Here is a 121896-nt window from a genome sequence, read left to right on the forward strand (position 1 = left end):
TTCAATTCTAAATCATTTCAATTCAAAATCAAAATAATTTAATTTAATTCAAAAATGTCAAAAGCTTAATCCGTTTAGTTAGTCGATCTTCGCACATAACGACACATTGCCTCCGTGGCGAAGCGTTTAAGGCGAATGAACCCCAATATACCAACCGCACTGATAGCTGGTTCGAATCCCAATAAAAACTTTTATTTTTTTATTTTTTTTTATACCTTTTATGATTGTAAGTATATTTATTATATAATTTTATTTTCAGAAAATACGTATTTAGTTAAAAAAATTTCCGACAATTAATGTTCAAAAATCATTTGTGGCATTTTTAATGTGTTTGTGTGTGTTTTATTCTTTTATTATTTTAATTTTTGGCACTGTTTTAATAAAAATGTTTGAGAAGTAGTAAGTATAAATTAGTTTAATATTTAAATAAAATATAAATAAAAAGTATATTAATTTCGTTTAAATCATATAATAGAAGTATAACTTCTTACGTGCGTACAAAGTACACACATTCTTTTTTTGTTTGTAGTCTAAATTTGCTATTAGTGGGGACATTTTAAATGTCTATGTATACGCTGTGAGCTCGTACGTAGAGGGGATATTTAAAAATTCGCGAGCGCCAGTAGTGACAAGTCTGTAAACATTTACTGGAAATTTGACATAAATGTCAAAGTGATTAATTTAAAATTAAAATTAAAAAAATTAATTATAAAAAATATTAGTTGGTCAAAGCTGTGGTATATATTTTTACCTTAAATATACTTACGTTTTAAATACTGAATTTAAGTTTTTTTAATGTTCCGTAATAGTCCAGAAAAAACCCCCTATTCTCATTTTAAAAAATCATCGATTACGTCATCACGTCCAGATGGATGACGTCACTAGTATACCATAAATGCCACAATATCACAACTTAAAAATAAAAATCGACCAGTTTCGGGATTTTTTCTTAAAGTCGCCAGTTTACGAAATAACGAATTTATTCCTTTCATTTGCACCATACTGTCGGTGGAAAATAGTGTCGCGCACACTTGATTAGCAATTAAAAAACAAAGGAGTTTTGAATATTGTATTGCAAAAAACTCTTCGGGATTTCATCAATCGATGTTTAAAGAATATCTACCTACCTTGGCAACATTCAAATTTTCAGTTTTTCACATAGTTCTTGAGGGTTAAAAATGGCCGATTTCGCAATTTTTCAATTTTTAATCGCTTATATGTCAAAAACTATCACTTTTAGAGAAAAGTCACTAAAGATCTTTTCTGTTTGGAATGATTCAAAAAACCTAAAAAAACTTTTTTCCATGTAAAAAAAATAATTTTAGGATAAAAACAAAAAAAAAAACGTTCAAAAAATTTTTGACCACCTTTTGGTCCTGGCAACATGCAAATTTGTTAAAAGGAGTCCTTTTTGAGTAAGATTGTGCAAAAAATCCGAATTAGAATATTTTTCCTAGCGGATGCGCAGTGGCTTTCTGGACTATAATATGTAATTATAAATTAATCTATTAATCTTAGCGACATCTACACGATAATTGTGAGAGTATCCGAAGTAAGAAATTAATATTTCATCAATAGAACGTCAACATTATTAGCAAAATCTTAAAAAAATCGATTACAATTTAATTACTTTTTGGCTTTGTAAATATTAAGCGATAACAATTAAATAATAAATTTAAAAATTACCGGTGAAAGTTGCATTAGTAATCCGCTAGGAGCGACCAGCGAAGCTCATAGCGTACAGACCAGGGCATTTAGCACTATGGTTTGTTTTTTAACCAAGAGGAGTGATTCAAATTTACCGAGCTGTATTGCTTGTTTGTAATTGGTCCAACCGCAGGGAAGTTTACTCCACTGTTATTAAATTTTGACACTAATGACATTTATCAAATTTTGACACTAGTGGCATTTCATAGGTTAATTAAGTTATATCGGCGATTTTTGTGTTTTCTGTGTTATTCCTTTAATTTTTAGATTGTTAGGCCCGATAATTTATGTCTCCGTTAACAGCCGGTTAGTTAACCGGGGTTTAATCGGGACCTCTTGCGTTGTAATAAATGCAATTATAATTATTATTATACTTATTTATAATTATAATAATACTTGTAATTGCATTTAATACAACGCAAGAGACCCTAAAGAGGTCCCGATTAAACCCCCGTTAACTAACCGGCTGTTAACGGAGACATAAATTACCGGGCCTTCTGCTTTTATATAAAAAGCAGTTGTTTTTGGAACTTTTTAGCAACGTATTAATTTAATATAATATTTATGGATTACCGTTGAGGGGCGACTAGATCAACCAAAAAAGAATATGTATTTGGTTATTATTCTAGTGACTTGGGTGTGAATCTGTCTTTTTAGTTTACTACTCCTGGTTAAAAAATAAACTATAAAAACACTGGAATAAATCGATTTTTAAATACAGCACTTAGAGACTATGCCACTTTTTGCATTGTTTGAAATGCATATTTGCATTTTAAAGTGCCTAAAATGCATTTAAAAGTGCATAAACTTGTCAAAATAAGGATATCAGCGCAAAAGTGGTGTAACCCACATTTTTGCAAAATACTGTTTTGGTGTAAAATACATTCGTTACATTATAATCTTCAATACAACAGTAGTGTAAGCCACCTTTTAATACCCATCAACGGATGGCGCTAAAAAAATATGTTTTTGCACGGGCCATATTAAGCAAAACTATAGAGCAAGAGTGGTGTAACCTCGTTAAAGTAATCATGTACTCCGATCAGTGTGGGGGGCAAAATAGAAATATTAAGTTGTCATTGATTTGTCAGTATGTGGTTTCTAATCCGGAGTTCACTATTGAAGAAATAGATCATAAATTTTTGGTCAGTGGACACTTATACCTACCCTGTAACCAAGATTTTGGCCTAATAGAAAAAAATAAAAAATTCTTTAAGGAAATATATGTACCATATAACTGGATTGAAGTAATTAAAACGGCTCGAAAAAAAAACATTTAAAGTTATATAACTGACTGCAAGTGATTTTTTCTTTTCCAAATCACTAGAAAAAAATATAACTAATCGAAGAATTTCAGTTGGTAAAACCAAAGTGGAGTGGTTGAAAATTCAGTGTTTAAAATTCCATAAACTTCATCCATTTTCAATCTTCGACAAATACTCAAATAATGAAGAAGTTCTCTTTGAAGAAGTCAGTGTGAAGAAAAGGCAGTCAGAAACTGTAGTACAACTAGATGCTTTGGAAAAACCAACTATTGCTGAAAAAATTAAAAAAGACCTTTTTGAATTGTTACAGTTCATCCCGCCAGTACATCATACTTTCTATAATAGCCTTAATAGTTCCAACAGAGTCCAGGATGAAGTGTTTCATTATGAGTCAGACGAAGAATTACCATAACTATGTACTATTTGCATTGTTTCCTAATAAAACTTGTACTCATGTGGTGTAACCTGTTTATTATTTCACATACAACCAAAATATGATACGTGCAGAAGTGGTGTAACCCACATTTTTTTTCTAATTATTAGCTTAATTAACACAAAACTATACAGTTAGTGTAGATTCTAAAGTATTTTTTATAAATCAAAAACAAAACAAATAAAATAATGTTTACAAAAAAAATTAAATTAAAAATCAGTTTACCCAAATTTTAATTCCTTATTATCTCCTAAGTAAGTAGTCTGGGGTTACACCACTTTTGCGCTGATAGCCTCATTTATGGCCAGATTTATTTACTCTGGGCTCTGGGGTTTTCGGGATCGCTAAACACGACTACGCCTCAGAACCGACCCGACCTCCGGAGCACCTGGTGCCCAGGGTCACTGCTAAAGCATGTCACCTGAAGGTTCGAAGATTATCGGCACTAAATTGATGCAAACAGATTACTTAAAGATTTTTGGAGTCACTGAACACCAGTACGCCATCAGAAGCCCCAGAGCACCTGGTGCCCAGATTACTTGGGCGGTTTTTGGGGTTGCTAAAAACGAATACGCTATTAGAACTGACACCCGGAGCACCTGGTGTCTCGGAGCACGTCATATTCTCTAAATAGTTTCGATAGATTTCGGCAGTAAATTGATGCAAACAGATCACACGAGGTTTCTGGAGTTTCGAAGGTTTTCGGCCTTAAATACATGCAAATAGATAACCGGATTTTGGGGTCGCTGAATACGAATACGCCATCAGAGCCGACCCCCAGACCACCTGGTGCACAAGGTCACTGCTAATACATTTTATCTTCTGGAGTTTAAGGGGTTTTGGGCACCAGGTGCACCGGGGGGTCTTTTCTGATGCGATGGCGTGTTCTTGTTCAGAGACTCCAAAAACCCCCCGAGTAATCTGTTTGCATCAATTTAGTGCCAAAACCCCACCAGTGGCGTACTGAGCATGGTTCCGCGGGTTACACGGAACCAGGGACCGGGCCCCGCAGGGGCCCGCCTTTGCTTCTTTTGTTTCTAATTTGATGGCGACATTTGGAACTACACAAGTACCTGAATTTTATGAATTAACTAATTCTAAGCAACTTCTTTTCTATACTGTTTTTTCACTAAGTCAATAGTTTTTGAGTTATTTGCGAGTGAAAATGTTTGTTTTTGTACAAAAAAACACATTTTCAGGCGCTTTTTCGCAAATAACTCAAAGAGTAAATATTTTAACAAAAAAATACTACATATTAGCAAAAATATAGCTTATAGAAAAGTAAACAAATGGTGTATATGTTACAGTTCAAGTTGATTATCCAGTTGGAGTTGACTCCAACTAGTTGGAGTCAACTCTAACGGCTGGTTTCAGTAAAAGTTGATTATAAATATAAAATGAAGATTTATATTCAACATTTACTAGTAAAAGTAGACTCCAACTAGGAAAAGTATACTCTTCTCAATGCCATTTAGTAAAAGTTGATTCTGATTCACACAAACAGCCGATTCTAGAAATTAAATGTTACTGAATATGTTCAAATTAGTCTAGGCTGTATCGTCGCCCCCGTTAGGTAAATTACTCCGATTCGAATTTTTTGCACAAACTTACTCAAAAAGAGGTCCTTATAACAAATCTACTGGGTGCCAGGCAGTACTTTGATCGATAAATTGTTTAAACAATTTTTTTAGACAAATTCACAAAAATAATTTTTTCACTTCGAACAATTTTTTTTTAGATCATTTGGGTTATTCTGAGCAAAAAAAGGTATTTTGTCGAGTTATACGCGATTTAAAATTTGAAAAATGCGAAAATAGCCATTTTCAAGGCTTAATAACTCACTTAAAATCCATTATTATGAAAGTCAGAAAGTGACCAAATCAAAGTTTATAGCCCCCTCTACAAGATCCAGCAGAAATTTTTGTCACTATTTTATTACTAAGCTTTATCTTTATTTATTAACAATGAGCGCTAAGTGCGTATTAGGCGGCCGTCAATGGTGAGTGCTAAAGAGATGCACCATTCCAGCCGTCCAATGGTGAATCTCACTCGCACTCACATTGACGGCCGCCTCAATACACGGTTAGTGCTCATTGTTGATAAATAAAAATAATATCTTATTAATGAAATAATGACAAAAATTTCTTCAGGATCTTATAGAGGTAGTTTTAATCTTTGATTTTTTTTAGTTTCTGACTTTCATAATATATAATATCGTATGGCATTTTTGCCTTTCGGACAGTTCCGGCGCCAATTACATCTTTAACCCTGTTTCAAGTAACTAGTGTCGATGTACACTAGCCCAGGGGGACCGGCGGCTTAACGTGCTCTCCGAGGCACGGTGAGACAGCTCGTGTCATTATTGGAAATGAAAATGGTTTGTCTTTGGCAGGGCTCGAACCCACGTGCACTGGCGTATGAGGCCAGCGATTATGCCGTTACTCCACGGCCGCTCGCTCGACTTTCACAATAATTATCTTTAACCGAGTTATTAAACCTTGAAAATGGTTATTTTGGCGTTTTTCAAATTTCAAGTCGCTAATAACTCGACAACAGTCAATTTTAGAGAAAAAAAAAGGCCCAACAGATTTTAAAAAAAATTTGTACGAAGTGAAAAAATTATGTATTTTTGCGAATTTGTTTAAAATCATTGTTTATCACCAAACTTCACTAAAATCATTCATTATTGTACTCATTTGCCCTCATTTTCGGCAGTAAAGTAACACTTTGTTGTATTGAAAGAAGAATGTTACTTTACCTACCGCGATAATTAATCAAATTAACCGAGATTGAATGTAAGTGGTCATGGCAGCAATCGATTATTTATTTGAGTGAAATTAAAATTTATTTACTTTAATTATTAACAATATTGTACAAAATTTATCTTATTATTAATAAAATTTATGTCAAAAAGTAAAATTCTGTAGTGTTTCGCAATTATAATCATACAAAATAAATCAAAACTTTACAGATTTAGTAATTAGGTAGGTATACAATATTGATAACTATCGATTAAACACCAAAACCGGCCCTCATGCAAAAGTCATCTGTCATTACTGTCATACGAATTTTTTATTTCGTCTAAAATTAAAAAAATTTCCTCAAAGTTGTAAGTAAGTGTTAATGTTTTTTATGATTGACGATACAATTTTGTACGCACCACCTCAATACTCTTTATCGAACGCGTCTGTTCCTCTGCTCGTAATATCAGACTCGTTCGATAAAGAGTCACTTTACTGACTGACTTTATTGAAATTGGTTAAACAATTTTTCGACCGCGGTACCGCGTGACACCCTGTGTATTTGTTATAAGGATTGTTATACGGATGTATTTCTTTGAGTAAGTTTGTGCAAAAAATCGAATCAGAATAATTTACCTAACGGGGGCGACGTTACAGACTATACTAATAAGTAGTTGAAACGGTCAAAACAAAGAAACGCACACTCATCAAAAATGCACTTGAGATTCTCGTATAATCAACATTTACTGAATCGATCCAGGAAGAGTCAACTCCAACTAGTAAAAGTTGATTTCAATTTTTAAATCAACTTTTACTGCTCGTTTCAGTTGGAGTTGACTCCAACTAGTTGGAGTCAACTCTAACTGAGAATCAACTTGAACAGTAACATATATAATATAAAGTCTGTAGACTCCGTAGAAGCAGAGTTGCAGCTAATACAAAGTGGTTTCTTAATCGTCAAATTCCAAATCGAATATTTCAACGTGAAATAACTAATTTATCAAGCCCTTTTCGGATAAGACAGATTTCAACTTTTTTAAAGTATTTATAAAGAGCTTTATTTTTCTTTTTTTAAAAATTTCTTACATGAAAAGTAAGTTACGATCAAAATAATGTTGGTCCCTTTTTTTGTTGGTATTAGAATCCGAAATGAAATTAATCGTTACCGCTTCACAAATTACTTTACTTATGTATTTTTTTATAAGATCTGTAAGATTCATTGGTTCAGAGCGCTTATTTTGAGAAAACTGTAGTTAAATAGACTTAAACGAGTCACTAATTCGAGTGTATGCATTTTGAACATATCTTAATCAATTTTTGTCTTCAGGAAAGCAAAATGTCCACAATAATTAAAATAGCAAAACTTATATACAGTGATGAGCGCACTAATAACCAGCAAAATAGCGCAAAAGATGGAAAACATATTTTAAGTTGTGAGATAAAAAGAGACGAACCTATATATAGATTGACATTATATTGATTCTTTTCCACCTTTAGACGTATCGGACGAGTTTGAGAAATGCCACTGTTACAGTGAGTTTCAGTTGACATACTCCTCTGATACGTGTAAAGGTGGGAAACAATCAATATAATGTAAATGTATAGGTTAATATAGCTAAATATCCCAGCTCCACTAGTTTCATTTCTTTTTATCTCACAATTTAGTATGTTTTCCATCTTTTGTGCTATTTTGTCGGTTATTAGTGGGCTCATCACTGTATATGTACTACTATTTACTACTTGTTATTTTTGGTATCACTAATAATTTTTAAATTGTTTAAAAAAAAATTTTAATTAAAAAAACAACAAAAATGAGCACTTTGAACTGATAAAACTTAGAGATCATATTAAACAATATATTATAAGTGAAGTAACTTGTGAAGCGATGACGATTAATTTCATTTTGATTTGGAATTTGAAAAATAAAAACCAACTTTTTATTACCTACGACTCTGCTCCTACTGGGTCTACAGACTGCGTATAGGTATTATTATGTATCACTTTATCAATCAAAGATAGAGTAAAAATTTAAATTTTTAATTATAACGCGGGCACCTAAATTTGATACACCCTGTATATTGATTTGTAACTATTTAGTAGAAGGTAGCTTTTACGCAGTAGGTTTCTCCTTAATGAGTTTTTCCTTGAAGACTTAAAGACATTTGTAAATACAGTGAAATGAAATGACAATTTATTTCGGATTATAATTTAAAAAGATTGTTTGTTACGGGAAGGTAAAATCCACAGGTATTTGTAATTATTAGTTTTTAGAAAAATAAAGGTAGAGAGATTTGGACTTTTAAGTCTGTTTTAAGCACAAGAGTATTTGTATAATTTCCGGAAAGTGATTAGGATGAGTAGAAGTATTGTTTGAAAGAATGCCTGGTTTTTAGAATGAAAAAGAGAAATGTTTCTGATTGGTTTGGCAATTTGGAATGGGGAAAGGGAAGTTTGAATATTGAGACAGTTTTGGAAAAGAAAAATCATTGTGTTGCGGGCATCCGAGAAGGGCAGTCGAAAGTTTTCGCGTAGAGTTCAGAAGCAAGTACTAGTGGTTTTGTTTGTTAGTGGAGAGTAGCTGAAAAGTGGAATGAGAGACAAATCAAATCGAGAAGAAATACCTCTTTGATTCTGTAAAGTCCGAGAGAGTAAGTTACAAGATTTATCGTTATTAAAATTATTTGTGACACCAAGTAAAAAAGATACTTGGTCTCAGGATATTATTATTGAGAGAAAGAGAGGAGAGAGTTTTGGAGTTTATTGAACGAGCACTGGTCAAAAGCGGCCTGGCTTGTGTTTTGGAGAAATAGTTGCTGGTATGCTGCTGGATTGATGCTGAGAACGGAGAGGGCTTTGATTGAGGGCTGTTTGGGTCAAGAGGAGACATCATTGTGTGTGAATCAAAAAGGTCAGTCAATAACTTATGTGATAGATGTTGTTTATAATCAGAAGTTAAAATATTTGCGTAAAAGCATATGAATTAAGGTTCCAACATTTCAATAATTTAATAGGAAGTATAAGTAATTTTGCAAATACCTAAATTTGTTTGTTTAGCTTATTTTATAAATGGTATCAGGAACAAAGCGATAAATATTTGTTTAAATTAGATTCATTATATGGTAAGAGTTTCATTTGGACAATTATGCCCACAGGATTTAATTGATAGATTTTCAGAGCATTGCTTTTGATAATAAAGGTATTTGTATGTGCTTATTTATGATTTTTCGTTTTATTTCCTTTTCCTATTTTATCCCGATAAGGATCAACTAAGAAATACTGAAGCCACGAGAAAGGATAAGTATAACCTAAGATAATTTTAGTAAATTTTTATGACAAAAAGGCACCCTGAGATTTTTTATTAATTGTTTATGTATGATTTGCGTCAATTCAATAATTAATTAAATAAATACTCAATTAAAATAAAAGTAATAGAAAGCAGATCATAACAGTATACATCACTTTTTTCACTTTTTTGTAAGCTATATTTTTATTAATATTTTTTCGATAAAATACTTTTCGAGTTATTTGCAAAAAACCGTCTAAAAACATAATTTTTTTTTTTGTTGAAAAATATATTCACTCGCAAATAACTCGAAAAATATTGACTTAGTGAAAACAATCTATGGAACTAAAGTTGCTTAAAATTAGTTAGTTTATCCAATTTCGGACTTATCTTGAACGTGTGTTTTTTACCTCCGAGAAGGGGTAAAACTCACCCCCAGGGCAAAAGCACACATCGGCACAATATCACTTTTTTCCTTTGACATGTTAGCTGTGTGTATGCCAAATTTCATGCCAATCCAAACGGTTCTTTAAAATTTGTAGCAAAAACTGTGAGTAAATGAACTATCAATTAGCTTGAGTTTTTATAAAAAATATATGATATATTATGATAATTTATATTTTAATGTTTATTAAAAACTTTTTATATAGGTACAATGTGTGTTTTTATTGAGCGGGCGGACGGGCCCGCATCCCAACTGGAACCAGGGCCCGCTGATCTATCAGTACGCCACTGAACCCCACTTAACTTCATATGACGTGCCTTAGCAATGACCTTGGGCACCAGGTGCTCCGGTGGTCGGTTTTGATGGCGTATTCGTCTTCAGCGACCGTAAAAACACCCGAGTAACAAAATCTGACATGTTTATGCACTTTTGGATGCATTTTAAAATGCAACTATGCATTTCCACCCATTTTTCTATATTAAATTTTTTTTGTAACATCATCCTGTACACAATGCAAAAAGTTGCAAGTCTCTAGGTGATGTATTAAAAATCGACTTGTGCTAAATGCCCTGGTCTGGTTTGTAACTATTCAAAATGGATGCAATTGTAGAGTATAACGTATAAACTGTGTAAATAACGTAAATAACCAGTGTAAATAGGCATATTATTTAAGATAGCTGTGTAGTTACTCTACTATAAATTATAAAATAACTTACCTTATTTATACTGTCTATTTCTGCCTTGCCGTTGTACACTTTAAATGTTTAACACCAACTCACATAGTTTTAAAACGTTTTTTCCGTAAAAATAGTCTACATTTTAATCACTGCCGGTAAATTCACATTTTTCGCTTGTCTTGTACCTACTAGCAAGCTGTGGTCTATGACAATCACAAAACATATTTTCGTAACACACGTCTTTTTAGGAGGTACGTTTATCTGTTTTATGTATATTTTTTACGGGCGATTCCATTTCAAACCACTCGATTTTGGATCAAAAAAACTTTTGGGTTTCCGATTTGTCTGAAAATTGGTGTATAGCTTCTAGACCAGGACATTTAGCACAAAATAAATAATTTTTTAAATACAGCACCTAGAGACTTGCAGTTTTTTGCATTATGTTCAGGATGACGTCAGGAAAAAGTCTACTATTCAAAAATGGGTGGAAACGCATAACTGCACTGTAAAGTGCATAAAATGCATCAAAAATTGCATAAATATAAAAATGAAGTCAAAATCAGTATACTAAGGAACAAAATTTATTATTTGGGGGGTTTTTGGAGTCACTGAATACTATTACGCCATCGGAACTGACCTCCGGATCACCTGGTGCCCAAGGTCACGGCAAAAGACGTCATCTTCTGGAGTTTCGATGGTTTTCGGCATTAAATCGATGCAAATGGATTACTCGCGGGTTTTTGGGGGGGTCCCTAAATACGAATATGCCATCACAATTGACCTCCGCACTACCTGGTGCCCATGGTCGTTACTAAAGCACGTCATCTTCTGGAGTTTCGAGTGATTTCGGCACTAAGTTCATGCAACTGGACTATTCGGGGGGTTTTTGAGGTGGTTAAACACGAATATGCCATCAGAACAGACCTCTGGATCACCTGGTGCCCAAGGTCACTGCAAGAGACCTCATCTTCTGGAGTTTCGAGGGCTTTCGGTATCAAATTGATGCAAACGGATTACTTATGGGTTTTTGAGGTCGTTAAACACGAATATGCCATCAGAATTAGCCTCCGGGGTACCTGGTGCCCAGGGTACTAAGGCACGTCATCTTCTGTGGCTTCGAGGCTTTTCGGCATTTAATTGATGTAAATGGGTTACTCACGGGTTTTTGTGGTCGCTAAACACGAATATGCCATTTGAATTGGCCTCCGGGGTACCTGGTGCCCAGGGTCGCTACTAAGTTACGTCATCTTCTGGGGTTTCGAGGGATTTCGGCATTTAATTGATGCAAATGGATTACTCACGAGATTTTGGTGTCCCTAGACACGAATGTGTCATCAGAATTGACCTCCGTAGTACCTGGTGCCCAGAGTCGCTACAAAGGTACGTCATCTTCTGGAGTTTCGAGGGATTTCGGCACTAAATTGATGTAACTGGACTACTCGGGGGGTTTTTGAGGTAGTTAAACACGAAGACGCCATCATGACAGACCTTAGGATCACCTGGTGCCCAAGGCCACTGTAAGGGACGTCATCTTCTAGAGTTTCGAGGGCTTTCGGTATCAAATTGATGCAAACGGATTACTTACGGGATTTTGAGGTCGCTAAACACGAATATGCCATCAAAAACGACTCCCTGTGTACCTGGAACCCAAGCTCACTGCAAAGGGCGTCTTCTTTTGGAGTTTGATAGATTTGGGCATTAAATTGATTTAAAAAATGGATTACTCGGGGGTTTTTCAAGTCGTTAAACACGAATATGCCATCAGAATAGACCACCGGAGCACCTGCTGCCCAAGGTCACTGCAAGGGACGTCATCTTCTGCAGTTTCGAGGGCTTTCGGTATTGAATTGATGCACATGGATTACTTGCTGTTTTTTTAGGTCGCTAATCACGAATATGTCATCAGAATTTAATTTCGGAGTACCTGGTGCCCCGGATCGCTACTAAGGCACGTCATCTTCTGGAGTTTCGAGGGTTTTCGGCATAAAATGGATGCAAATAGATTACTCATTGGTTTTTGTGGTCCTGGTTACCAGAGTCACTGCAAGGGACGTCATCTTTTGGAGTTTCGAGGGTTTTCGGCATTAAATTGATGCAAATGGATTACTGGAGGGTTTTTGGAATTGCTCAACGTGAATACGCCATCAGATCTGACCCACCGTGCACCTGGTGCCTAAGGTAGCTGATCTTCTGGAGTTTCGGGGGGTTTCGGCGTTAAAATTGATGCAAACGGATTACTTGTGGGTTTTGGGGGTTGTCGAATATGAATGCACTATCAGAACAGATACCAGTGTACCTGGCGCCTAGAGCAAGTCATCTTCTGGAGTTAAGGTACCTATCCCAATGAGAGTAAAAGAAAATATATACCTACTTAAATAGATTTGTACGAGTAATCTTAATATTATATAGATTTTAATGAAGCGATATTTTTTCCTCTTAAATATTGTTAAAAAATAATAAAACTGAATTAACATACCTTATTATGAATCCTTATTTCTTAAAATGTCAAAATAAATACTTAAAAATTGTAGGCATAGTTTCCTTCAATTACATGTATAAATGTGTACAGCAAAACTATTGTAAACACATTTGCAAATGTACTCCGTAAAACAATATCTTTTTATTATAATACGAATATATAAACAATATAAACGAAACTAACAATACGAACGTTGATTGAACGATAAACTGGATACACTGTTGACTCATTTAAGTGGTTACACTAAAAAAGGTTTTTTTTGCTTTTTGTAGACTTTTTATTAAAGTAACTATGCTGTGCAATTAAATTTTCTTACTTATGTATTTATAAAATTTTTTCCTTTATTTATATCCCGATCGATTTACTATATTCTATTATGACAATGTTATTATGCGTTGGCGTTATTATTTATCATCATAATCAGTAGTTTCTCCAGAATCCTTCATCTAAGTCATACTCGTGTTCAACATCCCCAAAAATCCAAAAGTAATTTGTTTGTATGAATTTGGTACCGAAAACCCACGCAACTCCAGAAGATTACGTGCCTTAGTAGTGATGCTGGGCACCAGGTATTAAAGAATTCAATTCTGATGGTATATTTGTGTTTGGCGACCCCAAAAACCCGTAACTAATCCATTTGCATCAATTTAATACCGAAAGCCCTCAAAACTCCAGAAGATGACGTCCCTTGCAGTGACATTGGGCACCAGGTAATCCGGTGGCCTATTCTGATGGCATATTCATGTTTAGCGATCTCAAAAACCCACCGAGTAATCAGTGTGCACCAATTTGATACCGAAAACCTTCGAAACCCCAGAAGATGACGTTCCTTGCCGTGACCTTGGGCACCAGGTGATCCAGTGGTCTGTTCTGATGGCATATTCGTGTTTAACCACCTCAAAAACCCCCGAATAGTCCAGTTGCATCAATTTAGTGCCGAAATCCCTTGAAACTCCAGAAGATGACGTGCCTTAGTAGCGACCCTTGGCACCAGGTACTCCGGAGGTCAATTCTGATGGCATATTAGTACTTAGTGACCCCTAAAACCCGCAAGTAACCCGTTTGCATCGATTTAATGCCAAAAACCATCGAAACTCCGGAAGATGACGTCTCTTGCAGTGACCTTGGGCACCAGGTGATCCGGAGGTCAGTTCTGATGGCGTAATCGTATTCAGTGACCCCAAAAACCCCCCAAATAATAAATATTGTTCCTTAATATACCGATTTTGACTTTATTTTTATATTTACGCAATTGTGCATGCATTTTATGCACTTTACAGTGCAACTATGCATTTCCACCCATTTTTGAATATAGTATTTTTACTACAAAAACGTTATTACGTAGGTCAAAATTTTTGACGTAAGAGAAATGTCAAAACATTAGAATGTGACTTTTCATTATTGCCGTGTTTATAATAAACATAGCAATAATGAAAAGTCACATTAGAAATGTTTTGACAGTTCTCTTACGTCAAAAATTTTGACCTACGTAATAACGTTTTTGTAGTAAAAATACTATAGTAGACTTTTTTCCTGGCGTCATCCTGAACATAATGCAAAAAACTGCAAGTCTCTAGGTGCTGTATTTAAAAAATTATTTATTCGGGTGTTTTTAGTGCTAAATACCCTGGTCTATTCTGCGGAACGAAAAATAAGGCATTTAAGGTCGAACAGTCTTCTTCTTTTTTTCTCTCAAAATATAATTTTAAACGATTTTCCAGTGATTTGGTGATTATTTAAACAAATTTGCATTTTTTTATCGTAAAGTATCATTGGAAAATAATGCTTTAATAGAAGGGAATCAAAAATGTCTGTATAATGCATTATAATAAGTTATTTTGATTCAAAACAAGTTTTTGATCAAATTTTAGTGTAGAAAACTTAAAATACCGTTTTTTACATTGTCCTACATTCCCAAAATACGTGTCCTTCAATTTGGCTAAAAATTTGCCCACAGATAGCGAAAAGTAGTTGCCCAAAGATAGTTAAAAGAATTTGTATAATTTTACAATACAAGAAAAGTTACATGGAATAATATCAGAGTCAAAAATATATAGTCCCGTCGGGCAGTGGAGTAACAAACTCCGTCGGGGCCCCCCCACAGAATTGGAAATGGGGCCCTTTTTAAAAAGTTACTAAATACGACTTGTGTAACAAAAACGTATATGTAATAGCCTAGTAAATTACCGTGAAATACGGAGATTCCGTGTAATTTTCAGTGTCACCACCGAAGTGATCAAGTCAATACTTTTTAAATTATTTGCGAGTGAAAATGTTTATTTTCAACAAGAAAACCAAGTTTTCAAGCGGTTTTTCGCAAATAACTCAAAAAGAATTTGATCTGAAAAATATTCTTAGCAAAAATGTAGCTTATAAAAAAATGATGGCTATCGACCCAGTAAAAACAAAGTTGTGACTTATGAAAAATTCTTCTTATTCTTTAAATTCCAAATCAAATATTTAAACGTGAAATAACCAAAAAATTAAGCACTTTTCGGGAAAAACTCATTGAAACTTAAAAAAAAGCTTTATCTTTATTTTTTTATAAAAGTTTCTAGCATCAAAACTAAGCGAGTTACACTCAAAATAAAGTTAACTTCTTATTTTGGTAAAAAATCGTGAAAGTCTCCTCCTCTTTAGCACCTCAAATTAAACTAATCATTACCGCTTTACAAATTACTTAAGTTTTTTTATATGATCTGTAAGTTTCACTGGTCCAAAGACCTTATCTTTGAACGAGTCACTAATCACGAGTGTATGCATATTTTGAACAGCCATATCTTAACCAATTTTTGTGTTATAATATGTATTGATGTGATCTTGATTATTGATATGAGATAATATTCTTATATGTCATTTAATTTAATCAATGCATTAATAATAATCTAATTAATTAACCAGATCACATATCAATATGTTTTCAATCTCAGGGCGAATTATAAAATTAATTACTTACTTTTGTGGCTTCTAAGTATTTCTCAATGGTTCCTAATCGGGATAGGAAAGAAAAGAGTAAAATAATACACACATATGGGTTACAATTATAATCAAATATTGTTTATTTTATTTAAATGGCAATCACTGCTTAATATTTGCTAGATCTTATTATTCTTAAACATAACATTTACAAATGGGAATCTTATTTCCTGTTGGTTTCCAATTGAAAGTTTTTATTAACATTTAACTATTAGGATTTATTAGCAACAATTCTATTTAAATTTGATGAAGCTTTTCTGATATTATTGATTATGTTCTTCAATTTATAATGTGGTATTTAATACGAAAAACCCATACATTCATGTCCAAACAAATGAGACTGACCTTTTTCTAGTGAACTGAGAATGTCTTCACACAAGACCCATTTCCTGCTATCCTTGGCTGCGATCAAAACCTCGTCCTGGCTTTCAGTAATGTTCTCCTTTGAAAACTAGCTCGTATAGCTCTCGTTCCTGCTTCTGTCGTGATGCTGTATTCTACCTTTTTCGAAACTGCAATCAGCTACCGGGACACTCTTGGCTCAAGGAGGTTCTTTTACTCTCAACCTGGCCTACCTCTCGTTCCACGATAGATACTCAACACTCACGGAACTACACCGGCTTTCTCACTCTCCGTACACTACCGTCTACTACTGGACTTCACTTCTCGACAGCTCAAAACATTCTGATCTATATTTGTCATTCATTCCCCTACTTTCTAAATATCCCTTCCAGATTCACAAATCAACCTTCCACCATCAACTCTCATTCGCAGTCTCCCTCAAAACCAATTTTTAATCTTTCTAAATATGCTTAATGGATTTCAAAAAATAAATAGTTAATTCCCATTCTAAAATTACTTTCTACTATTTACAAATTTTAATGACCTATTCTCTATTTCAACTGAGTCTTATTTAGCATAGGCTAATGATCGAACCTTCCGCGAACAACGATAATGACCTATTATCTTTTTCAACTGAGTCTTATTTAGCATCGGCTAATGATCGAACCTTCCGCGAACAACGATAATGGTACGCGCCATTCACTTTGTTTATTCTAAGCGCATTGTCCCGAGTTTCGTAAGCTTCGTCTAATCACTTCTTAAAATTAAACATAACAATTTGTTGTATACAGGTTGTTCTAAATTTATATGCCCGTGGTTGAGAAAATTGAAAATATTTTATATTAAATTGAATTCTGCTTATAATTATCAAAATTTAATTTTCAGATCAAATAGAAATATAACAAATCCCCGCCTTGTATTCGATAAAATTTATCTGCATTTTTAAATAAATTTTCTCGAGGCAAAAGCAACTCCCTGTATATTTCCTTACTTTAATCTACGTCTTATACTCCTTCTTCTTGTATTACTCTAATTAGTCCCACCTGTAGAGTAATTGTTTCCTTATTTTCAGTGTCCTCATCCTGTGTTAGAGTGTCGGCTATTATGTTGTCTTTCCCTTTTTCCCATATCAATCTTCTGTCTTTTTCCTCAAATTTTTCACATACTTTTACCGTGTATTCTGCATCCTCGTTTTCATATGCCTCCTCTTCAAATGCCACTGTTTCGATCATATCTTTTTCGCTTTCATTTGTTAGCTTTATTTCTTCTTCTCCTGAGCTCATCTCTTCTTTTGAGGAATCCCAGTTTTCTTTTGCTTTTGATACTCTCAATTTTTCTTCTTCTGGGCTCAACTCTTCTTTTGAGGAGCCACAGGTTTCATTTTCTTTTGTCTTTTTCTGACTTTTTCTCCCTTTTCTTCTTTGTCCTTGCTTCGTTGCCAAATTCATTTCCACTGTTTGTTCTTTACCTGATTCGTCCGTATTTTGTTTCTCCTGTTCCTTGTCCTGTTCTTCTTCTTTTTCTTCTGTTAGATTCATCGTATTATTTTTAAAATCTATCACTACATGTTTTTCTGCCAATTCGTCAACTCCTACTATCATGTCATGTGACATGTTTGGCATTATTACACATTGTAGTGCATACATCTTCTTACCCAGTCGTACCATTACTCGTATGCCTTCATTTATAGTTGCCAATGTCAGTTTGTTTGCGCCCACTAAATCTACCCTAGGTATTTTGTAAATTAAATTTGTTAAGTTAACTTCTTCTATTAGTTTTCTGTTGACCAATGTTATTTCAGATCCAGTGTCTATCATAATTTTAATTGGTTTCTCGTTGATAAATCCATCCACAAATTTTAAATTAACTCCATTTTTCTTTTCGTTGTTTCTTGCCAATTTAATAAACTCCTTGGGGTTACAAAAGATTCCTGTTTGATTTTTGGTTTTTAGTGAGCGCCGTCGTGAAAAGACGCCGGTTGCTCATCGTTGTTTATATTTTCGTCATAATGTCTCTCTCCGTCATATTCATCTGTCTGGGTATTATTTACTTCTCTTCTATTTTCTCTTGGTCTGTCGGATCTGTTTCGGTTTTCTCGATATCCCTGTTCATTTTGTCTACCATTATTTCTGTTTTCTTGATTTGCGAGTGTGGTGTTTCTATTCTGGTATTCTCGATTTCTGTCCTCATTCCATTGCCTATTTCTTTGTTCATAATTTCCTCTTCCGTTGTCTCTATTTTCGTTTTCCCTTCTGGGATTAAAATCTCGTCTTGTATAGTCCCTCCTATTTTGATTTCTATCTCTGTAATCCTGTGTTTCTCGGGGCCTGTAATCTTCTCGCGACCTTCTTGATTTTCTTTCTCTTAAACGTGATTCTCTTATTTGTATTAATTGGCATAAACTATCTATGTCTTTGTAGTTCTGCAATGTGATATGGTCTTCCAGCGTTTCTTCGAAATGTCTTGCAATCAGTTCGACTAATTGTTCCGATGAGTAATTATATTGTAAATGTTTTGCGTTATAGTAAATTTGTAATGCATATGTCCTTTCTGATATACCCATCCTATCATTGTATTTCCCATTTTGCAATTCCTTGTTAATTTCCAATTGTTGGACTTTTCCCCAGAAATAATTCAAAAATTTTTGTTCAAATTGTTGCCAACTGTCAAATTCTTCTTCTTTGCAATCGAACCATAGGCTTGCTTCATATTTTAGATGGTTTCTGATAGTTTCTTTTGCTGTTTCGAAATTTCCGATGTGCTGTATTTTCTTTTTCAGGCTATTTATGAACGGCACTGGGTGTAATCTTCTTACATCCCCGCCAAACCTTATCTTCACGTCATCTGTGCTATGTACAACCATTTCTCTTCTTTCTCCGACATTTTGTTGCGTCCGGTTTTCGGTGACTTGTTTTTCTATTTCTGTGATTATTTTTTCCACTTCTTCTCTGTCTACTTGAATAGCATTTTCCAACTTATTTTCCAAATTTTCCATTTCTTTTTTCTGGCAATTCGTTAACTCCTTCATTTTATTTTGAATTTTCATTTCTTGTTCTTTCATGTGGTCCTTCATTCTCATTTCTTGTTCTTGCATGTGATCTTTAATTTTCATTTCATACTTTCCTATGCGTTCCTCCATTTTCTTGTTGTTCTCTTCTATTGCTTGTTTCATTTTTTGTTGTGTTTCATCCATTTTTTGATCCAATTTTTGTTGTGTTTCATCCATTTTTTGTTGTGTTTCATCCATTTTTTGATCCACTTTATCCATTTTCTTTGATGCTTCATCCATTGCTAGTTTTGTTTCCTCCTGATTTTTATCCATTGTCCTTTTTGCTTCATCCATTGCTTGTTTTGTTTCTCTTTGATTGTCATCCATTGTTCGTTTTGCTTCATCCATTTTTTTTGACTGGAGTTGCATAAGTTGTAATATCTTTTCTAATTCTGACAATTCTTTTTTTCCTGTTTCCATGATTGTTGTGTTTAAAATATCTTCTTGGTCTGAATTATTCTCTTGATTTGAATGTTCTTTTTGTTTTTTGTTGTCTTTGCTTTGGCTTCTTGTCACAGACATTTGTTTTCAAGAAGTACTGTCCCCGCCAAATATGAAATTTTACTAGTATGTTACCAAGACGACTTTTTCTCACCCAAATATTATAAATTGTCAATAAATATATGAAATGTAAATATCGTAAAAATAAAATATTAAATCAGTTATGTAAAATTTGTACCTAAAGAGATCTAAAATTTTATGTTATCAAATGTAAGTATCTCACTTTTTACCACAGGCATATAAATTTTCAAATACCGGCTTTACTCTTTCTATCCTTCAAATTTGCCACTAGAAATACTTTTCAATGCTTTCCACGTTGGACGACAGTTGATATGATCTTGATTATTGATATGAGATAATATTCTTATATGTCATTTAATTTAATCAATGCATTAATAATAATCTAATTAATTAACCAGATCACATATCAATATGTTTTCAATCTCAGGGCGAATTATAAAATTAATTACTTACTTTTGTGGCTTCTAAGTATTTCTCAATGGTTCCTAATCGGGATAGGAAAGAAAAGAGTAAAATAATACACACATATGGGTTACAATTATAATCAAATATTGTTTATTTTATTTAAATGGCAATCACTGCTTAATATTTGCTAGATCTTATTATGCTTAAACATAACATTTACAAATGGGAATCTTATTTCCTTTTGGTTTCCAATTGAAAGTTTTTATTAACATTTAACTATTAGGATTTATTAGCAACAATTCTATTTAAGTTTGATGAAGCTTTTCTGATATTATTGATTATGTTCTTCAATTTATAATGTGGTATTTAATACGAAAAACCCATACATTCATGTCCAAACAAATGAGACTGACCTTTTTCTGGTGAACTGAGAATGTCTTCACACAAGACCCATTTCCTGCTATCCTTGGCTGCGATCAAAACCTCGTCCTGGCTTTCAGTAATGTTCTCCTTTGAAAACTAGCTCGTATAGGTCTCGTTCCTGCTTCTGTCGTGATGCTGTATTCTACCTTTTTCGAAACTGCAATCAGCTACCGGGACACTCTTGGCTCAAGGAGGTTCTTTTACTCTCAACCTGGCCTACCTCTCGTTCCACGATAGATACTCAACACTCACGGAACTACACCGGCTTTCTCACTCTCCGTACACTACCGTCTACTACTGGACTTCACTTCTCGACAGCTCAAAACATTCTGATCTATATTTGTCATTCATTCCCCTACTTTCTAAATATCCCTTCCAGATTCACAAATCAACCTTCCACCATCAACTCTCATTCGCAGTCTCCCTCAAAACCAATTTTTAATCTTTCTAAATATGCTTAATGGATTTCAAAAAAGAAATAGTTAATTCCCATTCTAAAATTACTTTCTACTATTTACAAATTTTAATGACCTATTCTCTATTTCAACTGAGTCTTATTTAGCATAGGCTAATGATCGAACCTTCCGCGAACAACGATAATGACCTATTATCTTTTTCAACTGAGTCTTATTTAGCATCGGCTAATGATCGAACCTTCCGCGACCAACGATAATGGTACGCGCCATTCACTTTGTTTATTCCAAGCGCATTGTCCCGAGTTTCGTAAGCTTCGTCTAATCACTTCTTAAAATTAAACATAACAATTTGTTGTATACAGGTTGTTCTAAATTTATATGCCCGTGGTTGAGAAAATTGAAAATATTTTATATTAAATTGAATTCTGCTTATAATTATCAAAATTTAATTTTCAGATCAAATAGAAATATAACAGTATATAATATTAAAATACATATTACAAATTATTAAAATATTACAATAACAAAATAAAAACATAATATTTATAAAAGCAAAACCTACATTTCTTTACTATTTGAGATTTTTTGTATCACTAATACTTTTTAAGTTATTTTGAAAAAGGAATTTTTCCAAAATAAAAAAACCCTTTCCTACTAAAAAACCAATTTTTTTCAAAAATAAAAACTTTGAACCGGTCAAACTTACAGATCATAATAAACAATACATATAAAGTAAATGATAAAGCGCTAACAGTTAATTATATTTGGGGGAAATTTACACGATTTTTTTTACCAAAAAAGTGGGCCAACTTTATTTTGAGCTTAACTCGATTAGTTTTGATCCTAGATACTTTTATAAAAAATAAAGCTTTTTTTAAACATTAAAAAAAATTTATTGAATTTTCCCCGAAAAGTGCTTTATTTTGGTTATTTTACGTTGAAATATTCGATTTGGAATTGGACGAATAAGAATAATTTTTCATGAGCTTTAACTTTGCTTTTACTGTGTCAATTGACTTCATCAATAAGCCATTTTTTTTGTTTTTTATAAGCTATATTTTTGCTAAAAATATTTTTTTGATAATGTTTTATTCGATAAAATTTTTGAGTTATTTGCGAATCACCGCCTAAAAACGTGTTTTTTTTTTGTTGAAAAATAAACAATTTCACTCGCAATAACTCGATAAATATCGAAAAATATTCAACAAAAGTTGTAATCCACAGTACACCGTCCTTTTTGGAAGATGATTAGAACAGTCTTAAAAATGGCTTCGTTTGAGCGAGTCTATCACTTTCTGAAAAATTTTAGAGTGCAGGTTGGACGCGTTTCCGCGTCCCGCTTCATTAACAAATTTACGTTGTCGGACTAACAAAACGTCGCTGTAAATTTGTCGGACAAGAGATCGACAATCGTTAATAATTTAATATGTATAAGTACTTTAACTGAAAATGGAGAGTTTTGTAATAACAAAACTACCGCACTAGAATGATATCTTGCGGGTGTCGGACTTTAAGGTTTTGTGATTACAAAACCCTTAAGTTTCAATTTAAAGTACTTATATTTAAATAATAAAAATTGTCGATATCTTGTCCGACAAATTTACAGCCGTGTTTCGTAGCCCGACAACGTAAATATGTTAATGTCGCAGGACGCGGAAACGCGTCCAACATGCACTCTGAAATTTTTCAGATATGTAAAAATGACACATTTTTATATATCTTATGATGAAAAATGACACATTTTTACATATCTTAGACGACAAGATGGAGCCCCTGACATATTGGGGCCTCCTCAAGCTTTAAGACTCAAGCATGTAATCCATCTTCTGTATAATAGAGAAGTTCCTGTATAATAGATGGACAACTTACAGAATCTCTAGACATAGGCAACGAAATAAGGCAGGTGACTCATTGAGCCAAATTTTTTTGAATTTAATCATGAATGAAATTGACAATAGCATCAACAAAGGAAGGCGATACAGAGTGGGAAACAAAGAAGTAAAAATACTCTGTTATGGAGACGACGCAATATTGACAGCCCACGCTACGGGGGCCTCTGTTGCGCCTCTGGAAACTACTGCCGATAATTGTATCGAAATACTAAATGTAAAGAGAAAACCCATTTCTAGATTTAGAAATATTGTTCTGAAATTCGGCAAATTACAATTCAAAAATCTTTTAATGGTCACGTACAAAGCAATAAGTAGGTATAGTTTATTGCCGTTACCATAAAAATTCGTGAGACCGGAAAAGATTAAGTTTATATGAGATGATTCTGTGACACTATTTCCACATGATGACAGAACTGTGCTAGCAGCCATTAAAGAAGATACAGTTGTGCCTGCGAGGAGTGAAACGATCATCGTAGCGCGGCTACAGGGAACTGTAGAAGAAGGAACGCCTGTTATGATGGAGCCATGGAACCACGACGAGGAGGTTGGCCGAGGAATCATAATTGGAAAGGAATTGGTTACTTCTGCTAAAGAAATTCCCGTGAGATTGATTAATGTTAATGACTACCCAGTGACCATCAAGAAGGAGACAAAAGTAGGAACTTGTGTACCCGTGACGTCCATAATCCGTCAGACGACAACATCAGATAATTCCAACGATAAGTTCGACCAAATGGTTGCAGTTGCAGGCCAATCTCTAAATCAAATGGAAAAAAGGAAATTAAGGGAATTTCTTAGGCAATATCGTGACATATTCGTACCGAAAGGAGGAAAGACAGGAAGAACGACAGTTGTCAAACATAAAATTGACACTGGTACCGCTAGGCCAATTCGTCAATCAGCTCGACGATTACCACAGGCGAAGAGAGAGGAAGCTGAAAGGATTGTTCAAGAAATGAAGAAAGACGGGGTGATAGAAACTTCTACGAGCCCATGGGTCTCTCCGGTGGTCCTGGTCAAGAAGAAAGATGGAACTACGAGGTTCTGTGTGGACTACCGTTTGTTGAACAATGTTACCAAGAAAGATAGTTATTCTCTGCCTCGGATCGACGACACGTTGGACACATTGGCTGGAAGTAAATTGTTTTCTACGTTGGACTTAAAGTCTGGATATTGGCAGGTAGAAATGGATCCAGTGGACAAAGAGAAGACTGCCTTTACGACAGGATCTGGATTATGGGAATTCAACGTTATGCCGTTTGGACTCTGTAATGCTCCTGCGACATTTGAGAGGCTTATGGAAAATGTGTTGAGAGGGTTATCTTGGAAAGCGTGCCTAGTGTATTTAGACGACATAATCGTTTTGGGGGAGACGTTTGAAGACCACCTGAAGAATTTAGAAGACGTTTTTAATCGACTTAAATCTGCCCAGTTAATGTTAAACCCCAAGAAATGCCAGCTATTTCAAAGTAAAGTCAATTATTTAGGTCATATAGTCAGCAAAGAAGGAGTGGTCGTGGATAAAGGAAAAATCGATTCCATTAAGGAATGACCTGAACCAACTGATAAACATCAAGTGAGGAGTTTTCTGGGACTATGTACTTACTACCGGAGATTCATTAAGAAGTTTGCAGATATTGCTAAGCCATTAACGCGACTTACAGAGGAAGCAAGGGATTATTGCTGGGATGGAGACTGCCAAACGGCCTTTGAAACTTTGAAGAGGCATTTAATTACAGCGCCAATATTAGGGTATCCACTGTCAGAAGGAGAGTTCATCTTAGATACGGATGCAAGTAATGTGGGAATTGGAGGAGTGCTGTCGCAGATTCAAGGAGGACAGGAACGAGTCCTTGGATATTTTAGTAAAGTGCTTTCAAAACCTGAACGAAATTATTGCGTCACGAGAAGAGAACTTCTAGCAGTAGTAAAATCAGTGGAACACTTCTATCAATACCTCTACGGAAGGAAGTTTCTAATCCGAACCGACCATGCCGCCCTTAAATGGTTAATGCAGTTTAAGAATCCAGAGGGTCAGATAGCCAGATGGATTGAACGATTTCAAGAATATGATTTCAAGATCGAGCATCGGGCCGGAGTTAGCCACAGGAACGCTGATTCTCTATCTAGAAGACCGTGTCCAGCAGAATGTTCCCATTGCAACAAAACAGAGTCAAAGGAAGCAGCAGTACTAAGAACAACAGTGGTCAACGACGAGTGGACGCCTACCAAGATCAATGAAGAACAAGAAAAAGATCCAGTTTTACAGAAGATTCGAAAATGGAAAGAAGAAAATCGTCGACCATCTTGGCAAGAAATATCAAGCCTAGGCTCAGTAGTTAAGACGTATTGGGCCCAGTGGGACTCATTTATCTTGGAAGACAGCTTGCTTAAACGAGTAATAGAAAATGATGATGGTTCAGTGAGGAGAACACAGATGGTGATTCCAAAGAGCAGAGTAGCCGAAGTACTCCGTCAGTTACACGACAGTCCATCAGGAGGGCATTTTGGTGTAAAGAAGACCCTTCCGAGAATTCGGGAACGATTTTATTGGATGAATAGTTCTGACGATGTGAAGGACTGGTGTAAGAAATGTACTACCTGTGCTACAAGTAACGGACCCTACCGGAAAAGAAAGGCTCCTATGAGACAGTACAATGTTGGAAGTCCGTTTGAAAGAATAGCTTTGGATATTGCCGGGCCATTTCCAGAAAGTGACAATGGATGCAAATACATGTTGGTGGTAATGGATTACTTCACGAAGTGGGTGGAGATCTACGCAATTCCAGACCAGAAGGCCGCCACTAGTCCAGATGTGCTAATCAAAGACTGTATCAGCCGATTCGGAGTACCTCTGAAGATCCATAGTGACCAAGGAAGAAACTTTGAGAGCGATCTATTTCAAGGAATCTGTGATAAACTAGGCATGAAGAAGACAAGAATCACGGCCTATCACCCGCAATCGGATGGAATGGTGGAGCGTATGAATAGGACAGTCGGCAAGTATTTGACAAAGATGGTGTCCAATCATCAACGAGACTGGGACCAGTACCTTCCATTCTTCGCAATGGCCTATAGATCTGCTGTTAATGAATCAACTGGCCAAACACCAGCAAAAGTCCTATTTGGACGTGAGATGCGTCTACCCTGTGATCTAGAGTTTGGATGTCGACCTGGAGAAGATGTTGCTGGTGAGGATTACGTGAATGAATTAAGAAGAAGAAGACCGAATGAAGAAACGATACGATACCCAAGCCGAGAAGGGATGTTTCAGGGAGAACGACAAAGTCTGGCTTTATAATCCAAAGAAGCGAACAGGTTGTTCTCCCAAGTTGCAGCAGTTCTGGGAAGGTCCGTATCTCATTGTCAAGAAAATTAATGACGTTATCTACCGAATAAGCAAGATTCCTAGGGGAAAGCCGATGATAGTCCACCATAACCGGTTGGCGCCGTACGAGGGAGACCACGACGTAGATGAAGAAGTGGAAGTAAACCAAGTTCGAGAGATGCCTGACCTCACGTTTGAGGAGTTCATGGGGGCCTATGGAGGTACCGGTAAAGCGAGACATGGTGTTACCAATGAAGAAAAGCGAGATCTACTCGCACTTCCCGATGACTATTCACTGGCCCATACCATCCCGGCCAGTATCAAAGACGCACGAGGGTTGGCATCCGCCTTCCGAAGGAAGTTTGGTCGAGTTGCAGAACTTCAATGCCAACTGCCAGCTCCTGGCAAAGCATTGAAACTCCAAGATGCATCACGTTACCTATTCTATCTGGTAACAAAAGACACTGTCCATGACCAACCTACCTACCAAGATGTATGGGATGCATTAATTCAATTGAGAGAGCACGTGTTGGAGTCCGACGTGCAAAAGTTAGCCATGCCAAAGTTAGAATGCCGCCAATTAGACTGGAGAGTTATCCGAAATATGGTAGAAGAAATTTTTAAAGACACCGAGGTCCGGGTGTTAGTCTGTTGCAATCCGCATAGTTACTGGTGCGGAGCGAAGACCGTCCCCTGCCACTTTTATACAACTGGGAGTTGTAAAAGAGGGTCCAGTTGCAGATACCAGCATCCAGTTCCAGTCCCGACAAGGTTCCAGGAGGAACCATCTTTTAAGGAGGGGGCAATGTGACACTATTTAGTCCGCTCACGAATTGGCCTATTTCTTCCCGAAGCTTCTCGGCGTTACGAGACAATACCATTCCTATCCACGGCTTTCGAGACGACCGCTGCCGAAGTATATACAGAACCGAGATTCGAGCACAGGCCAGTCATTCATTCATCGAAGCGCGTCGCGTAATTTAATGTATTCGAATCGAAGATATGAAATGTATTTATTAGTTATCGGAATTATTATGTTTAGTTAATTAAATCATAAATTTGAGTTTGTAAATAAATTAGATGTGTTAGTTGGTGTTATTTGTAATTATTAAAAATAAATAAGTGATGTAAATAAAATAATATAAGTAAGTCTTCCTTTATTTAAATTAAACTTAGTGCCTAAAGATATAAATAAATAAAATAGTAGAGTCAATCGCGTAAAAAAGACAATTACATCACAATTCACTTGCCGAACATGCCTAATTAGAAATTTATGTTCTCAAAATTTAAACACACAACGTAAAATAATATACCAATAACAGATTTTTACATAATATCATTACATAATATCAGACGACAAGATGGGGCCCCAGATCGATTGGGGCCCCCCCGCAAGCTTCATGCTGCGGGGGCCTCTGTTACGCCCCTGCCGTCGGGATAGTATTTTTGACCTTCCATGTCCAAAATTTTATTTTTCTAATCTTCAATAGTAGTGTAAATTTAAAAATCACGAATGAATTCCGCCGTTGCATTAGCTGCCATCTTCATTTTAAAGAAGAACCGTTTTTTCTGAATATCTCCGCCATTTTTAACTTTTCGACAAAAAGTGTGAGGACTGAAATTGCTGAAAATGCAATTTGCTATAATTTTTTGTATTACAAAATGTTTTGTGCGGTCGATATTTTCGGAATGAAGGCGGAAAATAGTGACAGTTAGTGCATACTTATTGAATTATCTCGTTTATTACTTTTACGTTTAACGACAAAAATGTACCTAATAGAGAGAATTGAAATATATACACGTTTGATCTATTTCATTTTTTTGCTAAAATCAATATTAGGTAGTACGTATCCGGTAAACACGCGAGGGTATAACCTGATTGGTTTTATAGCAGTTGTTTTTGTTCAATATCTCAGCCATTTTCAATTCTTCGACAAAAACTGATAGGAACTGAGATTATTTCAAATAAATCGTTATTACAATTATTATAATTTATTTTCAACAATTTTTTTCGTGCGGCCGATATTTTCCGTGTTAATTGGACCTACAGTAGACGCCTATATTTTTTACTCTTATCGACTCTTTTTGACTCCTATTGATATTTTAATTTTTTTTGTATTGTAAAACTAAACAAATTCAATTTGGCAAATTTTCAGCCAAATCGAAGGATATGTATTTTGGAAATGGAGGAAAATGTAAAAAACGGTATTTTAACGTTTTCTACACTAAAATTTGATCAAAAACTTGTTTTGAATCAAAATAACTTGTTATTGCGGCTTATCATGACGTTTTTGAGTCCCTTCTATTAAAACATTATTTTTTCCATTGATACTTTACGATAAAATAACGCAAATTTTTTAAATAAATACCAAAACACTGTAAAATTGCTTAAAATGAAATTTTGAGAAAAAAAAAGAAGAAGAAAAACACTGTTTGACCTTAAGTGTCATATAGGGGATCCAAAAGTTTTTGTCTGAGTGATTTGACATGTAATGTACCTTACACTCTTTGTGCTAACTTCTTCAAGTCAACTTTTTAATTATTGAACTGACATAAGTAACCTGTAACGTCACCAATTAATTCCGACACGCCGAAACGGCTGACGTCAACTTGGCTTGAACACCCTGTAGAATTGTAGTGATTTGACATCAAAGTTTCTATTTATGGTCAAACGATTTCTAATGTAGTCTACTATTGTTAAACATTAATAACATAGCGAAAAGTTTAATATTAATATACAGAGTTGGTCAAAACTCGGAATGAGTATTTTCTGAGATTTCTTAAATGGAACACCCTGTATTTTAGTATTCTAATGAAATGATATTTTATGGTACTTTTTTATTTCTTAAGCATTCCCTATACCTAAGTGCTTTAATTTTTGAGTTATTCGTGCTTATTTAATCCAAACATTAATTGCAACAAAAATTACGTGAAATTTTATTAGGTGGCTGTGCAAATACTCAATCAAAAATAATTTTTGAAAAAAAGTAGATATTAATCTAGTCTAATCCTTAATTTATTAATATTGGTTGAGATATCCAAATCTTTGCGTCACAATAAAGAAACAATTTGGCCTGACGCTGGTGGATGTCCCTACCGATTTAGTATCATAATAAATAGTTGATGTTACTAATCCCTCAATTATCTTTGCGACGGGTGGCAATAGTTTTGGAACAGCTTACTAGGGCCGGACTTTATATTATTTACAGAACTGACTCGTTACCTGCCAATGCAAATAAATTATTAAAATTAAAATTTCTAGACAATGCTTCGTATTAAAAATTTTGTTTGCTGACAGCAAACTTGATCAGTGAAGATGACAGCGATAGTGACATAGAGCTGTAATTTGTATTTATTTTTTCCCGTCTAAACTTAAAATTTTATTTTTTTATGTTATTTTCTGTTATTTTTTTATTATGTTATCTTTTTTAATTCTGATTTTTGCTACCACTCTTTTAATCTTTTACTGTTATTATCATTATTTTCCTTTTTTTTTTTTTTTTTTTTTTTTTTCTTTTTTTGGCATGGGCTGTCGCCACTCAGCCAGTCACAATAAGTATATTTTAAAAACTAAAAACATTTCAAAAATATAAAACAACACAAAAATAAGAAAGATAAAGAAACGTTACCGTAAAGGTCGTTGTTAATATTGTAATTATTGTATTGAGGAGTTAAGGTAGGAATAAGACAGGGTCACTTGCTTCTTCTCGTCTAGGGACCCTTCAAGACATTTCGTTTAGACATAACTAGACTAGGTCGCGGATAGGAGGTAAATACATATGGGATAAAACAAAGGTAAATAATCATGTGTGGATAATGCTTAAAGGTTGATTTTACTTTTACAAATAAATTCCATTAAACAGTCATATATTTTTTTCTTATTTAGAGAAAGTAGGTAACATAAATTATGAGGTGGAAATATATTATATTTTAATAAATTTTCAATTAGTTTATTAGTTTGTTGAGTATACTTTGAGCACTCAAAAAATATATGATTTAAGTCTCCCTCTTTTTGACAGTCTAGACATAGATTTGAAGATAAAATGTTAATTTTCGCCAAATGAAAAGGATAACAGGCGTGCCCAAATTTTATTCTAATAATGGAAGTTATATATCTGCGGGGAACCGAATAATTTTTAAACCAGTACTCAGTAGGCACTTTAGGTTGAATCATCGCATATTGTGAGGAACTATGTTTGCTAGATTCGTTCCATGTTCGTCTCCATTGTTCGTTAACTTCATTTTTAACAATTGCACATATATCTGGATTAGAAGGTTTATGTCCGGTTAACGATCCATGTGTGATGGCTTTTTTTGCTAATAAATCAACATGTTCATTACAGGTGATACCTATGTGTGCTTTAACCCATAGGAAATGCACTTCTCTTCGTTTTTTATAGATTTCATAAAGTATTTTTTTAATTTGGAAGATATAGTTGTTTAAATTATGACTTGGAAATATTATTGTCTGAATAGCTGTCAGTACGGAAAGTGAGTCAGAAACAATTACTGTAGACTTATTTTCTGTATTCATAAAATATAATAAAGCTTGATAAATTGCAATTGCTTCAGCGCTGAATATTGAGAAAGCATTATTTATTTTATACATTTTTTCTGTATTGTTTGATGGGACATAAAAGGCACATCCAGTGCCAAACGTTGACTTCGACGCATCTGTGTAGATAATTATAGACTCCGAAAAAACGTCCAAGATACTTCTTAAGATGTTATGACTGATAGCTGCATTTTCATGATAACTTGGCTTAATTACTTTTAGCAAATGTAATAAAGAAGGAAAATCTTCAAAGTCTAAGATTTCGTCTGGATTAGAAGTAACATCAAAGTTTGACATACTGCGAAAAGCTTCACAAAGTGGAGGTGAATTCTTGTGTGTCCAATATTTATTCGTCAAATCAGCTTCATTCAATTTGCTTATTTTTATATGGAGGGAAGGATCTTTATGTTGTAATTTCATAATAAATTTTTTACTTAGATATTCTCTTCTATATTTCAGTGGCATCTCTAAAGCTTCGACATGTAACGCATTAATTGGAGTTGATTTCATAGCACCTAAACAAATCCTCAGAACTGTATTTTGTGTTACGTCGATTCTGCTTAGGACCCGATCAGATGCAGAGCCATAGAGTACACAACCATAATCTATGATTGATCGTATATAAGCTTTGTAGAAAAGTAATGATGTTTCAACATCTGCTCCCCACCACGTTTTTGAAATTGCTTTTAAAAAATTTATTCCTTGATTACATTTGTTTAGCATAAACTCAATATGTGATTTCCATGTTAGTTTTCGGTCAAGTATCATCCCCAAATATTTGATAGAAGTTTGAAAACTATACTCATGATTGCTTAATTGTAATTTATCAATATTTGGTAAGTTGTGTCGTGTGAAAATGCAAACACTAGATTTGTTTGTGGAAATTTCAAATCCATTTTGTTGGAACCAATTGTTTGACAAGTTGTGCATTTTACCTAATGTTTGTATACAATTATCAAATTTTTTTGAAAAAGAGTATACAAGGAAATCGTCAGCATATTGTATAATCTTCAAAGTGCAGTTTTCAATTTGGCTATTATGTAGATCAGCAGTGTACAAATTAAACAACAAAGGGCTCAATACTGATCCTTGGGGCAGCCCCAAGTTATTGTATCGTGGACCTATGAGACTACTGTTATGTGCTCTGAGATATATCTTTCTACATGAGTAAAAATTATATATTGTTCCTGCTAGTTGAGCTGGTATTTGGAAATTTTTGACTAATTTTTCAACTAAAATATCTAGACAGACTCTATCATATGCACCCTCTATGTCCATACATATTGCAGGTAAATAATTGTTGTCTGTAAATGTATCTTGTATATCTACCACTAATGTTGAAAGGGCGTCTAAAGTACTTCTTCCTTTTCTGTACCCAAATTGAAGGTTGGGAAGTAATTTCTTTTTTTCTAACCACCATTCCAATCTCTGTTTTATCATTCGTTCGACTGTTTTAAGAAGGCATGACATAAGAGATATAGGTCTAAATGATTGTGCCACGTTGCGATTTTTACCTGGTTTCAGTATTGGTATTATGATGACATCTTGAAATTGAGGAACTAAACTCCCATTTTTGACCATCTCATTGAATATTTCCAGCAGCAAGAGTTTAGCTATTTTTGGAAGGTGTTGTATCATGGGATATTTAATATTATCCAAACCTGGACTTGTGTTATTCCGATTTTTGAGAGCATATTCTAATTCTGTAATGTTGAACGGTTCTAGCAAAAAATGGTTTTGTTCATTTGAAGCATAGCTGTAGCTTTTTAGTAATTGGACTGATGGAGGAGCAACTTGATCAAAAATTTCATCGACTAATGTATCATTAAGACATGTTGGATTAGTAATTGGTTTTCTATTGATCTTTCTAGCTTGATTCCATAATGTTGAGGAAGGAGTGTTTTTGTTTAAGTTTGAGACAAAGTTTTTCCAACTTTCTTTAGCTATTTCCTTTAATTTTTTTTTACTTTTAGCCATGCTCTCTTGGCATTTTAAGTAATTTTCAAAGTTACGGTTTTGCTTATAATTTGAAAGTGCTTCTTTTCTTTCCTTGATAATGTTATCACAATTTGTATTCCACCACGGCGGAGAATTTCTGATTTTGTTTTTATAAGCTTTATATTGTGGAATTGATAGTTGAGCTGCATAATTTATACAATCAATTAAAAAATTATATTTGTCCGACGTATTTTCCATTTGGTAATAGTTATTGAAAAATTGCTCTGCTGAAATTTCGTACATGGACCAATTAGCCTTTCTTGTATTCCATTTACTTTTAGGAATAATTTCTTCAGGTAAATGAATGTCGGTAATTTCCATATAGATCATAAAATGATTCGATCCCAAGGTGTCTGTATGTATAGACCAATTAATTTTATTGACTAGATCAGCTGTAACGAAAGTAACATCAATAGCTGATTTATTTTGATCTGATTTAGTTAAAATGGTAGGTTCTCCATTATTAATTACTGTAAAATTTAAGTCATCTGCAGTTTTAATAAGTTGTATTCCAGTTGCATCATTATAATTAGATCCCCAAATCGTATGATGTGCATTGAAATCTCCACCTATAACTACTGAACCAATGACCTGTGAAAATATATTTGCCCAATCAGATACTGTACTTTTACATTTAGGAGGTTTGTATATAGATAATATATTGAGTTCAATATTTTTAAAGTTTGTTTTGATGCCACAAACTTCAATATCAGAATTAAAGTTATAATTTAGTTTTAGTTCACTGAAGGTTACTGTGTTACGGATAAGAATCGCAACGCCACCAAACCGGTCTTCCTTCCTATCTCTTCTTATTAGGTTATAACCATTAAAACTGTAATGGGAATCTTTTTTAAACCATGTTTCGCTAATTAGCAAAATATCAATTTTTTTATTGTTTACGTATTGCATTAAACTGTTTTTGTTTGACATAATAGATCTAGCATTCCATTGACCAATTTTTAAAATATTTTGTACAGCCATTAGAAGCTATTATTGTTTACAGTATTTAAAACCTGTTCTAATTCATTAATTATAGTCTTATCGTCTAACGTTTTTATATCTTCAATTGAACGAATATGTTCTAAGAGGTTCATTATAAAATTTGTTATAGTTTTTGTCAACTGATTTTTATTTTCAACTTTGTTATAATTGGGTTTATGTGGATTAGCCGGTAAAGGCTGGGCAGGTCCAAATGTAAAGGGAAAGATAGGTTTATGAATAGGAGATTGTATGATAGGAGAATTTGGTTTCCTTTTCTTTCCTACAGATGCATGTGAATTATTCATGTTCAATTGAGGAGATATTAGAGAGCGCGCTTTATTGGTTTGTGGGCCTAGCTGAGTGGAGACAGAATTTTTATTAATTTTTGGAAGCGAAGGAAATTCTTGTTCATTATTTTCAAGCAAAGAAAAATAATTTTGATTCATAACACCAGAAAATGATTGTTCACACAAATGTTTTGCCTCTAAAAAAGTAGTCTTTTGTTCGATCATTATACTTTTAATCTTTTTTTGTTTTTCATAAAAGGGACACCTTTTTGATATCGTAACATGCTCATTACTTTTACAATGTATACAATACATAGCTTTATCGCAAGTATGGTTAGTAGTTTTAGTTTGCCCACATTGAATACAACATTCCTGGGAACTTTTACACTGCTTTGACACGTGACCAAATTTCAAACATCGATAGCATTGAACGACCCTACCAATAAATTGTTCTACCGGAAAATAGACTCTATTAAAACCTATATAGTTGGGTAAAATATTACCCTCAAAGGTGACAACTATAGTTTTTTTATCTACGTATTCAATTTTTTCTTCTTTTTGGATTCTACGCTTTGTCCTATAAATATTTAAAACTTTGGAGGTAGATTCAATGTTTTCCATAAGATAATTAATGTCAAATTGGGTGTCTACATCCCTTACAAGCCCTTTAACCTCCAACAAGTGATTTGGAATGTAAGCTCTTAAATTTTGAGCGTCTAATAATTTATTTTTGACAAGATTATTAGCTTCTAAACGTGATGACAGCAAAACTTTTATACGATTACGGCCAATGCTTTTTATCTCTTTAATATGTGTAAGTTTCAGGGTCTTAAATAGTAGGTGACCTATCGACATAGGATGTAATCTGGACAGACCACTTTCATTCCCAATTTTTTCAATATAAACCCAAATATTATCTAAATTGTACTTATCTGAAACCAAGTTGAAATATTTGATATCCTTTTGTTTTTCTATCGGCAAAGTAGCACTAGGTTGAAAACTATTATTTTCCATTACACTATCTATGTCTTTCGTCTGAGAGGACGTCCCTAATGAACTTTGTTCCCCCATAATGGGGGAACCAATTTAATTTGTTTATTTAAAAATTCACTGGACTATAAAATTTTATTTTTAACGAGTATTAAATTTTTAACGAGTTTTTAATAATTCAACAAAAATTGATAAATCCGGTTCTCACTGTAAATGATAGCCTGCGATCGATTCGAAGGTACGAATAAGACTGATTATTTTCCTTAATTTCTTTAATTTGTTCATTTCTCTTATTTCATTGTACATAATAATATACCTATAACTACATAGATATAAATAAGTAATAAATATAATGATATGATATTTAAATTTATATTTATTATGCCAATTCCATTAAAATATTATATATACTTGAAGACTTGAACTTTTTTGTGAAGGGGATGGGTACGAACTTTTGGCTTTAACCCTTAAACGCCCAAGGGTGGGTAAAAAATGTCCACCTAATGCGCATTCCCTTGTAACATATTTATTACGTGTTTAAAAATTTACCAAAAATTATTTATTGTTAAAAAGACAGCCTTTTATCGAATGTTAAATTGGTTCTACCGATATTTTTGAAAATAAAAGTAATATCTTGAGTTAAATATGGGGGGGGGGGGGCATAAAAAGTACACACTTTGTAAAACTTGTTACTAAAGGTTTCTACTTAATTTCTCGTTGGTAGGAACATAATCCATATAAATATCGACGTATAATTACATAATCCACATAATTATCCACCAACGAAGAGGCTAAAAGGAAGAATGTGGAGAAAATCGACAAATCTGAATTACTGGATTTTACTGGTATGTTAATTTTGATGTACATTGTAATTTTGTTGTAAGGTTTGTAAATTGTTTATATTAAAATTTTAGAAGAGGTTGTGTTTATTAAGTATAAGCTTCTTAAGTTTAATCCATTTCCAACAACTCTCAATAAATATATTAGCTATTTTCGAGGTGGACATTTTTTACCCACCCTTGGGCGTACATGGAACCTAAAAAATGTTGGGCGTTTAAGGGTTAAGCCGTTACGTTATTACCGAGTGCCGAAAGTCCCTGAAAACTTCTATAATGTTTATTTTAATAAGTTACAGGGATGAAAAACTAAGAGAAAATTTAGTGTGATTTTTAATTTCAAATATCTCATTCAAAAGAAACTTTTAATTCATTCCAAGGGACTTTCGGCCCTCGGTAATAAAGTAATTTTTCATACTGCGTTTAAATTTTTCAAAAATACTTACATATTAGTTTTCTCAGGATTCGAAAACACATTGAAAATTTTGACATGCGTCAAAATTTTGCATTTTTTCCTTTCCCTTTAATTTTAGCGAATCCGCTCCTGGAGGGTTTGTTGTTTATTATGATACTAAATCGGTAGGGACATCCCACTAGCGTCGGGCCAAATTTCTTATATTGTAACGCAAAGATACCTACGTAATTAAGATTGTTGGTGCGTAAAATATGAATAAAACATACAAGATTCCACCTAGTTGGCTATGACAATAAATCGGCTAAAACATTTGACATTATACTATTTTTATAGTTCCAGTTGCTTTGTTACCATTACTAATATTAATTTTTTAATAAATAACTGATTAAAATGTTAAAAAATTTTTCATCAGAAATTCCCTGATACACAAAAACCAAGAAGAGAAACTTTTTAAAGTATACTAAAACGGTTTCAACGGACTGGATACTTAAATTGCCATAAACCTGATCGAATAAAAACTATTGTAAATGAATAAAATAAATTAAATGTAATCCTTAGTGTAACTGAGGATCTGCATATTAGGAAGAACGTTCTTATAATCTAACTATCTAGACCTAGACTGTTAAAATCGTTTTAGTGTACTTTCAAAAGTTTCTTTTCTTGGCTTTCGTCTATCAGGGAATTGCTGATGAAAATTCATATTAGTAATGATAACAAAGCAACTGGAACTATTAAAATAGTGTAATGTCAAATGTTTTAGCAAATTTATTGTCATAGCCAACTAGGTAGAATTTTGTATGTTAAAACGTTTTTATATACTTTGCTTGGTTGTTTTCACGGTCTCCGCAAATTTTGTAATCCATTTTAAAAATAGTTATAGGTTACCTAGATAACTGAAATTTTCAGAATAGCTTACAACTAGCTAACAATGCAATATCGAACTGCTATTATACAGGGTGATTGATTAGTGGGGTAAAGCCCCGTAGATCCGTTATCCCCGTGGATAGCGATACAAGTTAATAACAAAAATTGTATCCAACTTTGAACTTTGCATTAGAAAATTAGTTAGAATATTACAGGGTGTTCGATAACATAGTGGCAGATCAAAGTTATGTTTTTTTAAATGGAACACCCTATATTTTTTATATTCGAAATCTTAACTTCGCCATTACAAAATATAAAGGTTTAGTATGTTATACAGGGTATTGACAAAGTTATAACTAATTTTATATGAAAATCGTAACAAGTTTAACACCCTGTATAAATAAAAATAAGCACAACGGCAATGGTTTATTGACACCGCATTTTTTTATTTATTGTCAAAATTTTCATAAATGATCGGCATTGTTAATTTTCTTTATATTGAATACAAGGTGAGTCAAAACGCAAGTACATTATTTTCTCAGTAATTTTAAATGAAACGCCCGATATTTTATTTCACTATCGAAAAGTACTATTACCGTACTTTAATTTTTATATAACATTACCTATGTCTAAATTTATTAGTTTTCGAGATATTTTCATTTTTCAGAGCAAATTATTAATTACGGGTCTAAATCTATCCAAATTTTAGGTAAGCCATGACTGCATTTTCTAAAACTGACAATTTACGATTACCGATTATCAACCTGTAATCAAAGTTGGCCAAAGTAAACAAAGGAAAGCTTTTACCAACAGCTGGAGATAGTATATGATAATGCGCCAAAAAATGACATCAAGATTATAATGGGTGATATGAATGCTAAAATAGGCAAGGAACCGCAGTTCTATGGCACAATAGGAAAACACTCTCAGCACAATGAAACAAGCGAGAATGGGGAGTTTTTGATAAATTTTGCCACCAGTAAAAACATGGTTATAAGTTCCACATGCTTCCCACATAAAGGCATACACAAAATGACATGGATTTCACCAGATGGAACCACAACCAATCAAATTGACCATGTGTTGATAGACAAAAGGGCAGCCAGTAGTATCTCCGATGTGAGAACACGACGAGGAGCATGCTGTGGATCAGACCATCTTTTAGTACAAACCAAATTTAGATGCAGAGTTAACAGCAAAAGAAACGAAAGACAACAAAGAACAAACAAACTGGACCTGGAAAAACTGAAGATTCAGGAATGTAAAGAGAAGTTCGAACAAGAAGTCGCAAATGAGTTAAGGACGCTAGAACTGCACTCCATAGAGGGCAAATGGACTAATATCAAAACAGCAGTACTGACAGCAGCAGCGTCCACCCTGGGAAACAAGAAAAAGGAGAGAAGAGCAGCATGGTTTGATGACGAGTGCAGACAAGCAATCGAGGAAAGAAATGAAGCACACAAAATGTACATAACAAGAAGAACACGGGAAAGACGAACATTATTTGAAGTCGCAAGACGGAAAGCAGACAAGACATGTAGAAATAAAAAGAGAGCCTATGAAAATGGACAAATAGAAAAAATGGAAGAACATTTCAAAAATAACGAAATTAGAGGGGCTTACGAATACCTAAAAAAGATAAAAAGTGGGTATAAACCTCAAACAAGTCTATGTAAAGATGAAAGTGGGCAAATAATCAGTGACCAACAGAAAGTCACAGAAACCTGGAAGCATTATTTTCAGACACTACTTGGAACTCAAGTAGACATGGAAGATGAAATGGGTATGATCTACGTAGAAGAGAATGGAGTAGAAGCTCCAACCATAGAGGAAGTTTTCGAAGCCATTAAGGCCCAGAAAAACAATAAAGCTCCGGGAGTTGATGAAATACCAGCAGAACTATATAAGGTAGGTGGCGACCACCTAGCAAGTCACATCCACGCGCTCATCAGAGACGTATGGCAAGAAGAGAAAATACCCGACGACTGGAAGAAAAGTATAGTATGCCCGATCTATAAAAAAGGAGACAAACTCCAGTGCAAAAACTACCGTGGAATCTCTCTACTATGTACAGCATATAAAGTCCTCACGTATATTATAAACCAGCGGCTCCAACCACTAGCAGAAAATATTATTGGAGAGTATCAGACGGGCTTCCGACGGGGAAGATCGACACTGGATCAAATATTCACAGTAAAACAGATCTTGAGCAAAGCATGGGAACACGATATTGATGTTCACAACGTGTTTGTAGACTTCAAACAGGCATACGACTCAGTCAAAAGGAACAAACTATACTATATATTGGCTGAATTGGCAATACCACACAAGTTAATAAGACTCATTAAAGCCACAATGGATGAAACTCAGGCATGTGTACGAATACAAAACCACCGGACAGACTTTTTTAACATTTCGCAGGGACTAAAACAGGGAGATGGGCTGGCCCCAACATTGTTTAACCTGGCACTGGAGTATGCGGTTAGGCAAATGCAAACTGGACGAGGAAATCTACTGATCAACCGAACGGTTCAACTGGCCGCTTATGCTGATGATATTAATATTATGAGTAGAACATCAACAGGAGCACAGGAAACATATGCAGAGTTAAAAACACAAACAAAAATGCTAGGTCTGGAAATTAACACAGAAAAAACAAAAATAATGACTCAGACGAGAAGAAATATAGTCCCAGAAAACATTATACATGAAGATGACATTGAAACGGTTGAAAAGTTTACATACCTGGGAGTAGAAATATATGCCGACGGATCAGAAGATGGAGAAATAAGGAAGAGAATAACGCAGGCAAACAGAGCTTATTTTGCCCTCTCCCATATATTTCGGTCAAAAAGTGTCCACCGAAATACAAAGATGAGAATCTATAAAACCTTAATTCGACCAATAACATGCTATGGCAGTGAAGTCTGGGTGCTGAAAGAAACATCCAAAAACAAACTCGACACATTCGAAAGGAAAGTACTTAGGAGAATACTAGGACCTGTGAGGGAAAACGGAATCTTCAGAAGTCGATACAACAACGAGCTTTATCAACTTTATAAGGAAACGCCCCTGTCAGACTTCATTAGATTACAAAGATTGCAATGGGCCGGACATGTGATAAGAATGGGAGAGGATAGGCTACCAAAACGAGCACTGAATGCTAGAATGCAAGGAAAGAGACCGGTTGGGAAGCCACGAAAGCGCTGGGAAGACACAGTAAACAGCGACGCACAAGCCCTTTTAGGAGTCCGTGTATGGAGAAGAGCAGCCACAGACAGGCAAGGGTGGAGGCAAAAAATAAAGGAGGCCAAGGCTCAATTTGGGCTGTAGTGCCGTAGAAGAAGAAGAAGAATCAAAGTTGGCTACAATTTTTGTTATTAACTATTATTATACTATTACTATAACGGATCTACGGGGCTTTACCCCACTAATCAATCACCCTGTATGGATAAATCAATTTTTTTATTTTAAACTATTTTAAAAATGTGACTAATGCAATGATATTTTAAAGTACGTTAATAAATCGAGATCTACAAATTGATGGTGGGTCAGTGGCATTAGAGTGCAGATCGAGAGTTCCCTAGTTCGAACACGGCTCTTGCGTATCTTTTTTAAATTTTTTTAATAATTAATTAAAAGTTGATATACTTAAAATTCATATTTTATAAGTTAATTATTATATATAAATATTATAATATACCATTTTAAACAACCGTGGTATTATAAAAAGTACTTTTTTATACTAGTGTAATTTTTGGAATTATAATTTTAACAGTTAATACACCTACTAAAAATTCATATTTTATTCTTTCGAAACATGTTGTGTCCTGTATATAACAAAACCGTGTTATTATGAAAAGGACTTTTTTATTATAGTGTAAATTTTGGAATTTTAAGCATTTTATATCGTCAAATTATTTTATATTCTCTCCTATAAATAATAAAAACGTTTTATTATAAAACAGTTTATTTTTTAAAAAGTATTTTTTTTATAAAAGTGTAATTTTTTTATTAATATTTTACGCACCAACAATCTTAACTACGTAGGTATTTAGATATCTCATCCAAAATTAATAAATTAAGGACCAGTCTAGATTAATATCCACTTTTTTCGAAAAATTATTTTTGATTGAATATTTGCACAGCCACCTAATAAAATTTCAAGTAATTTTTGTTGCAATTAATGTTTGGATTAAATAATCACGGATAACTCAAAAATAAAGCACTTACGTCTAGGGAATGCTTAAGAAATAAAAAAGTACCATAAAATATCATTTCATTAGAATACTAAAATACAGGGTGTTCCATTTAAGAAAATTCAGAAAATACTTATCCGAGTTTTGACCAACCCTGTATATTAATATTAAACTTTTCGCTATATTATTGTTTAACAATAGTAGACTACATTAGAAATCGTTTGACCATAAATAGAAACTTTGATGATAAATCACCACAATTCTACAGGGTGTGAATATTGCTACGAAATTAACAATAAAACGTAATTATCTTTTAAACTACCTCGTATAATATTACAAATCCCTATATTTTGAGAAAGAAGACATCGAGTAGAATCCAAAAATGTAAAAATATACAGGGTGTTCTATTTTAAAAACAAGTTTGTGTCACCCTGTCAATACGGGTGACCTGTATATCTGAAAATATTTTTAAATTATGGTACTGTCCGGGCCCTAACTTTTATGTAAATAACTTTTTTTCGTATCTCTTACGACAAACGTGTAATTAGACTTTGTCACACTAATGCCCCACCCTGTATCTTAACTGTATGGAATTGGTGAGAAAATAAAACAATTCATAGAAACAATGTATATAATGAATGATATGCATATTTCTTAACAGATCGTTGAAATTTAATACTGTACAGTTTTTTAAAACATTTTTTTAATGTTTAAACATAATCTCATTACTTTTTCTATACTTTTTTAGCACTTGAGCAAAAATTTCCTAAGTGTATTTTTTAGGTTCAAATTTAATTTAATGTAATAAAAATAATTTAAAATATTTTTCTGGTGTCATTTCCCAAAATTAATAATCCATCCGTTAAAGTTAAAGCAGTTAAACCAATATCCATAGTAATGTTTTGTTCTTGCTTAGCTTATTCTTATTCAACCATCACCTTCCAGTTGGCCGATGAAAATTGAGCAACAAAATACATTTTAATATCTGGACTGACGGACCAATCATATGTAACTATTCGATCTTTCGAGTCAATGTTTATTCTGAGTTTATCGTTGACTTCTTGGCATGTGAAAGTAACCTAAAATAAAAAAAATCTGAGAGAACAATAATACTACAACATTGTTGGTTGGTTTGGCCTAATGTGGACTGTGACTTAATATAGTACGCTTCATTAACGTGTTAGTTTGATAGAAACGCTGTATGAAAGATATGAACTCATTGATACTAAACAAAACAGCTACATGAAAATATGAGCATAGACGTCATTCACACTTAAATGTCTGCTTAGACAAATAGTCTGTAACAACCGAAATAGGCACTTTAAGGGCCGGTTGTTCGAAAGCTAATCAACAATGATCATTATCAAATATTTAATTACTGTCACCAACTGTCAATATCAACTTTGTTTGGGTTCCTGAAAACATAATATGAAATTACTTAATCAATTATGTTAATAATTGTTATGTTAATTGATTAACTAATCTCATAATTTTAATCAATTATGTTTTCAGCAACCCAATAAAAGTTGACATTGACAGTTTTGGTGACAGTAATTAAATATTTGATAGTGATCATTGTTGATTAGCGTTCGAACAACCGGCCCTTAATGTTTTATGCTGTAACGAGTAATCAGCCGTGTGATGGATGACCGAAGTTATCGTTAACGTAAAGTTATCCTGTAGTTAAGGTATAATCCTCGAATTGGTGTGATGTATCATATTTAACTTAACTATTTGCGTTATTTCTTGACAGTTCTTGAGTTATCTGATATATCAACTGTCACTTTATAACGCGACGTTAAACCTCAATTTATGAGATAACTCTGTAGTTATGTTAAGGATTGTAAGGTTAGGTTTATATTTTAATTCGTTTTTAGATAGAAATCAAGTGAATATTTAACGTAAAACGCTGTTTCAGGTTGTCCCAGGACCTTGTGTTTCATTTTATTTTTAATAAATCAAATTTAATATCAAACATAAAGCAGCACAAAATTATCAAAAACATAGATCTAAGATAACAATTAAAAACACGTAGGTAATAAAATTAAAACAATAATAAAAATGAAAAAGAAAGCTAATAATTTAAAACTAGAATGGTAATTATACAAAATTATACAAAAATCAAATCGAGAGATACAAATTGAAATTTCTATTTATAAACATCCAAATCCAAGCGTTTTATACTAAATTTACAATCAAGATGCAGTAGAAATAAACAAACCAAGACACGTTAAATGCTACTAGGACCACTCCCGGATTTTAATTTACAATGTACCTATATACATTGTAATTCCCAAATCATGATTTCCAAAGTTTATACATTGCAAATTATGATTCGAGAGTGCTCCTAGTAACATTTAACGTGTCTTGGTTTATTTATTTCTACTGCATCTTGAATGTAAATTTAGTATAAGTACTTCTTTCTATCTACTTTTACGATTCACCACCGAACCATACCGAACAGCGAACAGCAAGCTGTTCTGTCATCGGCAGCCGGTATGTAGGATACCAACTTCTCGTGATTCTCTTTCTCGCTCCAACTTGTACTGATTCTGCATAAGGTTCTCTTTTTAGACAACTTAATATTTTCTTCCGTCCTATAACGTCTAAGAAATAACTCAATGATTCATCTCATAACGGTGGATGATCCATCACACCGAATTTACGTTTTATATTTATGGAGATAGTTATGTTAACTTTAACGCAAACGTTAAAAATAACTTCTGTAATTCATCACACGGCTGATAATTGTTGAATATAAGTTGAAATTTATAAACATATGCAATGTTGCCAGATAAATTTTTGTAAATTATGGAATAAATGCACTGGAATGACTGAAATAGTGACACAAAATGTACTAAACCAACACATTTTGTACAAAAACTTAAAAATAGCGTCGTTTAATGTTATTTGAAGCAAATTTCTTATATCACAAAATTGGAGGTTTTTACTTTAATGACACTTTAGTATCAAAAGTTTGGTTGTTAATTGTATCAACTTGGTACAATTGTACCAACTTTGACAACGCTGTTTTTATGGGCATCGTCCCATCCTTTCAAGCCTGGGGCATGTTCCGATCGTGGTTCCGATCAATCTCTCGCGCTCACTCCAACTTGTACTATTTCAACATCAGGTTCTCTTTGTTACTTCAAACTTTGTAAGTCAAATGTTATTTCTCTTTTTTAACGTTGAAGAAATAACTATCTCATAACGGCGACAGATACATCACACCGAATTTACGTAAATAGTTATGGGCACGTTATTCCTGAAAGTTATCTTAACTTTAACTCAAACGTTAAAGATAACTTCGGTCATCCATCACACGGCTGATTACCACGGAATCTAGGAGGAAGAGGACTTATGGATATATGTGAGCAATTAGATAAACAAATTGCTAATTTAAGAACTTATTTTCAGATGCAAGCTGAGACATCTACTCTACATCGCGCTATTTGCGCCGTAGATGACACAACACCGATCAAACTGAGGGAACCAGAAATGCGCATAAACCACCTCACTAAAGACGAAAAAATGCGCACCTGGATGGGTAAACCTCTGCACGGGCGACATCCCAATGAGGTCAGCCAAGACTATATCGACAATACAGCGTCGAACTATTGGTTGACATCTAGAAAGATGTTCCCTGAAACGGAAAGTTCATTACTGGCAATTCAGGATCAGGTTATACCAACCAGAAATTACCTGAAATATATCGTCAAAGACCCTCAGGTTCAAAACGACAGATGCCGATATGGATGTTAAGCCCAAGAAACCATCCAACATCTTACAGGGGGCTGCCAGGCATTTGCTGCAACTGAATACAAGGAACGGCATCGCGCAGTGGGAAAAATCCTTCATAAAGAGATAGCTATCAAGCTGGGACTTCTCCAAACGGACCATCTCCCATATTATCAATACGTCCCTGAGAGTATGCTTGAGGATGGCAACTACAAGCTATACTGGGACCGCACTGTGCTCACAGACCAAACAGTGGCACATAATAGACCAGATCTCGTACTAGTTAATAAATTAATAAGACAAACAACACTAATTGATGTGGCGATACCTAACAACAATAATCTACGTAGTAAATTTACTGAAAAGATCGCCAAGTACAGAGATCTGGAAATTAAAATACGAAGACAATGGAGAATGCAAAGTACGCAGACGATACCTATTACTATGTCTACTACTGGAGTCATTCCGAAGAACCTCCTCGAAAGTATAAAAAAGCTGGGTCTAAATGAACATTTTTACAAGACCATGCAGAAAGCTGTACTACTCGCAACGGCCAGATGTGTACGAAAATTTTTGGGAGATACACCTGCATACTAAGTCACTTAGGGCTCGATAACACGGAAAGAGTCCCACCAGAGCTCAATCCTTTTGATACCGTAAGTATCTGGAATGAGTCAATTTTCCCCTTAGAGGGAGTGTGAGCCGTATGGCTAAATCTGGAATAATAATACCATATAAATACCAATAAAACCAAAAATTCTGTTTTCTGACCTATAGAATCCTTTAGATTTCTTTTTATTTGAACAGATGTTGCGAATGCCTTCGACAACAAATAATTATTTATTATTTTGTTTACTAGACAACTGGATTTAAATTTGCTTCAGGGTACACCACCATCACAGACAGTTCTGACGACTCTATAAGAAAGAAACATATGTCAACTGATGGTGGTGGCCCCTGAAGCAAATTCAATCTTAACCGATTAACGTTGAGAAAAAAAAATTTGTTTTCAACAAAATTTATTAAAAATATTTAAATGTAACAGTATTCTGTACAAAACGTAAGAAGAAAATTGTTTGTAAATGAAATAATTATTATTGAGAAAAAAACGGTTCCCATATGGGACCACTAGGCGCGAACCCGATAGATGTTCGTTAAGAGTTACTTGGTATGAAAATTGCGAAAACACTCAATACAAAGCACAACAGCATATTTGCAGCACACTGTTCTCCCTAGGCTTAAAAATCCAATTCGTGCGCTTCTTCATTTTTTGTTTTCTGATTTGGTCACAGAAACCACAAAATGATTTAGTCCTTCGTACCGAATATCTCCAATTCGAGAGTCATTTCTTGCAGCTGCGGACACTCTTCCTAGTGCTTTCGGTGGGATTTTATGTCTTATTAGACACATTTGGATGATATCCCGTGTAAATTCCAATTGGCTAATGTTACGGCCAGATTTTCTATACAACTTCCACGCATTTTTAATGTTCGCTTCCACTAGGTATGAAAAAATATGCCAATACCATTTTTCCCGTATTATTCGAAAATACAATTTCCGCTCCTGAAGATAGCTGGTTACAATTTCAATTATCAATAAAACCCACGTCATCTTCATCTGCTGAATTCTCGTCTGTCAAAATGTTAGTATATGAAGATTCTATGTAAACGGCAGAAACAACGTTATTACTTTCGTTTTCCTCCCAAGCTTTACCGAGATCTTCTTTCAAAGAAATTCCTCTAAAAATAAGAAAAGTAAAAAAGAATAGCGGTTCCGTTTGGGAACACCAATATTTTTTGCTTAATTATGAAAAAACAAGATAAAATAATACGAAAAGCCGTACAAGTTGTTTATTAAAGTTTTTAGAAAATCCACGAGGAAAATAAACTTCCTGTAGCTGGCTGTATACCATAAATCACAAAAATACCAAGTTTCTTGTAAAAGGTATATATTAAAATACCCTAAATAAGGGTCACAATACAAAACGTTTTCGGATTAAGGAATCCATCATCAGTGTTTAAAAGCCCTAAAATTAAGTATAACCTAATTAAATGAGATAAAAGTTAAAATTGACAGAGGTTTTCAAGAACAAGAGGTCATACTTACAAAATTTGCATGCCTGAGCCACCAAAATGTATAGGGTAAAAACCCTTTAAATGTAAATAATAAAGATATTTTACATATTTATATAAAATTCATCGGATGTTATAGATAAACCTGGATGTTACCCAGGGCAACACAGGACTCTCCCCACGTGGTTGGAACTTTTTTTGGAGAAAACCTCACATATTGGATTTCAATGGCCAACTGACAAGTGAATTCAAGAGCAACCCGAAATGACATCAAGAACTGTCAATGTAACCTAGTTAGGATAAGAGTTAGTAGTAAGAGTTATCTAATCTATAAGCTATGATTAGATAACTCTTATTTCATAACAACACAATACACATCTTCCATGGTCCAATATCACAACATACTCTGTCAGACTTCTCATACTGTCCTACTCCCCCCCATATTTTACAACCATTTCATTTTTAACCAATTTGATGTCAGGTCTCTGGAGGACTCAGTTTCATCAAGTTACTTTAGTCTCATTTTCAGATAAATATCAGATAAAAACAAAACAGTATTTTTACAATTATCATATCACTTTTTCTATCATTATACAATTTATGTTGGGTCGACTACCAAGAAAGTTATCAGTCATTAAACAATTATCATTTTATCAATACTCTTAAAATCGTACACATATGTACACATTACATACTATTTTGTGTTCCTAGTATAAGGCCTTTACCATTATTTGTCTAATCGTATTGACAATTTCATACCACTAATACAACACCTATTGGTATTGTTGACTGCATAACTTCCTGTAACGTAAACATTTCATTTCCCTATTTTGAATACTTAATTAATGCATTATTTCTAGGAAAAAAAAATCTTTCATATTTTGTGAACATCTTTTATTTTTACTATTTGTAAATTTGATACTGTTTTTTATCTTAAAACATTTAAATTAATCTTTAACGTTGTGGCTGAAGTAATATTACAACTAGGTTACATTGACAGTTCTTGATGTCATTTCGGGTTGCTCTTGAATTCACTTGTCAGTTGGCCATTGAAATCCAATATGTGAGGTTTTCTCCAAAAAAAGTTCCAACCACGTGGGGAGAGTCCTGTGTTGCCCTGGGTAACATCCAGGTTTATCTATAACATCCGATGAATTTTATATAAATATGTAAAATATCTTTATTATTTACATTTAAAGGGTTTTTACCCTATACATTTTGGTGGCTCAGGCATGCAAATTTTGTAAGTATGACCTCTTGTTCTTGAAAACCTCTGTCAATTTTAACTTTTATCTCATTTAATTAGGTTATACTTAATTTAGGGCTTTTAAACACTGATGATGGATTCCTTAATCCGAAAACGTTTTGTATTGTGACCCTTATTTAGGGTATTTTAATATATACCTTTTACAAGAAACTTGGTATTTTTTTTAGAAAATCTTTTGAAAACAAAAAGGAGGATCCTAGTACAAAAAAAGTAATAAAGGAAACACTTACACGAGACAAATGTTCATATTTTGGTACAAACAAAACCAACCGTAAATTCAAAAATTTATTACTATAAAACTAAATTTGAGTTGTTCATTCAAGAAGAGGAAACCTTGAACTACAAATAGGCCGAATCTCTCTGCGAAATTTCACCAAATAATATGGTAAATAGACTCGGATGCGCACGCAATTTGTTGGCTCCATATGGTACCCGTAAACGTTAATGGGTTAAGCTGTCTCTCGATCTAATTGACTGTTCTTACCTTAGAACCTCTATGAAATTCTGGCAAAACTGTCGACTTTTCCACGCCATCGACACTAATCTTCCCATTTCTGTTAATAACAAACGTGCCTTCCTTGCATTGCTTTACATTTTTTGGCAGTTCATCCAATCCTTCACATACAAGACCCACTACTGCATCGCTCGGGTGACCTTCTAAAAACTATAAACAAGATTATATTGGGCAAATATTTCATTCTTGATATTAATACACTTGAGTCCAGTGCGTGCGTCATTAATACCTGGCGAGATAAAATACATACTTTTTATCTAGCATCATTGTCTTCCACAAAGGAACTACAACGTTAACGAAGTTTTATTGTTTCATACAGTCAATGGACCTTTAAATATGAGAAAACCGCGAAGTGCTACCATTTAAAGGGGTGCGTTTTTGAGAAAGGGGTGAATTAGTCCCTAGGCACAGGGCGAATTAAGGTGAGTTATTTGGCGAGACATTTGGTACAAACACGTCTACAGGAAAATTGTTCCAGGTTAATTTTACTATCGAAATATCACATTATGAAATCAAAAATATTTTTTTGTACAAAAATATATTCAAAAGAAAAGCAAGAAAAAAACACGAAAGATAGCAATTTTGCTTTTTGTCCCTTAACTTTTTTCCACGGGGATATAGGTATAGGCATTATCTCACAGAAAGAAAACTTCAGCCTTTCCTCTTTAAAATGACGTTCAGTAGAAGTCTCCATGATTTACAGTTGTCAAAATATGATTTTTCAAAGTTCGTCACTCACAGCGATTTTGGGCCATTTTCCTTGTTACTTTGGAAACATTGTTCTGTAACCTTTTTCTACGCAGCTTTAGGTGTATGCAATGTCATATTTAATAGGAAGAAAAGTCCATTACCTTTAAAACTGTCAATCGTAGAAGGCTGTATGACTAGTTTTAAGCAAGATATGATTTTTCAAAATTTTATACTTTTAATGATTTTTTATATATTTCACGATTATTTTTAAGTTTCTCATTATAACTTTTTTTATTGTATATTTAGGTATATTGTGTAATAAAACAGCAAGCTTATTTTCTTTGCTGTATTGTAAATGGTGTATTGTAAAAAATTCTAGAACTAACTTTAAACAAGATATGCTTCTTCAAAATGTGACATATACACATGCAATTAATAGGTCCCACTAAGTTGGAGCCATATGGAAAACTTTTTTATTATTAACTTTATGAAAAAAATATTCTTTATAAAATGATCTTCATAGTCTAAAATCTAAGATGCAATCATCAGATATAAAATTGTATCAATAGTGTACGAGGTATGTTAAAAATATGAATTTTGCTCAAAAGTACCTTTATATGTCACAATATCGAAAAGTGTTATTAAGAAAAGTTATTTGGAATTAAAAAGTATGTTATAATGTGCAATTATATTTTTTTAATTGAAATTTTAAAATTTTTCTCAAATTACGGATACACTTGTTTAAAAAAAATCTTGTTTAAAAATAGTCCTAGAATTTTTTGCAATACACCATTTTAATGTAAAGAAAATAAGCTTTTTTATTTCACAATGTGAATACCTAAATTTACAAGAAAAAAAGTCATAATGAGAAATTTAAAAAATCATCATAAAAATATCAAAAATCATTAAAAGTATAAAACCTTGAAAAAGCATAACTTGCTCAAAAATAGTCGTACAACCCTATACAATAGACCATTTTAAAGGTAATTGACTTCTCTTTCTACTAAATGTGACATTGCATATACCTAGAAATGCGTAGAAAAAAGTTACACAACAATGTTTGCGAAATAATCGGAAAAATTGCCCAAAAATGCTGTGAGCGGCGAACTTTGAAAAATCCTGTTTAAGAAACTATGAATCATAGAGGCTTCTACCAAACGTCTGTTTAAAGAAGAAGGATGGAAATTATTTTTCGCTGAAGCAATGCCTATACCTATATCCCTGTGGAAAAAAGTAATGATACAAAAAACAAAATTGCTTTCTTTCTTGTTTTTTTCTTGCTTTTCTTTTGACTTTAAAATGTGATATTTCGATAGTAAATTTAATGTGGAACAATTTTCCTATAGACGTGTTTGTACCAAAAGTTCATAGAACTCACCCTAATTTACCCCGTGCCTAGGGACTAATTCAGCCATTTCTCAAAAACGCACCCATTTAAATGGTAGCACTCCGCGAATTTTTCAAATCTAGAGGTCCATTGACCACATGAGACAATAAAATCCCGTTAACGTTGTAGTTCCTTTTAGTTCTTTTATTTTGAACATAATCAATAGCCTAATATGAAACTATAAAAATAAAGACAAACCAGATATCGCCTGTTAGTCTGGGCTGCTTATCGGAGATTAGGCCATTTTTGGGAAAAGTTATTTACCAGCAATTTTATTGCTGGAATCGAATCTTATGATTGTATATATTAATAATATAGGTATGCAAAGTCCGCAGATAGTGTGCTACTTTTTTTATAAACAAAATGGCGCCCGAAAATCGTGTTTTTTTCAATTTTTGCTCTGTAACTACAAAGATTTTAACTTTACACCAAAAACACTCAAATATAAATTCAGCGCAATTAAATTCTGCATAGAGACATGTTTTTTCCGATTAGTTAGACGAAAACTTTCTCCGGAAAAAGCGGGTTTTTCCAACAAAATCTTTAATTTTCAACTAAACTTTTAGATAAGTAATTGTTAATCAATAATTAAATAGCTTGGTAACGTAAAAGCCCTTTTCGTATAGATTATACTTCCAGAAGCTGATGGAAATTGAATAAACAATTTAGCAACAATTGAATTGTTAATTAAAAATTTACGGTTGCTATAATAACCACAATAATTATGATGCATAAGAATAACTATGATTTTTTCATAAAAAAATACTATACCTATCTAATGTACTTTACAGAAATGAAATTGGACTATTTAGGCGGCCTCAGGAATATTTTAAAATTATAAAGAATTTTTTGGCTTATAAACAAATAGAATATCTCGGGAAATATTAAACTAAATTAAATTGTAAAAATGGTATTCGAAAAGCAGCGCTAGGACGCTTCATTTAAAAGAAAAAACGTTTAATTATTATGAGTAGTTCCTGAGATACAACCGGTCAAAGTTGACCGGAATTTACGGCAAAGATATAAACAAGAAAATCATAATTTTCAAACCATCACCTTTTTATTTTTGTCCTCTTTCTCCACACCAATTTTCATATCCTTAAAATACTCATAACATATATTATTATAATAAAAACTATCGATAATACGTGTGAAAATTGCCAAAAATGGCAAAATTCCAATCAAAAATTAGGTTGATGAAAATGTAACCCTCAAAGTTCAAAATCGGTATACGTTAAAAAAATGCATTTTCTCGGCTTCCCATGGGGCAATTTCCTTCATTCTTTTTTTGTTCCCAAGTAACTCGAGTAGAGCCATCGAACTAACGCAATATTAAATGTCAAACTTGCTTTTGTTTTGCTATAATAAATTTATTTTTTTTATTATAACACAAAATTTTAATTTGTTTAAATAAAAATTGTTTAAATGATTATACAGCTTTCAAATGAGAATATTTATGTTTTTAACTTTAAAAGGTACACTTGTAGTAAGTTTATCTAAAAAAAAAGCCTACAACTGGAAAAATATGTAGTTTTCTGTTCTTATAAATAAATTAATCTATTATAACAAAACAAAAGCAAGTTTGACATTTAATAATACGTTAGTTCGATGGCTCTACTCGAGTTATTAGGGAACAAAAAAAGAATGAAGGAAATTGATCCATGGGAAGCCGAGAAAATGCATTTTTTTAACGTATACCGATTTTGAACTTTGAGGGTTACATTTTCTCCAACCTAATTTTTGATTGGAATTTTGCTATTTTTGGCAATTTTCACACGTATTATCGATAGTTTTTATTATAATAATATATGTCATGAATATTTTAAAGATATTAAAATTGGTGTGGAGAAAGAGGACAAAAATAAAAAGGTGATGGTTTGAAAATTATGATTCTTTTGTTTATATCTTTGCCGTAAATTCCGGTCAACTTTGACCGGTTGTATCTCAGGAACCACTCGTCATAATTAAACGTTTTTTCTTTTGAAAGAAGCGTTCTGCCGCTGTTTTTCGAGTACCGTTTTCACAATTTAATTTAGTTTAATATTTTTCGAGATATTCTATTTGTTTATAAGCCAAAAAATTGTTTATAATTTTAAAATATTCCAGAGGCCGCTTAAATAGTCCAATTTCAATTCTGTAAAATACATTAGATAGGTATAGTATCTTTTTATGAAAAAATCATAGGTATTCTTATGCATCATAATTATTGTCGTTATTATAGCGACCGTAAATTTTTAATTAACAATTCAATTGTTGCTAAACTGTTCATTCAGTTTACATCGGCTTCTGGAATTATAATCTATACGAAAAGGACTTTTACATTACCAAGATATTTAATTATTGATTAACAATTACTTATCTAAAATTTTAGTTGAAAATTAAAGATTTTGTTGGAAAAACACGTCTCTATGCAGAATTTAATTGCGGTAAATTTTTATTTGCGTGTTTTTGGTGTAAAGTTAAAATCTTTGGAGTAATAGAACAAAAATTGAAAAAACACGATTTTCGGGCGCCATTTTGTTTATAAAAAAAAGTAGCACACTATCTGCGGACTTTGCATACCTGTATTATTAATACATACAATAATAAGATTCGATTCCAGCAATAAAATTGCTGGTAAATAACTTTTCCTTGTATTTTGCTAATTAGCCCAGAGTATGTTATTAAAGTAAAGACACATGTAATTTTTATAAACGCTCTAGAATCAGTACATCGAAAAGAGATATGTACAAAAATGGCGCTTCTCAGAATTTAAGTACATACAATTATTTGTGACGTTTCTGGTTTGTTTACTTGTCACTGTCAGTTGGTTGGATTTTTGTTGTTGTTTATTTGGGTTTATATGACTGCGGACACTAAATCCATTCGCCAACGGTTGGATTTTTTGTTGTTATATTGCCCTGTTTTTGCATTTAGAAGTTATTTATATTAAACAAACAGTTGTTTTTACAAGCAAGAAATAGCTTCCTTCAGAACAACATTTTTACAACCAATTTTATACTGGAGTTTGAAATTTTACGGTAATTGTGTTAATTTACATACAAAATTAACCTCATTTACAAGAGAAGAAATGGTTGTGTTTAAGTTTACGTAAAAGTGAAATAGGTAAATAAGAAAATGAAAATATTTTATTTTCAAATAATTATATTATAACAATTATAACAAATATTTGAGGCCGTGAGAGCCAGAGTGGCCTAGCTGATTTTAACATTACTTTACACAATCAAAGAAAATGATCAGAAGCTAACAATGTCCGATTGTTTTAGTAGTTTTATGTTGATCAAGAATCATTATTGGTCAACATACAATTACTAAAACAATCGGACATAGGGCTTTTCATCGATTGTCATTTGTTTCGAGCTTCTGTCATATGTTGTATAATCTGTGTATAATATTAATATACACGGATTATACGACAAATGACAGAAGCTCGAAACAAATGACTGTGAATGAAAAGCCCTATTGATAGCTTCTGATCATTTTCTTTGATTATACAGGGTGAGTCACCACTAACGGGACGGAAGATTACACCGAAACGGTAAAAGATTTGAAAAAAATTTAAATTGAATAGTTTGTAAGTTGATAAAAGCTACATTTTAAAATTATTTTGAAATATACAGGGTGTCCCAATAAATGGCGGCGTATCAAAGTTATATTTTTTCTTATGGAATACCCTGTATTTTATTGCATTTTTTAATTTTCCACAAAACATAAGGTATAGTTTCATAAGGCTTCCCTATACCTATGTACAGAGTGTTCTGAGTTATGTTGACTTTTCTTAAAATATAAAGTTTTAAAAGGAGGCTTATTCTCAAGTTATTTAAGAAATTATAAAAACATTACTTTTACATCTAAATAATTGGATATTGGTTGAATGTATTCCATGATTAATTATTATACATTTGTCTACAGGGTGTTCAAAATCAATAGTTTCATTAGTGGGGTATTCAATGTGTCATATGATGCGTATTTTAAATGGAACACAATGTATATTAATAAATAATTATACTTAACAAATTTACCTCTTTCGAATGGTATATGGATGTCCTATACCTAGGTCTCATAGTTTTTGCATAATTTACAATTATTTAAATTCTTACTCTTTAAATCGATTTTAAAACAAAAGGTGAAGTTAATTAATGTCATTGTATGACATTGTCATTTTATGATAATATGGTCTTCTAATTATCTTATAATTAATGCATTCCATGATTGATTATTACACATTTATTTACAGGGTGTTCAAAATTTACAGTTTCATTATTAGATTATTCAATGTAGCATAATATGATGGGTATTTTATTAGAACACCATGTATATTAATCAAAGATTGTACTAAACACAGGTTCCTGGGTTAGGAAGTGCAGCATTTACAATATTTTTAATATAGCCTCATTTAAAAAAATTCATCTTGGTCAATCCTGGTGACCTAGGTGGCCAAATATATGGACCGAATCTATCTATCCATTTATTTCTAAATTTTATGTTGAGGTTGTTCGTAACATCACGTCAAAAATAAGCAGGAGCTCCGTCCAATTGGAGCCACATGTTTGTTCGCACGCTAAGTGGAAGGTTTTAAGAAGGATTCAAAAAACTTGTTTTAGGAAATTTAAAAAAGTTGCTCCATTCAGATTTTCGTCAAAAAAATATGGGTCGATAACGTACTGGCTCAGAATACTGCCCCAAACATTAACACTTCATCGGTGTTGGCGATCAACAGTAAAATGTTTGTTTACTGTATCATAATAAAATGAAAGCTATGTCTATTAACTAGATGATTATTATTAAAAGTAGGTAGATTCGTCTGTACACAATACATTCTTAAAAAAAAATTAGGATCTTCTCCAAATTCTAAAGTCTATAAACGAAAAGTTAAACGTTCCTGTTCTGTCTAATGCTGGTGTAGTTGAGTTTTATATGGATGATAGTGGTTTTTCTTATGTATTCTACGTACACTTGTTTGACTGATCTCCAATTGACTCGACATTTTTCACGTAGGTACTAGTATTTGGGTTTTCCGTAACAGAAAGCAGGATATCAAGTTCGTTGACGTCATCAAAAATAAATGGTTTATTTTTATTTAACTTTTCCTATCTATGCAACATTACCAGCAGCACGGAATCTATCGAGACATTTCTCAAAAACGTCCTTTTTTGGGTGTCTTCTATCAGGATACTTTTAAGCGTAAACTTTAGAAGCTAAGAGAAAATTTTAAAAATATTCCCCAATGCAAAGTAGCATATCTACTCTTTCAAAGATAGTGTGATTATTCATTTTTAGGAACAATTAAATTTGAATGTAATTGGCTCTTCCAAAGCCATTTTAAGTAAAAAAAAAATTGAATATCATACACGGATGTTTATAGTTTTGATAATTACCAGACCGTACTGTCATAAACTGACAATGTCATACAATGACATTAATAATATTTTGTTTTAAAATCGATTTACAGATTAAGAATTTAAATAATTGTAAATTACGCAAAAACTATGACACCTAGGTATAGGACATTCATATACCATTCGAAAGAGGTAAATTTGGTTAGTATAATTATTTATTAATATACATGGTGTTCCATTTAAAATAAGCATCATATCACATATTGAATACTCCAATAATGAAACTGTAAATTTTGAACACCCTGTAGACAAATGTGTAATAATTAATCATGGAATACATTCAACCAATATCCAACTATTTAGATGTAACAGTAATGTTTTTATAATTTCTTAAATAACTTGAGAATAAGCCTTCTTTTAAAGCTTTACATTTTAAGAAAAGTCAACATAACTCAGAACACTCTGTACATAGGTATAGAGAAGCCTTATGAAACTATACCTTATTTTTGCGGACAATTAAAAAGTGCAATAAAATACAGGGTGTTCCATAAGAAAAAAATATAATTTTGATACGCCGCCATTTATTGGGACACCCTGTATATACCAACATAATTTTAAAATGTAGCTTTTATCAACTTACAAACTATTCAATTTAAATTTTTTTCAAATCTTTTACCGTTTCGGTGTAATCTTCCGTCCCGTTAGTGGTGACTCACCCTGTATAAAGTAATCTTAAAATCAGTTAGGCCACACTGGCTCTCATGGCATCATTTAGTGTCACTAATGATATTAAAAGAATTTATGTTGCCTACTTCAAATGTAGATGTAATTCTGCACCTGTAGGTTCTATTTGTTTGACAACGTCAAATTTATAAATTTAATCCGTGATCGGAGCAGTACCCACTTTCTGTCACATGCTGTTGCGTGGAATAGATTTCCGACTTATTTCGTATGCTTTAAATGATGACGCACGGGTAAAGAACCCTGGACTCAAGTGTATTTAACAATGCCTTGCTATAGAACAAGGAATAGAAATCAGAACTATAATATTGAGATGTTACATATTTTCTGTGCTTTTATATGGAGTTGAAACGTGGACAATTACGGACGGAATTGAAAAAAGACTTATCAGCTTTGAGATGTGGTGTTATGTTATCATGGTCACAACACATAACGAACACGGAAACATTAAGAAAGATGAAAAAAGAAAAGGAAATCCTCAACACTATGAAGGAAAGAAAAATGAGCTACTCCGGTCACATACAATCCGACAAGCGAGAACTATCGGCTGACCTTCTCGTATTGTGTATTTCTTGCTGTGAATTTTCGCTCAAGGTCACGCGCCAGCTCTGGCTTGCCGGATTGTACTAAGAAATGAAAAATATGAGTTGATGCGATTGGTTGTACAAGGGACAGTTTAAGGAAAAAGAGGACAGGGTAGACGACGCACGTCCTGGTTGAAAAATTTAAAGCAGTGGAATGGAGAAACAGCAATTGAACTCTTCAGAATCGCTGCAGATAGAGTACAATGGGCCATGATGATCACCAATGTCCTTAAAGGATGACGCACATGAAGAAGAACAATTTCTTTAAAAACTGAAGCATTAAAAGTAGCTTTATATGTTTAACATATAATTTAATCCATAAATACGGGACGTACATCATTGTGTTAACTTCTACAGACCAGTAACAAGATAAAGTTGGGTAAACATTTGATCTGTCGCATCGGAAAGGCAAAAAGTGCATTCTTGATTATGAGCTCTGTGTTCAAGAGCCATGACATCACTCTAAAAACAAAGATAAGGCTCCTTAAATGTTACGTGTACTCAGTGCTTTTATACGAAGTAGAAACGTGGACCTTGAAGGCGGAAACTCTATCTAAACTTCAAGCTTTTGAGCTATGGTTGTACAGAAGGATCCTGAAGATACCATGGACAGACAAAGTCACCAATGAAGAAGTACTACGGAGGATGAACACAACCGCAGATTTAGTCAACATCGTGAAGGGCCGTAAGCTGCAGTACTTAGGGCATATAATGAGAAATCAAGGCAGATACGAGCTACTCCAGTGCATTTTACAAGGTAAAATTGAAGGAAAAAGGGCCCCAGGACGAAGAAGAATATCCTGGCTTGCTAACCTGAGAGCATGGTATAGAAAGACCTCAACACAACTATTCCGTATAGCAACTAACAAAGTAATCATAGCCAGAATGATCGCCAACATTCGGAACGGACAGGCACTCTAAGAAGAAGAAACATTTGATATGAAAAGTTGAATTTCGATTAATAAACAAATAAGTCATGGTGTGGAAAGAAAAGTCTTGTAAGTCTTGTCTTGTCAGTATTGTCTTTGTAAGTCATCACTTGAAATATCAAATATATGAATTTAAAATTTAAAGACTACTGTATAGAGAACTGCAAGGGCTTTCAAACGATATCTTTGAAAACTAAAATAATCGAAAATGACGGAAAATGTGCCCCCTTTAATAAAAAATTGATCTGTCGCTGGGTTTTTCAAAAATGTTGTTACCGTTCTGTTCCTAATATTATACAGGGTGTGCCAAAAGAAGCGCGACGGCCTTCGGAACGGAAGACAGCAAAAACACGGGTTCAATATTTTAAAAAAATCTATCGACTGGTACCAAACACGACCCTTTCTAGAGCGTGGAGGGAAGCAACTTTGAAATATTAAATAGAAATCCACATTTTTATTGCAGATTTGGAGTCCTCGGAAAAAACGATATCGCAATACCAATCAACGGCAACACCATAGATAAAATTATAGAAACGGTCTAATATATCGAGAAACGCACTTCCAAATGAAAAACCAAAAAAAACACGGGATGAATATTTTTTAAAAATTTATCAAACTCGACACCGCCCTCAAGGTGGGGCTGGGGACAACTTTGAAATCTTTTGGAAAACCAGATTTTTTATTACAAGTTAGGATACTATGTGAAAAAGTAAACAATATTTATCTGAACTTTTTATCGAATCGTGATAGATGGTGCTGTAATCACTGAAAAACATATATAGATCCGAAGTCCGCAAACTAATTTTTATGGTACTGAATACAGTTATTTATAAGAACGTTTTGTAGAATTAGAACCTGCAATAAAAAATAGGGGTTCGTATTAATTTAATATCTTTATCTTTAACGTCTAATAGGGCGGAGGTCATGTTTGTTGTCATTAGGTAGATTTTTGACAAATATTGAACACGTGTATTTTGTTTTTTTTTTATTTAGAGGTGAATTTCTAGAGATATTAGGCCATTTGCATAATTTGTCTAGTGTATAAGGATTAGAGCTTCACGATGCGATACAATATGGATACTTTTTAAGTATTGAGTATTGTATCGGTTATTATGCCAATGAAGTATCGTATCGAGTATCGATATCGGCAATACTTTCTTATAAAAATATCGTATTGATATTGATTTCGATACGATATCGATACAATACTCGATAAAATATCGACATAAAAAGGATTATACATCTGAGCTGTGTAGGCCCTTTATGCCCACTTTTGCATGCTTGGCAAATGGACATTATTCTAAAAATATTACGAATATTGCTTATGTAATGTATATTCTTATAAAGATTGAATATGGCTGAATGCTTATTTAAAAGTCGACAAATACTTACTAATTTGTATTGTTTAAAAACTACTTTTGAAAATATAGGGAAATCCCCGGAGATTCGGAATAAATCGAAATTTAGTATTTGTTAAAAATTATTTTTGAGTCATCATCACTTATATGTACTTCCATAATATTGCCATACAAATACCACATGATAATATAAACAGTGTAATCATAACAGACATTTACTCACTCTCAAGAATTTCAAGTTCATGCACTCAAGTGTAAAATATTATAACAGCTGATGCTTGGGTTGCAGATCACTTATACTTTTATGTAATAAATAATTATGATCTAAATACCTCTTCCGTATCGACAATACAAGAGTATTGTATTGATTTCAGATAATGAAGATCGTATCGACATTAATATTGCTAAATGTATTGTATCGGTATCTTATTGATTTTCGATACGATATCAATACAATATAGATATTTTTATCGAATATCGTGAAACTCTAATAAAGATAAACCTTTTTGTTTAAGTAGTCAAATCTGCAATAAAAATGGGGGTTCCTATTTAAGATTTTGAAGTTACCCCCACCAAACACCTCAGAGTGGGGGGTTTGGGGGTCGTGTTTGGTGTCATTTAAGAGATTTTTGAAAATCATTGAACAGGTTTCAGTTTTTCGATCCGATGTTCGTTTCGCGAAATATTCGACCGTCCCGCTACTTTTGACACACCGTATAGGTAAAGAAAGATATACACTACAATTGGCTACACTTCGCTCGGTGTAGAACTGACAGCTTCTCAGAGAAAAATGAAAATTCTTTGAAAATCTAATTGAATGGCATTCTATTTTGACGGTTTTATTAAACTATATGAGCTGCAGGTAAAAAAGAAATAAATCCCTAAAGTCAGGTCCTAGCTACTTTCACAGATAACCTTGAACGTCCAGTGTAAAATGGCACTAAACAATTTAGTAATATGAAATATGTTTATACAATAATGTACATATTTTTGTTTGGATACCTGCAGTTAAGAATAATTATCAATTATCTTTTAATTATTGTTTGCTTCTGTTAATTATAGCCACTTTCTAATCACAATTGAATTTCTTCAGTATACCAATTTGTATATTGTCATTAGTAATAAATACTAAGTGTAAAGCAAATGGTTCCTTTGACCTTTGGACTTTCACATCAAAAGTTGTTCCAAAATACAATTTTTATAATTAAATTTAGATTGAAAATAAAACACATTACTAAAAATTATAATGGCAACTGAGACACGATACAGACATTGTTTAAAAAGTAACAGTTGGCAACGCTATGAATAAATTTGTTTGATTCTAATTGAGACAGTCAGCGGATATCACCACTAGTTCTGTCAGGGTTGCAATGTCACGCGTATCTACGATAAATCCAAAATGCATAGACACTAAGTTTTTCTGCTAATGTTATAATTTTATTCGGTTTGTTTGTTATCACTTTGGTTGTTAATTTTAATGTTGTGTTATATAAATTAATTTTTTAAGAGAGATATTAGGATGTTTGATATCCATTCTTGTAGTATTCTATTATTTTTTGTATTAGTTTTAATAGTTGTTTGGTCAGATCTTGTCCTCCGTACTTTAGGAGTTCGTTTGATATTCTGTTCTTTGCTGGTGTTATTTTTTAATTTCCTTAATGCTTCCTTCATTTCTTCGTTTGTCGTAACTTCAGGTGTTGGTCGTTCATTATCGTCACCTTTAGCAAATAGAGATCGAAAATAGTCTACCTATGTTTCCTTCTGAATGTGTTTCGTTTTTATCAGTTCGTTCATCTCCTTTCTTTCTTCTCTGATCACTTTTCATATTTCGTTTTGTGTTCCGAAAAAGTAGTGTTCCACGTGTTTTGAGAAACTCTCCAATTGTTCCCTTTTTTGTTTGTCTGACTAAAGTATTCGTTTAGTTTCTTATTCGTTTATAGTGTTTGTATGCCTGTTATGTTTGTTTTGTTCTGTATTGTAAAAAGGCTTTCTCATTTTCTCCACATTTTTTCTTCACTTCCTCTCTAAACCATGAAGTTTTCTTTTTTGATACGTTAGTATTCGTTACTTTCCTCTCTAGAAGTGATTCTGTTGCTGCGTTAATTATGTTTTTCTTCTTCTTAGCCTTCTATCGTCCACATTTGGACATAGGCCTCTCCCAACTCCTTCCATCGGTCTCTATTCTTTTATTTTTGGCATACCCATTAGAGATTCAGCCAGTTACAAGTTACATGTTTTAGCCCTAACTAACCTAAATAATCCTAACTACCCTAAGCGGATATCCGAAAGAAAAATCAATAAATATAACAAAAGGGACATTAACTGGGACACACACTTCTCGTCCAGGGACCCATCAGGACATTTTCGTACAAGTCTCTATCCTGAGCTACATATTTCCAATTTCTTCCGGCTACTCTTTTAATATCATCAACCCACCTCATCTGTGGTCTTCCTCTCGGTCGTTTACTTTGGTAAGGTATCCAATGTTGTATTGTTGCATTCCAACGTTGGTCTTTTTGTCTAGCAGTGTGGAATGCGAAGCTCCATTTAAGTTTGGCAACTTTTGTTGTTATGTTCTCGACTGTTGTTTTTGATCTTACCCAGTCGTTCCTCTTTTTATCTGACAGTGGTATACCTAACATTGCTCTTTCCATTGCTCTTTTTGGACTAGTCTACTATCTGGTTGTATCATAGTTGCATTTCATATATATTATGTATTAGTTGTCTATATCTCGAATATATTCTACAATTATTAATAGTTTGTTCTATGGCCCACATTTCGATACTATCAAACGCCTTTTCATAGTCTACGAAGGCAAGAAATACGGGTAGTTGGTATTCATTTGCTTTCTCTATCAATGTTCTCATTGTCAGCAGATGGTCTGATGTACTTTATATATCCTTTGCGGAAGCCAGCCTGTTCCACCGGTTGGTAACTTTCCATTTTGTAGGTCAACCGGTTGTTAATAATTCTCATAAATAGTTTGTATACTTGACTGAGCAACGATATAGGTCTATAATTCTGTAGGTCACATTTGTCCCCTTTTTTGCGTAAGAGTATTACTAGACTTTCGTTCCAGTCGTTAGGGATCTTGCTATTATGGAGATATTTATTAAATAGCTCTGTTAGTATACTTACGGATTGTTACTATTTTGCTTGTTTTCAAGAGCTCCGCAATTATAACGTTGTGTCTTTAGCTTTATTATTTTTTAGTTCTTTTAAAGCTCTTTCTATTTCGAATCCCTTTATATTTGGTAGTACTTCTGATCCCGCGTTTTTTTATTTTTCTTTTGACGTTCTCCTTTGTTGATTAATTAGGCTAGCTTTGCAAGCTGTAAAAGGTTTTGAAGAAGTCTTCGACTACTTTTGTTATTTTATATTTGTCCTTCTCTTCCATATTATTGGCGTCTTTAATTTTGATGATTTTTGTACACCCTTAATTATGCTACCTTTGAGTTTTTCTAATATTCCATTCTCAGCAATCTTCTCTGACATTCTATTTTATATAAGTATTCCGTATTTAGTCCTTCGACTCTGATTTTTGTTTGTGTTGGTGCCACTCTTTTGGGTGTGAAGTATTTCATAATGATTCTTATTTTACATAATACTATAATAAAATCACAATAAATATGCTCTAGAAATAAACAAGACACTTGAATGTTACGAAGAGCACTCCCTAATCATGATTTACAATGTATAAACATTCTAAATCATGATTTGGATTGGTAAAATGTATATAGATTGTAAATCATGATTTGGGAGTGCTCTTCGTAACATTCAACGTGTCTTGGTTTGTTTATTTCTAGTGCATCTTTATTGTGATTTTAGTATAGGCTGTGGTGTGGTTTAGTATAGGGGTTAGTGAGCTTGGAGAGGTAGTACCTTTGTATCGGTTTGACTGAACACTGGTCCTCACAAGCTCACAGGGCTAGATGAAGCGAATATAGCTCTTCCAAGTGGAGCCTTAGCCTCTCTCTAGTGAAGACCGTAATGCGTGGTGAAGAGCCACATCCTACACGAGGTGCCCCTGTTAACGCTGAACATTACGGATCTAGACCGGAAGGTCGATAAATATTCCTGAAAATGGTAAGCAGCATTTCCAGTACCATGTTGGGGCGTATGGAAATTTATCCAGGACCGGCCTAATATTGGATAGTAGGAGGCAAGACTGCAGCAGTTTGATTGGCTTCTATACTGCGACTCACCAACCCGTTCGGCAAGCGTGGTGTTTTATGTTGCCAACATCCCCTCAAATAAATCGAAATGTCAGATTTTAAAACGAAGACGAAAAGACTCCAGGTGAGTAGGATAAATCCAGAGTCTCACACTGATTTATCAGTCTGTCCCAAGGATTCTGGGGGGGACAAAAAACTGACGAAACGAGAAATACGAAAACCCTTTTCATTCTACGTTGCCACCTATAATGCCAGAACTCTATTGTCAGAAGAAAAATTCTTCGAAATGGAAGATGCAATCAAAGAAATTAAATGGGACGTAATAGGAGTCTGCGAAATACGACACCGTGGTGAAAACTTAAAGACGCTGAAATCAGGACACCTCTTCTATAGCATTGGCTCCGAAACCGAATCAGTTGGAGGGGTCGGTTTCTTCATCCATAAAAAACATAAGAAAAACGTAGTTGATATAAAAAGTGTGTCTACAAGAGTTGCCTATGTAACCCTAAAGCTCAACAACAGGTATAAACTGAAAATTATCCAGGTATACGCTCCAACAACACAACATCCAGACGAAGAAGTTGAAGATTTTTATGATGATATATCTGTAGCTCTAAAAGACACACCCACCCACTTTACAATCCTGTGTGGGGATTTTAATGCAAAATTAGGCCTTAAAGAAGACGAAGCAGAGACATCACTAGGAAATTTTGGAACTCTAGGTAGAAATGAGCGGGGAGAAACACTCTTAGGCTTTTTGCTACAGAATAACTTGTTCCAAATGAACAGTTTTTTCGTTAAAAAACTACATAGAAGGTGGACGTGGGAAAGTCCTGATGGTAAAACAAGAAATGAAATAGATTACATTATCAGCGACAAAAAACAGATTATCACAGACGTGAGCGTCCTAAATAAATTTACTACAGGAAGTGACCATCGAATGGTAAGAGCCACAATAAAAATAGACCTCAAAAAAGAACGAAATCGTTTGATAAAAAAGAAAACCTTGCAAGCCTGGACTCCCCCATTAAATATTGATAAATACCAACACCATATAAACGCTGCTTTGGAAAGAAATACAACTTCAGATGAAAGTATAAATAGCTTAAATGAAAACATAATTAGAGCCATTGAAGAAAGTCAACGAAAAAACTGCCCAAAAAAGAAGAGAGATGAAAAAATAAGCCCAGAAACTAGAGAACTAATCAAAACGCGAAGTAAAATGAGAGGAAGCGAAAATACTGAAAAAAGTGCGTTAAGAGACATCAACAAGAAAGTGTCAAAGGAAATCAGAAAAGATCTAAGGAAGTATAAAACTCAAAGCATCCAGAAAACCATAGAAGAAAATAAAAGTTTGAAAGTTTTACGAAGGAAATTGACCAACGGAAAATGCGAAATACATAAATTAAAAAATAAAAACAGCGAAATAACATCAAACAGAGAAGATTTACTAAATATCGTAGAAGAATTTTATTTGGAACTATATAGGAGCCAAAGGCTGAATCAAAATAATCTGAGGGAAGCGGTTTCAAAGAAAATAATAAACCAAGGCTCCGAAATACTACCAGAGATAACCACTAGCGAAATCCATCAAGCACTGAGAAAAATGAAAAATGGAAAAGCACCAGGTGAAGATGGAGTCGTAATAGAGGCCATTAAAAACGGAGGCCACATTCTTATAGGTAAAATAAAAAATCTCTTCAACTTATGCCTTCATCAAAAGTCGATACCTGAAAAATGGAAAAACGCAGTAACAATACTTTTGCATAAGAAGGGAGATAAGACAGACTTAGAACATTATAGACCCATTAGCCTGCTAAACCACTTATACAAACTCTTTACAAAAGTAGTGACATCAAGAGTAGAAAAGAAGCTAGATTTTTACCAGCCAAAAGAACAAGCTGGATTTCGATCAAACTTTGGGACAAACGACCATCTGCAGGCAGTCAAGTTACTAATTGAGAAGTCAATAGAATATAATAAACCCCTTGTCCTAGCATTCGTGGATTTTCATAAAGCCTTTGACACGATAGAGCTGGATAGCATTTTAGAAGCTCTAAATGAATGCCGCATTGACTACCGTTACAGTACACTCATCTATAATATTTATAAAGAGGCAACAATGAGTGTTAAGTTACATGATAAAACCAAACAAATAAGCATAGAACGCGGCGTAAGACAAGGCGACACACTCTCGCCAAAACTATTCATAACTGTTCTGGAATATGCCTTTAAGATGCTCAACTGGGACAATAAAGGGATCAAAATAGATGGAGAAAAGTTAAATCATCTTCGTTTTGCAGATGACATAGTCCTTATAACTGATGACCTAGGAGGAGTAAAGAAAATGCTAAATGAGTTAGACGCTATCTGCTGGAAAATAGGCCTGAAAATGAACTTTTCTAAAACTAAATTTATGACTAATCTGATTCCTAGCGGGCAGCTGATTATACGCGAACAAGAAGTAGAACTAGTGGAAAAGTACATTTACTTGGGTCATGAAATTAGAATTGGCAGAGATAACCAAACATGCGAAATAAAAAGAAGATTAACTCTTGCTTGGGCAGCCTACGGAGCTCTGAGAGACATATTTAGGAGCAGTATACCGATCGGTTTAAAAAGACAAGTGTTTGACCAATGTGTGCTACCGGTAATGACATATGGAGCAGAGACACTGACTCTAACCAAGGCAACAGCGTCGAAAATGCAGGTTGCTCAAAGGCGCATGGAAAGATCCATGCTGGGCGTAACTCTACGGGATAAAATAAGAAATGAAGATCTCAGACAAACAACCGGTATCGCAGATGTTGTAGAACGTATCACCAGGCTCAAATGGAACTGGGCAGGACACGTCGCCAGGCTGAAAGATTCAAGATGGGCACGAAAGCTGATGGAGTGGAGACCAAGAGAAGATAAACGAAGTAGAGGAAGGCCGCCTACACGATGGACAGATGATATCAGGCGGATTAGTAAAAACTGGCAAAAATCAGCACAAAACCGTGAAGTGTGGAAACAATTGGGGGAGACCTATGTCCAGCAGTGGACGTGAATTGGTTGGATGATGATGATGATGATGATGATGTGGTGTGGTCACTACCTACATCTGCTGAGTTGAGGCATCTTACGTCGTCGTCGATTATTTTTGATGGATGTATATCTCTTTTAGTTACAACATAATCTATCATAGATCTGAAGACAGAATGCAGTCCATTTAATTACATGAAATCATCTTTCAACGTACAAGTTATCATTGAACAAAAATTTTTTCTTCTTTAAGTGCCATCTCCGTGCTACGGAGGTCGGCCATCATCATAGCTATTCGGACTTTAGAGGCTGTAGAAAATGGTACATCCGTACCATTCTGAGTCTTCCTATGCTTCTTGTTCCTTGAAACTTTCCCTGCATAATCAATTGGGGTAAGTTGTATCTCTCTCCATGTGTAATATATCCGAGATATTCTAATTTTCTTTTTTGATGGTATTTAAGATTTCCATTTCTTTATTCATCTTTCTTAGAACCTCCTTGTTTGTGACGTGTTCTGTACACGATATTTTCAGAATTGTTCTGTACACACATACACACACAGCTCGAATGATTCTAGTTTTTCATTGATACCGCATTCAAGGTCCAAGCTTCCTTCCATACAACAAATCGAGAAAACTTAGCACCTTTCTCATTGTGTTAAAATTTGATCTAGCCTTTTCTATTCTGATTTTGATTTCCTGGAAGTAATCACCTGTGGAGTTGATCATTGTTACAAGATATGCATATTGGTCGACTCGTTCGACATTGGATCCATTGATGAAGAGATTCTCGTTATTTCTTTGAGTTTTCGATATTCTCATAAATTTTGTCTTCTTGACGTTCATTGTTAGATCGTATTCTTGTCCAAACTGCGCTATTCTGGTCACCAGCCTCCAAAGATCGCCAATATTATAAATATAGAAGTAATATGTTGTTAATGAGAACTCCAGTTACCTTTAATTCAGCTGTTTCACCCTCAAGACCTTTTTTTAAGATCTCTTCCGAGTAGGCATAAAAAATAATTGGCGACAACACGCATCCTTGTCTAACCCCACGTCTGATTTCAATTTCCTCTGACAGCTGATGGTTAACACATACTTTTTCTCGTTGATTATAGTATAAGTTCGATATAAACCTGAAGTCATTGTAGTCTTATACAGTCTGATATAATCCTGAGGTCATTAATTGTTCATGTCGTATTTTGTCGAAAGCTGCATTATATTCAATAAAACACGCGTATATATCTAGATTGACGCCCAGGCAACAAAAAATTACTTACCATAAAATCAATCGCATACCCAGCGGAAAATTGAGCACCTTCTGAATACAGCATATCCACATCATCTTTTTTAGGTTTTGCCACTTTGAATTCATTTGTTAACTCGTAATCTTGACTAAATTGCCAGGAAAAGGGTTTAAGACTGGTAGAACCTACTTGAGGCAAAGACCATGGAGACCATTCGGTTGTACCTTCGAATTTACAACAAACTCTAAAGGAATACTGTTCGTTGACTTTAAGATCTTTTTGGAGGAACTGGCAATCTAGACCTAAAAAAAATCGTATACAAACTGAGAACATTATCTTATATGTTGTTTATTAAAAATCTGAGTTAATTTTCCGACAAAAGGATTTATTTTTACAACTTTATTTTTTGTAATCCATCTTCTGTGTAATACAGAAGTCTCCCTAGGGCCTAGATATTGAAATCTTCTACCAAAACAACAAAATGGAAGTCAGAATAGATGGACAACTTACAGAACCTATAGACATAGGCAGCGGAATAAGACAGGGAGATTCATTGGGTACTATGCTCTTCAATTTCAAAAGCGTCAACAAAGGAAGAGGATACAGAATGGGAAACAAAGAAGTAGAAATAGAGTAAAACCTCGATAGAACGGGACCTCTATTTAACGGACTTCGGATATAACGGACAAAAAACCCGATCAAATGTAAAAAAATATGAAAAATGGATTGCTTTAATTGTTGTCCTGTAACGCAGATGGATCGCATGGATTGACTGTTATTATTTGTCAAAGATATAATGCATCATGGTTCACCACAGATATTTTCAAAAATTGGTTTTTTAAAAAATTTGTACCTGCAGTGAGAAAATTTCAAATGAAGAAATTGAAAATACCGCCGAAAGAGGTGAAATGTTTATTAATTTTAGACAATGCTCCTGCTAATCCCCCTGAAAATATTATACAAGAAGATGGCAACTTTAAATTGTATGTTTTGGCCAAAAATGTATCACTTACTCAACCCATGGATCAGTGAATAATTTTGGCAACCAAACGAGTACATACAGTGCACTGGAATAAGTTTTAACCCCCCTCCCAACCCCCCATATTAACTTATTTATTTTTAGCACATAAGCAAAACGCTCGAACAGGTCGATTTTGAAAATAATTATAGTATATTATAGCATCAATGTTTCGAAATTTACGCGATCCCTCTTCAGACGACAGGCATAACTTTGATTTTTCTAAATGGAAAAGTACATAATGTGACACCTCATTTAAAAGCTTTTGAAATACTGATTACAAAAATGTATATTACTTTAATCCTTTTCGAGAGAGTAGGCGCACAATTTCGGTCGAATTATTTTTAAAGGCATTCAGTTTTTTCGAATCCTGAGAATACTAATAAGTATTTTTGAAAAATATAAACGCAGAATGAAATATTACAGTATTATCGATGGTCGAAAGTCCCTGAGAACTTCTATAATGTTTATTTTAATAAGTCACAGGGATGAAAAAAAGAGAAAATTTAGTCTGATTTTCAATTTAAAATATATCATTCAAAAGCAACTTTTTGTTTATTCTAATGGACTTTTTGCCTTTGGTAATAATGTAATCGTTCATTCTGCGTTTAAATTTTTCAAAAATACTTAATAGTTTTCTCAGGATTCGAAAAAAATAAATGCGTTTAAAAAGAATTCAACCGAAATTTTGCGCCTACGCTCTAAAAAACAGTTAAAGTAATATACATTTTTTAAGTTAATAAGGGGGGTAACACTTATTCCAGCGCACCGTATATTGCAGAAAGTTTTAAGACGAAGTAGAAAAGTAAAAAAGTTGCAAACAAAACTTGATAAAAAATTTTTTGATTGATTTGATACCTATTTCTATACAACGGACTTTCGGCTTTAACGGACATCCCGTTCCCCAATTAGTACGTTATATCGAGGCTGTTTCGCATACAACACAATATTGATAGCCCAAGATGAAGATAGTCTTGATAGTCTGTAAAGATTAGTTCACACATTTAACATAAAAGTAAATGAATTCAATATGAGAATTTCATCTCAGAAAACTAAAACAATAGTAAACTGTAAAGAACCAATCAGAAGTAAAATAGAAATTGACGGTATCAGTATTGAACAAGTAATGGAAATAAAATACATTGGAATTATATTCTCAAGCTACGGAGACCTGGACAAAAAGTGAGAAATCAAGTACAAAAAGCAAATAGACTGGCAGGATGTCTTAATACGACCAATAATGACATATTGTATCAGAAACCCTATACGCCAAGTGTTAAATTGGCAGACGTCAGAAGACCAAGATGGTTTAAGTTTTCGTGTAGGGATTCTTCATGTTCCCGGAAGGTATCCATTAACATCGGCTTTAAGCTTTTTCAATTTTACAATTTAACAATGTAAATTGCAAAATTGTCTGTAAATAAGTCTGAATTTAACCACTGTTTGGTTCTGGGGCTAATACAAGACATTAGACGAGTATTTACAAGGTTTCACTGATAATGGACTGATAGATCCGAAAACGTTTTGAACACATTTATGTAATCCAGATGATTTTTAAAATTTTAATTAAATTATACCTACTAATAAGGAGTTTTTTACTTCGATGTTGTGAGTTTTTTAACTACATGGTATACATACAGCCAACTCCCGAGAACTATCCCGTTTTAGACAAAAATGTAACTTTACACCATTTAAAGGGTGTTCACCCAGATATTTTTACTGGCTCAAATATGTATACCTTGTAGGCAGCACTGATGATGAAATTGTAGTTCGGAAAACGTTCTGTGATATGTCTCGAAAGGATCTTTTTAATATAAATATACCTTTTATAAAGGAATTTTAATAAATTGTTTGTGATTTATGGTATTATATAGCCGACAACAGGAAATTTATTTTTCTTGTGGATTAAAAAAAACGATTAGGCCCAACATGGTCACTTGGAAAACTAAGCCATATCTAAAAAGTTGAATTCCCATGTGTTTCAAGCGAAAGGTTTATAAGTACAACTAATGTGTTTTGCCCGCACAAATTTAGGAAACAAAAATTCACAAGTTACACAACGAGTCATGGAAGGTACAATGCTAGACGTGATGTGCCTTCGAAACCACATAACAAACCAACAAATCAGATAAAGATCCGGCGTTTAAGACGGCATCGAAAGAATCATGACGCTAAAGTGAAACGGCAGAGCACAGCAAGAAAATAAGATGGACGATGGACAAAACGAACTATGGAATGGAGGCCAAAAATTTACAAAAGAAGCCGAGGACGCCTACCAACTAGATGGACCAACGACGTGAAAAGAATAGTGGGAAACTGGCTACAAGCAGCCCAGTGTAGAAAACATTGGAAGAGGTCGAGGAAGGCGTATGTCCAGTAGTGGACGCGATTGGATGAATAATGACGGTATTAAAATCACAAATTTTTTAGGATCGATGCGAGTGGCCGAGGAAATTTAAATTCATTTAACTCACCTTTGTAAGCATCATGAAAATTGACAACTAAATGTTTATCTTCGTGTACATTTCCTAGTGCCTTTTGAAGCCTAAATTCTTCTATATCAGTTACCTTTTCTTCATTATCAACCACAACTTTCCATTCTACTAAAACTGCTCCAGGTTTTTCTGTTAATTCAGCTACCTAAAAAAAAACTAACATATTAGAAAATATCGATCATATAGAAAAATGTTTTGTTTGTAGAATCTTATTTAGATATTAGTAATATCGTTAATTAAATACCCCAATTGGGGTATTCAGTCAACGGTAATATCTAGAAGATAGGTAGATATTAGTTTAGATTACACCTAAACAAAACAGTTTCTGTGAAAAATATGGACTAAAAATGAATATAAAGAAGACCAAATACATGAAAATAACAAAAAAAGACAAATATGCAAACATACTGTTGTATAATTTTTTTGTGGGATTTAGTAAACAAATTTATATCAGAGACCACGAAATTATAGATTTTCATCGCCCTGTATATGACCAAAAATTGTAATAGGATAATTTAGTTGGTAATCAGTGTTTTCGCGGAAAAGTGAAATCGTTAAGAAGGTGGTTTTTCTTAATGAGTTTTTGGACGAACTTAAACAATGGTGCGGTCAGATTAGACAATACCGTTTATTTCGTTTTGCAATGGACAATAAGACATTTTATAAAAAATTCGAAGAAGGTTAAGCGGTAAACAAATTTATTGAGTTTAGAATGTAAGGTTTTTTGTTTAGCAGTTTGAAACAACGAAAGTAATTTGATGTCTCCGAGAATTTAACAAAATGGAAAGTTGTATACAAATTAAATTGGTTCTTGAGAAATTATAATATGGGTAGTGGGTAGAAAGGATGTTTTGTGATTGGTGGAAAATGATGGATGGAAGGGATGAGAGTGTTGAGTCTGATTTTGACGAGAGAAAAAATAGGCACTGTGTTATGAATATTTGGAGACAGCAGTCCAGTTTTTGAAAAGTGAGAAGTCAGTGTAAAGTGGTGAAATTGGCATTTGCGTGCAGAATCAAGTTGAAATGAAATCATTGACCGGTTTGAGAAGATAATTTTCCTGTGTCCGAGAAAGATTCCTGTTTCTGTCTAGAACGAGTAGCCGATTGGTGTCTATTTGCACAAGATATCGAGCAGAGAGAAAACTGAGTCGAGAATTCGAGCTAGTCCTGTTTGTTTGTTTGTGAAGCATTTTGGACAAGAGGGACCTTTCGCAACACCCTAAGAGTACGTGTGGAAGAATCGCGAACGACGCAATCCGGGAAAAGAAGTAGAGAAGAAACAAAAAGGTTAGTCAAATTATTTGTGAAACGGAGAGAGTTTGTTTATATCCACACCATATTTGCTTAATTTTTGTATTGAACAGTTCTATAACATAATTAGTCATTCAAAATTTTAAAGAAGAAATAAGTAATCAATTCAAAAGGAGAAAAGTAAATTTTATTAAATTTTGTAAGAATATATTATAACGAATTATTTAAATAATTTTTTTTTTGTTAAAACAGAGGAGATTTCAGAATTAAAGCTTAATTTAGTAGATGAGAAATAGTTGCAACAAATTTAGATTTTAGCATATTTTTTAAATCCTATGTTTATGGTATGTTGGATAAATAAATAATATTCTTTAACATTTATATGACATTGAGTGTGTTTAATTTCCCTGTTTGTCCTGGATGGAGTAAGCAACTAAAGATACCAGAAGCCACAAACCAAAGGTAAAGCATCAAAAATAAAATAGCCCTGAGAATGAAGTTTATTAAAAAATTTAATTTAAATTTGGTTTTGTTTTACATAAGCAGTAATTAAAATAACTGAGTAATTAATTAAATTAAGAATTTGCTCATCAATCTCATAAAAGAGAGAAATATAGAGCATAACAATACATTTGAAAAATGTAACGATAGAAAGAATTGATAAATAATACAAATACCTAGAAACCTGGATTTTAGACAATATAATAATGATCAAACAGCAGAAATAAGGGCCAGGATAGAAATAGAAAACAATTCTCTGCAACAAAGACCTTAGATTAGAACTAAGAGTAAGAGCTCTGAGATGCTACGTGCTTTCGATACTGCAATATTGACTTGGCTGGATATTGAAGTAAGAATAGATAAATAAGCTACAGTTCTTTGAAATGTGGTGTTACGGGAGGATGCTGAGAATCGCATGAACACTGGACACAAAAGAAAACTCATCATCATCAACCCGTACGCGTCCACTGCTGGACATAGGTCTCCCTCAGCTCTTTCCATTTATCTATATTTTGTGCGGCTTGCATCCAGTTACCGATAACATGCTTCAAATCATCAGCCCATCTGGTTAGTGGGCGTCCTCTGCTCCGTAGTGCTTCTTCTCGCGGCCTCCACAATCTGGCGACGTGTCCTGCCCAATTCCACTAAGCGACGCGATTTTTTCGACAGCGTCTGTTGTTTTTGTTCTACGGCGTATTTCTTCGTTTGGGATTCGGTCTCTCAGAGAGACACCCAACATCTGGCGCTCCATAGCCCTCTCGAGTTACGCGAATCTTGTTCACTACCTTTTTTGTTAGTGTTAATGTTTCGGTTCCATAAGTGAGTACAGGCAACACACACTGATCAAAGATTTTCCTTTTGAAGCATATGGGCAAGTCCGATTTAAATACTTAGTTCAGTATACCAAACGCTGCGCAGGCTAATCCTATGCGACGTGGGAGTTCGCACGTCTGGTTATCTCGTCCCAACCGAATTTCATGTCCCAAGTACTTATAAGATGCAGTCTGCTCAATATCCATTCCATCAACAACAATATTACGATTTAGCACCAGATTAGTCATTATTTGCGTCTTGTTGATGTTAATCTTTAGTCCGACCTCTAAGGAAGCGTAATATAATTTGTTCAACATTATTATTGCATCATCCATACGATCGGCTATAAGGACGATGTCATCTGCGAATCTCAAATGACTGAGCTTCTCTCAATTTATATTGATACCATACATATTCGTTTAGATCTGCCTTCTTAAATGTGTGTTCTAAAAGGGTTGTGAATAGCTTCGGTGAGACGGTGTCTCCCTGCCGTACTCCTCGCTGTATACAGAATGTATTTGTTTGTTATTCAGACAGTCTTACGCTAGCCGTTGCCTTTTGGTAGATATATTTGATCATGTTAATGTAGCGATGGTCTATTCGGCATTCTGTCAATGCTTTTAACATTTTCTTGGCTTTTGGTATCGAATGCTTTCTCGTAGTCCACAAATATCAGTGCCAATGGTTTGTTGTATTCCGCAGACTTCTCTATTAGGTTTTTTATTACCAGTAAGTGGTCATTAGTGCTATATCCAGATCTAAAGCCAGCTTGTTCTCTAGGCTGATAGAAGTCTAACTTAGCCTCCAGTCTTTTTTTGATAATTTTTGTGAAAAGTTTATATATGTGTGATAGCAAACTGATAGGACAGTAGTTTTTTAGATCTGTTATGTCACCCTTCTTGTGTAATAAAACAATGACTGCATTGTTCCATTGAGAAGGAGTTTTTCCTTGGTAAATGCATTCGGTGAAAAGTTTGGCCAAAGCCTGGATAATTTTATTTCCACCTTGTTTGATTGCCTCGATTACCATTCCTTCATCGCCAGGGGATTTATTATTTTTCATTTCTGAAAAAGCATTTTTAACTTCATGTGGTGTTACTTCTGATCCCTGGTTTGTGATTTTGGGCAGGGGCTGATCTTGCCTTTCGTTGGTGCTCTCATACATTTCGCGATAAAAGGATTCGACAACCTTGAGGATTTCGGCTTTATCCGTGGCAATGTTGCCATCTTTGTTTCTGATTTTGTACATATTTTTGTTACCGATGTTATTCGTATTTCGCCTCAAAACTTTTAAACCTTTGTTTTCTTGAATTATGTGAATTATTTCTCTTGTGTTGTTTTCTCTTATGTCTTTTCGGATCGATCGGTGGATATCTTTATTTAATTTCTTCAGTGTTGGAGTCGTTTTCCGTCAACTGTCTTCTTTTACTTATTAACTCTTTGGTATTTTGGTTTCATTTTTCTTTATGGGTCACGACAGTCGGGCAGCACTCCCTTTCTATTTCTTTTAGTGCTTTCCTTATGACATTATTTGCTTGTTCAATGTCTTCTATGTCGTTTTCAAGGTCTTGTATACGTCTGGTTAGTACATCATCATAGAGGTTGTTGTTTTCTGGGGGAATCCATTTCGTCTTTCATGTTTTGAAGATCATCTAGGTTCTTTCGAAATTGACATTCAATCGTATCTTTGCTTGGATTAATTTGTGGTCGCTTCCTACCGAAAATTTGTTAAGTATTTCAATGTCTTTAATTATTTCTTTTCTGCTTGTTATAATAAAATTTATCTCATTTTTGACACTGCCATCTGGGCTTATCCATGTCCATTTACGCTGAGGCTTTTTATCGAAAAAAAGAGTTCATCATGGATAAATTTTCCTGGTGTAAGAAATTAAGCAGTCTTTGTCCTCGAAAAAAGAAAACTAACACGGAAGAATTGCGAGAAATAAGCAAAGAATACGAAATAATGAACACGATAAAAAGAAGAAAGTTACGATATCTGGGACACAATGAGGGGACATCAATATGAACTGCTAAGACTGATAATACAGGGAAAGATAAGAGGGGGAAGGAGTATAGGAAAAAGTAGAATGTCATGGTTGAAGAATTTAAGGGACTGGTTTAAATTCAGTTCTATAGAACGTTTCAGAGCAGCGGCAGATATGATGATGATATCCAACCTCCGATTGGGAGACAGCACTTAAAGAAGAAGATAGTTAAAAATTTGAATGCCATAATTATACTCTAGGATAAAGGACCCCGGCACTTTTCTCACGTAAAAGTAGTTTCAAGCAGCTGAAACTTTACAGAGAGGTAGCTTTGGTCATACTGATCAGAAATTTTCATTGCCCAAGAAGCAGAAATCAATTGTTTCTGAGTTACATTTTTTCCATCCAGTGAAGAATTTTACATTAATCATTGTATTGGCGCGCATATAATTCAGTCAATTTGTACTCTACGAGCCCCCTAGTGGGAAAGTTTTGGGGTAGTTCTGATTTCTTTCATTATATATGTATTTTGGGCTGATGAATCCGAATATGAGGTTTGCGGACAAAATTTCGTGACGGAACATCGAGTAAATCGCCAAAAATTTCTGCTTTTTCCCGCTTTTTTGCTTAAATCTCGAAAACTATTAACTTTTAGTAAATGGTCTGTTAACAGAAATTAAAGTACTTAAAATTCTCTACAAATATCACTATCTACTTTTTTTTCGGTCTAAAGTGCAAGTTAAAAATTGACAATTTTTAACGGTCTCTGCAAAACCCTCTTTTTACATTTCAAAACTTTATTTTTTATTAAAATGCTGTCATTTGATAAATTTCTCCTAGTTTTCTGCACAAATAATTAAAAAGAAAAAAAAGGTCGAAATATCACAAAAGTATCACAAAACTTCACAATCACTTCGATGACATCGTGTCCTGGCTCAGAGTCTGATTGCTCCATCTTCAGCTCCAGGGGGTCGTTCTCCTGGAAAATAAAACAGGTAGTGAGATGCTGACTTCTGATCATAATATATCAAGAAGAGATGAATGATTACGAAATAACTTATGAGATTCTACATACTTTTGTCTCTTTCTTCAGTCTCTTCTACGTCTATATCAAAGCTATTTTCGGGGAGCTCAATGTTGTCGCACAGTCCTTCGCATGATGTGCAAATTGGGGAACAATGGATGCCCGCCTTCCTGCATCCACAATTGCGTTGGCAGCCGAAATATACCGTAGTAGTGAGTTTGGTGCAGGGTCCAAAGTGGTTGGCACTGGCACGAGACCACTAGTAGTTTTTTTCCAACCCCACTTACTTGGATCTTTTTGTTGCTCTTCAAGTGTGGCTTGATATACAGTGGTGTCATGACAAAATTAGCAGTGCGGGAACGCAGTGCCGGAACGCACTGCTAATTTTTGTTTACAAAACCTAAATTCTCTATTATTTTTTTTTTCTTTTCTTAACCAGTGCGGGAACGGCGTTCCCACGCGTTCCCACACGATGACACCACTGTTGATATATAGATAACCATTGCTAGTAAACTCTAAGTGAATGTTCTCGTGCAGCAGATTCGGTAGGGGGTAATGGTCTTATTTTTGTATGATGAAGATACGTATTGCCTGTATCTCAAATCGTTCAGACTGGTCTCTTTTTTCTTCCATATAGAGCTATGCCATATGAGAAACATGTTTCCTGCTGTAGCAACCGCATCCGGATGTGCATTAGGGTCTTTAAAAGCCTCCATGGTTAGTTGCAAGTCTGTGTTCTTCTGCAGGACTTTAAGGAATTTCAGTTTCCCCTGATTAAACAACGCGGAAGTAGTATCACAACCACTCATCGCATGACATGTGATATTACATTGTAGGAATAAGATATGGACCATTAGGATTTTTTCAGCAGCCAGATGAGAGTTGTAGAAGCTTTGCGAAACCTTTCCTTTTCCTGGTTTCAGAAAAAAATATATTTTTTGTGTTAGGACTACACAGGCCAATCAAAATGATCAGAGATCGATATCTTCCCCCACCACTGTCACTTGTCCACTTGACGATGCCTTCTCAAGAGCTGTGGTAATAAGTAATAATTAGAATATCAGCATCCTCCACAGGATGGAGGATGTAAATTTATCAAATGACAGCATTCTAATAAAAAATAAAGTTTTGGAATGTAAAAAGTGGGTTTTGCAGAGACCGTTAAAAATTGGCAATTTTCAACTTGCACTTTAGACCGAACGGTTCGTCTGAAAAAAAAAGTAAATAGTGATATTTTTAGAGAATTTTAAGTACTTACTTTAATTTCTGTTAACAGACCATTTACTAAAAGTTGATAGTTTTCGAGATTAAAGAAAAAAGCCGGAAAAAACAGAAATGAAAAAACATTGTGCGCCACTGAGATATTTTAAATTAAAAATCATTTTTGAACTCTTACTCTTCGTTTCATTTGTTACAAAAAATCTTTGGATGCCACTGCGGTGTTCCGTCGTGACTCTGCTATAGCTCGCGGTGCTCGCGGTCTAGCTGTAAAGCTATACAATACCGTAATCTTTTCTCAGAAGGGTTTACACACGATAACGAAAGGCAGCAAACCATTGAAAGAAAAATGTTTATTGCTAACTACTAGTAATAAACATTTTCAGGAATATATAATAAAGAGTGACGTAACAAACTCCGTCGGGGCGCCCCAGCGGTATTGGAAATGGGGCCCCCTTTAAAAACAAAAACTTATATGTGTCATACATAGCCCAGTAATTGAACGTCAAATGCGACGATATGTAATTTTCAGTGTCACCACCGAAGTTCTGAAGTCAATGCTTTTCGAGTTATTTGTGAGTGAAAATGTTTATTGTTCAACTAGTCCTGTCGCCAGGGGGAGTACAACGGCCTTCTTTATGCCCGTATTCATAGTCGAGACTCAAGTCCGACCTTGAACAAATTCTTATACAAATTTTTGTATACACATTTTTTCAAGGTCGACCTTGAGCATCGACTCTGACTTGAGTCTCGACTATGAATACGGGCCTTATTCAGATATGCTTACCCAAGTTTTTTTATGTATCTTGGCCCATAGAACACGAATTTTTTGGGTAACAGTTGATCCGGATGTGGATAAGATTGTAATAAATAATGAACTTGAGGAGTTACATAACAGCGATTTTTCGCAAATTAAATAATGTTTTTGTATTTTTTGGGTCATTCTATACAAAAAATGTTCTTACAAGTTTTTTCGTAGGATGCATAGTTTTCTAGATAAACGCGGTTGAACTTTCAAAAAATCGAAAAATTGCAATTTTTGAACCCGAATAACTTTTGATTAAAAAATAAAATAGCAATTCTGCTTGCATTTGAAAGTTCAAGTCAAATTCTATCGGTTTTGATTATTTACATTGCTAAAAACTAATTTTTTATTGTTAAACAAAGCTACAAACACATGGTGCTTAAGGGGTGTTTTCAATGCATCTCTCATTTAAAATCGAACGAGTAGGCGCGCCTACAAACAGCAATTTCTACGTAGCATGCATTAAAACGCATGTATTGGGCACGGGAAACACTATTTGTTTATAGCTTTGTTTGACAATAAAAAAATTAATTTTTAGCAATGCAAATAATCAAAACCGGTATAATTTGACTTGAACTTTCAAATGCGGTAAGCAGAATTGCTATTTTATTTTTTAATCAAAAGTTAATTCGGGTTAAAAAATTTTACTCAAAAAATTCGTGTTCTACGGGTCAAAATACATAAAAAAACTTGGGTAACTCCATCTGAATAAAGGAGGCCGTTGTACAGGACTAAACAAAATTCTCTATTCAGTAGTAAAAACATTAACATCTTTATTTATACAGGGTGTCCAAAAAATTTCTTTTTAATTAAATTGTGTTTGAAGAATGTATGTAATTTATTTAATTCAAAATACATTTTACTGCTCTCAGAAAACAAAAAAAAATGTTTAGTTGAAAAATAATCATTGCTTTTCGCTTAAATTAAATGTTCAAACTGTCAAAAGGCAGGTGGGTGTCTACTTTAATATTGAATTTAAGCAGAAAACAATATTTATTTGTCAAATAAACATTTTTTCTTGTTTTCAGATAGCAGTAAAATGTATTTTGAATTAAATAAATTACACATATTCTTCTTTTTATGTCAATAAATTTAATTGAAAAAACCTTTTTTGGACATCTTGTACAAATAATTATGTTAATGTTTATATTACTGAATAGAAAATTAAATTACCTTTCAAATGAGCTATCACATGACCCCTATTATCATTTAAAGAAATCATCGATGACGTCATCACGTCCAGATAGATGACGTCACTAGTATGACATATATGCCAAAAAGTCGTAATTTAAAAATAAAAATTGACCTGTTTCGGGATTTATTTCCAAAATTGCCCATTCATGAAAAAATGAATTTATTCCAACCTTTACGTGCTCACTGTATATAAAGTAAATGGTAAAGCGCTAACGATTAATTTTAATTTGAGTGCTAAATAGGGGGAGATTTTCAGGATTTTTTACCAAAAAAAAGGAGCCTACTTTATTTTGAGCGTAACTCGCTTAGTTTTGATGCTAGAAACTTTTATAAAAAAAAATAAAAATAAAGCTTTTTTTAAACATTTCAAAAAATTTTTAATGTAATATATTTTAATTTAATGTTTTAATTTCACGTTGAAATATTCGCTTTGAAATTTGACGGATATGAACCTTATATTTCATTAGCTATAAATTTGCTTCTACTGGGTCTAGAGTCTAGAGAGTTCATACATACACCAATATTTTCACTTTTTTAGAAACTATATTTTTGCCAAGAATATTTTTTTTGTGTTTTTTCGACAAACTGCTTACTTTTTCAGTTATTTCCAAAATCGCCTAAAAACGTGTTTTTACAATATCACTTTTCTTCTTTGGCATGTTACCTATGTGTATGCCAAATTTCATGTCAATCCAAGCGGTTCTTTAAAATTTGGAGCAAAAACCGTGATTCCATGTAGTGTATATAATACATATCTACCTGATGGACAACTTCATTTTCAATACTACACTGCTTAAAAAACGTTATATATTATGTATGCGTAAAATAATATAACAATAGCAAATTTTTTACCTATTAGACGACAACATGGGGCCCCTGACATATTGGGCCCCCTTCATGCCGCGGGGGCCTCTGTTAAACCTCTGATAATAAACTTATTTGTTTATTATGTATTATACAGGGTGTCCAGGAACTCTTCTGACAAACGAAGACCGGATATTCCTCTCAGATAATTTTAAGACCATAATATAACCCAATTCACCTAGTCTGAAAATGCTTTTTAAGGGAGCTTAAGCTCTTTGAAGATGGCATCTTGTAATTAGTTTTTTTTAATACCTTTAGAACGCTTCTATTTAGAAAAACGAAAACTGGTACGCTTATTTATCTTCCAGAGATAAATCGATTCCAGATAAAGGTCATAGACGTCCGTTTTTGGGTAGGGTAAGTCCTGTATTTTTGCACCAAGTTTCAGACAATTTGGAGACCCAAGAATTTTTTGGATCCAAAATTGAATGGTTTGAAATGGGATCACTCGTATTATATTGGCAATCATTTTTGTATAATTATATAGTTTCCGAATGAACTTGAGATCAGTTTGTCTTTGGAAAAAATTGTCTGTTATTAACAGTTGTACCACTGATTGATAAATATACAGAGCATACCTTTTGTATTTTTGGTACACCATGTATTTAATGGATAGTAAAATAAAACTGACCATTTCTTCAAATTTAGAAACAATAGGAAAGATAGTAGAAATGACTAAAAGAAAAAACCGATTTCACGTATACAATTCAGGTCTTAAATTTTTGGAATTTATGTCAATTAATACCTCTATTGGGGGTTCATGCCAGTTGATTATTATTTTAGCTGGACTTCCAGGAAAAACAATACAGCAATAACTTTGGGTAAATAATAAAGACAATTAAATCAGACGTTAGAGATTATAGTAGGTAACTACCAGGTATATTTTAAGGATTGAATAGTGTTGTCATAACGTTGAGTTTACCGTCTACCGTGGTACGTGGTATCAATCTACCAATAGGGATTAAAAACTTAAACCAAAAATAACCGAAATCAAAATTAGAAATCGTCTTCAAGATACATATGGATATTTGTTACAAAAAAAGTTAGAAAAATAATTATAAGTAATTATACACTGAATATTTCATTGACAACCAGAATACTTAGGTGCTATGTTTTCTCCACCTTGCTCTCTAAGGTATTGAAGCCTGGACAATGACAGAGGCAACACAAAAAAGAATCCAAGCATTCGAACTCTGGTGTTACCGTAAAATGCTCAGAATATCCTACATGAGCCATACGACAAATGCGGAAGTCTTGCGGAAGATGAACAAGGAAAGAGAGCTTATGCTTATAAAAAAGGAACGGAATATTTTGGTCACATCGTAAAAAATCAAAAGTATCAACTGCTCCAACTTGTAATCGAAGGCAAAGTAAATAGTAAAAGGGGACCAGGAAGAAGACTTAACTATTGGCTTAAAACCTACGACAATGGTCGAATGTGACCTCCATAGAACTATTCATGGCAGCTGCAAGTAAGATTAAAAAAAGGCTGATTCTCATTATAACGCAAGGCAAATGCTCGGCATGGGCAAGGCATCGGCTCGGCAAGATACATTTTACATAAAATCTTATGCATTGCACGGGATGTAATTCACACTATGCGTGCCAGGCATGCGACGTTCTTTTCGAAACAATCTTTGCCGTGCCTTGCCGGTTCTTTGCACGTCTAATGAGAATCAGCCTTAAATGGGCAGATATAATGGCCAATGTCCTTAAGGATACGGCACCGCAAGAAGAGAAGATACATTGGATGAAAGGACACCGCACACATCTTATGGAAAATATAATGTCACTCAAATTCAATAAAATTTATATGAATAGATTCGTTTCAAATTAACGGTCAATTCTTATCATTGCGCCAACTCTGTATTTTCAATAATAAGAGCAGAAATTGATATAAATAAATCTGAAATCAAATGGGTACGTACATAAGTTAGAGAGAGAAAAAATATTTTAAAATACCCAAATTATCGGTACTCCATAAATCAGCGGATTAGTTTCACTAATCCGCTTAGGCCCAGCGGGGTTTAAGCTGTTTTGAATAGCACCCAGAGTAATAGTGATTGTAACTGACACTTTTATGAACTTCGAAAATATGATTTTGATAAACTTTAATTGCAATTTGCGCCGTAATTAAACATAATTAAGAGTTGGCGCAATGATAAGAACTGACCGTTAATTTAAAACGAATCTATTCATATAAATTTTATTGAATTTGAGTGACATTATATTTTCCATAAGATGTGTGCGGTGTCCTTTATAGGAACGACGACGAGGTACTTTTGTACCAATACACTTTTTCATAAACACTACAGTATCACTGAATTTTATAATATTGTAGATTAAAGTCTGGTGGATTTTTGGGAGATGTTAAAACTATATATTTGATATAAGTTGTGTCTATTAATTGAGTCGAATGTCTGTTTGAAATCTATGAATAGGTTCTAGACGTCAATGTCCTATTTCCACGATTTGTTTAGAATTTGTTTCACTGTGGATATCTGGTCAGCTCTCAGCTCTAGATCATCCTTGTCGGAAACCGATTTGATATTCACCCATAATATTTTCAGATAATTGTTGGAGTCGTATGTTTAATAGGCATGCAAAAACTTAGTTCACAAGAGGTTTAAGCCGCGATAATTTTCGCATTTCAGTTTATTCCTTTTTTTATAGATCGGGCATATAATCCCAGTTTTCAAGTCGGTAAGGATCTTTTCATCATTCAAAATCTTTTTTTATTGCTTGTTTTGCCTCTTCCATCGTCCGGGTTCCATATTTTCGCTGTCTCCCTCAATGTGATACATGTTCATATGTCCTTCATTTTCTTGCGTCCCTAAAAGAGTTTGGAAATAGGTTTTCCAGACATATTTTCTTTCTTTTGGATGGCTGGTTATCTGCACTTCTTTATTTTTGCATAGTACTAATAAAAGCAACAATGGACTCGTCAACAGAAACTGTAAGGATACAAAATGAGCTTACGGAGAACTTTTCAATAGTCAAGGATTAAAGCAAGGAGACATGCTGACACCGACACTATTCAATCTGACTCTCGAAAATTTGTGATAAGACAGTTGAAGATAGGAGACGCTAATTTCCTAACAAACAAATCAATACAGATTGCTGCCTATGGTGACGTTGGGCATCCCTGTAGTAGTCCTTTTGTTGTTTTAAAGTGGGCAACTATCTTGTTTCCGATTTTTATATATATTTCATTTCTCCTGTATATGTTCATGATTGCTTGTGTTAGGTTAGCTGGTATCCCCATTTTTGTCATTTATTTATATAGGGTGAGGCAGATAAAGGGCCTATTAGAAATATCTCGAGAACTAAAGGCAACAGAATCATGAAAATTGGAATGAAGGGGTTTTGAAGAGTGATCTATTTAATGAAAATATTTTTATCTATTTTCTACTTCCGGTTATACCGGAAGTTGCTTATACCTTCGTTTTTTTAAATGGGACACCCTGTATATTTTTACATTTTTGTAGTCTCCTCGACGTCTCCTTTCTTAAAATATGAGGTTTTATATTATTATACAGGGTAGTTTAAAAGATAATTACGTGTTTTTATTAATTTCGTAGCAACTTTCACACCCTGTAGAATTATAGTACTTTGACATCAAAAACTCTATTTACGTTCAGATGATTTTTAATATAGTCTACTATTGTTAAACATTATTAATATAGCTATATATTGAATTTTAGTATACAATGTTGGTCAAAACACGGATTGAATATTTTCTGAGTTTTCTTAAATAGCACACCCTGTATTTTAGTATTCTAATGAAATGATATTTTATGGTACTATTTTATTTTATAAACATTCCCTATACCTAACTGCTTTAATTTGTGAGTTATTGGTGATTCAAGCCAAATATTAATTGCAACAAAAAATACGTGAAATTTTATTAGGTTGGCCTTGAAAATATTCAGTCACAAATAATTTTTCGGAAATAAATACATATTAATCTAGACTGATAGTTAAAATTCCCAATAATGGTTGAGCTATCAAAATACTTATGTAGGTAAGATTGTTGGCGCGATTAACAATTAAGCACAAATTAAAGCAGTTAGGTATAGGGAATGCTTAAGAAATCAAAAAAGTAACATAAATATCATTTCATTACGATACTAAAATACAGGGTGTTCCATTTAAGAAAACTCAGAAAATACTCAATCCGAGTTTCGACCAACCCTGTATTCGCGGTGTGCAAGTACTTGGAAAGGGAAACGAGAAACGACCGTGCGCGAGTCGCGGAGAAATATTGCAACTATCTTAAATAATTCATATTGTCAATTGAAATTGTCAAATTGACGTATATTTCATACCTTCTGTCATTGACGCAGAAAAATTATATATTGCTCCACAATATTGATATGATATGCAATTATTATATAAAGGTAAATTTAATTAATTGTATTTTGCTTGCAGTACTGCATTTTAATAACTGATTTTATTTACTACATACAATTGTTTACGTTTGCTAAACATAACCTGCATCTTATTTTTTCTTCTTATTATTTTTTTGGACTATGGTCTTGATAATTATCCAGCAACCAGGACTAATATAATTGGCCAATATAATTAAAAGTGCGAATAAAAGTACAGAGCGTAGAAATAGAGGTCGCTTTGCCGAACTTGCACGGTCCCAATACTAAAATTCAACAATTAGCTATTCTAATAATTTCTGACAATAGTAGACTATATTAAAAATCATTTGAACATAAATAAAGTTTTTGATGTTAAACTACTCCAATTCTACAGGGTGTTAAAGTTGCTACGAAATTAATAAAAAAACGTAATTATCTTTTAAACTACCCTGTATAACAATACAAAACCTGATATTTTAAGAAAGAAGATTTCGAGTAGAATCCAAATATGTAAAAATATACAGGGTGTCCCATTTTAAAAAAATGAAGTTATAAGCAACTTCCGGTATAACCGGAAGTAGCAAATAGATGAAAATATTTTCATTAAATAGATCACTCTTCAAAACCCCTTCATGCCAATTTTCATGTGTCTGTTGCCTTTAGTTCTCGAAATATTTCTAATAGGCCCTTTATCTGCCTCACCCTGTATAGTTCTTTCCTTGGCACGGTGTCGTATGCTTTCCTAAGTTCTATAAACGCCATGTGTACATCTCTGTTCTTAGCTCTTTTCTTATTTATTGTCTATTGTATAGATATGAGCTAGAACTGATTTCTCTGCTGTGAATTCTGCTTGCTCTTCACCGATTTTATCTTCTATACTTTTCTCTATTTGGTTCCTGAAGATCCTTACATACAGTCTTCCCATTGTAGCGCACTTAATCCCCTGCAGTTTTCGCATTATTTTCTATTTCCTTTTTTATGCATCGATGTTATGTAGGCTTCCTGCCATTGTTTAGGAATGTCCTCTCCATGTATTGCTCTTCCCATGATTCGGCATATCATGCTTCTTAATTTCTCTGTTCCGTATTTGAGTAGCTCCGCCACAATTCCTCCTGGTCTTTCAGCTTTATTGTTCTTCATGAAATTTACTGCTTGTTTCATCTCTTTGTCTGTTATGACTATTTTGTTTTCCTATGTGATCATTGTTTTTTGTCCGTGTTCATCAATGCTGAATTCTGGTCTTTGTTTTATCAGTAGATTTTTATAGTGGTTGTCCCACTCGTCATTTGGAACGCAACTCATAAATATTGGCGATATCATTTTAAAGTCTTCTACTTTAAAATGTATAATATACGTCTGAATTGCCAATATAAATGAGTCAGATTAAATAGATTATTGGAAGAATTTTTTTACTTAGCAACAACATTTTTGTTTATTTTAGTAGTATTTTATATTTTGACAACGAAACCCGATTTGGGCTTCGAAACGTTAATAAAATCATTTTTTTTTTGGTAAAACTGTGGCTTATTTCCCATTAAAGGTAATTTATTATAAAAATGCCACAAATAAATAGCTTCAGAACAACATTTATAAACAATATTCTATAAAGATTCAGGTAGGAAACTTATTTACCATAGATAGGGTTAGAACATGACATGATATTGTCCCTGTTTAGAATTTTTAGTTATTCCTTCAGAAAATAGTTTTCAAAAATAAAACAAAATGGTATGGTTTTGTTAGGTCATGTAGGTAATTATGGCAAAACACCAGTAATTAAGGTAAATTTCGTCATTAATTGTTTAGTTTGTAACGGGCTTGGCAAAACAGATCAACAACAACGTCATGCGCACACCACAGTCGCAAGCTACACAGGAGAGGGTGGGGATTAATACGACCAATCATATCACAGGACTGTTTAGCCATGCTATATGCTATAGCTTTGCTCAAACTCTGAAGAAATTAGTTTCGGCGCGTTCTTGTAGTTAAGCAGTTACTAATTTGGACTTTTCTTCTAGTAGTGAGTGAATACTGGTAAGTAAATTCAATTAAGTATTATTGAGGGAACGAAAACATTAAGTTCTTACTGCGGTAAAAGTGTTTCTAATGATATTTCAAATTTTTAACATTAAACTGTAAAATTAATAAGTATTTATATAAAATAAGGGCTTGCCGAAAATGAAAGAAGCACATAAAAAATTTTGATAAACGTTATTTCTTCAGTAGGTATTTCTAGTTCAGCCTATCTATAATTGGCAATAAGTAACGACAAAATACGGAACTGTGTTTAATACGAAATTTAAATTATGGTAATTATTTATTAAAGTAAAAAAAACTAAAATTTTAATGTATTCTTTGGTACAGAAAGCGTCCAAAAATCTAGAAATACAAAAAAATAAAATTAAGCAATTAAAAAATAATTAATATCAATGATTTCTACTATTAAATTTAAAATACATAATATTGTTTAAAATAATCTAAGAATTTTAATCTTGATGCGATTTTAACACGAATATGCGCACAAAGTAAAATAATGTTATCAACGAATATTTATTTCAAACGGTAGAAACGGTCTTGGTTAGTATACTTCAAAATACTCCTGTAGATGTCGACAGCATAAATATCCTTTCGCGGTGCACATCCTGAATGTACTCTGAACTTAACCCGGATACAAATATATGCGCAAGCGTGTCTCCGAATAGATTCTGAATTTGTTTCTGCGCGAACAATTTTCGGATGTTTTTTGGGTTGCCTATGCCAATTGCCTAATTCTTTATCTTTATCTACCTACGCTACGACATAACATCATCAATCGATACCTCCGAGACAGGAAAAGTAATTTTACATAATTTAAAAAAAATTGCATTTTTTGGAACATTTAAAAGTCCTACAATCTCTTCCAAATCTTCATCACTTGAACTGAGGTTCATCATCTAAAAAGGTTTTAAAAATAAGAAACTGAAATACATAATACAATTTAAAAAAACCTTTTACAAAATTTTTATGATAACACAATTTAAAATCTTAAATTTGTTAGGTTAGAAACAGAATCTCGAATCTGAATCTATAAACAAAATAAATAAATTCGTCATATCAACTTCTGCACAAGTGCGGACAATAAATACTCTCTTTAATCCCAGAACTTGTTGAACGCATTCCGAATACATTCAGGACAAGTTGTTGCGCTCCGCGAACAGAGAACTTTTTATTCAGAGGAGGATTTTTCAACACCGCCAACAGCCAAAATTCTAATGCGCAAGCGTCCTTCCTCTGAACACGTTCAGGATGTGCACCACGAAAACACCTAATATAGGTTTGTTTTGTTCCAACCCGTCATACCGTTCTCGGAATTGTTTCGAGTATCGAAACGAAAAATGTGTTACTGCGCATAATTATACGTTGTTGTGCATACGCGTAACCATTCGAGAACGGTAAGTTGGAATAAACCTTAAACCTTTATTTGTAGATTTAAATTTAGAATTTGAAAATTTAAATAACAATGTTGTTTATAGTTCTAAACAGATTCAGTTATTAAAAAGTATTAAAAGTTAAATAAGTTAAAATAAAGAATTCTTTGGGGTATGAGCTAAGAAGCAATTCTAGCACACTAACAAGATCAATATTTGTTTTTTGATCCAAACACCGTAAATCAGAGATCGAAAATCATTATCTACTTGAAAAGTGTTGTCTTTGCTCCCTGATAGCTGATACATTCAATTTGGTTTTGGTTGTCAATGTATTTTATTTTTTGTAAAGCTTTATAATTATTCCTAAATAAACATTATTATCATTATCGTCCGTCCCTAACTTACATCTTATTATTTTTAAAGTATTCTCGAATGGAATGGTGTGAAATGACTGGCATATCGGAACTGACTAATGACTAGCATATTGTTGGAATTGTAATGTATTTCTGCTAGTTTTTGCAAGAATGGTTATTAGTTTTTAATATACAGGGTGGGCCAAAGAAAAAATCCACCTCGATATTTGGCAGAAGATATTAGATTTCAAGGAAATGCCGAAACAAGTCGATTTTTATTTTTATATTGCATTTTTTTGGCATATTTCATACTAGTGACGTTAACCATCAGAGCGTGATGACGTAATCGATGATTTTTTAAATGGGAGTAGGGCGTCGTGCGGTAGCTCATTTGAAAGGGTGTTAAATTCTCTATTCAGCAGGGGCGTAACAGAGACCCCTGCAGCATGAAGCTTGCGGGGGGGCCCCATCTTGTCGTCTAATATTTATGTAAAAATGTGTTATTGGTATATTATTTTACGAATACATACGCAACGTTTTTTAAGCAATGCAGTATTGAAAATGAAGTTGCCCATCAGATAGATATGTATTTAAACTTGTAGTTGTGCATCTCATAGAATAGTACTATGTAATACTTAATGTAATCGTTGATTAATTTTCGTTCAATTTTATTCTATACCAATACAAACGAAAAATGTAAGTTGTCATAAACAGTGCATGTAATAGCCCAGTAAATGACCGTTTTGGAGTGTAATTATCAGCGGCGTCAGGACGTATTTGCTTGACAATTTAGATTTAGGTTCTACTTATCCTACCCTTCAAAGTTGGATTTGTGTCGTTGGTTGCTTTTACTTGCGGGGTGAAAGTCACTCCTTATCGAGGGTGAAAAACATACCTTTAAAATTAGTAAATTATTCCGGAAATGGATAAATTGACTAATCATTATAAGCAACTTTTGTTCTATAAAGTTTCTTTATGTAAGTCAATACTTTTCGCAAGTTATTTGCTAGTGAAAATGTTGCAGTTTATCGCAAATAACTCAAAAAATAAGTATTTTATCGAATTAAATATTATCGAAAAATATTTTTAGCAAAAATGTAGCTTATAAAAAAAAACAAAAAAAATGGTGTATTCATGAAGTCTATCGACACAGTAAAATCAATGTTGTAGCTCATGAAAACTTGTTCTTCGTCCAATTCCAAATCGAATATTTCAACGTGAAATAACCAAAAAATGAAGCACTTAAAACACTTTTTTAAAGCACTTTTTTTGCTAAAAAAAAAAACAGAAAATCTTTTCCTATATGATCTATATATAAAAAAAGTTTTTTTTATTTTGGAAAAATAGGGCCAAGCCCTTCCTCTGGAACGCAACAAATATATAAATTTAAATATTTACAGTTCAAATGTTTTTAGCTTTGTGCTGAACGGTAGTAAAGGTTGTGTTGAACGAGGTAAAGTGTGAGGTAATCTAAAAAAAGTTCATGCTTTCCGCCCCCCCCCCCCCTCCTCACTTCCCAATTTAAAAAAAATAATAACACTTTTTTAAACACTTTACAAAGGTTTTAATAAGTTTTCTTCGAAAAGTGCTTCATTTTTTGGTTTTTTCATGTTGATATATTTGATTTGGAATTTGACCAATAAGAACAATTTTTCAAGAGCTACAACTTTGCTTTTAGTAGGTCGATAGACTTTCATTTTATATAAGCTATATTTTTGCTAAGACTATTTTTTTCGATCAAATACTTACTTTTTAAGTTATTTGCGAAAAACCGCCTTAAAACGTGTTTTTTTTTTGTTGAACAATAAACATGTTCACTCGTAAATAACTCAAAAAGTATTGACTTGACCACTTCGGTGGTGATACTGAAAATTATACGGTATCACCGTTTTACGTTCGTTTACTGGGCTATAACACATATAAGTTTTTGTTACACATGTCCCACTTAGTAATTTTTTAAAGGGGGCCCCATTTCCAATTCTGCGGAGGGGCCCCGACGGATTTTGTTACGCCACTGCTATTCAGTAATATAAACAATAATATCACTATTTATACAGGGTGACCAAAAAATATTTTTTAATTAAATTAATTGACGCAAAAAGAATAATGTTTGTAATTTATTTAACTCAAAATACATTGTACTGCTGTCAGAAAATAGAAAAAAAATGTTTATTTCACAAATAAACATTTCTTTTCGCTTAAATTAAATCACAAACAGCCTACCACCTACCTCTTGACAGTTTGAACATTTAATTTAAGCGAAAAGTAATGTTTATTTGATAAATAAACATTTTTTTTCTATTTTCTGACAGCAATAGAATGTATTTTGAGTTAAATAAATTACATATATTCTTCTTTTTGCGTCAATTAATTTTATTCAAAAATTATTTTTTTGCTCACCCAGTATAAATGATGATATTATTTTAATTACTTTTAATGGGAAATGACGTAATGATGATATTATTGTTTATATTACTGAATAGAGAATTGAACACCCTTTCAAATGATCTACCACACGACCCCTATTCCCAGTTAAAAAATTATCATTATTAAAAATATATCAATTGCAATTTAAAAATAAAAATCTACCTGTTTCGGCATTTCCTTAAAATCTAATAACTACTGCCAAATATCAAGGTGAACTCTTTTCCTTTGGCCCACCCTGTATAATGTGTTGTATGCTAAGGACTGTATTATGTCTAGGTAGAATCAACCTAAACCTAACCATTCGTTGGTAGAACTTTGACAATCTGCTGCAAGGAGAATCCATGTCGCTGCAAATTATTGGTCGGAGGTGTACATTTTTGTTGAGAAGCTTTGAGACTTTGTATAGGTGTGGTACAAGGTCCCTATACCATAGGTTGTATGGTAACTTTGACATTGACAAATGAAATATTGTCATCGTGACGTCACCCAGACGATCAATTTTACGAATTGTTTGTAAACATAATAGGATACTGGTTTGGAGGCTATATTTTGTTATTAAATATCGTTAGTGTTTTAATTTGTGTTTATATCTTGAGATTTAATGTATCTATAGATATCATTAAGTGTTTTTAGTATAATAACTTAAACCCAAAACTCTTTTACAAGTGTTAAGATACATTTTAATGTGGTTGTATAAGTACCTACTTACTTACTGGATTTTCTTTCTGCTGTATTGTATAATAAAGGACATTCTTCATTCTTGTATAGAGACATTACAGTTCTGTAATGTCTCTTGCGGTTCTTCACATTAAGTTTACATCATCTGTGTAGGTTACAATCTGCTTAGACTTATTGAACAATATATCTAATTAATTCTATAGATATAATAGATCTATTATGTGTAATTGTTTCATATAAAATTATAACCAATATTGCAGCCATCTGAAGATCGTTTGAATAAACAATTATAAACTAAATGAATATATAAAATGGGGAAAATTCCCTTTATTGCACTGAAATTGTATTTTTTTATAATTTACTGTTAATGTAAAACTTCACAGGTACCTATTGAATGGAATCATAATGTTTTAATAGTTTTAGATGGTTTTAGATATTATGATCCAGTACCTAACGTAATCAGATGCTCTTATGTTAAACTTAAGGGAAAACTACTAATTTTGATACATAAATCTTTAGTTGAATTTATTTTTCACCATGGTTTACATGTTAATTTTACATGGAGGAATTTATAATAATGTACTACATGCATTATCCGAAATTCAAAATTATTATATACCTACTCAAAATCATTTAAAAAAGTAAATTGTATTCAACCCATTATTAATATACCTAGAATATTTGAATGATTTAGTCCCATATATACACAAGAAAGAATCTCCTTCTGCTTTAATTAAGTAGTAATGCTAATCTACTGCATATATTTAATTGCAATTATATTCTATGATTTTTGTAACTTTACAGGTATCTACCACATTTTTTAAAGAATATATGAAATAAATAGTCATTAAAAATCAAAACATATTTTTTTAAATATACACATTTTCAATACATTCCTACTTTCCGAGTTCATTTCAATGAGTGAAGTGAATGAATTTAAATGCAGCATTCTGGGTGACGTCACTCCCGCCATTAGATTCTTGATGCTGATTGGTGGAAAGTTACCATGCAACCTGTCTATTTATGAACCTTGGGTGTGGTATACATATAAAGCATCTTAGAACAGTTATACTCAACTTGCGGGCCGCATGCGGCCCTCTAGCGTTTTTTATGCGGCCCGAAGACTAACTAAAGGGCCCTCTGATCAAATTATTTGTCAAATTTCACGTGCTTTTCAAATTATTTGATAGTATGCCGATGTGTTTGGGCGTGAGGCAGACAATTTAATGATTTTCATTTTAAATTATATTGAAATTTTTAAGAACTAAGATTAAAAAACAAGGTATTACTAACTTTTAATAATAAATTATTAAAGTTAATGAACAAATACTCATTTTAAAAATAGTCAATACTTATTTACTACATTGCAACGACCCATTTAGTAATCACACAAAAAAAATTCAGGTCCGGATTAACAAAAAAAAAATATTATAATTGTGACCTTGAAACAACACCCTGTATATTAAAGTTTTCAAAATTCGTCTGCACATTTGAAAAGAGCACAAAAAAACTAAGTTTAATTGCTCGCTTCACTTTTTTGCGCAGATAATTTAATGACATTAATTTTGAAATTATATCGAAATTTTTGTTTTAGTTATGAGTTCTTAAAAATTTCAACATAATTTCAAAATTAAAGTCATTGAATTGTCTGCGCAAAAAATGGAAGCTCTTTTCAAATGTGCAAACGGGTTTTGAAAATTTCAATATACATGTTATTTCAAGGTCACAATGGATTTATAATTTTGTTTAATCCGGACCTGAATTTTTCTTGTGATTAGTAGTTGGGTAGTTTGGGTTCTAAATGTGTACCAAATATCAAAAAAATATACAAGGTGGTTATAAAGTTATGGGTCCAGAAAGAAATGGGTAAAATCGATAAAACTCCCTATAACTCGGTTATAAAGTCGGTGGAGTAATAAATTTAGTATGTCTAGAACCGCCTTATTTACCTCTATTCACCATTCAAGTATTTCCGTTTCCCAATGAAACACCCTGTATACTATTTCATCTTGATTGCGGCCCGCAAGCTGTAGCAATAGCAATAGCTACTATTTGGCCCAAGAAAGAAAAAGGTTGAGTATTGAGTATATATCGCTGTAGAAAGTATTCGACGTATATAGAAACTTACATATTTCGAATAGTTTTTAAGTATTAAAATATTTTATTCTTTGCATGAAAACGGCGCGTCGTAGGAAACAAGGGAAGATAGATTATTTGTCGCAAATTGAACGAGGAATCCAAAAATAATTTTTAATTTGAAATATCTCATTGGCGTACTATTTTTTTTTTTCTTAAAAAAATCAGACCATTGCCTGTATGAGCACCAATTGTGAATATAAAATTCTTTTGTGTGTTAAAAATGCGCAATAACTACCTCTTAAAAGCCACCACATTTCATTTACATATCTCAACCGGTTTTAGAGCAATAATTAAATCATCAGTTTGTATGAAAAATTTAAACACCCCGTATATGGGAAACGAAACATTTGTGGGCATATACGTTTATAGAGCAAACTGTCATTATGTTTTCATGTAAAATAATTTCCCCCTTAAAGTTTGTCACACCTATTTAGAAGCACTCTGTATATATGCCATTTTTAAACAATCCTGTTGATTTTCTTACCGTGTTTATTACAATCAATAATATTTACACTTTCTAGTTAGTATAGCTATATACGGGACTCACTCAAAATCACTCATTTTATATTCCATGTAAATATCGTAAAATTAGACTTGCATGACCTTCTATCTATTATTACTAATATGATTCAACTAATTATCTACTATTACTGATTGCAATTTACATTTAATAGTGATAAGAATGCAAAAATCACAACTTAACTATTTCTATTTATTATGTAAACCGGGATTCTGGGTAAATTTAAAATAAACAAAAAATCCAGCTACAAAATAGATGGATTTTTCCTGTTCCGATCATACAGTAGTTGGAATAGTTTATAACGGAAGTAGAAATAGTTTATTGTTGTAAATTGCATTTAAATATTACATTGCAAAAATACCCAACCTTCCTTTTTCAAAAAAATATTATTACTTTTGTTAGTGTGACTCATTTTTTCATAAACTTTTTAATATTTCATTAAAATTATTTGTAATAAGTTTTATGAAAGTCAGGATTATGGGTCAGATTTATTATAAAAATAATTTTAAAGTAAAATAAGTAAAAGGAACTTAGTATACTAGACCTTATGAAGTACATGGACGGAGAACGTTCATGTACAGAAACGTACAGAACAATGTACGTTTCAGAACAATGTTCGGAGACGTTTTTTACATGTTTCGCCATACTTAGAGAAAAATCGAAGATAATATACCTACACTCACCGGCACAGAATTCCGCCACTAAAATTTTTTGATTAACACGTTGACGGACAGTGCGTCAAATTTATAAACAAGTATTGTGACACTATTTATATGAATTCTGCAAAGTAGAATACGGAAATTGCTGAATTTATTTTAGCGCTTATAGTTTATGGAAAAAATAAGTTTTTTAACATTATTTGTAAACATGTGGACGACGACCATGATGGACTTAGTGTCAAATTTTATATACATCTGCAGATGTAATGTGACAAAAAATCGATCGATTTTTTGTCACAACTCATTATTTTAAAAATGTCTATATAAACCGGGAGATATTAACAGAAGTTCAACCACGATTTTCTAAGTCCTGCCCTTTGCAATACTGGAAGGTTAGAGAAGGTACTTACAATTTGTGGAAAAATCCACGAGTTTCCTGTGACATTTTCCTGTGAAAATTAGATTTTCCATGAAAAAAAAAAAATTGGGAGTTGCGATGAATTTTTAAGTCCTGCCATATCCATAGAATAACAGGATACTACAGTGGAACTTGGGTATTACGGCCTCGGTAGTTACGTCACCTCGGTTGTAACGTCAATTTTTAATAGGTCCGGTCAAAAACTATTCGAAAACATTATTAAAAACCCGATTTTAGTGGTAAAAATCAAGTAACCCTCGTCTATAGCGTCATGAAATTTTACAGTAGGGTGTTGTTTTTCACTTTATGAAGAATAAAGTGCAATGCGTTTCCAGCTTTGCGACATTGCTCCTTCCAAGAATGTGAAAAAGGCCCATTATCCTTTTGTGTACAGTTATGTGACCCTGGCAGTTTATGATTTCTTATTATTTGTCAGTGCCATCATAAAAAATCAAATTTTCTGCTGTAATAAAATAATGCGAATAATGGTGTAATAAAATTTTGCCTGGTTAAAATTTCATTTTTTTCTACCTCTTTTATAACGTCACTCTGATATAGCGTCATTTTTTTACTGGACCCTTCAATGACGTTTTAACCAAGTTCCACTGTATCTATTTTATGAAGAAAATTTTTTGGGCAGGGCGGTTGCAAAAGGACTAAGGGAATATACAAACATGTAATGAAAATAATGAAATTTTCATAATTTTCTAAGTCCTGCCAACTTAATAAATTAATCATATTTATTTCAAAATGACCAAAAAAAAATGTTGGCATGACGTCACCTAATGTTTAACTGCACTTGTTTCTTGGAAAATTCTGTATAAAATTTTCACTCTGGTTCCGTGATTTTTTAAGTCATAAAATAAATTTTGTTAAAAAATAAATAATTTCAGTAGACATTATTCAAAATGGCAGGATGTTTAGTTACACCTTTTTTACTATATATAGTTAAAAAATTTGTAAGAAAATTCGTGGAAAATTACACGATTTTCTAAGTCATGCCATTTCGCACATATCTCAAGAAGGTTAATATAAATCTATTTTCAAAGAGGCAGGATGGTTGTATAGTTATTTCGTATAAAAAAATTAAATTGTGTGTCTGTAAAATTATTTCAGGGTGTTATACAAACATATTCATATCACCACAATTTTCTGAGTCATACCATGTCGAGTATGCTTAAAAAACACTAATCAAAAACCGTTTACAACTTGGCAGGATAACCGCAAAGATGAATAATATAAAAAATTAATTTGTATATCATTAAAACAATCGTATCCTATTAAATATTATTTTCCTGAATAATGTCTCGGAATTTTTACACATTTTTCAAATCTAATAGCAAACTGTAACATCTTTATTTTAAGTGATTAGATCACATTTTTATCTAAGTAAACGCAATAAAAGTAAATAAACAATTTTTACAATTTATTGATTATAGTAGGGAATTTACCTACCCATTATATTATTATACAGGGTGTCCAGAAGCTCTCATAACAAACGAAAACCGGATGTCTGTCAGATAATTTTAAGAAAATTTAACTCAATTCACCTAGTTCAAAAATGCTTCCGTGGAAAGCTAGAGCTCTTTATAGATGGCGTCTTGTAATTCATCATCCCAGATCCATCAACCCGGATCTATCCAATGCTGGATATAGGTCTCCCTCAGTCTTCTCCATGCATTTCTGTCCTGTGCTGTCTGCATCAAGTTTCTGTCGATCCGTTTGATGTCATCAGACCATCTGGTTGGCGGACGACCTCTACTTCGATATGCTTCGTCTAGAAGAAGCATATCGAAATCTTGTAATTAGTTTCTTTAAAATAGCTGCAGAACGCTTTTATTTGGAAAAACGAAAACTGGTACACTTATTTATCTTCCAGAGGTCAATTGTCAAATGTCAATTATCAATTGTCAATTTTTAGTACCGGTCATAGGGGTCCGTTTTGGGTACGGAAACGGATATTTTATTGAATAACTTTTCTGTCTAACTTTTAAGCATTTCTGACACTGGATTATTAAATTCTAGGATAGTTTTGTTTCTAGAAAAATCGATTTGAAAAATTTTTCGTTTTTTGGTTTTTGAGTTTAAAAGAATTTAGAAAAATTCTATTTAGGAAAACGAAAACTGCTACGTTTATTTCTCTTCCAGAGATGAATCGATTTTATCAATTGTGAATTTCTAGTACTGGTCATAGGCATCCGTCTTGAATAGATCAACGGATATTTTATCTCTTAACTTATTGGTCTTTAAATTTTTAGACATTTTTGAGAGTAGAGTATTAAATTATGAGGTATTCTAGTACTAAAAGTTACTTTTGCTTTAAGTCGGCAAATACACCGTTTTTTTTTTAAATTTTTTTCAAATTCAACAAACGAAAAATTTTACAATGGATTTTTCCAGAAAACCGTGCATCCTACTGACTTAAAGCAGGAGAGTACCTTTTAGTACTAGAATACCTCACAATTTAATAATCTAGTGTCAAAAATACCTAAAAGGGAAAGACAAAAAGATTCCTATGACCGGTACTGTATTTTTAAATACAGCATCTAGCTACTTACAACTTTTGCATAGTGTTCAGGATAACATCAGGAAAAGGTGTACAATATAAAAATGGGTAGAAATTGTATTTTAGTGCATAACATGCATCCAGAAGTGCATAAACCTATCAAAATCAGTGTATTAAGGGCAAAATTTTGTTATTTGGGAGGTTTATGGAGTTACGAATACGCAAGCAGAACCGACCTCCGAATCACCTAGTGCCCAGAGTTGCTGCTAAGGCACGTCATCTGGAGTTTCGTGAGATATCGGCAATAAATTAAAGAAAACAGATTATTCGAGGGTTTTTGGGATGGCCGAACACGAATATGACATTACAACCGACCCTCGGAGCACCTGGTGCCCAGGGTGACTGATTTCGAATTTAGAGAGTTTTTGGAGGTCGATTTTGATGGCGTATTCATGTTCAGCAACCACAAAACTCCTCGAGTAATCTACTTGCATCACTTTAGTGTCTGAAAGCCTCGAAATTTAAGAATATGGCGTGTATATTAGTCACCCCGAGCACTAGGTAAAGATCTGTTCTAATGTGACATTCTTGTTCAGAAACCCCAAAAACCACCTAAGTAATCTGTCTGTATCAATTTACTGCCGAAATTAATATATAAATATGGTATAGAAAATGCTTAACAAATAAAAAGGTACCATAAAATATCATTTTATTATAATACTAAAATACAGGGTGTCCCATTTAAGAAAACTCAGAAAATACTCATTCCGAGTTTCAACCAACTCCGTATACCAAAATTAAACATTTTGGTATACTATCAATAACTGACAATAGTAGACTATATTAAAAATCGTTTAAACATAAATTAATAGAAGTTTGGATATCAAATCACTAACAATATGTATAGGGTGTGAATGTTCCTACAAAATTAACAAAAAAACGTAATTATTTTTTAAACTACCTCGTATAATATTTCAAAACACTATATTTTATTAAAGAGAACATCGAGTAGAATCCAAAAATGTAAAAGTATACAGGGTATTCCATTAAAAAAAACATAATTTGTGTCACCCTGTGAAAACGGGTAGCCCTGTATATTAGAAAATACTGTTAAATCATAGTCCTATCTGTGGCCCATGTTTCACCTAAATAACTTTCTTCGTATATCTTACGACAAACGAGTAATTGGACTTTGTCACACTAATGCCCCACCCTGTATACAAAATAACCATAAAACCATCCTGCCTCTTTGTAAATAGACTTATATTAAGATTCTTGAAACATGTGCAAAATGGCATGACTCAGAAAATCGTTGACTTTTTCACGAATTTTCTTACAAATCTAGGACTCCTGCCGTCTTACAAGAACCGTTTAACCTTCCTGCCGAGTACCGAAAAGTTATTGATTGTATTTGAGTATTATAACTTTTAAAGGCAGGACTAAGAAAATCACGGAATCAGGGTGAAAATTTTCCGCAGAATTTTCCAAGGGACAAGTATACTTAAACACTAGGAGACGTCATGCCAATATTTTTCTTGATCATTTTGAAATAAATATGTTTAGTTTATTTAGTTAGCAGGACCTAGAAAATCATGAAAATTTCATTTTTTTTCCTTACATGTTTGTATACATATATACTCCGTTACCACGTTTGCAACCCTCCTGCCCAAAAAATTTTCTTCATAAAATCGATAGTATCCTGTCTATCTACGGATATGGCAGGACTTAGAAATTCATCGCAAAACCTTATTTTTATTTTTTGGGAAAATCTAATTTTTACAGGAAAAAGTCACAGGAAAGTGGATGTTTCCACAGATTGTAAGTACATCGTCTACCCTTCCAGTATTGCAAAAGGCAGGACTTAGAAAATCTTGGCTGAACTTCTGTATAATATCTCCCGGTCTAATAGACGTTCTGTCCGTCAACGTGGTAAGTTTGACAATTTATAACTTTATTTTCTAGATTCATGCGTCAGTTTGTAGGTACATTATGGATATCGTTTGTTATTATTCCGGTAATAAAAAAAATTACTTAGATGGCATTATAAGGGACTGAATGGAAGCGCTGTATTTTCTCCTAACTTTAAAAAATTCTGTGGAAAAATTGAAAAGCTGATTTTGTTTCATACTCCTTTCGAATTATCCCGGAGGCATCACTAAGATTTTGTTTTTGGAATTATCCAAATATCTCTTTTCTTGTAAGAGCTGCACAAGTTTTTGTAAATACAAACACTGATTGACTCATAAATATAAATATATTAAATAGAGGTTAGATTGATAAGATTAGAATGGCCCACATACAGCCCAGATCTCAATCCTATCGAGAATTTATGGGATGAATCGAAAATAGCTATTCGCCGTCATCCTAGCCTAGGACCCCAGAAAATTTTATACAGTTATAGCCCTGGTAGAGGACTATCGGGCTATTCCCCAGGCATAACACATCTTATTAATTCGATGCCAAACAGATTGCGAGCAGTCGTTGCTGAGAGAAGTGACATAATACCCGCTATTGAATTGTTTTGTTGTTAATTTTGTTTTGTGTTGTTAATTTTAGTGCGTTTGATATTTTTAATTAAAGGAACCTTCAAAGCAGTGTTTTTACTTACAGCTTTTACAAGAAAAGAGATTACTCCGAGATACTACAGAGTATGAAACAAAATGAGCCCTACAATTTTTCCACAGAATTTTTTAAAGTTAGGAAAAAATACAACGCTTCCATTCAACCCCGTATAATGCCATCTAAGCCAAAAATTTTTGTTATCGGAATAATAACAAACGATATCAATACATGTAGGTAAATAAAGTTATAAATTGTCAAAAAACTTTTTGTGGTGGAATTTTGTACCGGTGAGTGTACAAGTTGGAGAATAAATTTTGAATTTTAGTAATATGTTTTCTAAATTAAAATCGGATAACCTGACTTAACATGAGCCTTCCAAAAGATCGGTGAAAAATATTCAAACTAAGATTTTGAAAAACTATTCGTCTGATAGGGTCCAGCGCCTGACCCAACAACTTCTCCACTTTTCTTGAATAGCGACAATTGAAGTTCTAAAGGATTGCTCTTTGATCGTCCTAAAGTACTACAGGTTATTTTTCTGAATTGAATATTTATCCGGAAAGATGTTCACATACATATTCCATGAGATGCATGTCTGACATATTCGGTGGCCAGTTCATTTTGGGTATTTTTTTGTTTGGGTAGAAAACTTTCTGTCTTTTTCACCTGATATGGTACAGCATTATTGTCTTTTTCATTTTCTCCAATTTCATTTCGCAATTGTCGAATGATTCTTTGAATAGAAGTAAGAATCTTCTAGTTCCACTATCGATGGTTGGAGATTATGTTGGCTATTGTGACTTCATTGACAGCAGCTCTAAATAATGATTAGTAGATTTTCCGTGCCATTTTTTCCAGGACCATGTTTACCTTGGATCTTTCCCAGAATGAACAGATGTCAAAGTTCATATTTTTCAGGGTCTCTCATAATGTTACTGAAGTATTCCAGCCTGTGACTCTTTATTATAATGAGCAGTTGTGCCATTTGGTTCAGTCTCCCAAAGTCTCCTATTGGTATACCAATCTCCTCATTTATTCTAACTCTGTCGACCCGGCTTATTCTTAGTAGTCGTCAGTATACTCACATCTCAAGGCTTCTAAGTGTTTAAGCATAGCCTCACTTAGAGTCCATGCTCCACTCGATAGTCATAGTCATACTTTATTGATCCTTTAAGACATTCAAAATAAATGTATAGGATGTATAGGATACGTCACTACAGAATTCAGTATAAAAAACATTAATGTGTATAATACAATATTCACAGTGTAACAAAATTGACAAAACATAAAATATATAAAATAACATTTTTACAAGTAAAATATGAAGCTACTGCAGTTTGTTCTCAAGATATTCATTTATAGAATAATATGCTTTTCTTAAGAGTAAATCTTTAACATTTTTTTTTAATTTAGTGGAAACTGGTATTTCTTTCACAGTTTTGGCAAATGGTTGTATAAGGTCAGTCCCATATATCTGAAGCAATTTTGAAATTTGGATGTTCTGTGTTTAGGAACTCGTAAAGATTCAGCACTTCTTGTATTGTAATAGTGGTTGTCTGAATTTACTGGAAATGTATTGATTTACTCTTTTACATAAAGTAAACATTTATAGATATATAGGCAGTAGAAAGTTAAAATTTGATGTTTAATAAACATTGATTTACAAGATTGTTGACAATCCAAATTAAAAATTTTACGGATTATTTCATTCATAGGAGATTCTGACCAATAAAAAGCTACAGAAATAAAAATTAAACTGATAATTTTTGATAATATCCCGTCGTCAAGTATATTACTTCAAATGCCCTTCGTTGCTACGAAAAAATACATTCAGTGACATTAATGACAATTAATGTTTTAAAAATTATAAAAGTGATGACTTTCAACCGTCAAATATTTATAACAACTGTGTGTTTAATTGTACTAATTTGTACTTACATAAATAAATTACAATAAAATTTTGGTTTTGAACAGTTTTATTCATGAAATAATCGCAACAAATTGCACTCGATCTCTAAAATTATTATCAAATTTTTGCCCTCGTGACACTTTGATATAATTTCACTCCCCTTCGGGTCGTGAAAATAAAACTTCAAAGTGTCACTCTGGAAAAATTCGATAATTTTAGAGCTCTTGTGCAATTACTACTGATAATTTTTTTTGGGTAATGAATACTTTGTTACTATCTACTGAATTCCCCCACAAAATTACATTATAGCACATCTGGCTGTAAGCAAGGCTATAATAAACGTTCATTAATGCCGAGATGGGTAGTGTGTTTTTAATTCTAGATATAGCATAAAAAGCTTTATTCAATTTCATGTTCACTGAATAGGGAACTTGCATAAATTTTTAAATTCGAAAAAAATGTTATAAATCACAACAGAACATAATTTAAAACATGTATCAAAGATAAAAAAAGTTTTGTTTCTCTTTCGTTTGGCCCCTAAAGACGATTAAAAATTCAAATTGAAACAGGTGGTCCAAAACGCATAGTGACGTCATATAGTTGTGCATGTACATTCTGCACCAACAAAGTAAACAAAATTGTATATAATTTTAAATTAGACATTATAAACGTCAGTAGAAAATACAGTTATGTAACGTCACAAGCGTTTTTGATCGTTTGAACTATTTTACATTGGCTAAGGGTTCTTCTAAACCAAGGCCAAAAAACAGAAAAAATATATAGATTTTAAATTATCTTCTAAGTTATTATGAGGTTTTATCGCGTGAAAGTTTGGAAATATTATTTTTAAAGGAAACTGAATAATATTACGTAATAAAAAAATGTGTAAGTTCCCTCATAGGTTTGGCATTCGTTTTGACACTCTAAGTTTTATAAATATATTTGATAATTTCTATTTCTGATATATTTGAGTGTTTTTAAGATATATTTTTTAAAATGACCGAAGAGGGTTTTTGTAAAGGGCAGTCTGATAACTTACCTATAGTTGATATGTGTATGGTGGCTACATATTTTCAAAAAAGTGAAAATTTTTCCGTCAGAGAAGTTCGGGGAGTTAAAGCAGATAAGTAAGTACATATATTATGTATATTATACTCCCATTATACCTACTAATTTTATACTGTGATTTTATTCTGATTATTATTCTCATAAGTATTTAACGATAAAACTTAAAGTATAGTGGCAATATTATAAAACACAGAGATATGAAAAAATATACTTGTTTTATTTAACACTATTAAGCAGACAACAGACTACTTACGATAAAATGATCTTGACATACATGAAGACCTTGTGTATTATCTGAAATATATTTTTTCGACATGCAAATAACCACTTTAAAGGCGTTTTTTATCCCTTGGTAATCTAATAAATATTTTATTGGGGTTTTGAATGCTTGTACTTGTACAGAATGGCACTAAACAATACTTATAAAGTTTTTCTTTATTTTCCATATTAATCTTTCTCTTTTTTCCTTCAAAAACTGTAAACTCCAATCCCAACAAACTGGTATATTTTTTATATTATTACAATGACATACGATAAAAAAATGTCATTACAATATAAATATTTTCCCATATTTCGCGACGATGCTGTGGCCAAATACCCAAGTAGGTGGAGGCCAATAAACTAAAGAAGAAGAAGAAGAATATACTTACATATAACCCTCCCACACGGTTCTTAGACATTACTACGGTAGCCTAAATCGACTAACCAATGAACATTAAGGGTGAGATTACGTCACGAGAGTTTACTGTCATTTGAATCGTAATATGATTTTTTTCGAATCCTGAGGAAACCAAGTATTTTAGAAAAATTTAAACGCAGGATGCAAGATTACATTATTACCGAGGGCGGAAAGCCCCTTAGAATAAACAAGCAGATTCTATTGAATAAAATATTTGAAATTAAATATCACACTTCTCTTTTATTTTCAGCCCTGTAACTTATTAAAATAAACATTATAGAAGTTTTCAGGGACTTTCAGCCCTCGGTAATAATGTAGTCTTTCATTCTGAGTTTAAATTTTTCAAAAATATTTATTAGTTTTCTCAGGATTCGAAAAAAATGAATACAATTAAAACACATTGGGAATTTTGACATGCGTCAAGGTTTTGCATTAACTCAATGTAAAATTCTGAACTGTTGAATTCCAGCTTCCCTAATAATTATTTTACATCAAAAGACATTAGAAACTATTTGAAGAGGATTGAAATCTGTATTGGAAATAACTGTTAAAATTGGTCTACGTAATTAAACTTATTCCAAAATTTTGTAAAAATGTAATACATTTTAGTTTTCAGCCCAAACTTAGGCCACACACAATGCAATAATCTTCACATTTTTGAACTGTCAATATTTTTATTTTATCATCTATTGTTTAAAAACAATACAGTTGATAAGATACTCTCAGTTGCGGAGAAAGGATTAATAATAAAGATTTTTTTATTCAGTCAATGGTGTGAGCACTGTCAGTTAAATAGTAACGTGTGGCCTTACTTTTACACGCATACCTATTGTGGCAAATGTATCATATTTTTCAAAATTTTGGAATGCATTTAAATCGTAGAACAATTTTAACTTTTGATTTGAATACAGATTTTAATTCTCTACAAGTATTATCTCATGACTTTTGATGTAGAATAATTAGGGAAGCAGGAATTCAACAATTCAGAATTTTACATTGAGTTTCCTATGGCCCTTTTTACGATTCACCACCCGGTATAAGATAAAAGGTGTACTATTTGTCTTATTATTTCATAATAACACAAATAATACACATATATACACAATAACACACATTCAATGATCGAAAATAATTTAAAAATATGGGAATGTAAACTCTTGTGACGTAAGGTCAAAAATATAAGTCTCCCCACCACCGTCGGACAAGACAACCGTAATAAAGTCTAATAACCGTGACCCTCCCACATCACTGATATAACCATATAAAAAACTAATGTAAAACTATGTGACGTCACGGGCCGTCTGAACTACTTTAAAATAAAGAAGACTTTAAATTTGTATTTCTAAGTTATTATGAGTTTTTGAAGCGGGAAATTTTGGAAATCTCATTTTTATACAAAACTGAACATTATTATGTAATAAAAAAAAATGTGCAAGTTCCCCATTCACTTGCTCTGACCATTTGAGATTACAATCAATGAACACACCCAAAAACTTTGTAGAGTGAGTGGAAGATATGCTTTTTCTCATGAGCATTTTTCAGTGCGTCACAGTTTTTCGATTTCTTTCTAACGCATTAAATTGTATATGACAGAAAAAAAGGCACGTCGGTGATTATTTTGGTAATTATTCTAGTTCGGTGATTATTCTAGTTGTCGATAGATGGCGCTATAATAGAAACAAATTTATTTACTAATTATATAATATATCTACGAATATAATCTGCACAATTTATAAGACTATACAAATCAAAGAAAATACCATTTTATAAATGCAATAAAGACAATTGATTTGTTTTTATGCCCAATTGCAAATAAAATTTGACAACTGTCAGATTTAACTAAAATGTCATGTTAGAATAAATGTTATAAGTGCGTTCGCGGGTACAGTTGACAAATTGTCGCCGACAATTTCTAACCTCACTTAATATAAATAATACCGTTAAAAGATAAATAAACAAGGTCTATTTACTCTTAATTATTATTAATAACTAATTACTAAATTATACAAGGTAAATATACCTTGTATATTTTTCTATTAACGATATTTATTATATCATTTTAAAGTGCGCATGCGTTTTGCTGCTAATTTGTCGCCGACTAGTCGTCGACAGGCTCCCGCGAACGCACCTTATAAATGTATATTATCACGGACTTGCCTTTTTTTTCTATCATTTGTGACGCACTGAAAAATCCTCATGAAAAGAACCATAACATATTGTTTCTATCATGGATGGTTAAGATATAGTCATTGGTAGATGAGTTGTATGAATGAAAATAAATAATTTCTGTCATGTCAATGTTAAATATTAGTCTGTTGGTATTACACCAGCGTATAAAGCAGTCAACAACAGTCTTCATTGTCATTTTTAATTCTTCGAGTGTACGTGCAGAGACTATCAACGAGGTATCATCAGCAAACATTGATATTCTTGTTTATTTTATCTTGATTTGAGTTTTCTTGTTGCTTTCCATAATGAATATTCCGTTGCTTCTGTAGGTGTAAGACTTTCTAGATAGTCTTGAATGCCTTGGTTTAGCTCTTCTTGAATTAGTTGTTTCAATTCTTTGGTTACTTTATTAAGTTTCTTCTTGTTTTCACCAGTCCTTGCCTGTTGCCATTGTTTCCGTAATTGTCTTTTGACAGCAATTTTTTCTTTAATTGTAGGGGATGTTTCACTTTTGCCTAGAGGTGTTTCATAGTTTGTAGTGGCTAACCAAGATGCTTCTTGTATATTCTTTGTTAGGTTTTCGACTGCTGTTTCGATGTCTAGTACAGTTTTTAACGGTATGTCTAGGGAAATTAAATTATCTAGTTTGTCCCGGAATATGTTCCAGTTCGTCCTACTGTTGTACAGAGAAGGTTGTTTTTCTTTATTTGTAATCTGAAAATTAACCTTTATTATTACTAAAGAGTGATCGGATGATAAATCAAAACAAGATTCTGCTTTACATTTCTTAGTATCAATACCTTTCGTGATACAAAAGTCTATGGCGTCTGGAATTTTATTACTATCTGACGGCCAATATGTTGTAATCACGTCGGTGATTACTTTGGTAATTATTCTAGTTGTCGATAGATGGCGCCATAATAGAAACAAATTTATTTACTAATTATATAATATATCTACGAATGTAATCTGTACAATTTATAAGACTATACAAATCAAAGAAAATACCATTTTATAAATGCAATAAAGACAATTGATTTGTTTTTATGCCCAATTGCAAATAAAATTTGACAACTGTCAGATTTAACTAAAATGTCATATTAGAATAAATGTTATAAATGTATATTATCACGCACTTACCTTTTTTTCTATCATTTGTGACGCACTGAAAAATCCTCATGAAAAGAACCATAACATATTGTTTCTATCATGGATGGTTAAGATATAGTCATTGGTAGATGAGTTGTATGAATGAAAATAAATAATTTCTGTCTTGTCAATGTTTAATATTAGTCTGTTGGTATTACACCAGCGTATAAAGCAGTCAACAACAGTCTTCATTGTCATTTTTAATTCTTCGAGTGTACGTGCAGAGACTATCAACGAGGTATCATCAGCAAACATTGATATTATAAGTGCCCTTATGTGATCTGGTAGGTCGTTAATAAAAATTAGGAATAATAATGGTCCCAGCACGGTTCCCTGTGGTACTCCTTTATTTGTCGTGTATGGTTCTGAGCTTGATTCTTTAATTTTAACAACAGTCTTCCTGTCACTTAAGAAATTTATTACCCATTCTAGAAATATCCCTTTAAAACCAACGTTATATAATTTATTGCGAATAAATGTTATGTCTAAGCAGTCAAAAGCTCGTGATAGATCGTGCTCGTGAAAAAATAGTCCTGTCACGTGGTTGTTACTATCTAATTCATCATAAATACGCTCAAACAAGCTGCATGCAGCCGTGAGTGTCGACTTTTTTGGTCTAAATCCGTGTTGGTTTGGAGTTAATAAATTGTATTCTTCTATAAAATTTAACATTCTGTTGTATACAACCTTCTCTATTACTTTTTAAATTATGCTAAGGACAGATACTGGTCTATAGTTTGAAATATCATGAGGGTCATTCTTTTTGAAGATTGGAATAACTTTTGCCATTTTAAATATGGATGGAAATTGGCTGGTTGTTATTGAGAGATTAACTAAATGGGTTAAAGGATTCGATGTATGATCACTTATCAGTTTTATTATTTTTACAGATATGTTATCAATACCAGTACTAGGCTTATTTTTTAATTGATCGATTGTATTTTTTATTTCAATAACGATGTGTCAAAATGAGTTTGAAGATTGTATTCTGTAATTGTAGCAAAATATGAGGCAAACGAATTAGCAATATCACAAGACTTGGTAATAATTTTATTATCATAATGTAGAATAATATCAGACCTGTTCTTTTGCCTACCAGTTTCCCTGTTTACTAAATTCCAAATTGTTTTTGGTATATTGTAAGATCGATTAATTAAGTCACTATGAAAGTTTTTTTTAGTATTTATTAATAGAGAATTATATTCTTGTTTTGCCTGTTTATAGGTATCTTGTGACCCGAGACTCCCTATATGTTTTGCTATCCAGCGTAGATTTTTTAGTTTTTCACTAGCGTGTCTTACCTCATTTGTTACCCATGTACTTAGCCTTATTTGTTTTGTGTGCTTTATACCGTGTTTTTATTGGACAATACAAATTTAGATTGGCAGACTATTTTCGATCTCTGTTTGCTAAAGATAACGATAACGAACCACCAACACCTGAAGTGACAACAAACGAAGAAATAAATATTGAAGAAGCAGAAGTAACGGAAGCATTAATGAAATTAAAAAATAGAAAATCACCAGGAGAGGACCGAATATCGAATGAACTCCTAAAGTATGGAGGACAAGGCCTGACCAAACAATTATTAAAACTAATCCAAAAGATAATAGAACAAAACAGAATACCACAAGAATGGAGATCAAGCATCCTAATACCTCTCTTCAAAAAGGGAGAAAAATCGGACCCGGATAATTACAGAGGAATTAATTTATTAAACACAACACTAAAATTAACGACCAAAGTAATAACAAACAAACTGAATAAAATTATAACATTAGCAGAAGAACAACAAGGTTTTAGGTCGGGAAGATCATGCACCGACGCTATATTTATAATGAGGCAGATTCAAGAAAAATCATTAGAATACAACAGCCCGGCATACTTATGTTTCGTGGACCTTAAGAAGGCATTTGACAGGGTAAAATTAAAGGACGTTATCCATTTATTGTACGCAAGAGAGGTACCTCTAGGAATAATTAAAACGATCGAAAATATCTACCAGAACAACACAATAAAAGTAAAAGTAGATGAAGAACTAACTGACCCAATTGAAGCTGGTAATGGGATAAGACAGGGAGATTCCCTAAGTCCTCTGTTGTTCAACCTGATCATGGACGAAATAATAAAAAAAGTAAAAACAAAAAAAGGATACCAAATGGGAGAAAAACAACTTAAAATAATCTGCTATGCAGACGACGCAGTACTAATCACCTCAAAGTGAAGATGATTTACAACGTATGCTGCACGAATTTAATATAACCGCTAGAAAATTTAACATGTTAATTTCCCCAAAAAAGACTAAATGCATGGTTATAACAGCAGATCTAATAAGGTGCAGATGCGTGCGGTCCATGGAAGCGGGGGAAGCACAGCTTCCCTATACTTCCGTATAAGAAAATACATATATTATTAATTAGTATTTAATTATCAACAATGTTTCCCTAATCTAAGTAATCTATTATGTAACTAATAGGCATTGAAACATTATTAAAATTTGATCGCATACGAACGGTCTCAAATAAGCACACAATTCAACGATTCAGTCCGGTCCTGACGGAAGCGCATCTCAAAAACGCTGCTTGTCATGCATTTGTCCCGTTCAAAAATTGGTCAGGATTTAATAACCTCACTCGCTAGTCATGTTCCTTTCACGCGAATTTTGATACGCCTGGAAATGCTCGTCCGACCGCTTCCGATTCGACAACGAGATGCGGAGTCTGTTACTGCTGCTTTAAGGGGTAGGTACAGTAGGAAAAATTAAAGAATACCCATGAACGAACATATAAAACACGCTGTATTTTCCTGTCACCGTGGCACACAAAAAGTTGGACAGCGCAAGTACATGTAATAATTATGGTTACATGTACTTGCACTGAACAATTTTCTTTGTGACACGGTGACAGGAAAATACAGCGTGTTTTATATGTTCGGTCATGGGTATTCTTTCATTTTTCCGACTGTATTTAGGTACAAATGGCTCGATTTCAATTTTTTGCTTAATATTTTTACTAATATTTTATTTGACATTTTGAGATTTTTCCTTTTACTGATATTTTATAGTACCTACGACATTTTACAGACGAAGTCAAGTGACATTGCATTTTGTATAAGACAATTTGATGACTTATGATGATTAAAAAAATGAGCTGTTTAAAAATATTTGGGATAAAGCTGAAAATATGGGCTTCGAACCTAAAAGAAAAATAATGATGATTGATATTGTCGGCGAAAGAGAGACCTATCAACGATTATACATCAAAATTTTTGATAATATTCTACAACAAATGAATTATCACTTTGAAAATTTTAAAGAAATAAAATATGTAGAATTATGTAATTTTAATATGTCTAATTATAATTCATTAAAATCTCCCACAGAGGTATGTACCTATTTAATTCAGTACGATTAAATTATGATTTTTTTTATAATCTAGCTTTGCATTCTCAGTTAAATGTCATTTATAAAACACATGAAATTAGTGATAAAGAAATACTTAGGAATCGGTTGAATTTTTTGAATACTACTGGTTTAAATCAGTCTCTGTGTGAATTGGGCAAGTTGTGTGAATTAAGTAGTAGGTACTAACTATCCCAGCTACAAGTGCATCAGTTGAACGAAGTTTTTCAGTATTAAAACGCATCAAAAGTTTTACAATAAATTTTACAAGTGAAGACATACTTTACAAGTTAGCCCTATTATCCATTGAAAAAGAGTGCATTTATTAAACAATTATCAGAAAATCCAAAATTTTACGACGATGTTATCGACAAAAAATTTGCATTGGTTAATAAGAGAATAGGACTTAAGTATAAGTAAATAAGTGTCATATTGTTGAAAGTTGTGTGTTATGGAAGGTGATTCGAAATCGGAATATAAAAACAATTTTGAATAGAACTCTTCTTTTAAGTTTAAAGAAACCAAGCCTGGAGCAGGGACTCGACCCTGAGCAAGCAGTACAGATCGATGATAAGTCACTAGATATACGATATACTAAGTCGCTAGAGTCACTAACCTGCATTGATCGGGGTAGGATTTCGTTTGTGAGTCCTTGTATCCAGGACTCCCACATAATAAGCACTTTGCTGATAGAGAGCCCATATAGCGCATCAGAGTGCTATCGGAGGGGAAGTGGATAGTATGAAGCATTGGGGCGGGATGGAGTGACGCCCGCTTATAAGAGTAAATCCTCCTTGCCTCAATGAATTTGTATCACCCGAATCTCATTCTCAAGGCGTGTGCATGTCTCTCAGACTGGGTTAAACACTATACCTAATTTTTTGTAGTTCTTGTTTTTAGTCGATATAAGTTAACAGGTAATACATTAGGTATACACCTATTAAGTAGGTATATGTTTTGATCTCGACCCTCGTAAGAAAATATTTGTGAAACCCTTATTGAATCGCTTCCTCTTCCGAAAATGTCACCGCACGCCACTGATAAGGTGTAAATTAGAGCTGGAGGGTCAAATAATAGAACAAGTCATGGAGTTTAAATATCTAGGCATCACACTATGCAGTTACGGAAAGCTCGAAACAGAAGTGGAAGATCAGGTGAATAAAGCAAACAGAGCCGCAGGTTGCCTGAATGAAACAATATGGAGAAATAAAAACATCGGAAAAGAAGTGAAAGGCAGAATTTACAAAACAGTCATCAGACCAATAATGACATACGCGGCAGAAACACGACCTGATACAGAAAGGACAAAAAGAATGCTAGAAACAGCAGAGATGAAAACATTGCAAAAAATGGTTGTAAGACGCTGTGGGATAGAGCTAGAAGTGCAGATATACGAAGGAGATGCAAGGTGGACAACATTAATAACTGGGTGAAAAGCAGAAGAGTAGAATGGAACGACCACATAAGCCGAATGACAACAAATAGAGTAGTAAGGACGGCGAGAGACGGTTCCCCAATAGGAAGACGATCAGTGGGAAGACCACGAAAACGATGGAATGACAACTTACTGGAGGCACATTGAAAAACAGACAGAGTAATGTCTATATAAAAAGAAGAAGAAGAAGAAATTTAGATTGTAATCTAAAATGCTAACAAATGAATTTGTGGCATATTCAGCATTCAATTGGGAATAAACTTCATCAAAAACTGTAGAAGAAATCCCTGCTTTAAACATCATCATATTTTCATCTGACATATCCCTGTAACTGATGGGTTTTTTATCTTTTTTCGATACTTGATTGGCTTGCAAATTTACACTAAGTGAAAATGCTTTATGGCCACTGAAGTGCCCCTCGAAAACATTTGATTTATAAAGATGTGGTTCGATATTTGTCAGTATGTAGTCCAATTTTGTAGATGATGTTTTACCCACTTTATCTATATGATAAAGTAGGACTGTAAAGATATAGCAATATGTCATTCAAAAGCAAAGGTCAATACTAAGATTGTGGCTGCAAAGTATGTTTCTCATTTTTACAAAGGTAGCTCAGGCTTGTTCTATTCGGCTTTTAATTTCTGTGGTCGGATCCCAGCTCTGGTCTGCTCTGTCCAGTGTGGTATCTCTGACTTTTATACCATCATCCTGTATATAATTTTGTTTGCTAACTATTATAAATTTAGTTTTCTTAACATTGAGTTTTAATCCATACCGATCACAGGTTCGTTCTATTTTGTTTATTAGACTTTGAATGCCTTCTCCACAATTAGCCAGAACTAAGGTGTACATCAGCATATTATCTAATATTGTTCACAATTAGTCCAAGTAATGAAGCTTAAAATAGCACAAAACCTCGCAATTTTTATAGAATGGATCGATTTGCTTGAAAATTGGAGAATAAGTAGTCAATAGTCCAAGGATCAAAATCTATATCATGCCGAGAGGAGCTTTTACCATGGGGGTGGTTGCCACCCCATCTCGGGGGTGTAAATTTGTTGTTATATTTTAACCGCAAAAGTTTGTAAAAACGTTAATTCAAAGCAAAAAATGTTTTATAAATATTTTTGATAAAATTGATAGTTTTCGATTTATTCGCTATTCGCGGTGTGCAAGTACTTGGAAAGGGAAACGAGAAACGACCGTGGGCGAGTCGCGGAGAAATATTGCAACTATCTTAAATAATTCATATTGTCAATTGAAATTGTCAAGTTGACGTATATTTCATACCTTCTGTCATTGACGCAGAAAAATTATATATTGCTCCACAATATTGATATGATATGCAATTATTATATAAAGGTAAATTTAATTAATTGTATTTTGCTTGCAGTACTGCATTTTAATAACTGATTTTATTTACTACATACAATTGTTTACGTTTGCTAAACATAACCTGCATCTTATTTTTTCTTATTATTTTTTTGGACTATGGTCTTGACAATTTTATCCAGCAACCAGGACTAATATAATTGGCCAATATAATTAAAAGTGCGAATAAAAGTACAGAGCGTAGAAATAGAGGTCGCTTTGCCGAACTTGCACGGTCCCAATAGAAAGTGTTAGTTTTATATCGAAAAAATCAATGTTTTTTAATAAGTTTTCTGCTAATAACTCCAAAAGTTTTCATTTTATCAAAACAACTTTACTTAACAAAAATGTAACTTTTGAAAAAATAACCAATTTTTTTAAATTCTCTTTTCTATTTTAAATAGTAATCGAGCTATACTTTATTATAAATATCTTGGCTCTTCTTTGTTAAATGCTAAATATTGTAGTTCCAAAGTCAAAAGACGGGAAAACTATGCATTTTTCGAGGAAAACTTGTTCAAAGTAATTTAAAGCACTTAAAAATATCTATTACCAGAAATAAAAAAAGTCTCTAGCTCAAAAATTAAGTGACTTATTATGGAAAGAATGTTAGTCCCCATTTTTTTTTTCAGTGGAAAAGTGATCGCAAGCAACCCTCTAATCACCACCCTAATTAAAATTAGTCATTAACCTTATTTGGTCTTTTTTACTTATGTATTATTAATAGGTTCTAGAAGTTTGACCGGCTTACAATGATTAGTTTTTAAAAAAAATGGAGTTAAAAGCAAATAACGAATTTTTGTAGTTTGGAAAAAATAAAAAACGAAGAAAAAATCATTTACTAAACTCAAATCCAAGAATTAAAACTCAAGATATTGGAATATTAGTGCACAATGCAAATTGGAAATTGCAAAATAAGTATTTTTCGAAGCTTTATCGATCGTAACTCGGCTTCTACGCATGCAAATGAGCCTTAGAAGGCCTCATTTTAAAGCTTAATTAATAGGCTTCCAAACAAAGTTTGTTAAATTATTTTGTCTTCATTTGTTTTAAAGTTATACCAGTTTGAATTTATAATTTTCTTAAAAAAATTGGTCATTAATTTGTTTATAAGGGTTTCAAGCAAATTTGAGCCATAAACATTAATACTTTAATTAACAATAATGATAGAAGAACTTAAAAGGAACAATTTGAGCTTATGAAAATGTTCGTAAGTTTATTTTTGGCCAAGATGTCGATATTTTAATGGCGCGCTATGAGGAGCAAGATCGGCTCATGCTCATAGTGTTAAGGTTCACGTGCTAACTTCTCCATGCAAATTAAAATTTCTACGTATATATACGATATCTTCATTTTTCATTTTTGAAGATCCTAATAAAATTTTATATATTTCTTATATTAAATCATCATACTGTACCTCGTATAACCTTTCATTCTATTTACTTTGTCTTCTATTTTTTTGTACTAAACGAGAAAAAAACATTAAAAACTAATATTTCGGAAATATAACTAAAAAGTCAGCTGATATTATTTCTTAAGAATAGGCAAGGCCTCCTGAGCAAAATAATGTAACACGAGAGCAGTCGAAAGGTGTCTTTACCGCGATATTACTTGACTGTGAGCCGATCTTGCACCTCATAGCGCGCCATTAAAATATCGATATCTTGGCCAAAAATAAACTTACGAACATTTTCGTAAGCTCAAATTGTTCCTTTTGAGTTCTTCTATCATTATTGTTAATTAAAGTATAAATGTTTATGGCTCAAATTTGCTTGAAACCCTTATAAACAAATTAATGTACAATTTTTTTAAGAAAATTATAAATTTAAACGGGTAAGTATAACTTTAAAACAAATGAAGACAAAATAATTTAACGAACTATGTTTAGAAACCTATTAATTAAGATTTACAATGAGACCTTCTAATGCTCATTTGCATACGTAGAAGCCGAGTTACGATCGATAAAGCTTCGAAAAATACGTATTTTGCAATTTGAAATTTGCATTGTGCACTAATTTAACAATACCTTGAGTTCTAATTATTGGATTTGAGTTTAGTAAACGTTATTTTCTTCGTTTTTTATTAAGGAACAAATTTTATTTGAAACATTTTTTTGTAACTCTTTTAGTTAATGAGCCAGAGCCTTGAAAGAAAGCGTTGAGATTGTCCATCAGAATTAAAAGGACACGGTGACCCCTCCGGCGCCTAGACTAAGATTGTTGTGGGCAGAATTTTACAGATCTAAAGGTGGTCGTACGATTTTCTGTTAATTAGTTACATCACAATTTTAATTTTTGAGTATTAATTTCTTATTAAATTAATTTCTCATGAGGTGTATGTTTTTATAAAATTGTGAAAGCTTAATTTAAAACTCTATCCCCCTTGTTAAACACTTGTGAAATTTTAAATTTGAAAACATACCTGTACTGGAGGAATCTTATAAATATCTCCTAACTCAGACAATTTATCCACTATTTCAATTTCTAGAGATGGTTCATAACTAAAACTTATATAAGGCACTTCTTTGAGCTCTGGAACTTCCGGAAGAGTTCCCAATAAGCTTGCATTTTTTGAAAATATTTCCATATTTTTAAATTCGGAGCTAATTATTGCTGACCCAGTATTAATTAATTTAACTGTAGATTCAATTTTATCTAAAATCATGCTGCGGCATTCTCTTAGAGGAGCCAGGGCTTCAATTTTTGTCTGAAATGATGTTGATATATAATTTGGATAGAGTTATTCGAAAAGGAACCAAGCGACAAATTCGAGAATATTAAGAAATTACCACCAACCGATTTCTACTGGAGTATATTGAATATTCTAAAAATATCTAAGCCCCAGAACGTCTATAACGACATCTATTAACAAGAACACCAAGCGCCAACACCAACGATTTATTTTTTAAACTAACCTTCTAACGTAATTTTCTCCGAACTACTAAATAGGCGCTTGGTTCCTTTTCAAATAACTCTATCCATTTCATATATGTATAATGGTATAAATAATAATATGATATAAATAATCGAAATATCTTATTCAATTTGGCTGTATGCAGGGCAGATCAACAACAGATCAACAAAGCATATGATAGAGTTCCTCGAGAAATTCTGTGGTGGACACTCAATCAGAAAGGACACCCTAAGGTGAATATGTAAAGATTGTGAGATATGTATGAGGGAGTAACACTAGTGAAAGGACAGGTGTGGGACAGACTGATAAATGCATGTGTAAGTACAATTGCACCAAGGCTCTGTGCTCAGCACTTATTAAATTTGGATCAGTTAACAGCGAAACTAAGTAGAGGGTAACATTCCCTGGTGCTTAATGTATACTGTTGATGTGGGAAATAGTGAAGGCGACTTAGAACAAAAACTGGAATAGTGGAGACAGGGATTTGAGGAAAAAACTTAGTAGGACAAAGACAAGAGGATTTAGAATGTTCGTTTAAAGATGGAAGTACAGTAGAACCCCGCAAATCCGAACTAATTGGGGGGACAGCCTGTTCGGATTCCGAAAAGTTCGGATTATCCGAAAGTTAGCCTTAACTAGTAGTTCAAGCTTTCATTGTGATTTTGAGTAGCCAAACGCTCTCACAAGAGTGTGGACAATATTTTTGGACTCAAGTTGACTACAAGAGAACCAAAGTAAGTTTGTGTTTAACCTTTATAAACACTTTATAAACCTATATATATATATATATATATATATATATATATATATATATATATATATATATATATATATATATATATATATATTTATATATATATATATATATATATATATATATATATATATATATATATATAAAAGTATAATATTTATTTTTAAGAAATTTTAAATTTCAAAGTCCTAGTAATCCTACATTGTCCAATTTTCTGGCTTTACTCTGTATAATAAACATGTTTTTAAGTTTTTGTCTTGAATTTTTAAATTTTTTCACTTTCCGTTGGTTCGGATTTGCCGAAAGTTCGGATTCGCGGGGTTCGGATTTACAGGGTTCTACTGTACTACAAATAAAATGATATCTTTGAATAGTGAAATGATTGTGAAAAGTGAGAGTTTTAAGTACCTAGGATAGGTATTACAGAGTAATGGGGAAATAGATGGAGATGCATGCAACAGAATTAGGGTTGGCGTTGGATGGATGAAGTGGAAGGAAGTGAGTGGTGTGTTGTGTGACAGAAAAATTTCAATGAAGCTGTATAAAACAGCCATAAGACCTGCTATGATGTATGGAATCAGAGGTGTAACCAAGATGACCCTAAGAGGGGGGGGGGTTACAACTACTTGATGGTCTCTGAGGGGTATGGAACAGTAATGGTGTTAATAAGTGTATAGAGCTCAAAGTTCATCCAAATGGGGGGGGGGGGGGGTTATAACCCGCCCTGGTTACACCTATGTATGAAACTGAATGTTGGGCAGTTAAAAAGAAAGAGGAACAATGATTGCATGTGGCAGAAATGAGAATGCTTAGATGGATGAGTGGTGTAACAAAAAAGGATGGAATTAGGAATAAGTATATAATGCCTGATTCTCATTAGACATGCAAGGAACCGGACCGGCAACGGCAAGGCACGGACAAGGTTTTCGGAGCCAATTCACACTGCGAAAGGCTTGCCGCGGGTTGGTTGCTTTGTGTAGTTAACAATGTTGAAATTGAACGTTAATAAAAATTGCTCTAATATTAGACGAAGAAACAGAAAATGGAAAAAAATATTACAGAAATAGAAAAAGACGTTGTTGGGTGCTTAAAATGCTAAAGAAACGCACAAAAGAAGGAGAATTTGCAATCTTACACTCCGAACTTTTAGACGATCAGACAAAATTTTTTAAATATAACCGAATGATAGTGAATGAATTTAACAACTTATGGCTGCATATTGAACGATAATATTTAACCTAGTTCTTGAGTCACTCATCAGAAAACCCTATGAAACACCAAGACAGTACAAATTACTGCATATGCAGATGATCTAGTTCTACACTTTGACACAACTAACTGAAGCGTTCAAAAACATTGATCCTGAAGCACGAAAAAAGGAGCTTTAAATAAACGAGGCAAAAATGAATTACATGACCGTCAAAAGAACACCTGACAATAAAAATTACATAAATCACAATAGAAAACTATACTCTTGAACGTGTGGATGCCTTCACATATCTGGGCACAGAAATCAATCAGAAGAATTCTGTAAGGATCGAAATTAATGCACGTATTTCCAGATGGGTATGCTATTAAAAGATTGATGACACCGAACTTATTAGACAAAAGAACCAAAATGACTATCTACAGAACATTGAATAGACCCGTATGGTTGTGAAACCTGAGCAATGACGAAAAAGCCAACTCAGTACATTCGAGAGAAAAATACTGAGAAAAGTATATGGCCCGGCGCAAGAGGAAGACGGCACATGGAGAATCAGTAGAAACAATGAGTTTATGAATTTAATGAAGGTTATGATAGTGTACAATTTGTGAAAAGTCAAAGACTGTCATGGCTGGGACATGTGCAGAGAAAATACAATGAACAAACAACAAAAAAAATATTACAATGGAAGCCGATAGGAAGGCGAAAAAAAAAATAAAGGTCCAGAACGAGAGGGATGGATGACGTGGAAGACGACATGAAAACCATGAACATAAGACAATGGAGAAAAAGCACAAAAGAGAAATCCGAATGGAAGGACATAGCCAGACAGGCAAAGACCCATCCAAAGTTATGATGCCAAAAAAGAAGAAAAATTGGCGCATATTGAGAGACCTCTTCAAAAACAAAATACTTCTTTTCTCTATCGTCTTTATAAAACAGATTTTAAACAACCAATATTGCAGATTGCTTACCGGTAAGGTATTCACACTGTCGTGATCTTCACGGCACATGCTAGGCAAAGATTGTTTCGAAAAGAATGTCGCATGCAAAGCCTGTCGCTTGCCGGTGCCTGGCACGCATAGTGTGAATTTAATCCCGTGAAGTTCATAAGGTTTTATGTAAAATGTATCTTGCCGAGCCGATGCCTTGCCCATGCCGAGCACTTGCCTTGCATGAGAGTGAGAATCAGCCTTTAGGGGAAGTCCAAGAGTGGCACGCATTGTCTAATTGATGCCAAAATTAGAGAGCATCGGTTAAGATGGTTTGGTCATGTTCAATGTCGAGACATTAAGCATCCAATACATAGAATTACTGAACTGCAGGTTCCTGGAAGGAGTAGGAGAGGAAGACCACGGAAGATTGTGGGGGCAGGACATGTCGGTAGAGGGGATTGATGTTGATATGATCCAAGATAGAAATTTATGTAGAAATTCAATTATGGAGGCCACCCCCTACAGGGATAATGGCAAAAAGAATGATAATGATGTATGAAATAAGTAAGAATAGTTAAAATACCTTTTTGGCTTTGTCCAATAGTATCTTTTCTCTTTTATTAAGGGCTTCGATAAAGGCTTCCTTAAAATTACAAAAAGTTTTGCTAACATTGGCCTCTGTTTCTTCAAATGTACTTAGAATTTGTTTCATTGCATGGTCTAGTTCACTATTTAACCATTTTAATCGGCTAAGGTATATATTGGCCGCTTGCACTGTATCATGTACTTCTGTATTATTCATTTTTAGTCGTTTTTAAGTTGTTTATGAGAAAAGTATGAATTGATAATGAAATGAAAAATGAAAATGAAATGAATAGATGAATGAATACAAAACAAAAAATTTTAAACTGACACTTGACACTTCGAATTCTGACACTTATTTTTATATAATTTTTATTGGCATGTTTCTCCAGTGACAGCGTGTAGGGAATCATAGGGAATGTTTAATTTTCATAATATTTCTGGTATGATGGTATGACCCACGGTTCTTAGACATTACTAGTATGACCAACGTATTATCATAAAATAAAAAACAATGTAATAACGCAGAAGTCGTGATTTCATAAA

At 33.2% G+C, this 121896-nt stretch overlaps 1 protein-coding gene across 2 annotated transcripts; it reads right to left on the bottom strand.

Annotated features, from left to right (window-relative positions):
• Nucleotides 1-42125: 42125 nt before the first annotated feature.
• On the bottom strand, nucleotides 42126-121677 carry LOC114325758 (cytokine receptor-like factor 3). 2 transcript variants are annotated; one of them, XM_028273892.2, is made up of 6 exons: nucleotides 121352-121676; nucleotides 117381-117665; nucleotides 72066-72231; nucleotides 68607-68875; nucleotides 49070-49249; nucleotides 42126-42587 (listed from the first exon to the last, which is right to left on the bottom strand). In XM_028273892.2, exons 1-6 carry the CDS (start codon nucleotides 121568-121570, stop codon nucleotides 42432-42434), a joined length of 1275 nt encoding a protein of 424 aa, XP_028129693.1. In that variant the 5' UTR covers nucleotides 121571-121676; the 3' UTR covers nucleotides 42126-42431. The 2 variants fall into 2 exon arrangements, with proteins under 2 accessions (XP_028129693.1, XP_028129694.1); XM_028273893.2 differs by lacking the exon at nucleotides 117381-117665 and having other exon boundaries at nucleotides 121352-121677.
• Between the last annotated feature and the right edge of the window lie 219 nt (nucleotides 121678-121896).

This window comes from Diabrotica virgifera, chromosome 7, assembly GCF_917563875.1.
Source record: "Diabrotica virgifera virgifera chromosome 7, PGI_DIABVI_V3a".
NCBI lineage: Eukaryota > Metazoa > Arthropoda > Insecta > Coleoptera > Chrysomelidae > Diabrotica > Diabrotica virgifera.

Bases quoted from the DNA above. Each gene is read 5' to 3' on its own strand.
- LOC114325758 (XM_028273892.2), bottom strand. From the start codon at position 121,570: ATGAATAATACAGAAGTACATGATACAGTGCAAGCGGCCAATATATAC. The intron at 117,666-121,351 runs GTATTTTAACTA...ACATCATTTCAG, and splicing joins TATTGGACAAAGCCAAAAAG to ACAAAAATTGAAGCCCTGGC. The intron at 68,876-72,065 runs GTGAGTTAAATG...GATTTTTTTTAG, and splicing joins TTTTCATGATGCTTACAAAG to GTCTAGATTGCCAGTTCCTC.